This window comes from Quercus robur, chromosome 6 (assembly GCF_932294415.1).
Source record: "Quercus robur chromosome 6, dhQueRobu3.1, whole genome shotgun sequence".
NCBI classification, from domain to species: domain Eukaryota; kingdom Viridiplantae; phylum Streptophyta; class Magnoliopsida; order Fagales; family Fagaceae; genus Quercus; species Quercus robur.
Genome location: NC_065539.1, coordinates 44,026,595 through 44,145,735, shown reverse-complemented (window position 1 = coordinate 44,145,735; position 119,141 = coordinate 44,026,595). Strand labels below are relative to the sequence as shown.

Sequence of the window (119,141 nt, the reverse complement as noted above, 5' to 3'; positions counted from 1 at the left end):
AGGCCAGGGAAGTCCAATGAAGTTAGTAAAAGCTCATGAGAATGCAGAGCTAGTTAAAGGGCCAAGGAAACCCAAAGAAAGCAAATGGACCAAGGATGCCCAAGGGAAAAACAAAAGGGACACAGGAGCTCATAAGTAGGAAAACCAATAGCCATGCCAAGCCACTGGGGGAAAGAGTAAGCGGCTGGCCTAAAGAGGCCCAGTAGGATTGAGTTATTACAGCAGGAATGATAGAGTAATATGGCAGAAAATGAGGGTAATCAAGAAATGGGCTGAAAGAAATGTAAGGCCCAGTATCAAATAAAGTCCAGCTCCTAAGGGGAGCGGGAAATCGAAAAGCAGCTCACATAAAAGGTCAAAGAAAACAGACGACAAACTATGCAGGCAAGCCTCCAGACCATGGCAGACAAATGAGCAGCAGACAGATTTTGGACACACACGGAAGGGAGGCACGGGAAAGGCCCAAGCACTACCAACCTGTACCCAACCAATACAGGGCATGGTGAGGTTGTGGGTCAGAGGTAAGAGGGCATGGTTTGGTGGTGGGAAGAGGGGAAAAATCTATTCTTTGAGGTTCCTGCTTAGGCTCTTTTAGGGGAAGTGTCCTGCTGGGATGATATACTACCCAAAAGAAGCAAGCTGAGTTGGAACCACTAGGTGCATGCCATGAGAGATAGGGAGAGAGAAAGAACCCAGACCGTAGTAGGAAAAGGTGCCACAGCAGACAAAAAACAAAATACCCTTCTTTTTCTGGTGACGGGAGGTGGCACACAGACGGACCAGTGGTGGTCGGTAAGTACACCCAGACCAGACAAAGGAGGTTAAGGGCTAAAATAGTAAAATTCGGTCACGGCAGGCACTATAAAAAGAGACCCTAGCCATGAACAAAAAACAACAACGGGAACCATAACTAAGGAATAGGAATTCAAAAAGATATACCAGGAAACAGAAAGAAACAAGTGTGAGGGAAAGAAAGAAAAGAGAACAACCAAAAAGAAAATAGATAGAGAGTTAGAACGGCAGGCATGCACCAATAGATTGATTCCCTCTCTCCCTCACAAAATCCGGCTCTCTGTCAAAATCAAGAGGAGTCCTTTGTGCATCAACCATTCAGGTTTGTTCCCCTCAAGGTAGTTAATTTCCACGACAGGACTTTCCTGGGAGATTAACTGCGTTGAAAAGAAACGTTATTTCCTCTCTGGTTTTGCTCCTGCGGACCAGATTCAATCTGACTTCTTTATCTTTTGATTAACCCATATATATTACCATTTGTTCCCTTTATTCTTTTCTAAAAGTAATTATTATTACTGTAATTATGTTTTTTGAATAGGGATCATTTGGTCATTTTCTATTAAGTAGCCAGGATATTTTATTTTGTTATTATTATGTCTGTCTGTCACAACTTATCTGAAATAACTCTGCCTACCGCAAGCATGTTCCTGGCAAACAAGGCATAGTTTGTGCGCAAGCCGGACCAAATTGAGTTACAATTGGATCGGTCTCAATTCCCGCATCTAGAAAACTTGGGCCTAGTGCAGCAAGAAGCAACCCAACACTACAAACAAGGCCCACCACATTACAATGGTGATGGAAATTAAGGGTCGTCAATGGGCCAGGCCAGGTCGAGCTGGGACAAAAGAGAAAACCCCAGCCCACGACCCTACCAATAGGCAATGCCCATTTTGTCTAAAACGAGCTAGGCTACTAGGTTTGGCCTAATGGACTACCAATGGAATTGTGTTAGCATATTATTTTATTATTTTTATAAATAAAGAATCATTTTTTATAAGGGAATAATCAATCTATTTTTTTAAAGGAAAAAATCAAAGAATTTAATACTTAATTAAATTTTTTTTTTTTTTTTACAGTCAAATCAATTTAATTTTTTTGTTTTGTTGATGGAAACTTATTTAATTTTTTTTTTTAATTAAGGCTTCAAATAGTTTTTTATTTTTATCTTTAATAAAAAAAATATTATATGGTTAATTCAAATTTGCTAGACTACTAGAAAAATATATATTTAATAAACAAAGTTTAGCACAATTGCTTTAAGTATCTTAGTGGTTGGGAGAGTTCTCTTAAGAAATTTTTCTACAATATCTCAAGATCAATTCTTCAGACACCTCTTATATATTTTTGTTATAAATTCTAAGTTATTGGATTGGGCAACGGCTTGGGCCAACGGGCTGGGCTACTGGGCTAGCCCACCGGGTGTCCATGGGCATAAAAACTAGCCCATTGCCTAACTCACTGGGTTAGTGGGCTACCCATAGGTTTCAATAACAATGGGCCGGACCGCCCATTAGCCTGATGGGCTGTCGGTTTTCTAGGTCGGGCTGTGGGCCATGGGCTATTTGATGACCCTTAATGGAAATCTATTGACCCGCACCCAACCCAATCCATTGTAAAAAAATTTTGGCAACAATTGGACTGGATTAGTTTTGGTAGATTAGTGGGTTGACTACACACATCTAGTGGTGGTAGATATGGGTACCATGGTAGTAGGTTGTTGGGTTAGGAATTAGGAAAAAGGAAAAAAATGAATTTTTTAATAAAATATGATACAAAATAATAAAAAATAGGATGTGAGATGTGTTTGAAAAGTAGTTAGGTAAAATAGATAAAACTAGTTTTTGGTGATGTAAGATAAATTTTCATTGCATTCCCGGATGAAAATGCTTATCCAATTGCGTAAAAAAATTTGGTAAGATTTATATCATCAATATAAATGATGATGCTCTGATAATAACTTAGCTACCTAAACAAATGAAATAAATAATTCCAAAATATTTTACCGTTGATACAAAAATTTAAAAATAAAATATAAAAAAGAAGACCACGCTCAATTAAGAGTTAGGTGTCAGGACACATCAAAGCTGATCTCCCTTATTATAAACGTGGTTCAATGCGTTGCGATCCCCATTAAGTTTCACTCTCAACTTGTTCTCAAAAAAAAAATAATAATAATAATAAATAAAAATAAAAAGAAGAAGAAATGCTCCCCAAGTCTCACCTACCATGCATTGGAAGCTCCTCCTTGTTGTCATAGTTTAAAGAGAAAAATGGAACAACATTGTCACGGCCATTGTTTGAAAAGAAAAATGGAACAACATTCCTTGACTAAAACACCCTTGATTTATTGACTATCATCAGAGAAGTAGGTTATATGACAATGGCAAGAGACATTAGAAGAAAACATTCTTTTTTTCAACCAATAAATGTACCATGATACTTCAAAATTTATTATGAATTCAAAACAAAAACAATGCTCAAATCAGAGGCAGAAAAACTAGCAGAGAACAGTAGCCCAATGTCAAAGCTTGTTTGGAAAAGACAAATTTGAAATTGCACGTTATATGGATAAAAAAATTATGCAGTTGAAAAGCCTTCAATTCCAATGAAATAAATAGTAAAAGATTTCTCTTCCAATCTCATTGCAGTCAAGCGCTTCAAAATTGCGGAAGGTTACCACAAGAATACAGTGCCGATCATTATCCCCCTACTCTACCTCTACTTGATATATTGGGAGAGCCACTTGAAGCCTTCACCATAGCCCATCTTGCGAACAATACTGCACATGAAAACTTCCAAGGGCCGGACATTGGACTCTGTAAGGATCACCTTCCCCTTGCCAGTTGTGAAATTGGTCAGTCCTAGATGATAGCGTAGCTCGTCTTCTGAAGCTGCATAAGGAATGTCAATCTTGTTCCCTAGCACAAGAAACGGAACATTAGCCAGGGATTCATCTGAAAGGAGGGCATCTAGCTCCTTCTTTGATTCTGCAATTCTTTCCTTGTCATAGGCATCAACAAGGTAAACCACTGCATCCACCTGTTCATGGATGGAAATATAAAAATAGATGGTCAGCATTCAATTCTTTGGCATGTATATATATGTTCCAAAAGGGTCATTGTCAAAATAGATTTGCATTTTTAAACTTGAGGGCTAAATGAGTTTTTCTCCTTCATTTGGTCGCAAAGAGCCGGTATGTTAATGCCAGTTCAAATGAATTAAACACCATAACCAGGATCGAGACCAACTTGTTCTTTACATGGTATTGTACTCAGAATTTCAAAAAATATTAGGTGCTGGAAATCACTTTAAGTCTGAGAGTCTATCATAAAACATTGAGCAGAGAAGAACCAATGAAGTATTCATTCTGAAATTTATTGAAAGGTGATACAACTAAATGGGGGAAATATTTACCACTGAGCAAACTTTGAACTCATTTTTCAATGGGCAGGTCTTCCCACTCGATCTAAACAAAAACTACGGTGGAATACCACCTCAATGAAGAGAAGCAGCCCCAATTTGGATCTTTAAATCTCCAAGATCAACAAATAACCTTGATCTAATAAATCTACAGCTTCTCTTTCAAACCTGAAATTGACCTCTTTGAGAACAGGTTCCACAAGACATGGTGGATTTTCGAAGGAAGGTATGGAAAGCTACTATTAAAACACCTCCGGAAAGACAAAAAAGGTGCTATCAGCAAAACTTCCATTGTTCAATATTTGCCTCCCATGAATCAGATAAACATAAGAGAAGATATATCTGGGATTATGGAGGCATAGCACACTAAATCATTGCGGCTAAGGGAGCAGGCAATACTTTTCTTTCTTCTGAAGTTCCACTTGACTACTAGTTGGATTAAAAATCATATTTTGACAAGGCAGCAAAGGATTTCTCATGTGTACACAAGGAACTAAAGCTAGAACCATGAATAATAATTCAACAAACTTGCACTTATTAGACCAAACCTACGAAGAATATGATTCCAATAATTCAGCTAGAAAGCTGACCCTTCTCACAACTCAAGGATGTTCAAGATTAAAAAGAATGAAGAAATGCTTTATTCAAAAGGGTAAACCTTATGTGCATTTCTTTAGGGAAAGTACCTTATATTTCCAAATTCAATTCAACCATGTGGCTGACCAGCGGAGCACAAAAGATGTTATCTGCCCCAGAGGACAATTGAATTCAATTATGCGGTTCATTGGCCAATACAACCGCATGGTTTTTAATTGGGGAACCAAAAGTACAATTCTGAAGGAACTACCTAAGTTTTGTCCTGTTCAAAGTTGTAGGTAATATAACAGCCTATAAGATTATCAAAGAAATTCTGTCATTGGTTTAATTTATAGTAAAAGTATATAGTAAAATCTAATACAATGAGATCTGCTTATAGTTTCCAGTAGTTCATACAAATAATCTCAATCAAAATCAAAAGATTCAAAGAATCAAATGAGCATGAATGACTTTCAAATGTAACCAATCAATTTATCCATTATAAGATGTTCTAAAAGAATCGATTGACAAATCCACGTGTAGAATTATAGTGTGGATCAGAAGCGAGTCCCAATCCAATAACATTGATAAAAAACAAAATAAGAGCAATCAAACATTGGATTACAACAAGAAATACATAGATCATGTTTAGTTGATACATTTTAAGACAACACAAACATAAAATAGAGAGGACACCAAAAAGAAAGGAATCAAATTCAAATGTACCTTAGCATAGTAATCTTTCCAGACTCTGCGAGCGATCTGGTGGCCACCTAAATCAAAAGCTTTGAACTTGATTTTCCCAATACTCAACTCCTCCGAAGTTGGGTGCTGAGTTGGCTGGTGTTGCACTAGTCTCTACCAAAAACCAAAAAAACAAAACCCCATTTTCCAAAATCTCAGAAAAACAATCTCAAACAGCAAAATACAGAGAAAAAGGTAAAGACAAAAACACACCCACCTCGTCTTTCAACATGTGAAGAAGAGTGGTTTTGCCAGCATTGTCAAGACCCAAGAATAGAATCTTGGCCTCTTTTTGCCATAGGCCAAGAGATGCAAGGACACCATAGAACCAATCAACAAGGAACATGTCTGTGTCTGTGTCTCTTTCTCTTTCTCAAAGCCTCAAAAGAATGTGAGGAATTTGCTGTGATCTCAGTTCTAAAAAGACACAGATCGAATTGGTAAGGAACAAGAAGGACCCAGATCGAGCCAAGATCCAATCTTGCTGCTAAAAAGGTATGTGGGAAAAGAGGAAGGTGGAAAACTCAGAATGACAAGAAATATGGACTCATTGGTATTGAGTGTTGTTTGTTTGTGTTTTGGGTTTGGTCAGATACAGTTGAGCGTTTTTACAACTGGTGGTAAATAGCATTGGTGTTATTAATTTCACCAGGAGAGAGTTATGCTTAGCTAGCTTAGGCTGGCGAGTTTCTCAAAAAAAAAAAAAAGCTTAGGCTGGCTTTTATTTATTAAAAAAAGAGCTATTTAAAAAAAAAAATTATATAAAACAGTTTACATATATAAAATTGTATTTGGTGGGTGGGTAAGCAATAAACATAGACCCTTTTTGTGTTGACGTGTCATTTGAATTTTGACCATACGGGATTTGTTGCACCGTCCTAGACCTTCCACTCCAAATAAAATTATTTGAGTGAAATGTTAATATCCGTTTGAAATTCGTTTATTTCATTGAAATTGAATATATTTTTGTTAAAATAGCTAAAATAAAGGTAAAAATTAGTTAAATAGTAAAATAAATTGGTTTTTTAATTTTTGCTAAACATTTTTTTTAATCTATTTGTTTTTAGTAAAGTTTTTTTTGGGGACATTTTATGGATATTAAAGTATTTTATTTGTTTCCATTAAAAAAAAAAAGTACTTTTTTTTGTATAAACCTAATTGAATGTTGTAATGTGTACATATACATAGGTGCCATTCAAAAAAGTCCTTGTAGATAGACATGGTAATTTAATTTTAACCAATCCATAAAGCAAATAGGGTATAAGGTGAGAGTGGAGATTTAAATCTTAATATGTAGTGGGTTCAGGGTGTAGGTGAAGATTACTTTCCTCCCAACCTGTCACATAAAAATAACAATAATAAATTATAAATATTTTTTTATTTTTAGGGCTATATATATTCACTTATAAGATTTTATATGGGTATATACATTTTTGGACAGGGAAGGTACCTGTGGATGCCCATTGGGCTATATACATGTTTATTAATGGTAGACTCATATTATAACTAATAACAATTTGCCAACTAAGATTTATTGTAAAAATATTATGGATGCATCATTATTCTTAAAAAATAATAATAATAATTGAACAATGAGCTGGCTGAGTATTACATTTTAAAGCTGAAGGGCTAACTATTACTATATAATTTCCTTCTTCTTCTTCTTCTTCTTCTTCTTCTTCTTTTTTTTTTTTTCTTGTCACAATGAAAGAACTAAAAAAGCCCATATATTATCTGGGCCACAAGAATGATAGAAAACAAAAGGGCCATCTACTGCAGTGAATCTTTTTTCTGGGCCGAACCCCATAAAAACCCAAGAGGGGCAAATCCGTCATTTAACATAATACAGAACTAGGGTTTCTTTCTTCCCACAGAATCATATAAAAGCTGCCAATCCTCTCATTTCGGCTAGCTCTGCTTCGTCAAAAGCACAAAACCCTAGCTGTGCCACATCTCTTTCTTTGCTTCCAGGTGCGTCCAATCTCTCTCTTTCTCTCTCTCTCTAAAACAGAAATTCAGATTTGGGTTTTTGTGAGATTGATTAATCAAGTAACAGTGTGTGTGTGTGTGCTATTTTGGGTTTTCAGAGATGGCAAAGTCGAAGAATCACACAGCTCACAACCAGTCCTACAAGGCCCACAAGAATGGCATCAAGAAACCCCGCAAGCACCGCCACATCTCCACCAAAGGGGTACTTTATCTTTTTCTCTTTGTTGGGTTTTTGATGATTTTCAATGTTTTTATGCAAAAAAAAGCTAATGTTTTTGATGTTATAAAATTGTGGGTGTAGATGGATCCCAAGTTTCTGAGGAACCAGAGGTATGCCAGGAAGCACAACAACAAGAGTGCTGAGGGTGCTTCCGAGGAAGAGTAGATGAATGGACAGACAAAAAAGACAGTCAGAAATGGAAATCGTTTTTTTGTTTTAAGATCTATGGTTTTACCTTTATGTTTTAGATAGGGATTTGATGGTACTCTAATGGGGTTTTGTTTTAATTCCTAGTAGGGGCTGTACTCTTCATGCCTTGTTACTTATGTTTGTTTAAGGATACTTTTTAAGTTTTAATTGAGAATTTGTTTGGAGCCTATGCGTTATTGTCTTATTTGTTTTTGAAATTTGTGAAGTTGCTGAATGATGATGATTGTAGCTTTAGATGATGGTTTGTTTTATATGTTGGTTAAGATTGTTTGTTGAGGAGTTGAATTGTGAAATCCTGCAAGAGGGTTCATGTTAAATTGTTGGCTTTTTGGACCATGGATGTTTTTAGTGATGAGTGATGTGTATTTATAAATTACTGGTTCAAATTAGGATGTTTATTAATTTCTGTTTGAGATAATGTAGTATGATTCTAAATTGATGGCGAATTTGATTTCAAGATTACTTGGACTAGGAAACCTTGGTTGATGATCACTTAGATAACAGCCTACTTACTACTTCCTTTGCCAAGTCTCATTACCTCATTAGTTTGTGTAGAGTGAACAAGTTATCAGGTCATTTAGAGTTAATTTCTTAGAAGGAGCTCACTCTGATCATATATGTATGGTCTTACAACCATCTGGTCTGAGGTCTTATGCAGGACTCAAAAGAATGTCCTTATTGTCAACATGTCACCTTAGGTAGCATTAGTGGACTGTACTTTTATATGACATTTTCTCCTATTTGGAAGGGATTTTGGATAAGTTTGTATTTGAGGCATGGTTAGGGGATTGGTCAATGGTCTAATGAAGAATAATACGTAGGGTTGAATCTGTAGGTATTGTTCATTTTCTAGCCAGATTCTCCTGTAGAAAAGACAATGCAAGGTTGAGTTTCTCCAGTAGGTGGATTTCCTTTCCTTTATTGATGGGGGTAACCTCCCAGCAAAATGTAGTGTAGTACACTAACTTAAGATCAATAGTTTTGTGCACCATAGTTGTTTGAGATGGGGCAGATGGAACTGGCTTGTATTGGTGGTGGCTATGTTTGGCTATGAGGAATTGAATCAGCAATGAATTCAAGATAAACAACAGATTTTTAATTATTGTGTACCTTGGAGTAAGGATGTAAGCTAATTATGCTGTACTCTTGGGGTACGACAATGTTGTGCTGATAAGCAATTAAACTATCTTTTAAGCACACTTTTGAGGTGGGTTTGGGAGTATTGCTTACAAGTCACTAGACAAAGAAGAAAGATTCTTATTGCTTTCATTATTTGCTTGCTTTCTTTTGTAATTCTTATCAGATCTTGGGTGGATTGTTATATCAGTAGTGCTCAGATTTTGATGTGGATACCTATATGAACCTTACTCGTGAGCTTTTGTTTGGCAACTGATTTAACCTACAGTTATGTGAATTCTTGTTTCATTGGGACTAGTTTTACTTAGTTTGAGTAAGTCTTGAAAGTGCCCCTTGAAAGCTTGATGCAAATAAACAAATTTTGACTCTATTCTACTATAGCAAAAATATGAATGTGTTAAGGTTTCAAAATATTTAAATTGAGATCTGGGAAAATATCGCAACTTCTTCCAAAAGTGGTTGGTGTTAAAAGAAAATGATCCCTCTGATTGCTTCCATCATGAGCTTGTCTTCTTCTGTGATATAATTTCCTACCAGATTTTGCTTTTGATTTTTGTATGAACTTGTCGCTCATGCTTATTTGGATTCATTGTGCTAACAATTCTACGTAATTATGTGATATTCTTTCAGGGGAACTTTAAAAAAAAAAAAAAAAAAAAAAAAAAAAAAAGCTAGATTTCAAACCCGCCTTAACTTTTGTTTACAGTGATGACTGTACACGTTGATGTTCATACTTTCCTATTGGGAGTAGTAGCCAGACTTGAAGAATTGGAAGCATCGATCATGTATTTTTAATTCATGCTTAGTATACTTTGTTTCTATCGCCTAACAAGAACCATTGAAGCTTATTGATTATGATTAGGGGTGTCATAAAAAATAGTGGAGATTAATGAATTCTGTTCTGGTATTTTAGAAATGGTTGGGATTGGCTAATACCCACGTATCTCGAATGATTTGCCCTGTGCCTTGGCTTCACTTTGCGCTTCTGTTTCATGACATTGTGATCTTCAACCAATTATGTGCCGCAATACAATTCCTGTTTCATGACATTTTGATCTTCAACCAATTCTGTGCCGCAATATAATTCCTGGGAGTAGCGATCTAGCTTGTTTCCAATACTCAGCGGCTTGATCGAATCTAGCTTGTTTCTAATATTCAGCGGCTTGATCAAACCAAGCTCTGCAATTTCAGAATTTTCCTGTTGAATGGCCTACCAAGCCTCCGCAAGTTCAGAATTTTCCTGTTAAATGGCCTGTTCTCCCGGTCAGAATAGGCAGGGAAATTCCTTTCCTTAGAACCGTACTTGAGAGTTTCCTGCCTTCTACGGCTCAGTGGTCAATTCTTTTGATGTCCCTTTCTTCAAGTCCATATCTAATTGAAGGAGATTTCTCATAGATATGTTTGAGTACCTGGACTAAAAAAAAGTATTTTGACAATGCCCATTAACATTTTAAAAACAAAAAATAGTTCTCAACTTTGATTAGTCCAATGATGTTCTTAGCAGATCCAAAGTTTGAGACTTTGGGGGGTGTTTGGTAGAGTAGTTGAGAATTGTTGTTTAAAGTTTTTTGAAATACGTGTGGGTAAAAATATGTGAAAATGTGTCTAATATTGTTTAAAATGTGAAAATGTGAGTTTGAACTCACTCACCAAACAGCCCCTTTGGGATTGGTTGGTACTTATTAGAGCGGCAGCCTGCAGGTAACTAGAATGCCTTCGCCATGTGCCTTGTCTTCTCGTTGCCCTGTCGTTTAATGACATGCATGTCTGAGTATCTGGAATAGAAAAAGGTCTTTGTGCATTGTCCATCAACATTTTTTTCAAAAATAAATTTGTGGTCAGTGTTAAATAGTTCTCAATCTTTGATTAGTTTGATAAGGATCATAGCTGACCCCAGAGGTTTGTTAAATAATCCTCTATCATAATGGGTGGTTTTCAAGGGAGGAGTAGGTTCGCTCTAAACAAGCCTGTTTTAGAGCCCTTTAAGCTGTTCCAGACGTTTTGGTGAAAACTTTGGGAAGAAATGCAAAATGGCTTTGATGCAGAAATGTTTCTGAATCAACGCTACGCATTATGGATAAAAATATCTCTGAGACATTGACAAAACTAGAAAACAAAGACAACAGGATGCAAACATTGCCTCGCTATTATTAAAATCTCTAATGTTAACCAAAAATTTTAGAAGCGGAAAAGTTTCCAAATCAAAGCATTATGAATACAAGTATCTCTGCAAGACATGGACAAAACTAAGAAACCAAGATACCAAGTTGCAAAATATTTTGGCCCCAACTGTTATTGAGAAATTGGCCTGTTCTTGTAGTCTGTTCTTTCTTTCTGTAGAGTCGCTAATGTGTTGATCTCTTCTGATGCTTGTACGTGTATATTTCCTTGAAACTCCCTATGACAAGCAAATTTCTTCAAAAAATATATATTGATTTGTTGAGAATCTTAGACTGCAACTGGCTCATTTACTGGGCTAGAAACTTGAGCTTTAACCTGCCCATATTAAGTTATGGGTTTACACATCAGAAAGACAATAAAATAGCCATTCGATGCGCAAGTAATATAAAGATAATGCAATATTAGAATTTTTTTTTATGCCTACTGTGGAGCTAACTGTATTCAACAGGGATGTGCATATGTTTAAAGCCCTTTTTTTTAACAAGTACCTAAGAATTGTATTGAATGAGACTACTTCATGTACATAGAAATGTACATGAAGGAGTAAAGAATTACAAAATGTAACAAGACATGCTTCATACGCTACTAATATCTTGCCAGCCATTCATATATCAACTGCCAAGCTATCCTAGTTATCATTGTCTTACAATTTAGCATGGAAAAGGAAAACATTCTAGTGGTGTTCAGTACAACTCACCTTTGCTGATTTAAACAATTCATCAAGCACCTCGGACAAGGTTGGATGCGCATGAACTGCAAGTTTGATATCCTGCATGGTGCAAAAGATACAATACCAATGAATTGCTGAGCAGCATAAAGCAGTTTTGATAAGTTACACAAGCACCCAGTTTTTCTTGCATCCACAACCTCACCCTTCACCTTGCTTTTACAAGGAAAGGAGGGACATTTTGAGCTGGAGCTCATTGTCATAAAACAGTTTCACTCTTAGCCTTAAGATGGGTGACAAATGTTCAGAGTTGATTACCAAAGAAACTAAAGCCTCATTACCAAGGCCACATTAAACTAAAAGTAGCAATTTAAGTGCATAAACATGGTAGTCTTGGCACACAAAATCTACCTGAATACGTGTCCCCAAAGCAATTGCATTGGATGCTTCGTGGATGAGGTCTGCAGCATGCAACCCAAAGATATGGACTCCAAGTATCTCACCATTGTCGGGTCTGTATATCAACTGCATGAAAACAATATAGAAACGGTGTTACCACTTATTTAAGCTAGGGGGTAGATAAATCAACGCACAAAAGTAAAAGAAATGTAACCTTGGCAAGTCCCTCCCCTTCATTTTCTGCTAGGGCCTTTGTGTTAGCCTTAAAACTTGTCTTGGCAATTCTTACTTCAAATCCCTCTTTTTCAGCTTTCTCCCTTGCTTGAGGCTGCAAATTTTAGATATTTAGTCAAAATTGCTGCCTATTAAACAGGAATGCTGATAGGAGCTCTTGTTTTCATTAAAGAAAGAAAAAATACATGGGAAAGGGATATTTTATACGCACAATGGGAATATAATTAGCAAAGCGAACAACATCATTATATCAAACAATGGAATGCAGTTAGAAGATTCAAAATTTACCTCTGTTAATCCAACCATACTGATTTCAGGATGAGTGAAGCAAGCAGCAGGGATACTCAGATGATTGAGCACATGATCTCTTCCAGTGACTTGTTCAACCACTTAAAAAAGGATGAAATGGATGTCAAAGAAAGTATTATGCTATTATATTTGAAACAGCAGACAATCAGTTGATTATCACTTACCTGAAATTCCTTGTGCACTGGCTGCATGAGCAAGCATCATCTTGCCGTTAGCATCACCAATGCAAAACAAGTGAGGGACCTAATGTTCATAATTTAGTGTCAGTAACAAGTGGCTGGAACTACACAAGGATTATGCTCATACAAATATTCAAAACGAACCAGATTGCCATTTGCATCAATTACTCGCATGCGCTCATCAACAGGAACAAAACCACGTTGTGTTGCTACATTAACCTGCAGAAAGACCAAAATCAACATGAAACCACTTCCCTTTGGTCAACGAATCTATAATCTCAACCACATAAGCATCTGAGAAAGCCTACATTCTCCAAACCAAGACCCTGTGTGAATGGGGCCCTTCCCGTTGCAATTAATGCTGCATCTACCTGTAGCAAAATAATTGAGAAGTTTGTTACAGATGCCATCATGCGACGACATATAAAGCAAAAACGTCTGATCTTAAACAGGGATTCCCCATAAGTGTCTCTACTACTGATGATTAAGATTCACAAAGGATCAAGCATTTGAATTTAAATAGCCAGGTTCAACAGTAAATTGAAAGCAAGCTCTCAAAGGAAGTCGGGTATCATTGAGCACTCTTGATGGGTCAAAGTTGAAACATATGCCTTTTTTTTGCTAGAAAGTGGAAGAAATACACAATTGGTTTCAGAATTTCACACAGCATTATTTAGTCTCAAATTTGCCGCAGGTTGATTTGTTCAACACTCAATTTAATGGGACCAATAACTTTATTGGCAAGCTCTCATCAACTAGTTCATAATTTAGTCATTCATGGCTGCATATGAAAAGAAATTAATATTGACAGCAGAATTTGACCATTTTGGATAAAGCTCTTTGCAGCTCTGGTATCGTGGAAATTGAAAAGGTTTGGGCAATCTACTTGTGCTCTCTTGGACATTGTCAATGGGAAAGCCAAAGAACAGAGATAACTTTGAAAGGACAATGAGTGGCAGTATTTCCAACTAATTCTCAGAACTCAAGTTACCTCTAAAGTGTCTTTTGGTTCCTTGGTCTTTGCATCAATAAGCTCAATAATGACTGGCTTCCCATCCTTTGCTGGTGTTATCTATAAAGAGAATATACCCAAAGAATATAAATGCCAGAAACAACTACCCAGGAAACACTCAAATAGCTGAACATAAACCACAGGTTACCTTGGTTGCAAACACTCCAGTATGATAGTCGATTTTCCTTGGATTTATTAACACCCTTTGGGCTAACTTCCCAATCTCAGGATCAAATCCAGGCATGAGCTGATCTAGAGCTTCGATAAAAGTAACCTTCACAGATAAAACAACAACATAAATATGCATAAATATGACGCTAAGCTGTTGTGCTTATTGCTAAATAGAAAAGGTTTTGGTTTGCCGAGTCAAGATTTCTATCTTTCATGAAATAAAACCCTATAGATATACAAGGCATATTCTGGATAATAAAATTCATATTCTGAATCAATTACATGGCTAATATTTCTTACACCAAATAAGAAAGCAAAGCTCAGTAAATGTGAGTCTAAAATCCATTCTTAATATTCTTTTTTATTGAATAGGAAGTCTTCAATGGATGTTTAAGCAAGTTCATTTAACCATGTGGAATTTGCAGAACAGATTTTGAGGTATTCTTCATCTAAATATACATTGTAATCTTTAGGATACTCCATCTGAGCTTTCCTTTATCAATAAATTTCTACATTTCTTATAAGAAAAATATTTGAGGTATTCTCAGCAATGTTTTTTTTTTTTTTTTGATAAGTAAGAAAGATGTAAATTCAAAAAACTGCTTTATGCAAAGAAGCACAAAGCATATCAAAGGTTACAAAAAAGAGAGAAGCAAAAACAGATAAAAGAAACTAATTACAAAGAAAAAGAGAGCTAAGGAACGAAGGGAGAGATTCACTAGATGTGATTCCCCAAGCCCTAGACCAATCAAAAAGTGAACCAGTAAAAAAAGCAAGCAACTGGTCATCAAATTTTGACATTCCTTTCTCTATCCTTTCCCTTCGCTCCTCCCAGGGGCAACCAAACATAGTGTTAGTTTTGTAACAATCGCTAAAAGAAGGAAAGAAATGTGCTACCTCACTCCCAAGTGCAGTATATACATCACTGAATTCAAGACCAATATAACCACTGCCTACGATAGCAATCCAATCAGGAACAGATTCCAATTTGAGTGCATGGTCACTGGTAATTACAGTCTTCCCTGCAGGTCATTATTCAGTAATTAAAATCTTCTGAGCACGACATAGCAGAAGATTGTAGAATACTGGCACACAATGTCCACCATCCAGAAGAACGCTGGACCCATTAAAAGAAAATAGTGAAACCATAAAAAGGATGAGAAGAAAATGATACACACCATCAACTTCAATGCCCTTTGGGACAAATGGAACAGAACCAGTAGCTATGATTATATTTTGTGCAGTTACCACTTTGTCAGATCCAACTTTCACCTTTTGAGGGCCCTGAATGGTTTGAAAAATGCACAATAAACATAAGTATGAACAAAATTTATGAACCATTTAATCACAAACTTAATTTAAAGAAAAAAAAAATGAGAAAACCATGTTCTGGACAGCTCAAAATTGTCATTTTTTTTTTTCTAATTGACCACAAGAGCTTTTGTTTGTGTTACCACTGAATCCAAAATGGTAGCATATATGACTTACCAGAATGGTGCCAACACCTGTCAATATGTCAACCCCAATTGCCTTCATAGAATTGGTCAGGTTATTGCGGATTTTTGAAGCAAGATTGTTTGCATGATCAGCCACACCCTGTCTATCATATCCAGCAGCCGAAACCTATCATGATTTGCAAGAAGGCAAACAGTTGAATTACAGCAACCCACCAACATACTTACAAATTACAATAGTATTTGTGCTCTAAACATATGATTTATAGTTAGCTAAGCTTTAAAATAAAGGTGATGATCCAATCTTATTACCTGCAAACCCAAAGCCTTTAAGTGATGTTCACTCTGAAGCTCACGCATCCGACCACTTACAGCCAAAAGAGCTTTAGAAGGAACACAACCTCTGTTTACACACGTTCCTCCCACCACGTCTCCCTCAATAATGCCCGTTTTCAGACCCTGCATCAATCACATTTAGAACTATTCACCTCTAATGAAAAAGCAAGAAGAAGCAAATACGATACTTAAAATTATTTTTTTACACCACCTCAAAAGACCCACATCCTAGAATACTCATCACCACATTTTAGCTGGGATATAATTCCAATTCTTTTTGTGTGATAATGACTAAATTTGATATAAATTAGGAATACATATAATCTGAAATCCACTCTGAAGCAATACAATAATTCCTCCGCAAGTTTACTATAACCAAATTACATGGAAAAAAAAATGATGCATTTAACTCTCTCATTTCAACACTTCCTAAACAATATGCAGCAAAGACTATTCTTAATGATAACTCCAAAACCAACAGAAACAGTTTGAAATCGTACAAAATTATATTAAAATAATTAATTTTGGATAGCATGCATGCAAAAAAGAGTTTTTTTGTTTTTTCCTTTCTTTTTTTTAAAGATGATTTAAACTAATATAGTCAATTCAAGCTCAACTAGTCAATCATTAAGCATTAGCATTATATATATCATGAAAATGTGCATTTTTTAAATCTGTTCGAACTGGACTTGAATAATTTTAATTTTAATTTTGAGCTAAGTCAGTTTACACTTAGAGAAGTATGTGAAAATGACGATCTAAGCTCATATAAATAATTTAACGTCAATTAGCATTGTAATTGAGCTTATAGAGTCTGAATTCATTTCGTTGCAAGTTCAACTAAATCGAATTGAAGCGACATGGGCGAGCGTACCTTCTCGACGGCGTGAAGGGCAGCACCGTGGCCGCCGACGCCGGCGCCAATGATGAGCAAGTCGTAATCGAATGACTTGGGAGGGCTTCCGTTGCCGCCGGAGAGCGAGGCGGAGACGACGAGGTCAGCGGCAGAGCGACGACGTGCGGTAATGGAGTTGAGTTGGATTCGGCGCGTTAGGAGCGGAGAGAAATCGCCGAGCGCCTCACGCCGGAGACCGCAGAATCGGAGATTGATCGGCTTCGCCGAAGTGGCGAATGAAGATTGGTTTGGCCTTGGAATGGTGAGGGAAGTGTGGGGAGAGAGGGAGAGAGATAGCGAGGATTGCATTTTTGTGTGATTTCTCAGAGAGAGGGAGAGAGAGAGAGAGAGAGAGTGTGTGTGTGTGTGTGTGTGTGAGAGAGAGAGAGAGAGAGATCTGAGGAAATGAAATGTGAGTTTGGGTTTGGGTTTAAGAGAGTTTGGAAAAGGGGCTTTGGTAAGTCCGTTAATAGAGTGAAGGGCGGAGATATCAAAGTGCGGCGGATAAACTACTTTCTGTCTCTGTTCCCTTTCTCTCTCTCTCTCTCTCTCTCTCTCTCTTTCTCTCTTTCTTTAAGTTTAACTTGTCAACCTGTCCCTGGTCCCATTTTGCTCAACTAACTTAATTCTCACCCTCTCTCTTCGGAATTCGGAGCTATTTCATGTGTGATTAGTTCTATGGGATTAAACCACGATGATTATTACTCTTCGAGTAGTGCTTATGGGACTTGGGTTGCGAGGGGGTAAGAGACAGGATTTAAATCTCTAAAAGAGAATTTTATATACATATACACTTAGATTAAATTAGAGTAGAATTTCTATCATATATAAATAAATAAAAAAGTTATATGCCATTAATTTTTCAAAAAGTATTTTTTGGTAGAAACCTCAAAATAAAAATAGAATTATTTTCAATAATTTCTATATTGCTTCTTAAGTTCTTAATTGTGTTTATTTAACTTAACATGAGATAGAATTGTTTCCGAAAATAAGTTATATTTTTAATAAGGTTTTTCATAGACCAAAGTAGTTTTTTTTTTTTTTCTTCCTTCTGATGGTACCAAAGACAGAATAACAAAGAAAACTATATTCACAAAAGGTTTTTCATCGAAACAAACAGATCATTAGTTTTTTACCAGACTATTCTACTATGTGTGTATGAAAAATCTTTAAAATTCCAATCCATGAACAAAAATAGTGTGTTAAATGAAACTTAAAACCTTGTCTATGATATGTTCTTCAACATCATTGAGTCCACCACCCTTTCCTTAAAAGGACAATAACATAATAATATATTTTTTGTAACGACTTGGAGTCCGTTTAGGATTTACTTATTTTGTTGAAACTGAAATTTTTTTACTGAAAGTACTGTAGATAAAGATAAAACATAGCTGAAATAGTACAGTGGATCTATGAATAGTACTAAAAAGTACTGTGAGACCTATGAATACAGGGGTGGAGCTAGAAATTTATCTTTAGGGGGGCCGGTCAAGACTAAATAATCATATTGATTCACAAAAAATATATATGTGTCTATTTATGTATGTATGACCCACTTATCAATACTTTAATGAACTTTTGTAAAGAGATTGAAGAGAGTTGGTGTAAGATTATGAGAACATTTGCATTTAGTGATGAGTTCTTTTGGAAGGGACAGGAAAATAGAACATTGGAAAATACATATTAAAAAGAGAAGCTAATAGTAAAAGTGAGTAAAACCGTAAAACTTATAAAAGTTGTGGGCTTGTTGATGTGTTGGGGAGAGGAGAGATGGAGAGAAAAAAAAGTCAAAGTAATTAAGTAAATATGAATGAAACAAGTAGTTAAGGACACATGGGGGGCAATTAGTTTCATTTGGAGGGGTCAGCTCTTATAACAATTCTGTATATCCTATTTTTTAGTAGTTATAATAAATTTTTGAGCATTTGGGGGGGGGGGGGAGGATGCCCCCCATTATAAAACGTAGCTCCGTCGTGTATGAATAGTAATAAAAATAAGTTGAATAGTAAAATAAGTTGACAAAAATAAGTTGCAAAAGGAAAGGATTTGTTCAAGCTTATTGAGAGAGAGAGAGAGAGAGAGAGAGAGAACAATATTTTTCAATGGAATTATATCACATTAGGTACAATGAATATGTAAATAATTCATTGACACGAGGTAAAAAAATTGAATTGAATCTTGTTAACCACAGTTTTGAATAAGAAATATTTTGCAATGAAATGCATGCATATTTTTCATGCTTTCATTAGGACACTTATTAGCAAATACAAAATGATTAAATGGTGATCATAGATTAATTAAATAAATAAAACTTGAAACGATGATCACACATTAAATACAAATATACAATGATCAATGATGATAAGAAACTTTTGCAAATTTGTTATTGAGAGAGAGAAGAAGAAGAAGAATAATAAAAAAAATTACCTTTTTCTAATTAACAAACAATGATGAAGTGTGTGACATTTTTGAGTTGTCTAATATGAATTGTTTTCATCTTTTTTTTTTTTTTTTTTGGATAAAGAAGTTATTTTATTGAACAAATGGGTTAAATGCATTGCTGAAGTTACTCATAATTAAAAGATAAATAGTAAACTTGGAAGTTGGTGGAGTGCAGACAACGTTCAAACTCATGAGTCATGGTCACCTATTTTTATATCATGATAAATTATTTATTGTTTTAAAAGTTTATCAAATTAAGCAATAATGAAATGAATCATACTTTTAAATTATAACAGTGGTGTAGATATATAAATCCTCTTGGATGATTTGTGTGAGACCAAATCAGTCTTGTGGTTAATGGAGTAGTTAGGACTTAGGCATCTAAAAGTTCACCTAACTTGGTTGGCTAATAAATACTGGGTTGTGGAAGCTGATGTTATGTAAGCAATTTCATTTTTTTTTTTCTCATTCTTTAAACAAGTGTTGGGAGAGCCAATGTAGGATTTCAATTTTCAACCTAAATTTTATTCTTTAGAACAATAAAATAATATCACTGAATTACAAAATCTCATGTAATCCAAAAGATACATAAATGCACCATATATAATAAATCCACTGGGACCAAACTATCTGCCCACATATGTAAATGGGTCTGGTTTTGACAGGTTTGTATGCCACCTAGTTATACACTTATACATGCTACCAGACATCGAAGTTGCTTGTCATGGAATAAATCATCTTTTATAGCAGCAGCTGATATTCAAGTCTATTCCTCAGAAAAAAAGAAAGTAATCGGTGTAATTGAAGAATATTCTCCATCAAATCAACAACTCGATGTCTGTCTGTCTGAATACAGAAGCTACAACCTCAATTTCATCTCCACTGTTATCCTAGAGCTACTAAAAAAAAAACAATCAGCAGAAAACCTAAGCCGTGTGCAAAATCACACGTGTGGTTTTCTTCACAATAACCTTGGGATGTAACTAGCTTTGGGTTGATATGAACGTAATTGGCCAATAAATCAAAGTCACATCCATAATTAAGCATTTAGGAACTCTATACAAACTATATATTTCATCCCTCTACTTTTCCATCATCTCAATTCTCAACTAAATACCATAAGAGGAAACTAAAATATTTTATATTCTCTCATTTTTTTTTTTTTTTTATCTCTTTCCAATTTTCTATCTTTTCATGGTTGGATTCTAAGGTAAAAAGTCACTCTAATAAACTAATATATTTTAGTTTAGTATTTGTTTAGAATTGAATATTAGGGCATTCACATCCGCTATATTCAGACTATTTTATTTTACCATCTCAAAACTTACATTATCAATTATACAATATCATTCTTTACAGGGGCGGAGCCATGTTGAAAGGTGGGGGGGGGGCCATGACCCTCCCAAAATTTTGAAATTTTTATAAATATATATATATATATATATAATTATTTTAATGTTTTCAAAATTTAGTCTTCAAAAATAAGAGTTGGTCCCTCCAAGTATTTGAATTAGTCCAATAATGCTCTTAAAAAAAAGAATTGGTCTAATAGGTATAGAGACATAACTTTATTTTTTGCAATTCTATTTTTTTTAATTGTAAAATGTATTTTTATATCTGTTAAATATTTGAAAATTTTTGGCACTAAATATGTTTGAATTTATCTTTTTCAACCTGTTATGTGGCGATTAACAAGTCATTGACTCATTAAAAAAATTTTGTCATTAAAACTACACATGAAATGTTTCTTTAGTTGCCACATAATGGGTCAAAACAAGATAGCTTCAAATATGTTTGAAGTCTAATTTGTTCCTCCAAGTTTTGGATCATTCACGTTTTTGAAAATTTTATTAGTTCAATTGAATATTTTTACTTACATTAGTATAAATTTTGATAATTTTTATAGAAAATGAAACTTTTTAAGAATTTCACTATGAAAATTGAGAAAATGAATTTTATTAATTTTATGAAAGATATCCATCAAACATAATTTTGATTGAAAATATTGAACCACAGCACAGGCAAACAATTCCGGGTATAATTCTTTCAAAGGAATAGGGCCACTCCAAGGGTTATGCCAAAACCTAATACGATTGCCCTCTCCCACTGCGTACACCACATGACCAAAAAAGTTGTCTGCACCTTTCCTAATATTCTTTCATAACCCACAACCATGAGTCCCTCTCACAACTCTAGTACACCAACCTCCACTACCCTCTCCATATTTGGTGGCTATTACTTGACGCCATAAATGGGTAGTTTCCTTCCCAAACCGCCAAAGCCACTTCCCAAGGTTAAAAAGCCTAATCTTCCGAATCCCCAAACCCCCTATCTCCACTGGCCAAGCAACAAGCGGATATCTAAAAACTTCATTAGAACTCCCCCAAAGGAAATTCCTCTGAATCCTCTCTAGTCCGTCTGCTATGTGTTGTGGAATAGTAAACAACGATAGATAATAAGTTGGGATACTCGACAAATTTCTCTTCAGTAAAGTAAGCCTACCTCCTTTTGACAAATACAACCGCTTCCAGCCAGAGAGCTTTTTCTCCACCCTTTCTAAAATAGGATTCCAAATCGAAGCATCCTTAAAATGAGCCCCAAGAGGCATTCCCAGATAAGACATAGGTAAACGACCAACCTTACAACATAGAATACGAGCCAAAGCATCCACATTCCCAACCTCACCAATTGGCACAATTTCAATCTTGCCAAAATTTACTTTTAAGCCTGTAATAGCTTCAAAAAAGATCAACGCCATCTGTTTACTTATGATATTCACTCCATGATAATGACTTTTATAATTTAGCTCTCTTATTTTAAGTGTGCATAACTTTGCACTTTATCATTTGTTTGGGTCAAATTGCTTTTTAATTTACACATCTTTATGAGACTTACGTGATGAAAGAAAATACTAAAAACAACTTACATTGTATGAAAAAAAAAACAAAACACATGATAAAAGCATGCTAAATCTGCCAAATTACCACATTGAATGTGTGGATAAAGAAATAAATTCTATGTTGGGGATAGCCTCCCTCCGCCAATATTGGTGTACAATGCCTCATTTGAACGCTTGGCAATCCTTTATTGCATTATACTAGCATATTTGCAAGTGGGGCTCAGAATTTGAATTCTTCACAATTCATTGATTCATATCATATGTGCACGAGTTTGATTTTGGTGAGAAAGTGTAATTAAGTGTGTCTGTTTAGCTTTCTAAAAAAAAAAAAAAATGTGTGTCTATTTAGCAATTTGTTTATTAAAATATATATATATATATATATATATCATATGTACTTTCGCGGAAAAAAGAAGAAGGAAAAAACTTATTTATATGTATATTTTTTTAAAAGGAAAGAAAGATACATGTAAATAATGAATGTGATGGACTAAGCAAGTGGCATTAGCAAAAATGGAATATTCACAAGGGAGCTTCGTTACAACTTACAAGTCAATGGAAACCTTTCCTTGAAAGTACATCTATATTTCTTTTCCCTCCAACCAGAACATATACTCCATTCAAAGTATTATTCACACATATCAAAAAATATGCATAAATTACTCACCTAATTTAGCATAAAGAGAGAATTATAACTTTCCTAACTTTTCCATTGATTCGTAACTGTTAATAATGCCTTAAACACTATCAAATGAGTTAACCCCATTATTAGCACACACCTTATTACTTATTGACTAACTTTAGTACCTAAATACTTTAGAATAATTCTATAGGAAAGATTACATTATGATTTGTCCTTGAAAATGTCCTCGATCAGGCCCTCATTTCCTATATGTTGGGTAGATTAAGTTCTACTACCTAACAATGTTTATAAGGTAAAGTTTAGGTAAAATTTTTTAGATGGTTTATTTCAAAATTTTAATTAAATTTAGTTATATAATTGCATTAGTTAATAAGTCACATAATTGAATTTAATTATATTGGAGACAAACCTAATATACCTCACACATATTTAAATTATGCTTCATATTATGTATTCCCACCTTTTTCATACAATCATTTAATACAAAAATTTCTTAATATGTTTTCATGTAGTAAGTTATGATTAGTGTAACAACACTTTCTGATGTAGGCTTGGAAAGATAATTCTGATTATATATTACCAAATAAACAACCGAGTTATTAGTTGCAAAAGATTAAAAAAAAAAATTTAATTAGTTGCAATCAATTTTTTTTTTAATTTTTAAAAAGCTGTGAAAAAATTGTATCACTAATAAATTTATGATGGACTAAATGAGATCATTTATGCCACGTGTCCCTTTTCGCTACTTGATAGTAGTGTTTCTTAAAGTGACAAAAAATCCACATGGTAAAATCTTAAAAATGGAATTTAAAGAACAACACCTAAGTATTGTATTTAAGTCTTACTCATTTTTTAAAAACAAATAAAAATACATATAAATAATGATAAATAATGAATGTGATGGACTAAGCAAGGGGCATTAGCAAAAATGGAATATTCATAAGGGAGCTTCGTCAAGTCAAGGGAAACCTTTCCTTCAAAGTACATATATATTTCTTTTCCCTCCAACCAGAACAAATACTCCATTCAAAGTATTATTCACACATATCAGAAAATATATATAAATTACTCACCCAATTTAGCATAAAGAGAGAATTTTAACTTTCCTAACTTTTCCATTGATTCGTAACTGTTAATAATGCCTTAAACACTATCAAATGAGTTAACCCCATTATTAGCACACACACCTTAATACTTATTGACTAACTTTAGTACCTAAATACTTTAGAATAATTCTATGGGAAATCGAATCCAAAAAAAATCTATAGGAAAGAGTAAAGACTATATTATGATTTATCCTTGAAAATGTCCTTGATCAGGCCCTCATTTCCTATATGTTGAGTAGATTAAATTATGTAGGTCACATATATTTAAATTTTGCTTCATATTATATATTCCCACCTTTTTCATACAATCATTTAGTACAAAAATTTCTTAATATATTTTTCATGTAGTAAGTTATGATTAGCATAACAATATTTTTTGATGTAAGCTTGGAAATATAATGCTGATTTATATTACTAAATAACCAACTAAGTTATTAGTTGCAATCACAAATTAAAAAAAAAAAAAAAAAACTGTGAAAAGAATTGTATCACTAATAAATTTACAGTTGAATAAATGGGATCATTTATGCCACGTGTCTCTTCCCGCCACCTGACAGTGGTGTTTCTTAAAGTGACAACGCGGTCCCGGAATTTCACTGCCATGCCACGACAGTGGAGCATTCAGTATTGCAATGTTTGAATGATTTTTTTATTTTTATTTTTTTGGGCTAGGAAAAAAAAAGGAAGAAGATATTATCGTTGAAAGGACATAAAGATTCTCTCCTGTTCTGAATTGTAACAGTGCGACCAAAGACCAATCCCCCATTGCCACGATGCATCTCATCATCAGAGATGACAATCCAACCTTTTTTTTTAAGAGGTAAGTAAGTTAAGTTAGAACATGGAAAATCCAACTTGGTTGTACTGCTTTTGCTGCTATATCCTAAATTTTAGTATCACAATTTTAGCTAAAAATAATAATAAATTTATGTGAAAGTAATATATAGTTAATCACAATTTATTTCCTTAACCAAAAAAAAAAAATCACAATTTATTATGTAAGATAATTGTAATGATAGTTGTGGTTTAGTTTGTGGTACAAGAATCACTCCAATGATATCTTATATGGCAAATTGTTATTAGATAAAAAAAAAATATTAATAGTAAATACAAATGAGAACTAGGAACATATTGCCATCTAAGATTTGGTGCACTTCGGGAAGTTTTGAAATTTTTTTTTAGCTTTTAGTTTTATTGAAATAAATTAGCATTTTATATATTTTTTAATGCATTTAACATAAAAGTTACAAAAAAAATCTACGTGTATTTGTTGACATCAACTTATTTAGCTATTTGACTATTTTTCTTTTTAGAAAATGTATTAACTGTAAAAGCATACTTGTAATTTGAAAATTGAAATGAAGTCAAACAAGTGATATTTTAAAAAAATTGTACATTAAAACTAACTAATTAAGTTGGACCAAAAAAAAAAAAAAAACCCTATATATTTGATAAAGTTTACACAAATAATCTATTAGAAATAAGCAATCAGCAATTCTCGTTCAGATACTTGCAAAAAAATTAATACTATATCCACAACATTTTCACAATAAATTATAAATGACAAACTGTTACTGGCTATTACTAATAATAAACAAAAATAATAATTTTAATGGTTGACCCAAAATAGAACTAGTAATAGTTTACCAAATAACAATTGCATTTTTGTGATAAAATGTTCCAAACCCGATACCATACACAGAAAAAAAGTTCTACGTCCACAATATTTTTACAATACTTTCATATGTTGTAAGTTATTATTGATTCTAATTTCAACATATCACACCAATAATAAACCGTATTATTTGTCATTTTTTAGCTCAGAAACACGTGTTATATAATCCAGGAACCAATCAGTGAAACCCGTGTGCGTCTTTGAGTCACAGGCTGGTAAGGGACCCACAATTTCTCCCACAAAGCTCTCCGCACTCACTCCCTTGTGATTGGATCGCGAAAAGAAAGAAAGCGCGAGAGAGAGAGAGAGAGAGAGCCAGTATATGCGCCACCACAAGTCCACAACACAACACTTTTAAAATGGCACACCCCAAGTAATTTCACTTAAACACCCAAGGTCATTTCCGGAAATCCAAAAAAAAAAAAAAGAAAAAACCAATTTCCCCAACATGCGTAATGGTTTTTTTTTTCCCCTCTACTTCTCTTTCCTCTCTTAATCGAAAGAAGGTCGGGCACAGAGAGAGAGAGAGAGAGAGAGTAAAACACTTAGCACAGAAAAAAAATAAAGAGAGAGAGAGAGAGAGAGAGAGAGAGAGAGAGAGGGAGAGAGTTTTTCACAGTTCTATCTATTTTAATGGCGGTTAGGGTTTTTCATTGATCCCCCAAATCCCTTTCTAGAAAAACCTTAATTCTTTTGTTTCTTCTCTCCTTCTCTTCTCTCTTTTTTTAAAATTAACAAACACACACAAAAAAAAAAAAAAAAACCCTAATTTGAACTTTCTAGAAGCGCGTCTCTCCATTTCGATTCGGATTAAATTTCTCGAAAATTTCGGGGATTCGAATTCGAAAATCGAGGATACAGGAGCTGCTTCCTCCATGGGCGCTCCAGAGAAGTCACAGGCCAACGCCAACAATTCGATGCAGGTGAGTTCCAGTTTAGTTGAAATCGAAGCCAAGCCTCATTACTTTTTTTGCCCTAAAATTGAGCTTGATTTAGATACTCTATGTTTTGTCGCTGGCCCTTTTGAAGCTTTGTGTTTGGTGTTACTGTTAGTCTATGAATTATATAAATTTTTTTTGTTGGGTGTAATTATGTACTTTCGGTTAATTTAATTGTTGTGGATTTAGATTAATTTTTATTGAGTCAGTGTAAAATATTTCTAATTTGATTCGATTAGGGTTTTCTTTGTAATTGGCTTTGGTTGTATTGTGTTGCCGTGTATTGGTTTTTTTTTTTCGTTAATCAATTTATTAGTTCGTTAGTTGCTAAAACAGTTAAGTTGCCTGAAAATGTCAAAACGAGTAATATTGTTGTGGCCCGGGTGCTGATATGTTTTGAAGTAATTGTTTGTTGAAGTTTTTAGCAAAATTACTACAGTAAATTGAAGGGTTGGGTTAGATATGAACTACTTTTCCAGTGGGACAGGATTAATAATTGTAGTCTGAGCTGCTAATGAGCTCTAGCTCAAATGGCACATTGTCCCCTTTTAAGGGCAAGCTGGAGGGTGAGGTTGTGGGTTCAATACCCACTGGGTGGTCTGAGCTTAACTGTACGGGTATTTTCATATGTTGATTGAATTTGATCCTCAGAGTGGAGAATGAGTTAAAGCAGTAGTATGGTGGCCTTGTGTTGGACGGTCTAGGCTTGAAGTTTGGAAATTTTTAGTTGTTTTATTTATTTATTATTTATGATTGAGCGGAAGCTCTATATGCAACATTTTGCACAAGTGTTTTTAAGCTCAATTTTTGAATTTCCATACCATTTTGAGTTTGATTTGGTGAGGGCTCATAATTTTGAAACAAATTTGATTTTGTTTGATAATATTGTTCGTTTTCCGGATATTGGTGTTTGTTGCTATCTTGGTGAGTCATGGATTTGTTTCTCGGTGCATAAGTCTCTAGTCCCCACTGTTCAAATTTCCTTTAAAATGACAACTTTCTTTGGTGGAATAGACTCAGTTAATCTGATATTTTTATGGGATGACTAACTTTTTCTTGGACTTCAATACTCTTGAATAACAAACTTTTTAACACTGCATTGAGACAATGCCATGTGCTGCTGATTTGGCCTTAATTTCATCTGTATTACATCTACCATATTAGGAGTTAGGACTCACTTTAGTTTTAAATTCTATTTATACTCTCTTTAAAATGAACGTATGGTAACTATTACTATTCATCCTCTTACTCTATTTCTTTTTGATCCACTATCTTGTGGGGGGTTCGAGGGATATCCTAGCGGATTTAACACCTCTTTTGGTGTTTGGGCACTAGAATTCTAACCCACTAGCTCCCCTCCCCTATTCACCTAGGAAAAACAAAAAGTCCACACTTTTATGCATATATGTGTGAGTTTTTATAATGCCAGCTTCACCCTAGTAAGATGTGCTCGATATTTATTGTTATTCCTCTTTAGGATATTCTCTCATTACTATACATACAAAGATTACAAATATTACTTATCAAAAAGGAAAAACAGGTTTGCAAATGTGCTTGAGCATGAACATGAGAGAGAGAGAGAGAGAGAGAGAGAACTCTTATTGTTCTAACATTCCAACATTCGATAACTACAATTGGAATCAGAGGAAATTAGCTTCAGATATATAACAACTTAACTCTTGCACAATCAAAAAATCTTTACTAGAGCAGATTACTTTCATCACCAGGACATCTTTACCAGAGCTGAGAACTTGGTTAGCAAAGGAATCTTTGCACATATTTGTTATTGGAAATACCCTTATGTAATTGACTTACGTGGATGTGGGAGCTCTTTATAGACTTATGATTCAAATTTGAGTACTTATGTCAAGATTCTATTTATAATTTCATGTAGTTGACATAGAGCTCTTCATAATCTTAGGATTTAAATTTGGTACTGATGTCTAGATTCTGTTTTAAATTCATGTAGTTATATTTGTTCAATTGGCCAAAGCAGGCGGGCTATCATGTATTAAAAATATGGCTGATGTGACACTGCCAAATAAGGTGCCATGTTAGTTTGTAATACAGATTTTTGCTGAAGTGTTTGTACCTAAGTATTACTCTGATGTTAGCATATTAGTGAGTACCATTTCTTTATTTTTATTTTTTGATAAATGACCATAGTCCTTATGTTTGCAGGATTTTAATAGCTCCAGATTCTTTTATAGCTTACTTGCACGGTTTTGCTTTTCAAATTCTTGCATTCAATTACACAGGGTAGCCCTAAATTTGTTATATGCTTATTAGTTATCAAAAATCATAATAGTTACCCTTTGTTCAATCAGCATGATTTTTTGGGTTTTTGCTGAGTAGTTATAAGGACGACTTTGTTGTGGTTGATGTGCAATTGCCTTATTACTTATTGTCCTTTGCGCTATCCAGCATTATTTTTAATTTATGTTTGTTATCTTTTGATGTGCTATCTTCTTATCCAATTTGAAATTTTGGGGGTGCTTAGCTGCTTCGCAAGTTTTCCTGGAGTCGAAGTTCTGCTCTTTTGAAATTTATGCTTATTGCTTATGTTGACTGGATGGATGACTGATAGAAGTAGCCTGTATAATTCTTTTCATTATTATTTTTTAATTTCAGCGTGTAAAGGTCTACCGTTTGAATGATGATGGGAAATGGGATGACCAAGGCACTGGGCACGTCAGTGTTGACTATATGGAGGTTCATTCATATCTTAATCTTCTTTGATGTTTTCTGACATTGGCAAGCAGATTTTAGATTCCAAAGAGTTCTCATTCTAAAAATCTATCTAAAATATTCCATGCATTTTGAATTATTGCAAAATTTATATCACAGCGATCAGAAGAGTTGGGTTTGTTTGTTGTTGATGAAGAAGACAATGAGACGTTACTTTTGCATCGTATCAGCTCAGATGACATTTACAGAAAGCAAGAAGGTATTTTTGTGTTCCACAGATGAATTGTTGGATTTTTCTTTTCCTGTTGTAGCTAATATTTTATGCCAAGTGGTTTAAATGTCAGGCTGATAAGTACTTCTATTTATATTTAGATACCATTATTTCATGGAGAGATCCAGAATATTCGACGGAATTGGCACTCAGCTTTCAAGAGACCACTGGATGCACTTACATATGGTAATAACTAAATATTTATTATTCACAAATCTTTTTTTCTTCCCTTGAAAAATTTCTGCTTCAGCCATCATTAATGCCTACTAAATATCATGCCTGTTTTATTTAGGGACAATATCTGCAATGTGCAAAGAAATCTGCATTTTAATACTCTTAACAGTAAGTATTTGCAAGATTTAAAAATTTTCATTTTGTAATCTATTGATTTGCATCTTGATTCTTAACCTTTGTCTATCTTGAAGCTTATTATCTCCAGGTGAAATACCTTAGATGCATCTTGAACCTTTGTATATCAAGAATCTTTCAACTTACTCCCCCCCACTTTACCTTGTGTTTTGGGTTCAGAATTAAGTGACTTATATAGAAATGGGAGTGTTATATAAGCATGTAAGCTCAACTTCTAGATTCATCCCAAAAATAAAGCTCAACTTCTAGAAGAATAAAGCTGAAAGGCAGCTGAAAGAGAAATTCCTGTCATCCATGAAATAATTTGACATAGTCAACGATATATAGTAGCTTCCCCATCAAAAACTATATATAGTAGTTTCTTATTTGTAGTAGTGAAGCCCTTAAACAAATCTTCTAACAGTAGGGAAACACCAACAACAGCCAATTTGACCGTATTGACAATCACAACCTTGGACTCCATCTTGAAGCTGTAAAAATGCTTTCTACTTTCTTTCTTCTAGATGGGCCATACCTGCGGGCTCATCAGCCAGTATAATTCAAATCCAAGCAAGTATGAGTTTCAGAGGATCTACTAGACACATTTCCTATGGAGGAATATTTAGACTGTAAAGGTACATAGCAAGATTGCTTTCTTTGCGTGGACAGCAGCGAGGGTTAATAATTTAACTGTGGATATTATTCGGTAACAATCCCTTAAGATTATTGATTGGTGTTGCGTGTGTGAGAGTAACTGAGAGTTGGTAGATCATTTTCTTTTGCATAATTGTGGAAATTTGTGTTTACTCTTTTTTGGGGGGGGGGGGGGTGTTTCATGGGTCATACTGAAAATAGTTATTCAGCTGTTGGAGTGTTGGCAAGGAAAATGTCGATGCTATAGAAACTTGGAAATTACTGCATCATGTGTTGTGGACCATTTGGTAAGTGAGGGATAGAACTTTTGATGGTGTTGAACAGCCTATTCATGTAGTTAAGCCAATAATGTTAGGGTCTTTGAATGAGGGGAGGGAACAAAATACCCGCACTTTTGAGGATGTTGAGAAATTTGTTGATTTTTTGAAGTCTTTGCTAGTTGGGACATTGTTTGGGTGGTCTCGTACTTGGGGTTTTACACAATGTATTTCCATTTTTGATTTCGTGTATTCTATTTCTGTTTGATTTGTTTGTATTTGTATTACATTCTGTTCATCATCGTGAACATGACACACTTTTTTTAATGAAGATATCTATTACCTATCCAAAAAAAAAAAAAGAGTGGATGATTGCCTGGCAGCATCCCTTAGTATATATATATATATATATATATATATTTTTTATAAATATTTTGTAGATCTTCTGAGTCAAAAAAGAGAATGTAATTCTTCCAGAGTAGGTCAAGCCGCATATTGTGATGTGATCTATTTCCTCTTTTGAATAAAATTCTATTTTACTTATATATTAAAAAAAAAAAAATCCAAGAGTTTGGTCCATGTGTAAGAAGTAAATAGGAACTGTATACATTAATGGTTCAAATTAATTTGCAAAGATATCTGACTTGTAATAATCTAATTTATTGTATCCATGGTAAGAAATTTTTTCCATAGTGGTGGTGCAAATAAAGAATCAAATTTCTGGAGGGAATTGAAGATTTATGACAAGTTTCACAAGGAATCAAATAACTTTCACAATTGAGAGTTCCTTCTCATTGAGAATAAGTCCAAATTATTAGAAGGAATATCGTCTGATCCATTTGTGCGTTAAAAGTTTCTTTATTACATTTTTTTATTTTATTTTATTTCTCTTATTCTAGATTGCATTTGGAGTTTTTAAAATTTTTTGGCATGAACCATTATTTATGTTCTCTTTATGATACATGCAGATGATACATTTCACAGTGTGAACAGTGAGTTGAGGGAGTTGCCTGCCGTTGAGCTATCCACACTTCCTCTAATACTTAAGGTTTCAAAAGGATGCTTTATTTTTATCTTATTTTATAGTTGTTTAAATTTTATATTTAATCCTTATTCATTTTTGGCCAAGTAGCTTTACTATGCCTTCGTGTTTTAATGTTTGTAGCATTTAATTTGTGATGTTGTTATCTCTGAGTTATTAATTTATCTAGTTTATTTATTATTTATTATTTATTATCCTGATATCCTTTAGCTGGATGGGTGTGTGTAAAATCTAACAATCGAGTATGTGAGGCAAGTGGGTTGACAAGGAAAATTTATTCATCGCAGTAGCATGCTTTCCATCTTTTTGGTAGCCTGTCTTGTTTAAGTAAAAACAGATTTCTAGAGTCAGTCAGAGCTTTATACCTCCTTCATGTCCTCATATGAAACTACAGTATGAACAGAAGCTTCGCCAATTGTGATTACTGACATATGGGATAAAACCTTTGAAGGATTGTGATTACTGATATCTTTTTGTGGAAAGTTCGGATTGTGTTGCTTCCATGCTTGGCTTAATGTGCTCCAATACGCCACAGAGGGAGGGTCCAGACATAATGCAACAGAATTTGAGAGGCACTAAGGTTTTTGATGTTTGGTTTTATTATGGTGCACTGTAAGCCCCAAGGGAGATTTCTTTTTCATGAGAGGAATTTGGTGTGCCAAAGCCTTGAAAAGGGTATTTTTCTTTGTGCGGACTGCAGCGTGGGGGAGGATTACTCTCTAGGGATCTTATCATATGCTCTCTTTAAATCAATGAAAACCATATGAAGGTCTTTACAGGCCTCTATATTTTTCTATTAGATGTCTAAGTAAGAAAATAGCTTCCACAGTAGATTGTCATGGCATAGCACAACTCATAAGTTTAATTCCACGGTAATTATACAGTTTTGAATATGTTTCTTGTTCTTATAAATAGGAATTAAAGTACTTCTCCACTCATTAGGCATCTTCAATGGGGATTTCATCTAGTCCCATGGCTTTTCCCATTTTCATCCTCCTTAATGCATCCTTTACCTCGGCCATCCTGATTCTTCGAACAAATCTATGGTTTCCATTCTCCATTGGGTTATCTAAATCACTCCAATGTTTCATATTGCTTCCATTAAAAAGTTTATCAAAATAACTTTTCCATTTCTTTTTATTATGTTCTTTTACTAACACTCTTTGATCTTCATCTTTAATGCACCAAAGACCATTTAAGCCTCTTGTTTTCATTTCCTTTTTCTTAGCAAGTTTATAAATATATGTATGCTTCTCTCCCTCATTCTTTGACACTTTGTAATTTTCATAAAAGTGGTAGTGTCTCTAAATTTAGGCCGGCTTCTATTGCTCTCTCTTTAATTTAATTGCTGCTTGAACTACTGTATTCCACCAAGTCTCCTTAGTAGGTTGCCCACATCCTTTAGTACAAGTAGCCATTTCATTCCACATTTTATCAACGTCTTCGTCTAAATTCCACTTACCTTTTTTGATCATTTTATCTTTAAACACATCTTGTTTCTCTCCCTTCAAAATCCACCACCTATCCTTGGGTTTCTTTGTCTATTATGAGTATCTCTTCTTTTCCATCTTTTAATTTGAATACCATACCTATGTTGAGTGGTTGCGCTCTCTCCTAGTATCACCTTACAATCTTTGCAAAATTCACTATCCACTTCTTGAGTGAGTGAAAAATCTATTTAACCAACGTTTGTCCCACTTTTAAAGGTAATTAAGTGTGATGCTTTCCTTTTTGAACCAAGTGTTCTTTAATATAGAATCATATGTTGTTCCATATCCCTGGCCTCCATGAGCTCTTTCAAAGCGCCCCCACTATCTTTTCCAACATGGCCATTCAGGTATTCTCCAATAATACATTTCCTGCGTACTTGGGTCTGTTATTGATTGCAATAAATTTTATATTTTTTTATCCAAAAAAATAAAATAAACAAAGCTCTCCTTTAATAATCTTTTCTCTGTGTGGTAACCCTTGGATCAAGTCATCCATGTCCTCCCAAAATTTTTGCTATTGGTTCTTCCAATCCTGTTTGAGGAGCATACGCACTAATTATGTTAATTGTTTCTTCTCCTAGGACAAGTTTTATTAACGAAATTCTATCTTCTATCCTCTTTACCTCAATGACTTCGTTTTTAAGACTTTTTTCTATGATTATCCCTACCCCATTTATATTTTTATCTTTTCTTGTATGCCACAATTTATATCCAGTATGTTCAATTTTTCTAGATTTCTTGTCTAGCTACGTAGTTTCTTGATGACATTATGTTTTTTCTTCTCCTAGTCATTGTATCTACTAGTTTCATTAGTTTTCTCAGTTAAAGACCCTATATTCCAAGTACCTATTCAAATTTTATTCTCTTGGACAAACTTTTTTACCTGCACCCATCCATCAAAATGCGGGAGCTCTTGCCCATTTTTCACTACACGTGAGTGTTGAATCTGTTGATGTAGTGTGTCACTATGGGGATCACCCTAGCTAACCCTTGCCCACTTTTCACTGCACCCGAGGTCTGATGCAACACATTTCTAGTAGGGGACACCCCACCTAGTATTTGTATAGGATCCATTCATAAAAGAGTGACTAAAATTTTACGTTAGCTGTTAACCTACTGCAGCCAGCCTTTTCCTGAGCTTGGGACTGTCTGTGAACAAATATGTGACACTAAGCTCAGACAGGTGGAGTTACATGCTATATAGAATTATCTTTTAATTTTTTGGTAGATCCTTTACCTTTTGTTGGAACATCGATTTTCGTGCATCCATTTTCTTTTTAAAGATATACGCATGCACCCCGTCACTGGATCATCGAATCAAATTGACAAATGTTTTGCAGACTGTGGCTGAGAGTGGCATTGCTGATCAGATGCGGCTGACAGAACTCATTGGGAATGATGTAAGTGTTGTATATCTTCTTGATGTATAGTGGGACCTTGCCCATTTAAGATAGTCCAAGTGTGTCCGTTTTAAATAAGATTTTCTTTCTCCTACATAGTTGTCTTAAGACAATATTTTTTTTTGTTTGATGCATTTCATACCTCATGCCTGACCATGTTTTCCTATAATTTTGAAAATTTCCTGACTTAATTATATTTTGGGTGATCAACTTTTCAGATCTTACATTTTTATTTTATTTTCTAAATTTTCTTGACACAGCAAGAATTTTTTCGAAAGCTGATGGACCTGTTTAGAATCTGTGAGGAGTTGGAGAATGTTGATGGCCTTCACATGATATACAAAATAGTCAAAGGGATTAGTAAGTAATCCTTTTTGTTCCACCATTGTGTCCTTGTTATATGCTACTTCTATGCATATTCCTCATTAGAGTGACTTGTGTGCGGTTACCTACAGTTTTGCTCAATAGTCCTCAGATCTTCGAGAAGATATTTGGTGATGAATTGATCATGGATATTATTGGTGCACTGGAGTGTAAGTTTCAATTTTCATTTGTTTATGATAACCTCTTATATTAGAATGAAGTTTAAATATTTGAGTTATTTTTTGTCAATTTTGGTGATTATGAGGCGAATTTTATGTCTGAAACATTCTTTATATAAAATGCTGGGTCAGTCTTGGGGTTTAAATATATTGTTAGCTTCCATTATATTAGCATGAATGGTTGCATTTTTTTTTTTGGATAAGTAAAAATAAATAAATAAATAAATATATATTTGTAGCTGTTAACATGTAAATGACTTTGTTTCTTTTTGTTGAGGGGCAAGAGAGAGAAAGGGGGGATGTTCCTTTTTGTGTCTACTTATTTTTTACATTTCTGCTTCTAACTTTACTGAGTTACCACATTGGGCAGAATCGTTATATTTAATGATTTTATCCTTTAAAACCCCTCCTCATTTATGTCATAGTTGTATATTCTGGGTAAGTACACAATTTGTGGTAGCTTGGCTGATTGTTTGGTTCTTAGTTCTTTGTTATTTACTAATTCTTTTATCATATTGAACCACTCTAAATGTAACTTGCAGATGATCCAGAGGTCCCTCGTGTCCAACATCATCGTAATTTTTTAAAAGAGCATGTTGTTTACAAGGAGGTAACATCTTTGTAGCTGGTTATTCTTCTCTTTCATGAAAGGGGAGGTTGAGATGGGTGGATGGAAGAATATTGCCATGTGCTAATTTCTGGACATTTTTTCATTTGTTATAGGCCATACCAATTAAAGATCCTTTAGTTCTGTCAAAAATACACCAGACATACAGAGTTGGTTATTTGAAGGTGTGAATCATTCATGACACAACCTTGGATTACTAGCTTTCTTGTTTGTAATTTGAGCAATCCTTTTATATTACCTTGTTTAGGATGTCGTTTTGGCTCGAGTATTGGATGAGGGCACAATTGCAAATCTCAATTCCATAATTCATGGAAACAATGCACTTGTAAGATTTTAAAAGCTCATTCTTTTTAAACATATTGAGTACTATGTTATTTTGCCTCTAATTGTGTTGTTCTCTTGTAGGTTGTTTCTATGTTAAAGGATGACAGTACCTTTATCCAGGAATTATTTGCTAGGTTGAGATCGCCCTCCACTTCTGCAGAGTCTAAGAAGAATTTGGTAATTTTTGAATCTTGAAGTAAATACATCCATTTGTCTTTTTTGTGCATGTTAATAGTATTATGCAATTCCAACATGGATTTGTGATTAGTCTGCTTAATGCTGTAGGAAATTGCAGTTTGGATTCCTTTTTGTGAATATGTAATCAGTACCCCTTTGGTACTGCCATAGACTGTCTGAACAATGTTTTGTTTTTATTTTTGGTCATCTTAATTTTTACTCATATTTCGGATGGTCAAGGGGTTGGATTGTCCGTGTCTAGATCCTAGACTATGTGGTGTGTTTGGTTGGAGGTGAAATAGGTAGGATGGATAAAAGAAAAAGAGAAAATAGGAGAGAAAATTGTTGGGAGAAGTGTTTGGTTGGGAGGGGGAGGGGGAGGGAATTTTGGTGGGGCCCAGGAGTTTTCTCCCCAGGCCACCAAAACACAATCTCCCCAAATTGGGGAGAAAAAGGGAGAGAATTGTGCAAAATTTTTTTGACAAAATTACCAATGTCAAAGCCCACTGTTTACGTGTTACTGCCTTTGGTTCCTATTTATTTATTTTAAATTTCTAACTGGATGTGGCTAATAATTTTTTTTTTTTGCATGATCTTTGTTTTAATAAACTTGGTGTGATTTTTTTTTAAATTTTTTTATTTTTTTTTAACTAGATAATTTTTTTAATAAGGGCATATGAGTCAATTTATATAAATTACATTTTCTATCCTCTTACTTTTCTTCTCAACCAAACAAAAAAGTTTTCAGTCTTTCCACTTTTCCACCCTCTCAACCAAACACAGATGAGGGAAAATAAAATCTTTTCGATCCTCTCACTTTTCCATCCTACCAATCCAAACGGACCCTAGTACCTATTTCTCAGTCACTATCTTAATTGATGAACATTTTAAGAGCACTGGTTGTAGAGATAAATTAAGCCGTGAAACTCTTTTCTCCTATGATGTCATCTTGTTATTTCCTTTAAAAACATGCAATTATTGGCTTTTTAAATGATTTTATTTATTCTTAACTTGTGTCGGGATAAAGCAGTAAGATTGTGAGTGTAGTTTGTTAGAGATAGTGGGTATTTGTGGAGTTTCTCCTGGTAATGATAGCGGATCATGTTCTATAACTGTCAATACCAACCCTGTATTTTTTTTCCATGAAATAGGTGTACTTCTTGCACGAGTTTTGTAGTTTAAGCAAGAGCCTGCAGATGGTCCAACAGCTCCGGCTATTTAGGTATGCTATTTCTGCAATTATTTATGTTGATGTGGGTGTTGAATTCTCTCTAGCCAACCCTTTGTATGAAAGTGGTTGCTGCTTAAGTGTTATCTTTGTGATTATCAAATCAGCGCATAGTTTTGCTTTGCATTATTTTACTTGTTTTAAGAGTGAGGGTTTAAAATTCTTGCAGGGATCTCATGAATGAAGGTATCTTTGACATCATCACTGATGCTTTGCAGAGTCAAGACAAAAGGCTTGTATTAACTGGGTAATAGTGAACTCCTATTATAAGTCTATTGCTTTTTGTGTTTATTAATAAGAACATGTATGTTTACATAATTAATTCAAAAAATAGTCATTGTCCTAATAATAAGTCATTCTAATGGATGCAGGACAGATATCCTTATTCTTTTCTTGAATCAGGATCCAAACCTTCTTCGTTCTTACGTTGTTCGGCAGGAAGGAATTCTACTTTTTGGACTCTTGGTATGCATTGCAATATGGGTCATACACCAAACAGCTCATTTCACTCACCTTAGAAAAATATTCATCAAGTGGGGCTGCATCAATGGCCTAACAACTGAAGCATGATTTATAATAATAAAACGTGGGGAATTAGGTGGGGGGAAGAGAGAGGGGGGGGGGGGGTGGAGATGAAAAATATGAAACAGATTTAATTAGATAGATATAAAGCTGAGTTTCAACACCATACAGGTTGGTTTAGATTTGCTTATTTGGGGAGATCTTTAATGATAGATGATTTGTGTAGAATATATTTGTGGTATATATGGCAGTCAAAGGTGACCCGGATGCTTGCTGAGGTGCCTCAGCAAGTTGTGGCACCACTAAGGCTCCTCTTAAGGCTCTAAAGCGAGTCACTTGCCTTTAGAGCCTAGGCTATTAAGGTGACCACCTTGTTACAAAACCCATTGTTAGATTAATTAATTTACAGAAACATGTAAAACTTATTGTTAAATTAATTACTTTTCATGATTGATTGTCGGTGTACCTTTTGTATGCTTCCAGGTGTATTGGGGTTGCATCCAGTTTTGTGTTCTTTAATAAAACATTTAGTTAAGAACTGGTAAATATGGTAGTGAAGAATGATGTCTCTCTTATCCTGAATTGGAAAGAGGGCTTGTTATTTGAGCCCTGCATGTAGGTTGCCATCGCTAGTGCTAAGTCAGTATCATAGATGAGTGTAAATGTGTAGACATGTAATATTTAAAAAGATGGAGATGCGGAAACGCTCTAATTAACGAATGCAAAGTCAGTATTGTAGGTGAGTGTAGACTTTTCTTTAACGGTAACGAGTGTCTTGAAAAGTCGTCTGCTTACATTGCCATAATATTTTTTTGACAAGTTTATATTGCCATAATAATAACATTAATTCAAACTTTACTTTGTTCAACTTCATGGGCATACATGGTAGTAAACAGCTGCTGTAGCTAATCAGATCAGATCCTCATTTCTTTGACTCTGCCACCATCTCATCGGAAGGACACATGTTTACCACCCAATATTTACATAGGGTTGTTTGTTAATGTTTAGGTTAAAGGAATGATTACAGATTTTGAGGAGGACATGCACTGCCAGTTTCTTGAAATTCTTCGCAGTTTACTGGATTCATACACATTGTCTGGAGCACAGGTGCCTGCCTTGACCATTCACGCCTAATATTTCTTTCAATTGCCTTTTACTGAATTTCTGTTTTTTTGAAGTTTCAGTTTTTTTTTTTTTTTTTTTTTTTTTTTTTTTTTTTTTTTTTACTCTACTTTATACCCTTTCATTTTGTGCATGTCAGCTTGGCTTGTTTGCGTTGCATATTTCTTTCCATGTAACTAAGCATGAGGTCCATTCTGTAGCTTTTAGCTGAGCCTGAATTTGAACTTGTTCAAAAATAACAAGCCTGAATAAAGCATTTCAAACTTTACTTTGTTGGCAATAAAACCTTCTCCCCTTCCCCCACTCCAAGAAAAGGCTCATATCAGTCTCCTAGCAGTGGAGTTGGAAAGATTTGGACCTCTTTTGGGGTATCAATATGTCATCACTGTCACTCTCTCTCTCTCTCATATGCAAGCATAAAATTTCTGTACTTATTTTGTAAAAACCTTGCATTTGGAGTCTGCGATGTGTTTGAGTTTATTTATGCAGGTGTGACATTTTGAATATTGATTTGTATTTTATTATATTTCTGCTGAATTGTTGGAAAAAGTTGTCCGTAAAACTTTCATGTAAGATGGATTTCTTTTCCATGCTTCAGATTAAATATGTTTCTATGTGTTTATTATGTCATTGAGTGTTTGGTCTTGCTGTTTTGTGCAGAGAGATACTATTATAGAGATTTTCTATGAGAAGCATTTGGGTCAACTAATTGATGTTATAACAGCATCTTGTCCTTCGGAAAGTGGAGCTCAATCAAGTGATAAATCTGAAGGATCTGGTGGAAGTATTGGAAATGAAAATGGCACAAAGCCTGAAATACTGTCAAACATATGTGAATTGCTGTGCTTCTGTGTTCTGCACCATCCATACAGGATAAAGTAATATTTTGGATGCTTTCTGTTTAATCATTGATGACTGAATCCTTCTCCAGACATTTTAACATGTAAATGTGTGGATTTCTCTTCTGTTTGCAGGTGTAACTTTCTCCTTAATAATGTGATAGACAAAGTTTTGCTGTTGACGCGAAGAAGGGAAAGATACCTAGTTGTTGCTGCTGTTCGATTTGTTCGCACTATTCTTTCCCGCAGTGTAAGTAAATTCATCTTGATACTGAATAATATCATTTCTCCATTTTTATTTTAGAAGCTGCGCTCGGTAGAATATTAACTGCAAAAGATTCAATTGAGAGGCAGTTTTTTGTGAGCTGGTGCTACACTTGTAAGAGTGATAGAAGACAGTGGTCATTTGCTTCTGTATTTCTGCTTACTATATGGGAACACTTAGCCCCATTTGGGTGTCTCTCTCCTCTCCTCACTAAACCCCCCCCCCCCCCTAAAAAAAAAAAAAAAAAAAACTCCCTTCATCCAAACATAGGGTTAGTGATGACTATCATACATATGCAGTATTAGCAGCCAACTTTATCCATGGAAATTGTGCAAGTTTCTGGTGGGATGGGTGTCTCTCATATACATGCCATCATCTCAACTGGACATCTTGTGCCTCAATCTGATGTTTGTGCATATTTTTTAAGCCCTTAATAATTTCTGTATATTCTGGGAGTCTACTAATTTTATATTGCTAGTTATTGTTGTTGTGCATTTCATTAGCTTTTACTCTGTTTATTTTGTCTGCAAATTTCCAGTGGACTGGCACATCTTGTGGGCAGTGTATAACAACTCAAATTGTGTGCTTATATGCAGGATGAGCATTTGATTAGTCATATTGTTAAGAACAACCTTCTCAAACCAATTGTGGATGCCTTTGTTAGTAATGGCAATCGTTACAATCTGCTCAACTCTGCAGTATTAGAACTTTTTGAGTACATTCGAAAGGTTCTCATTTTTAATACCTCTTTGCTATTGGATTTTAGATATATCTGGAAGTAATTCTCTACTAATGATCTTGTTCTATGCAGGAAAACCTGAAATTATTGCTTAAATATATAGTTGATTCATTTTGGGACCAGTTGGCCAAATTTGAGAATTTGGTTTCTATTCAGTCACTAAAAGTTAAATATGAGCAGGTATTCTCCAATCATTCTTGATATTTACCATCTTGATTCAGATTTTTTTGGTCCTCACAACTGTGTTTGCAGTCCCTGGAGAATTGTGGAACAAAAGGCACTGGTAATGTGTCAGAGAACAGAAAACGAATTGATGAGCGTGCTCTAGAGAAAGAAGAGGAGGATTATTTCAATGAGGACAGGTACGTATAGGGAAAATATGTTAAGGAATTCTTTGTTTAGGTTTCCTAGCCATAGCCTCTCAATTTGGACATTTAAATCAGTGATGAAGAAGATACAGCATCTGCATCAATGTCACATACCCAAAAAGTACAGTCTCAACCTGTTTTATCCAATGGAGTAACTGCAAGCGGCCCACCATCAAGGTAAAGGAATCTTCTGACCCTGGAAAAATGATGATGATATTTCAGTTTGTGTGTGTATTAATTGTATCAAACCTATGCTTTTGTCTTGATTTATTTCCCCTTTTTTTTTGTAGTCCAAGATCTGGTGGACTGGTTGACTATGAGGATGACGAGGATGATGAAGACTACAGACCACCACCCAGGAAGCAGCCAGAAACTTCTGAAGAAGTTGAAGGAACTATGGAGGCTCTTAGGTTGAAGCGGAAACTGGCATCCAAGGATAACAAGCCTGAGGTGACAAAGAAGCAGCGGTTTGGAAAGAACTCCAGGTCAAAAGATAACGTATTTGCTGCTTTGTGTACAACACTAAGCCAGGCGGTGCTACCCAGTAAGAAAATTGCTAGCACCATGCACGGGACTCCTTGTACAACTGATGGTAATCAAAGCTCAGGTGAAGAAAATCATCAGGAGAAACCTGCTACTGACAAAAGTGGTTCTGATATCCCCACCACTACTGATGAGAACCATAAAGAGAAGGAACCGGTTGCTTCTAGAATATGTTCTGATCGCTTGCATAGCAATTCAGACAGTAGGCAGTTGGGTGGAGAGGAGTCTCCATTAATACCATCAAACTCCTCACCTGAAATGGCTGTAAATGGATCCTAATATATTCAGAGCCATATTCAGCAAGATTGACATTTTCTGTTCTGCTTTCTTCAATTTGTGGCTGTGCTTGGTGGAGGAGTTGTGGGCTACCAAAGGAAACAATGCAGTTCAAAAGAGAAGAAATGAACAAGGGGGGATGAATTTGGTTGATGGCTTTACATTGATAATAGGAGGGGATACTGTATAGAACTACTGAGAGGCAAAAAAGAAATCGGTCGGCACTACAATGTGGGCCCAGTCTCCCCCTTCACTTGGTCTCTCTGATGCTTTGAGCTTCCCAATTGTCTCTTTTGTACAACATTTATCAGCGTTAATTTTCTTCTTCCAATTTTCTCACATGTTTTCTTTGTACTTTTTTCTCCCTTCTAATTACCCTTTATTTTGTCCATTTTTAGCTATGTGAACCATATCATAGAGAGGGCACCAATGTTTGCCTTGCATAGTTTCTTTGTTCAGTTTTGTGGTGGGTGTGGTTCTTGTAATAGAGAAGGTCTAGTGAATTGGTTAGAGGGCAAAATTTTCTCAAATGTAGTACTAGTGAAATTAATTATAGACCAGTGTAAATTAGATTTTAAACACTTATTATATTGAAGGTTCTTGTTCCAGCATAAAAGCAAGTCAAAACTTGGTGCCACAGATGCCCTCTCACTTTTTTTCTCCTTTTCTGTTGGGAATAAAAAATTCGGATTTACATCACTTGATGTTCAATGAATTGTTTTCCTTCCGGTATCAAGCGAAGCCTAGTTTAGTTGGCTTTGAAGTTATTAGTTATGTTACCATACTAAAAGATTGGACTGTGACAACCCTATGAATACTTTTTTGTGCACCTTGTTATGCTTAATTGCCTATATGGTAATCCCGAAATTAGGAGATATTGGAGACCCAATCTCTATTTTTTGCGTTAATGAGAAACATGATTGTGCTTGGCCGTGTTTTCAGGTTTATATATAAATAGGTATTGCCGCCTAAATTTAAAATAATATAATAAACAAGATCGGCAATAACTAATTACTATCTCATGAATTTGTATGTGAGTATTACATTGAATTTATATGTAAGTATTTTCTAGCTCTCACGGTGAGTTTTCTATGCACCATAAGAGGGATGATGCATGTATGATGTATCCTATGTATGAGATACCTTTTCCCAACTAAGAGCATTAATCTATCTTGAAATGGTATAAATTTATCATGAAATGGTATGACTCATTCGTTGTTATCTAAAAGTGTTTGATCTTTTATTTGCACTAAGGGTATGTTTGTTTGGAGGGATTTTAGGGAGGATGGAAAATTGAGGAGAGAAAATTGGAGAGAGTATTTTTAGTAGGTGTTTGGTTAGGAGTGGGGATGGAAAAAAAAAAAAGTGGTGGGTACTAAGTATTTTCTCTCCAGGATCACCAAAATGTTTTCTCCCCAAAATGGGGAGAAAACTGAGAGGAAAACTCTCACGGTATGCAATAGACCAAAATACCATGTGCACTATTTGTCATTTCTTTGCCAGTTTGGTTTTTTTTTGGCTGTTATCAAAAAAAAAAAAATGTCCTTTTGTTTTGTGTTTTTTTTCCTTTATTCTTTTTTTTTCCCTTATTCTTTTTTTTCCCTTCTTTTTCTTTGTTTTGTTTGTCATTTCCGTACTTCTCATTATTATTATTATTATTTTTTGGTGCTCATCTTCCTTTGGCTTGTGCTTCTTTTAAAAAAAATTGAAGTATTCATACACAATTTTTTTAATAACAAAATGTGTTATTTTTTGTTTTATTTAATGGGGACATAATTGTAAATTTATACCAACTTCATTTTTCATCTTCTTATTTTTCCTCTCAACTAAACAAAAGAGTTTCGATTCCTCCACTTTTCCATCTCTACAACCAAATATATACGAGGAAAAATTAAATTTTTTCTATCTTCCCACTTTTCTATCATTCCAACCAAACGGACCCTAAGAGTCCATTTGGTTGGAATGAAAACATGAAGGATAAAAAATGAGGGAGAAAAAGTAGTAAGTGTATGTGTTTAGTTGGAGAGATAGAAAATGGAAAAGAGAATAATTTCTCCCTGGGCCTACTTTTTGGTGAAGATAGAGTTTTCTTCCCAAATTGGGAAGAAAATGGGCGTAAGATGGAAAATTACTCATCTGCCACTCTCCTCGCTAACACGCTGGTTTTCTTTTCTTTTTTTTTTCTTTTATAAGGTTTAAATGTTATTTTTTCTTATAAACTATTAATATTTTTTATTTAATATGAGCATAAAAGTGAATTATATAAACACCATTTTCTTTAATCTTATTTTTTTTCTCAACCAAATAAAAAAAATTTCTAATCCTCTTCTTTTCCACCTCAAACCAAATACATACTAAGGAAAATTAAATTTTATTTTTTATTTTTTTATTCTTCACATTTTCATCCTCATCATTTTTTACCTCCCACTTTTCCATCCCAACCAAACAGTACCCAAGAGTGCGACTATTTAAGAGGCATGTCAATTATCAAGAAAAGTCAAGAGGTACAGACTTTTTCATCGTTTTTTTTACACCATACCTTTTATGTTGCTTTGTGCCGTCGTGGTGCTCAAGTGAGGTGTGTGAGAGAGTTATTTTTTCTGAAAAAAAAAATTGGTATGTGTCAGGACTCAGGACTGGACTCTATCAAGAATTAGTGTTAGTTTGATGTGGGTCTGAAAACGACGGTCGGTCTCCTGTGTGATGATTCAAAGAAATGATTAGTGAAATATACAGTATAATATAGAGAGAGTTATGGGATATGATAATTATATAATTCACTTGAAAATGATACTTTAATCACAAATTCACACTTTATTTTTCTCCAAAAAAAAAAAAAAATCACTTTATTATTCAACTATTTGATATGGTTATATCTCTTGAGAAAAGAAATAAATAAAGAAAGAAAAAAAAAAGTTCACCCGATGCTCAACAGTCAACACCAAATATCTTGCTGATCCATCCTGTTGTTTGGGGAACACAAACCACAACAGCCAAACGCATCCAACTCTTAAGTAATTTCAAACACAAATTCAAACCCTACTTAGTTATAAGCTTGAATTACTAAGATTGCTCGAGATACAATTTTCCTGAAAGGAATTTCACACACATTTAGATCATATTAAAATAGTATTTTTATATTGTATTTTAAAAAAAACACCAAATATATTTTCTATCCAAAAAAAAAATAAATACCAAACATCTTTATATTTTTTTAATTTTAATAGATAATCCATGGCAGAGGCCACCTGGTATTTGGTCGTCGGCATTGAATTCCAAATACCAAGAACAAGACACGTGGGCAAAAAACACCAAATATATTTTCTATCCAAAAAAAAAAGTACCAAACATCTTTATATTTTTTTAATTTTAATAGATAATCCATGGCAGAGGCCACCTGGTATTTGGCCGTCGGCATTGAATTCCAAATTCCAAGAACAAGACACGAGGGCAAGTTCGATCCCAAAAGGTCGCCACGAAGGTCTGCATTCTCGTTAGAGAAGCAGACACGTAAGGGAGCGCCAACACGTGTCCTTTCTCAAACTGATTTTGTCCTATATATAATATAATCGCTTCCTTTTCTTCTTTCTTCTCTCTAATTATTCTGTTTCACTTACAGTTCAAGAGAAAGATCAGTAGTGTGCATATATGATCTTATAATTCAGATAGGATAGCCGAAGAGGGTTATAAATATATAAAGTATAATTCCTTTTGATCTGGTATTGTTTTTACTTTTTAGGCTTTTCTATCAGGAAATAAAAATGAGCAGCAGCAGCAGCAGTAACTTGGAGAAAAGGTCATTGCTGGATGAGCTGAGTAGCTTCGAGAAGGGTGGCTTCTTTGACCTCGGCCACCCTCTCCTCAACCGCATCGCTGAGAGCTTCGTCAAAGCCGCCGGGGTACTCTCTCATGCGTAGCTTAGATTAAATTTTTGGAAGATTCAATTATTTAACTGTATGAAATTCTAGATTCTTCGTCCTACCTTATTATAAATTCTACGTAATGGGTCTCACTCCACTTGTGAGGAGTGTTAGATTAGAGGATTAAATTCACAATTTTCTAATAATTTAAACTTTTGAGAAAATCAGTAATTTAATATTTATGTATTTGGGTAGTATTTATGTTTGTATGTGTGTATATTATTAATTAATAGATCATGTACCTTATAGTAGTTTTAATGGCTTAGTTGTATACGCCCACCTAGAGGGTTTTCAAGAACCTATGATTTTACTTGCGATCTCATTATCTTCTTGTGCGTGTGGGCATGTATCAAATAAATCCAAGGAAACAATTCTTTTTTTCATAATTTTTTTTTTCACAACCATTAATTGATACGGCTAGTTTGTTGTGATTCGCGTAAATAAAAATGTAAAATAAAAATGATGTCAGTGGATCAAGTGAAAATAATATTGATCCAATCATAATATTATAGGTCATTTAAACCTTTGTGAAAAATAGTGTGTGCATATATTGTAATTTTTATAGTGTACACCTATCTAAATCAGTAAATTCTAAAATGGGTGTCTTCTGCTTTACAGATCGGAGCTATTCAGGCTGTGTCACGCGAGGCTTATTTTACAGCCATCGAAGGTACAATGATTTCCAGTGCAAATCTTTGATTCTTATAGTGCAAGTGCAAATTGTTTAGCCCATACTTAAACACAATTCTTTTAAGACTTCCTTTTCTAAAAAATTATTTAGGACTTGATTAGTACATATGTGGATTTTTATTAGGTGCAGGACTTGATTCGGGTGGTGGTGATGTGTCATCGGAGCTCTCAGGTGCCAAGAAACGTCGGTTCCCAGACCTTAGAGGTAAACAACATGACAACACCCCTAATACTTTGACGGCTAAATTTTTGTTTTTATTTTTATTTTTTTTTATGTGTAGTAAATTAGATTAATTAAATTAAAACATCCAGTTACGTAGTTACATTAACGAGTGAAACATATATATTTTTCAAGGACAATTAAATTTAAGGCTAAATTACAAATTGTAAGCTCTAACTTTGCCTAATAATTAAAATTAGTTCTCTAACTTCATTTTCGTTAAATTTTGTCCCTTAACTTTCAATTGGACATCTAATTACCTAGTTACATTAACAAGTGAGATATATATTTTTCTTCAAGGACAATTAAATTTAACTTTGCCTGAAATTGAGATTAGTCCTCTAACTTTATTTTTGTTAAATTCAGTCTCTCAACTTTCAATTTTCTTCAATTCAAACCTCCTTTATTTCTCTGTTAGAATTGTGCCGTTAACTTTTAACTTTTTTCAATACAACTACACTGTTTTGGGAGTCCTTAAAAGCTAGATTGAATAAAGTTGGATATTAAAATATTGAATTGAATGAAAGTGAAGTTAGAGAATTAAATTGAATTTTAGGCAAAGTTAAAAGGTACAATTTGTAATTTAGCTTAAATATTTGACATTTAATTGAAAAACATAATATATTAAGGCTTTGTACCTAAATTTTACCCTACCTTTATACTATTAAAGAGGACAAACACCCCAAAATGCAATTTCCTTTGTGTTTAATACTTGGAAATTCAGTTTCCTGTGTGTTTAATGCTCAGAATACATGTTGGACGCCTCTAGAAATATCTTGCACATTTGTTATTAGTTAGTTGGGAGGGAAACAATATTTTAAAATATTCTTTTGATTTTAGACATCTTTTTAAAGATTTTACTAGTAGTTATTGTTTTTTAGAGCATAATATAAACAAAAAATATGTCCAACAATAAATAAAACATATGTGGGAGGGAGGGAGGGAGGGAGGGATTATCCCTGTTTCAAGCATATTATAATTTGTACAGAAAATTATTGGAATAGATACTAAACATGTCTATACTCTTTTAAGTGTTGCACAGATGTTTTACACTGACAATGACAACATCATTTCATGATATCTTAAAAGTATATTGCAATGGCCTTGTCTTATTGTTGCTCGTGCTTGCAGGAGAAACCAACAGAAAATCCCTTGAAGCCATGGTGAGTTTTGAACTCTCTACCTTTTTGTTCTTAGACACACTAAGAACCATCACAAAGCCTTGTGGGAATTAATTGTAATAGCATTTGGATCCACATGCAGCAACATCTTTGTTTTTTTAGATCTCACTTTAACAGTAGTGGCTAAAGTTAATCTGTCTAGTTTGTTAGGACATCTCAAACGTGTCATATTCCTGGGACGAATATCATTGTTGGTGTTTGTGCAGTTCATTGATTGGCATTTACTCTTGCTCATTGTTTATGTGATCAATGCTTGATTTAATGGTTTGGTCTTGTAACCATGATTTTCAGGTGAAGAATACAGGAAAAGAATCTTTGCAGTGGGGTAAGCCTACATGGCCATACTCAAAATGATTTTGTTTGTTTGTTTGTTTTGTTTTGAATATTTCAGCATCAAAAGGATTGAATGTATACTGGAGTCACTAGAGTTGCCTGAGTTTAAGCTTAAATTGTATGTTTACTTGCTTGTTTTGACTCTTGGCAAGAATTCATATGTTATTGAAGGTCTTCTTTTCTACAGTTGAGACTGAAGTTGCCCAAGTTTAGATTAAATTGAATGCTCACTTGCTTGTTAGGCAAGAATTCATATGTTATTGAAGGTCTTCTTTTCTAAAGTTGAGACCAAAGTTGTCCAAGTTTAAGATTAAATTGAATGCTTGCTTGTTTCGATTCTTGACAAGAATCCATATGCTATTGAATGTTTTTTTTTTTTTTTCTAATATTGAAATAAGAACAATGTTAAAAGGCATTAGCAAGCATTAGCAATTTTACTACAGAATGCTTACAAATTGATATAACAAAGAATGTGATTGGTCTCGCATTAGCAACATGATAAATAAATTTATTATTATTTTTTTTTTTTGGTGTATAAAAGGTAACACATCAGTTTGTAGTTTGTAAGATTTACGTAATAATATTTATGCTATCCCTAGCACCATTATTGAAATAAAAGTTTTGATTTAAGTCACAAACTAAAGCAGCCTGGTTTTTTTAATTGGTTGTTGTTGCAATGTGCATGATTCAACATACGTTTGCTAACATATAATGGGAGGGTGGAGCTAACACTAACAGTTTGTTTTCTACTGTAGGACTGGCTGCTGGAGTGTATTCAGGTCTCACTTATGGGCTAAAGGAGGCTCGTGGATCTCATGATTGGGTAATGTTCACATTCATGATGATTATATCTGCCATCTCACAATACTATGGATAATATCTGATTAAAATTCTTGGTGAACTGGCTTATCTGTGTACTCTCTCTCTCTCTCTCTCCCATGTTTATTTTCATAGTTTCTTAATTTTTGTGAAGACATTAAATTAGCAAATGTAGATCTGTATATGATATGATTGTTGATAAATAAACACACGTCTCAAATGATAAAACTACGAGGAAATGGTTAATTTAATCATTTAACCATTATTTTAACACTTCTCTCGTGTAGATTCAAACTTCCGCTTAATAATTGGGGTTCCAAGTCCAACATGTAAAAATTTAAACTTTTCACATGTCGGCGTAGGCTTCCTTGCTTTGATACTATGATAAACAATCCCTTGTCCCAAAGGCCTAATTAATTGGGAAATGATGAATTGTAATATGTAACCATTGTTCTAACAATTGCGGTTTGAGACTAGGCAACAGGCAGAGCTTCTCATCTGAAAATTAATTCAGTAACTTTGTTGATTTCGTTAAGCTTTATTTTGCTGCAGAAAAACAGTGCAGTTGCAGGAGCAATAACAGGGATGGCATTGGCACTTACATCTGAGGACTCCTCACATGAGCAGATTGTGCAATGTGCAATCACTGGAGCTGCAATTTCCACTGCTGCAAATCTTCTTACTGGGATATTTTAAGGCCACCAAAGAAATGTAGCTGCCTTCCTGTTTTACTTTGATATGTTATTGTCGGTACTTGTCTAAGAATGTTGTTGTTGCTAGGATTTTCCTTGAGAAGGTCTTTTCCCTTAATTATTATAAAGGTTTTGGCACTTTCTTGGACTGGTATGTTCTTTCTTTTGTGAGCACTTTTTTTCCCCCTTTTTGAAGTAAGTTGGAATAATAATTAAATAATTGAATTCACCCTTTCCAAGTAGCTAGCTATTTAGGACTAGTGGTAATTTTATCATGGTTTTGATAGCTTGAAAGTCTTCATGATGTCATCTTACTATCTTGGGCATTGAATCGTCCAAAATGCTTTATTTGGTTTCAATTTGGAGGAGCTGTATTCATTTGGCTTTTTTTTTTTTTTTTTTTTTTTTTTTTTTTCCTTCTTCTTTGGCGAATTTAACAGTACCAAGGCTAACCTCTGAGCATTTCAAATCATGTGAAGACAGTGGCTGTTTGATGATATACTCATATCTGTGGCTAATGTTCAATATTATTGGGATATCGGTGGTTAGCTCTTTGAATCTCTTTTAGACTCGTTCCAGATTACATTTTTGACTGCGTACAAGTCAAAATTTGTTCATACATGGATATTTCATCAAATTTGTGTTGTCTCTCATTTATTTCTCAATATTAAATACTTACTAGGTTTTTTTTTTGGTAATTGCTAGCATTAGAATGCATTGTTTGGCACTTTGTTAACACTAAAATATATTCCAATCTCAAACATCAATTTGTACAAGGCCATCACATCAACAAAAATTTTATTTTAACACTAAAATCTATATCAATCAGAAACATAAATTAGTCTAAGAACCCTTATAAGGGCCAATCAAATCCACAAAAATTATGTTTTAACACTATATTCTATACCAATCACAAAAATCTAGAACGGGTCGAGTTTATGATTAAGGAATTGTCCGAGTTTATGATTAAGGAATTGTCTGCTTGCTGAAAAACTGCTTACATTTCCTCCTGTCATGATTCTGTACCTATTGTTTTTGCTGTTTAGGGAGATTAAAACCCGCAGGAAATAGAGCACCTGCTTGTGCGAGACTGAACCAGTTATAGTTGCTGTACCTATTGTTTTCACTTGAATTTTTGGCATGGACCTATTGTTTTCACTTGAATTTTTGGCATGGACCCGACCCGAGCATTCATATAACCCACCCAAGACCCTTTGTGTCAGGTTGGATCGGACGGGTTTTTGCTCACCCCTAATTGCAATCTAAAATGAGATTTTTAATAAACATTATTAGTTTCTTCCAATATCTCAATAGTGGTACTTGATCAACACTTCTTTGCAAAGCCATCAATTTGATATATGTATTTTTTCTTTAAACAACTTTAGCCTTGATTGAGTTGGTTTTTTTTCTTAAATACCACTATGATCATGTCAAAATCATGAAACATTAACTATGATATTGACATGTTAAAAGCATTTTATTCAAAATATGGCCATATTGCTATGAAGATTTTTCATATGCCTAGAATATTTTAAATATAAAATAAAAAGTCTAAAAATAGTGTAAATTCTAAATGGTGCTATTTCTATTAAATACCACAATTCAGCTTTGACTAGATTATTTTCAAACTTTGTTCAAATTCATGGTCTGCAAAAAATAGGACATAGTCTAGGACCGACTAAAAACATTTTGGGGTCAAGCACAAATGTAAAATGTATTATTATTAAAGCTGTACAAAAACACGCTCTAACCACACCTAAACCTATCACAAAATATGGTTGCCGCACTGCTAACTGCAGTAGAGGTGCAAAAACCAATGCTGTGCGATTTGTGCTTCTGTTTTCAGAAAACCACAAAATCTGCACCACACCTGTTAATATATAAGTTATATTTTATATTTAATATATAATTTATATTTAGTATATTAAGCATATATCTAACATATATTTTATATATGTTTTTAATATATATGAAATCAACCAAATTGCATCGCACTGCATGGTGATTGATCTATTAAGGTGAGGTGCAGTAAGGGTTTTTGGCAAACCACATTGCATGGTGTGATGCTAAATATGACCCAAAACCGCACTAAACAACATTGTGAACACAACCAATTATTACTTAATATTTTATGAGAGATACATTAATTAGAAAAGAGAATCTAAAATTTTATATATACAATTTAATACATTAATTGGACTATTTTCATATATTTATAAAAATATTTTTTAAAATTTTTAATTCTAAAAATATTGAAACAATCAATATCAGAATAAATAATATATTTTAGATGGTCATTGTCTCTCTTAGCAATACTGGACTTCAGTTTTTGAACAATAGATTTAAGTAGTGAATTTATCTCAAAAACTATTATTTCTAATTTTAATTTTGATCAGAGAAAATGGAAGAATAAAATTGTTGGGAGATCGAAAATTTTTACACTCTTAAACTACCACAAGCATACTAAAATGAGTTTAAATTTGGTAAGAATGAGGTGTAAAACCCATGTCTTACACAATCTAATAAGAAATTGTAACATCAACTTTCTACTTAAAATTCAATATATTGTACCATATCTAATAACATCTCAATAAACTCCTAGTTGGGTTAGACTTTCATATGGGTATTAGAATTGATTGGATGTGGTTATGCTTATTCTTTAATATGTTATATGATGATGTGATATGATGAGATTTGAGGGTGTAAAATTTGGGGTTTTACACAATTTCCTTATAGAATTTAATTTTTACTAAAATATATTAATAGAATGTTGAACATTCAAAAAGAGTATATATTTTAAAAATAATTTTTATTTATTAAATTTTTGGCATTTTATTAAAAAATTTATATTGTAAGATCAATAGACAATGTATTTTATAAGGACAAGTTGAAACTTAGATGATTAATTTTAGATTTTAGCTTATTTTTTAATTTTTAACTTTTAAGTGAGAGCCATAGGGCCTGATTGGATTGAGAGGGGAGTTGCGCCGGGCGGGGACGGGGCGGGGTGGGCAATTGGTTTTATTTTATTTTATTGAGTTTTTATTTATTTAAGATAGAATTTTTACTCTAGTCTAATCTAAGTGTATATATATATGTAAAACTCTCTTATGGAAACTTAAATATCTCATGAGTATTTATATTTATGGAGTGACCACATCAAGGATGGTGCATTATTGAGTTTTAATTCTAAGTAAAACGCTGGTTTTACGCCGTCCAACGAAAACACTCCATATCATTATTTCAGTAAAACCTGACTACACTTTACCACACACAATAGTAACACTTAAATCCCAAATCCACAAACACGTATCAGAATTCAGACCTAATCAAGAAATCTCCTCGCTCTGTTTCCTCTTGCCTAGACCTCCACCCCCACCACGAACATCCACACACAAGTCACCGGATTCGTCGCTGGAGCTTGGAAACCCCGTGAGCGTGGTGTCGCCGCCATCCCAAGGTTTGTTTTTTTTCGTGATTTGCATTTTTTTTTTTCCAATTTGGATTTCAAATTATTGATGGGTTTAGATTGCTTTTTTGGACTTTAATAACTTGATTTGGTATGGGTTTTTGTTTTTCTGTATTTTGGTATCGTGATGGGGTTTTGATTAGATTTTTAAGTGTTAAGGTTTAACCCCTAAACGAATCTGATTGTGGTTCTTCAGAGGATGGGTTGGTATTTTTTGGTTAAAAATATGTATTCTACTGTTGAGTAATATGGGAAAAGAGAAATCAATATGAAATCTAAAGAAATATTATATTTCAAAAAAATTTCTTAATTTTGGTTACAATTAAAAAGCAAAATGGTTGATTTATAAAGGAAAACCTTGTTTCTTTGTCTTGCAGCTATTTAGGACCCTGTAATTACTCTCATATCAAAAGGAAAACCTTGAATTTTGAAGAAAGTAATTTTGCACTCTAATAGGACTTAATAACTTAGTCATTTGAATTAAAAAGGGAAAAAAAAAAAAAAACTATTTTTGCCTTGAAAATTTATTTTTGGTAGTTAGAAATTAAGCAAGACCAAGAACCCAAATGGTCCTTGCTCTATATGGTTGGGGGTTTCCGTTGACTGTATTTTGTCCAAGTTTCAAGGTTACTAGCTCGTGACTTGTGGATTTGATATGCTTTATCATTTTTCATCTCTCATTTTGGTTCATCTAGGTAAACTGAAACAATTACTAGCTTTGCGTCTGTCCTTGTGTTTATAAACAAGCTTGAAGTCAAGAATTTTTTTTTAAAACTAACTCACCAACCCATGAAAAACTAACGCAAGGTGTCGAGTTGGGTTGGGTTGATCTACTTATCCATAGTTCAACAAACAGCTTATATTCAAAATTGTCAAATAAAACCTTACATTAGTATTTTTTTTTTTCATTAAAAAACAAAGTTTTAATCACATGAATTACACAATTTCTACAACATCATCAATAATTTTAAAATATCATTATTATCATTACTTCTACTAAAATATCATTAGTAGAAGTAATAAAAAGTAGTTTTCTATTAAGGAGATAACAGAGAGGATGACTTTGGATAGAAAATAGAAAATTTTACATGTGGCCAACCTTAACTAGTCTATTCAAAACCTTTAGCTGACCCTAAAATTTTGAGATTAAGGCTTCGTTTTTGTTATTGTTAGAGGTAATTTAATTGAATTAGGTATACTGAAGTATATATAATTTTCTGTTTCTCTTTGGTTTTGGAAAGCTTGTGATGTTTTTCTGGTTGTTGATTGGGTGTCTCTAATATTTTGTAAAGATATGGTGTTTTGGTTCAAAACCTATAGGGTGTGTGTATAATTATAAAGGGGAAGAAAAAGATATGGGTGTTTTAGTTATAAATTCTGGAGGTCTTTGATGGAACTTTTTGGCTCCGTTTGGAAGTTCATAAGGGAAGGGAATGGAATGAAATGCAATAATAATAAGGGAATAGAAAGAAATGGAATGTATTTAAATAAGGGAAAGGAATGGAAAAGAATGGAATGGAATGCAATTAAGTAATCTTGATTGGATGTTTTAAAATAAAGAAATGAAAATGAATGGAATGTAAGTAATCTTGTTTGGGAGCAACATGGAGGGAATGGAATGGAATAATTTTATGACAATATTACTATTAGACCCCTATTTTAAAATAAAGAGTTGAATATACAGGGGTATTTTGGGAGTTTTAGTAAAAAAATCATTAAATTTAATTTCGTTCCCTACCATTCCTCCTAATTTCGAGGGAATGAAAATTTGAAGTTTTAAGGGAATAAAGAGGAATGAGTGTTTCTTCTTACCCATTCCATTCCCTCCTACTTAAACTCCCAAACAAGGGAAGAGAAGAATATTCTAAAATGATTCTTTTCATTCATTTCCATTCCATTCCATTTCCTCCTCCCAAACGAAGCCTTAAAGACTTGTCTCTGATTTTTCTTTGCACTAAATTTGTTGAATCAAAGGACTTTTAGTTTTACTGAATTTTGGGTTACATACGAAGAAATCGTGAAGAATCAACCAATGAAAATGACTCAAATAATTTCTGAATGCAGGGTGAAGGAGGGTTGGAGTATTTCTTTGAGAGATTAAAAATTCTACGTATTCTGATTTAGAAAATGTCGAGTAAGAAAGAAGATAAAGCTCAGGTTGCAGCTGAAAGAATCAAGGCTGCAACCTTGAGTGCTGCGAAAGGTCTTAGTCGTGCTCAGGCTGAACGGGCTGCAGCAGCTGCAGCACGAAATGTCAATGCTTATGGGCAGAAGGAAGAAGGGCCTAGCAGATGGCAGGAGAAAAGGGAGGCAAAGAGGCAGATGTATTTGAACAGTACTGAAAAGGCTGTGAGATTGGGTGAAAGGAAAGACCTTAAGGCTACTACGACTACAACGAGTGGTGTGGCTTCACAATGCCAGAAGTGTTTCCAGAGTGGTCATTGGACATACGAATGCAAAAATGAACGTGTTTACATCTCACGACCCTCTCGGACCCAGCAACTTAAGAACCCCAAGTTGAGGATGAAGGTGTCAATCTCTTATGATTTAGATAATCCTGATGTTAAGGAGGAGGAGAAGCCTGAAAAGAGTTCTAAGAAAAGCAAAAGGAAGCAACGGGCAGATTCTGATTCTGGTAGTGACAGCGAGGCTTCAGTTTTTGAGACTGATAGTGGAGCATCGTCAGTTACCGGATCTGGTTATTCTTCAGAGAGTAGTTCGGATTATAGTTCATCATCTGATTCAGAGGAGGAGAGGAGGCGGCGAAGGAAGAAAAAGAAGCAGAAGAGGGGGAGGCGTAGTAAGAGGTACAGTACTTCGTCTGAGTCTTCTGATTCGGACTCGGCTTCAGAGTCTGATTCTGATGATAGGAGCAGCCGCAGGAAGAGCAGGAGGCACAGCCGAAGGCGCTAAAGGAGGTAGTTGAACAGTAAGGATCAGTGGCATGGAGTAGTATTTGCTTTACTATTTTTCTTGTGTGTTGTTAACCTCTACGAGCTCCAAATAAATTCTCATCAGCACCTATGGAACTTTGTGAAGGTTTTATGCATGTTGCAAGCTGTGCCTTGTAAAATAAGCTTAGTAGATGTTTTCTTTTTTCTGTTATTGTATGATAAAATACTTAAGATTTTGCCTTGTTTGCCTTTTCATATTGCAGTTTGTTCTTGACCTTTTCAGTTCTCCTTTAAGTTTGTCAAACAAGATTAGTCTATTGGTGCAAGTAAAGCATCAGATTTTTCTATAGTTTGAGTTTACTGTTGCTAGTTTTGAGGACCATGACTGGCTATCATGGCTTTGAAGTAATAAATTTGGTAGTTACTGGAAATGAAAACTGCATTTAGTCTTAGCTGGATAAATTTCGCTACTTTTGCATCTGAACCATATCACCCTCTGCAGAGAGCATTAGAACCTTCTTCAGTGCTTGCATATATCTGGCCTTGTCAGCTTCTTATGTTCTATGATTCTGGATCTTCATCTAAAATGGTGTGCAGTCTAAGCTTTAAATCATTTTTTTTATTGAATCCAAGTCAGGCTGAGCAGTGAAAAGAAAAGGTTGCCAAAGACCCTTGGCATCCTCACTGAAAATTTTCAGTACAAAAGAAAAGATATTAGGAATATGGAATTAGGGATGTAATTAATTCCAATCCAAGGGTCTTTTGTTTTATTTATTTATTATTATTATTAGTATTTTTTTTTATACAAGATAGAATTTTTACTTTAGTTTAATTTAATTGTATATGTGTGTGAGTCTCCCTCCTGGAGACTTGAACGCCGGTCCTTGCTCCCTCCCCACAAGTATTTATACTTGTGGAATGACTACTGCACTTGGTGCGCGGTGGTTTTATTATTATTGTAGATAGTAGGAGAGGGGGCTGATTTGAACCACGAAGGATGTTATTAGTTATTACCACTGAAACTTGTACATTGTGAACTGTGAGCTTTTTGCTTTCTTGGATTAGTGAACTGCATATTCAAGCCCCATTTTGGTGAATCCTATTGGGTTAGATCTGGAATGGAGGTGGAGGTGGAGTTGGGGTACTGGGGTTGCAGTTTGGACGAAAAATAAAGATTTCAGGGAAACACTCTAAAAGCAGAGATAGAAAGCAAGAAAAGAATGTCTCTTCATAGTTTTATTGAGAATTCATAGACACCATCACCATAACTACAGTAATATTCAAAGGCCAGATTATTAGCTGACCAAGATCAAGCAATCCGTGGTTTTGCTGCAATAGGCCACGACCATGCCACCTCCAAGGGTTATTTATGGCTTCGTGACGACCTTTTCCGCTGAGAGAAGCCTCTGACAAGGTCACCATTCATGCTGTCATTCTCATTGATCATAACAATTTATCCTTACCTTTTATAGTAAAGGTTTAAGTAATGGTATTAAGATTACTTTTTGACTCTAGGGTCTAATTTCTTACCTTTTAAAACTCCCATGTTTAATTTGTTACTATTGAAACTATAGGGTTTAATTTAGACTACCCTTAAATTATGTGGTTTAAAGTGAAAATTTTTCAATTTAATTATTTCGATTTCCGACTTAAGCCCCCCTTTTCTTTTTGAAGTAAGAATTCTTGAATTTCACTTTCGCTCTTGGCAATCTACTTATCCCATGTCAAAGTGATTATGGATTAACCCAAAAAAGTAAAAAGATAATAGAAAGTTAGGATTTTGATTGATCACATTGAGTAAGTTCAAATTGTAATTATCCAAATGAGCCTACGATAAAAGCTTTAGAGTGATAAGAATTCATCTCAAAAGGTAAAAAGATAAAAGAAGGTTGTAGTTGGACACTTTTTTTTTTTTTTTTTTTTTGAGAGTTTCAACTTATGGCGTTCGTTTCTGATGATATTCATCAATTGGAGTAAAACAAAATTGTAATTATGTTAACGAGTCGAAGGTAAAAGTTTCAAAGTGATTACTAATTATGAATTAAACAAAAAAGGATAAAGGATAAAAGAAAGCCAAGATTCTAGTTGGACATGTTTGACTCATTGTAAGGGGGTGGGCTGTGCTAGTGGTGTTGGGCTGCCTCCTGCTGTACTAAGTTCAAGTTTTCTGGACAAGAGAGTCGAGATCGGCCCAACTTTAGCTTAAGTTGGTCCGGCTTGTGCGCAGACTAGGCCAAATCTGCCAGGGACGTGTTCATGGCGCGCGAAACTGTTTCAAACAAATTGTGACAGGCAGACATAATAATAGTAAAATAAACAGGAAATATTTAGCCACTTTAATGGGGAATTGACCAAATAGCCCTTAACATCAATTACAATAACAATACTATTTGCTTTCTTTTTACGAAAGAGAAAGAAAAGGAATAACAGAGAATATCAAATGTTTATAAACATGGGTTAATCGGAATACTGGAGGAAATCGACCAGAAATTCAATCTACGGGAGCAGAACCACAAAGGGGAGAACGTCCCTCCTCAAAGCAGTCAATCTCTCAGGAAAGAGTCCTGCCGTAGAGGTTAACATCCCTGAGGGAAACGGGCCTGAGTGGTTTTCTGCGTAGGTGCTTTCGAGTTTTTTTTACAGAGGACCGGATTTCATGAGGGAGAGAAGGGACTAATCTACCGATGCATGCCTACCTTTCTAATTCTCACTATTTCTTTCTTTCTTCTCACTTCGTTTTCTTTGCTATTTCTTTTAAGTTTTCTACTTCCTTTTCAAAGTTTCGTCGTTCCTCCTTCCTCTGTTCACGGCAAAACCCTCCTTTTATAGTGCCTGTTGTGACCCCATTTTACTGTTTTGTCCCTTAACTTCCTTTGTCTGGTCTGGGTGTACTGGCTGACCATCACTGTTCCGTCTGTGTGTCGCCCTCCCATCGCCAGACAAGGAAGAGTATTTTGTTTGCTAGTCTGCCGTGGCACCCTTTCCTACTACGGTTTGAGTTATTTCTCTCTCCCTATCTCCCGTGGCATGCACCTAATGGTTCCAACTCAGCTTACCTCTTTTGGGTAGTAAGCCATCCCAGCAGGACACCTCCCAGAAAGAGCTTAAGCCGGAACCATAAAAATAGATTTTTCCCCTCTCCCCACCACCAAACCATGCCCTCTGACCCCCCGACCTCACCATGCTCTGTATTGGCTGGGTACAGGCTGGTGGTGCTTGGGCCTTGCGCGTGCCTTCATTCCATATGTGTCCAAAACTTGTCTACTGCCCATTCGTCTGACATGGCCTGGAGGCTTGCCGTCCATTTTTTTTGACCTCTTATGTGGGCTGTTCTTTGTTTTCCCGCTCCATTCAAGAGCTGGGCTTTATCTGATGATGAGTCTTACATTTCTTTGGACCACTCCTTGGTTTCCTTTATTTCTTGCAATGTCGTACTGTTATTCCTGTTGTAATAACTTAATCCTGCTGAGCCTCTTTTAGGCCAGCGGTTTATTCCTTCTCTTAATGGCTTGGCATGGCCACTGTTTTGCTTTTATTTATGGGCTCCTATGTCCCTTTTGGCTTTCCTTTGGGCATCCTCGGCCCGTTTTGCTTTCTTTGGGTTTCCTTGGCCCTTTTGCTAATTCTACGTTTCCATGGACTTTTTACTAACTTCATTGGGCTTCCCTGGCCCAATAACCTTATTCTCATCCTTGGGGTTTATGCGCCTGCCATAAACCCCTTACTTTCTTAGTTTATATTACCTTGGGCCTGCGACGACCCTTTCTCGCTTTTCTACCTCATACACTGCCCATGAGATGCTATTTCTTTCTTTTCGGGCTTCTTTGAGCTCAATTGCCTCTTCAAGACCCATTCGTTTATTTCTTGAGCCTGTGATTCATTATTCCTGCCGCTTGGGCCTAATGGTTTTGCTGTCTGCTTTCAATTCTTTGTTGTCCTTGTTATTGGGCTTTTTTTCTTTCCACCTAGATTCTCACAAATGGCCCTCAACACTCATCAATTCAAGTAATGTGAAATTGTAATTATGTAAATGAACCCATGGTAAAAGCTTCAATTTAAATGTGTAGTGTAAGGATAAGAAATTATATTCCTATGTTTGAGTCTTTATCTAATAGTAAGGCTAGGATTACTCTACTTCGAAGATAGTTTAGACACTTAAAAAACTAACATCCAACTCCGGCCTTAGTATTGTGTGGGGTAAAGCTTAGAGGAAAAAATGATTCTCAATTTCAGAATTTCTTTTCTTAAGCAAGGGAAAATTTAATGAATGCCTTAAGTGTATTGGTTTAAGAAGTATTATTATAATTTTTAATGAAAAAAGGAAAAAAAATAAAATTGACTACTTTTTATCTTCTAAATAAAAAACATGAGAGCAGTATTTTTTTTTTTTTTGGCTGAAAAGGTAGAATGAAAGCAGTATTAAAAGTTTCTTAAGATTGTCCATTAACAAATGCTCTAAGGGCAACCGTTAAAAACTTAAAATGAAGATAATTGAGCTTAATAATGCGAGTTTGTAACTAAGTAGGGCATTAAAGTGATTGAAAATATGGTGAAATTGTCTTAGTTGGAATTACGTGATCTGTTGGTCGTGAGTTGACCTTAGCATGTCGTTTTGTCCTTGGATTAGTGGACGCCAAATTAGTTGAATATGTTTTCTTGAAAAAAAAAAAATAATAATTGAGAAGAAGAGGTGTAGGGTCACGAATCTCAAACGGCCCAACAATGACGTTGGGCTCGCGCGTGATGGATCCCTCACAATAAAATTTGTAGAGAGTGGGCTTGAAAGGCTAGCGTTGGGTCATGGGGCGTCCATATAGGCCGGACCTTAGAGAATCCTCGACTAGAAAAGGTTTTAATCTGGATATTCAGGCCCAATAACTATATAAACCGAGGAATTGGACTCCTCGGATCATGTCCGAGGAGCACTAATGTTCCTCGGTTTATATAGTTATTGGGCCTGAATATCCAGATTAAAACCTTTTCTAGTCGAGGATTCTCTAAGGTCCGGCCTATATGGACGCCCCATGACCCAACGCTAGCCTTTCAAGCCCACTCTCTACAAATTTTATTGTGAGGGATCCATCATGCGCGAGCCCAACGTCATTGTTGGGCCGTTTGAGATTCGTGACCCTACAATTGGCGCCGTCTGTGGGGAAGCTTGCGCGTTGGCACGGGTGGTGCATGAGTCAGCTCTCCAGCAAGCGGAGATTCACGAGTTTTTCCCATCTCCGGCGACGTACAGTTGTTGCTCCGCCATAAGCCTCTGCTAGGGGCTACGCCTTGCACTGCTAACGGAGCGGGCAGCTCTAGGGGCTTCCGGCCTCGAGCCAACTCCTCTCTCCCAGGCCTAGGGGCCGACCTTCGAAAAATAAATCAGTATAGAGAAAAGGCTACTTAACGAAAAAGAAATCTTACAAGTAATGGACAGAACCAAGGCCTTGCATGGTCCTCGGACCCAAGCCTCTGGGGAAACCAAGTACAAAAAAGAAATCTTACAAGTAATGGACAGAACCAAGGCCTTGCATGGTCCTCGGACCTAAGCCTATGGGGAAACCAAGTACAAAAAAGAAATCTTACAAGTAATGGACAGAACCAAGGCCTTGCATGGTCCTCGGACCCAAGCCTCTGGGGAAACCAAGTACAAAAAAGAAATCTTACAAGTAATGGACAGAACCAAGGCCTTGCATGGTCCTCGGACCTAAGCCTATGGGGAAACCAAGTACAAAAAAGAAATCTTACAAGTAATGGACAGAACCAAGGCCTTGCATGGTCCTCGGACCCAAGCCTCTGGGGAAACCAAGTACAAAAAAAGAAATCTTACAAGTAATGGACAGAACCAAGGCCTTGCATGGTCCTCGGACCCAAGCCTCTGGGGAAACCAAGTACAAAAAAGAAATCTTACAAGTAATGGACAGAACCAAGGCCTTGCATGGTCCTCGGACCCAAGCCTATGGGGAAACCAAGTACAAAAAAGAAATCTTACAAGTAATGGACAGAACCAAGGCCTTGCATGGTCCTCGGACCCAAGCCTCTGGGGAAACCAAGTACAAAAAAGAAATCTTACAAGTAATGGACAGAACCAAGGCCTTGCATGGTCCTCGGACCCAAGCCTATGGGGAAACCAAGTACAAGAAAGAAATCTTACAAGTAATGGACAGAACCAAGGCCTTGCATGGTCCTTGGACCCAAGCCTATGGGGAAACCAAGTACAAGAAAGAAATCTTACAAGTAATGGACAGAACCAAGGCCTTGCATGGTCCTCGGACCCTAGCCTATGGGGAAACCAAGTACACAAAAGCACCATCGGAGTTCCCTACTTCTCAGTCGATTGCTCGGATGGATTATTTAGAGATTATCAGCCTTAGACGGTGTTTGCGCGCTTATCACAGAATATTCAACTGTTATCCTGGTTAGTTTCCTAAGTTTGATTTATTATGAATTATCGATATAATGCCTGGTAGTATTGATAAACTGGAGTTAGTTAGATTATGTTTCAAGCTATTGTGCTCTAACTATTCTGAAAGAAACGCACGCATGGGGCACACTCACTCACAAAGTAGTGTAGTCAAAGGAACAGTATCCGAAACAATTAAAGAAATTTCCATTATCACTAAAACAAAGAAATAGTACAGTATACAATGAAAAGCTGGGATCAGTTTGTGTCAAAGCCCATTACATAGCCGAAAAGAAAGGAAAATACAAGAGAGAAAAAATGAAGCTGAGGAGGTGGGTCAGAGGAGAAGTTGGCTACAGCTCCAAGACCTTGTTCTTCCTCAATACTTTCTCATGCCCACAACTCAAACAGCAAAAGAGACCCAACTTGAACCTGACACCGTTGAAGGAAAGGTGCAGGGAGTTGGAGATCGTGGGGCTTTCTCTAAATATACACCTGCCGCAAAGCAGAGGCGCTGATGGCGGAAAATCTTTCTTCTGACATACCAAAATTCTGGCATGAACAGAACCTGCTTCGGATTTTGACTGAAAGAGGGAGAGACCCCTTACCCCCCAAGACGAAATGGAGTACTCTCCTGAACCTATGCTTCCTGTGCCCATACCGTACTATACTGAGTCTCATGAAGGCACGACGTATCAGAGGCGGAGGGAGTTCTTTCTTCCCAACCCTCGCCTTAAACATGTTATGCTAAGGGAGGAGAGCTCCGAATATGGAAGCTGTGATGTGGGGGAAAACTGAAGGATTTATGCGCATATATAAAGCAACTTTTCCTCCTTCCCATTTATTTGAAAAGACAAGGTGATGGCAGTCAACTCACGCGGCGTCCCAAGGAACGCTACAGACAAAAGGGTTCAGGCTCAGCTTCCAACGTCAACTGCAACCCCAAGATTAAAGAAGCCTCGTAAAGGCGCACCTCGATCAGGATGACGTCAGAGAGCATCGCGTGGCCAGAGGTTGCAGAAATATCTCTTAATTCCTGGGCTAAATGAGTTCGTGGCCCAGGCCCGTTCCGCATAAGGGCCCAGGGACTATGGCCCACGCCGAGGAGTGGCCGCTGCCAAGGGCAACCTCCTGCTCGGCGCCTCATGATATATCTGAAGAAAGGGAGAATTTGAACTCAAAAGAGTCTGGGACAGAACCTAGGACTTGTATCGTCCTCGGACCCAAGCCTATGGGGAAACCAAGTACAAAAAAGATATCTTATAGGTCTTGGACAGAACCTAGGCCTTGCATGGTCCTCGGACCCAAGCCTATGGGGAAACCAAGTACAAAAAAGATATCTTATAGGTCTTGGACAGAACCTAGGACTTGCATGGTCCTCGGACCCAAGCCTGTGGGGAAACCCAGCACCTAAAAGAAAAAATATAAGCCCTAAACAAAACCCAGGTTGTGCGAAGTCCTCGGACTCAGGATCCTTGGGAAATCAACTACCCGGGTGGAGAAATTTCTCGGCTTAAATACTGGAAAAGGTCAAGGCCATTGTGTTAAGAAGATGGCGAAACGAACTGATGATCGTTAGCCTAAAGAAATTAATCATTGAAAGGGTGACATGTCCTCGGATAATTACTTCTTGCCCCTTATCAAGCACTTAATCCCCATCGCGATTAATTTTAAGGTAAGTCTCGTTCCTCACTGGTCGGATTGTTATGACGAATAATAATTTTGTTAAAGTTATTATGGCGTCTTTTTATTGGCAAGTATTTTGGCCTAAGTTGTCATTGGTTCGAATGCTATACTACTGTGCCGAGCAGAACTTGCAAATTTATTAAAACATATAAACAGAACACACGAGATAGAATAACAGTAACTTTTATTAATATAAAAAATTATTACAACGTACAAGGAAGGGCTTAAACAAGCCTATACAAAAAATGAACTGTCGAAGCAGTAATAACATCCGCAACACAAATAAGTAAACAGTCGGGTGTCTTCTGAAATCGCCTTCAAAGTCTCTCTGAAATCTTTGCCTCAGAACTGCTCATATCAGGATAAGAACCTTTTACAGAGAAGAAGGAGAAGGAAGAAGAATTGGAACACATGGAAGCACTTCAGCAAACTCTTGTCGCTGAAGAAAGCAAGGGAAAAAGAAGATGGAGGACATGAGTAGGAAGGAGGAGAAGAAGAGGGAAGCAATGAAAAGAAAGTAAAAGGAGCAAAAGAGGGAGAAGGGGAGCCATATTAGGTATGCTCATGAGAGAGCGGATGGAGATGACAAGGGAGGTTTTCGACTCAGTCACACCGGAAGTGGGGTGTGACGAGTCCCTGCTTCGGATTTTGGCTAAAAGAATGGGGAGGCAAACCTTGAGTCTCCGCCATCCTTGCCCTGACCGAGCCATATCAAGTTTTGTTAGGACATGGCGTTTCTGAGAAAGGAAGGATTTATTCATGGCTGACTATTATGGAGGATGTATTATTGGATAAGGAATAACCAGACAGGAGAAGTGAACTGGGAGAAGGGCCTGAGGGATTCAGATATGAGAGAATCGCCTTTTGTCTTCTCTCTTTATATAGGGGAGTAAGACGAGGGTGCGTAACCTGTTCTGATCCCCAAGGAAATCTGCGAATAAATGTGCATCCGTTTCATTCCCCCACACTATCAGTAACCGTTAGATTGGGGAGGTCTCGTAAAAGGAAGATATTAAAGGCGTGCTACGGATAACCAAACGGAATAAGCGCATCACGCGTAAATCGAGGGAAATATCTTGTAGACCGGCGCATTCCTCGTGGAGGTGAAGAGTCGCCAACGTTGATCAAGGGCCGAATTAAATGAGCCGCAATTAAGGCTCGGTATTACCAAAACCCACCTTTCCAACCAAGACGTTGGACAGCAGGGTTTTGAGGGGCTATTGTGGGGCCCAATAGTTTATGGGCCCGGCTCGCTCATTTATAGGGAGTCCACAGGCCCCAAACTAAAGGAGGCCAGGGCCCAAGCCCAAGAATAGTGAGCTCAAAGTGGCCCGAAGATACGTCCGAGGACCGCTCAGTCCTCGGAAGGCCCAAAAATCCCATTGACGAAAGTGGAATAAAGGCAAACTAAAAAGATCAGAAAATATCTTGGGGGAAATTGTCCTTAATACCCCTCATTGACATGACACTACACCTAACAGATCCGGATTCTTAGGCTTTATTAACCATGCCCAACAATGCTGGGATGGGATTGACGGGACAGATATCAGTCTTGGAAAAACTGACCCTACACGTGGACGAGGGACAACGAACGTAGGCTAGTATAAAAGAGAACGTAAGGTGACAAAGTAAAAGGATCCCATCTTGCTTCCTGGGAAAAATCTCCAAGAATGAGGATGCCCGGATAAAATACGCGCTCCACCACGGAAAACCCATCGACGGGTAACCGGAAAGGAACATTAGTGCTCTCCGGACATGATCCGAGGAGTCCAATTCCTCGGTTTATATAGTTATTGGGCCTGAATATCCAGATTAAAACCTTTTCTAGTCGAGGATTCTCTAAGGTCCGGCCTATATGGACGCCTCATGACCCAACGCTAGCCTTTCAAGCCCACTCTCTACAAATTTTATTGTGAGGGATCCATCACGCGCGAGCCCAACATCATTGTTGGGCCGTTTGAGATTCGTGACCCTACAAGAGGAGATAGATGAATGAGGAAAAATTGCAAAATAATATTATTTAAATTTTCAATATTTTAAAACTATTTAATAATTTAGTCTCTATTTTTTTAATCATATTTTTAAAATCATGAAACATGATTTTACTTACAATTTAATCAATTAAGATGAACTCATGTTTTCAAAAGTCGATTTTTTTTAAGAAGGAAAACCTGATTTATGAATTGAAAAAATTAAAAAAAAAAAAAAGGGGTTGATCACCCGTTTTTGCCCTTTTAAAATGACTATAATTTCAGTGTGCCCCAAAGAGCCACTAGCAGAAACTAGAAAGGTCGAGTGAAAAGAAAGCAGCAGCAGAGAGAGAGAGAGAGAGAGCCCGCCAAAGAAAACTCTGAAAACACACTGCCCTGCTCCGTCACCTCATCTATCTCTCCTTTTAGCTTCCAAGATGAGTACCATGAAATTTTGCCGCGAATGGTCAGTATCACACTCACCCTCATCATCATCATACATTACATACATGCATCCACATTTATTAACACCATCTATTCCTCATGCTTTTATTTTACCCAAAATTAATTTAAAAAAAAAAAAAAACTGTATATTAGTTTCATTGTGAAAAATTTAATTTTTCTTTGTGTTTTTAAAAAAAAAAAAAATTTCAGTAACAACATTCTGTACCCGAAGGAAGATAAGGATCAGAAAATCCTTCTCTACGCTTGCCGCAATTGCGATCACCAGGTCCTTTCTCTCTCTCTCTCTCTCATTATTATTTTTATTTTTATTTTTAAATTATGGTTAGGGTTTCTATTTCATTTATTTGTTCTTATACACTGTTTTTTTTTTTTTTTTTGTTTTAATTTTTTAATTTTTTTTAATATATAAATTTCTTGATTCAGTGCTAAACCCATTAAAAAGAAAAACCCTAATTTTACTTCTCTGCATTTTTTTTTTTGAGGGAAAATTAGAATAGCTAGCCCCCAAAGGTTTTATTTTATTTATTTATTTTTACCTATAAAAAAAATGTTTTTACAAAAATGACAGTCCTATACCCAAAACATACATGACAAATGCAAGTATCTATTTTACCTTTGAGTTATTCAGTTAAGCTTTCATAAATTTTTTTACGGACATGTGGTTAAGATTCTGTCACGTGGATTCTTCCTTATGGGATGCTTATGGGATGGAAGTATATTTTTTTATATAAGTAGTCACATGGTTGAATCTTAAGAGGGAAATCTAAGGAATAGTATTACCTAAGGTACTGTATCTAAATTTTGTTTGTTTTTTTTTATATACTTCAATTCTCAAGAGCAAAAAATTTTGGGGGTTACTGACATTTCCTTTTATAGCTTAAAGGAGGTTGGTATATATATATATATATATATATATATTTTTTTTTTTTTTCCCTTTTATTTTTGGTGATTAGGTCTAAAAACCCTAATGTGATTCTTGCTATATTTTATAAAATTAGAATCTTAATCCAGCTAGTAACTTTGATTGCTACATTATAAGAATTTATGTTACATATTTATATATGGGTACATATAAGCTAAAGCCCAAAGAGAATTCATTCTGTTTTGAAACCCTAGTCCGCATATTGTCTTAAAATAAATTCTAAAAATGCTTTATAATTTCCTAGTTTATGAATTAATTGAACCTGAATTTTCAAGTTTTACTCTTATTGATTGATATGTTTGAGCATTGTAATTTGAGATTGATTGATTGTACTGCTCCCACAGTACACCCCTGGTGTATTTGGATATTTTTTGCTTCAATAAAGTTTTTATTACAAAAAAAAACCCCAAATTTGTATCTATTATTTTGTTATATATAGACACTTTTGGCCATGCTCTGGACTCTTAAGTTCTTAGTCTCACTGTCATTTTGTACTCAACCACTTGACTATTTTTTTTTTTAGTTGGTAAGTTACACACCAGTTGGTCTTGAACCTACAACCTCACTCTCCATCCCATTATTATGGGAGAAGGAAGTGCTAGCTGAGCTATAACTCATTGGTGACTAATTTTAGATATTTACTGTGGTGTAAACACAATAGTTGAATAAAGAAATTATCACATGGTTGCGTTTCCTTTTTAAAAATTATATGCTTTGGTTAATTGGCAATGAAGTCTTTTTGCAAGAGCGGGGTTCAGCTTTGCATAGACTGATACTTTCTTTTTCTTTTTTAGAATTTTTTTTCTCTGTCCTTTATGTGCTTATTATTTTCCATCACTGTGCAGGAGGTTGCTGATAACAACTGTGTCTATAGAAATGAGATACATCACTCTGTTGGAGAGCGCACTCAGGTTTTACAAGATGTCACTGCAGATCCAACTCTTCCTCGCACTAAATCTGTTCGTTGTACTCAATGCAACCATGGAGAAGCTGTCTTCTTCCAGGTTGAGTTCCTGTTTGATTTAAATTTTTTTGGATATTGCTGGTAGTAAAAAAAAAAAAAAAAAAGAATTGCTTACTGCTGCTTTTTTTTTTTTTTTTTGGATAAGTGGTCTGTGATAATTAATGAATTAGTTAATTTAAATGTGATTTTTTTTAATAAATTTTTTTTATTGGAGAGGAGGGTTTGAAGAGGTAGGAACTAAAGAGTTAATAAAAAGAACTGTGATGTCATATGGGGCCTCATTCTCAAGATAAAATGTAATTGTTGACTCCTTAGAGTGTAGTTGTAATCTTTGAACTTCCCATATAAAATTTAACTTTCAAAACCAAATAAAGCAATAAAATAAAATAATAGGAGGGAAACATGGTTACTTGAAGCATAGGTATTTGATGGAGCATCTGTGTCAAGATTACAATAATGTCGTGGGGAATCATGGCCCAAGTTCCTGGAACCTTATAATTTTGTATTAATTTTCTCTCATTGATATTGAAAGTTCTAAATGGAGGAGAGTATTCTTAAACATAATACATATACTGGTTCTGAGTTTAAAAGTTGTAGTAGTTGAGGGATGCGCCTAAATTATCAAGGAATCACAATGTAAATGCTGATTTATATTTTATCTCTAGATCATAATAGACCATGAGGGCTCAGTTTTTCACACTTTTTTTTTGGTGCAACACTAAAGCCTATTAAAGCAAAGGGGTTGACTATTTAAGTGGTTTTGGAAAAACATTTGGAGTGCCTACTTTGAACAAACAATGTTTTTTTTTTTTTTTTGATAAGTACTTTGAACAAACAATCTTTACTTAATGATACCTGTTAGATATAGATGATCAGCTTGTTCTGCCATTGTGTAATACTGGAGGCTAACAAAACTGAAAGAGCTATGCTTTTAGCATGGGATGTCATCATCACCTCTATTTAGTTTCACATTCCTTTCTATTCTTGTTATGGTGCTTCTTTTAACTAGATACTTCACATGATGTGGGCTTTTATGTTCTGTCTTTATTTTTGGTTGTTTCAGCATTCCAATCCAACTTTTGTAACGTTGGATTGTGCTAGATGTTAGAATTAACATGGGATTTCTACATGTGTCATAATCAATAGTTATAAATCAATTGATTATTCCTTTAGATGAGCCAATCTTATAATCATTAGTTATAAATCTGACACGGGGTTTCACTAATTGGACTTCAATTTTTTTATTTCAAAGTTTCTCTTACATTTTCTGTTTGAGTTGCTTGTATGTATCCAAGGTGCTTTATGTTCATCATTGTGAACATAGAGTAATTTTTTTTTTCTTTCCATTTTCAATAAAATTTTATTACTTATTCAATAAATAAATAAAATTGGGCAGCCTTTCCCAAATCTTTCCCAAATTTTATTACAAAAAAAAAATATTATGGTTACATTCACCTGAAGGATTTGTTGACTTACTTTTCTTCTTTATTTTTTTCGTTAATTTACTTTTATATCTCCTATTTGGAATTGTTTTAGTGTTTTAACAAAATTAATAATTTTGATTGATTAAGCCATGAAAGAGAAATTTATTTAAATTAATTATTTTAGTCTTTTATGTGTCATTTGAAAAGGCTACCCTTTTAGGATATTTGACTTAATTCATGGTTTGTATTATTTTTCTTATTATTTATTTGTAGGAAGCCACATGGGTAATACATTTGATATTGTGTTTATTGTTAGGAATATTTAGAAGAGAATTATTCAAGAAGAAAGATTCAAAAGAGGACTTGAAAATTTTGTGTCAGCCCTCACCCTTTACAATTCCATATATATAAGGATAAGGAAGTTTGTTACAAGAGAGTCGGGAATGTTTTTGAGAATGACACCTGGTGAGGACACCTCATCAATACCCTATTGTAGAGTATTCTAGATTCTTCTAGAAGAGTACCCATAATGGTAGCATTCATACAACAGTATTAGCTCACTAACTTTTATAAGCCTTAGGATATTTTGAGAAGAATAAATAATTCTTAGGACTCTTACAGATTATAATCAAACCAATTATAAGCGTAGTTACATTCAGGAGCATGTTTCCCAGGCATTATATTCCGTGAAATCCAGATGCTAGAGGCATATCAAATTCTTTGAACCAAACGCTTCATAATTGTTAAATCAGTCAAGCCTGAGCTCAAGCCCTAGCTCAAGCTTGAGCTGATCTAAACATCCTGAGCCTTATTTAATTACTCTGGACATAAATTTCTTGTTGATAGGCTGACTTTCACTTGAGCTCTAGACAAGCTTGAATACTTTTATTTTTATCACCTACAGTTCTGCTTGGCTGAAACTGTCTCAACTCAGCATTTTCAAGCATTAGTTTCATGCATTATAAGGGATTTTCTTGTATGATTGGTGGCAAGGAAAACTTCGCTGCCTGAACTCTTGAACTTTATTATGCTCACATTTCGTCTATCAAAAGTCAAGTTGGGTTCTTTGAAGGTATTATTATGCAAACCTGCTTCAATTTCAAGCTGTAGGCAAAGGGCCAAGTTTCGTTTTCAATGTTTATTTTTTGCTGGGAAATCATATGCTCCTGTATTCTAAAAATGGCAATCCCTTTAAGTTCATGATGAGTGATTTTTCACCTATTCCATTTGTTTTTATAATATGTGCAGGCAACTGCTAGAGGGGAGGAGGGCATGACGCTCTTTTTTGTCTGCTGCAATCCAAATTGTGGCCATCGGTGGAGAGATTGAGAATCTAAGTTTTGATGCAATGTTACATGCTGATCTTCACTACCATGGAAATAGTAGTAGTTTTATGTGATGATAGCATGTCATATGAAATTTGGAAGGCTTTTATTACTGATCCATGGACCTTCATGTTAAGGGATTTTGTAAAATTTATTTTAGGAGTTGGCATTTGCTTGACAAACAACTGAGTACCTTTTGGATTGTGGTCGAAAAGCCAGAGCATTAGCAGTCTAATTGCACAATTTTTCACTGTTTAGAGTTTGGTAACACAAATTTGTCAGAGCAGGGAGTGAGTCTTGAAAAACTGTAACCTTAACTTAGTTTGCGTAACACAATTTCTGCTCTGATGGTTTTGATTTAAGTGTAATTAATTTTCAGTATAGACTGGGTGCCTTGATTATTATAGCTGCACTTATTTTCTTGCTTGAGCACATGTCTGATCATTAGAATCTTGATTCTAGTTGCAAAGACTGGGAGGTAGAGCGGAAAACTTACCAGACTTGCGAATTCTGGTTCAGGAGTCTCGTGCAAAAATAAAGCTGTTAATGATAATATTATGTTGGTTAAGATTGTTCTTAGGGTCAAGAATTGCAAGTATTATTATAAATTTTACTCGGAGGAAAGAAAAGTCATAAGAACGAATTGCTCTAACAATGGTTATGGCGAAGAGCCTCTTGGCTCAATGTAATGTCTTGGGAATCTCAGAGGTCAGGGCCCTTTAACTTACGGCAGGGACCAAAACGGTCATAATAGAAAGAAAATTGAAAAATGAGATTTTGAATGATAATATCGTATGTGGCATTGAAGATGAATATTGTTTGAATCCAAGAAACAAAATAAACCAACAAAGGCTGAAGACCAAAGTACTAATTCGAATCAAGCGAGGTAAATGACAGTTAAAGATTTGGGAAGAACATGGCCACTTGTATGAGGTATGCACCACCAAGACTCTAAAATGGACGAGAGAGAGAGAGAGAGAGAGAGAGAGAGAGAGAGAGGAAAAAAGGCACCAGACTAGAATGTTTAACATTTCTTCTTTGCCTTCGTTGTTATTAATGATGGTCTCAAGTGTCTGTCTATACATGAATGAATGATCTGGTGGAAAAATTCCACGGCAACTGGCTAATTGCCCTGACATTTATCTCCCGCTAAAAAGAATTCCCAAAAGACTAACCAATTCCCAAAATTGGACCTAAAAGATAAAATGAAAAAGCCTTTCAATACTTACAAATCAATGTAATATCTACAAAAAAAAAAAAAAAGAAAAAAAAAGAAGGGGTAGAAATCCCATTCGCACTTTCAACCGCATTACAGGCTTTACTTCTCTATAGAACTCTCTACGAGGAGCTACAAAGAGGCTAATGTCCGTGTGAACCATTCTGAAAGGCGTTTTATCTTGTCTAACATTTCCACATTCTTTGCAAAGTATGATTCGGCATTTGACAGCATGACCTTGGCGTCATGCTTCAATGCCTCCATACTTCTATAGTAGCTGTTCTCTAATCTTGCCTGGATCACTTCGAGAGACAACGCAACAGGAAACCTGCAAAAATTTCATGAGTCAACATTACATTTCAAAATTCATTAACAAGAGAGAAATGAAGGTTTTCATTAGATACCAGTATAGCACAACAAGTGTATGTAACAGCATGCACTGAGACCTATATTAAATAGGACAAATTTTCACCCCATACAATTAGGAACATATAGAACGAGTTCCACAAAGATGGACAATATATACCTGTTTGTAAAATGTGACTTGTCTGAAACAATTTTCAATTTTTGAACTCCATAACGATCCTGAAATGTTCACAACAAATTAAGACAAGGAAATCCATAGCAAATCAGTATGAAAGGAAGTTTTCTGCCTATATACCTGGGCTTTGTTGCCTGACTGCTCTAACTTGGCAAAAGCAGACAGCAGCTTATTTCTGATCTCATTATCGATGTGAGGTTCCTCCCATTGAGTATCAGTATCAAAGAGTTCCCAAGGACTATGATTATGCTTTTCTCTGGGGTCAGTCTTGTACTGAATAGTATACCTCTCCCATGGACTATCAGGAAAATCTACTGATTTGGCCTGCGAGGACGTTATCCGACCATCCCACCAACTACCATCTTCTTCACCTTCAACTTCATTTCTCCACCATACTTTGCACTTATCCCTGAAGGTCCATTTTTTGGCCATAGCAGCATCAAACCGAGTCCTTTCAACAAGAAAGTCCGGGAAGCCCATCACTTCAGGCAGAGTCAATTTAAAAGATTGTTGGTACACATTGGAATCCGGATCTACAAATTTAAGTATCATTTTACAGCAGCTCTCCCCAGACCCTGCAAGTGAGGAATACTTGAGGTCTTCAACTTTACAAAATTCCACAGCTCTTATGATGCCCTTTATGTATGTCCAAGGGCCTGGTTCTCTTGAATTAAAATAATCAATATACTCTTGATGCCCCTGAAAAGTAGAGGTTTATAGGTAAATAATTGAGACTACTGATCCTAAAGCACCAAGTCACCAACCCCCAAGAAAAAAAAGGAAAAGGGGGAGGGGGATTTTTTTGGGGGGGGGGGGGGGTGGTGGTGTGTTGACAAGAAGAAGAATGATAAATATCAGCAACAATAAATCATGTGATATATTGCTTAACAACTAACCTGTCTCAAATATACAACTTCATCCCCTTGCTGGGGAATATATCGGGAACCCTCCTCATGTGTTGACAACATTAACCATGATCTTTTTTTAGCTGATTGATGTGACTTCCTTCTATCTACTGGAATTATGTCACGAACATGATTACTGGCCCTCCTGTTTCTAGTTGACCTCAGTCCAACAGTAATTCTTGCAGTTGATCCCCAATTGTCGGTAGGGGTTTGACAGCTGTGAGTGGAATTATTATGGGTACTTCTAAATGTATTCCCTGATTCATCTCCTGGCCCTGACTTGAGACCATCACTGACATTGTCTGAATCATGTGTATATTCCTTCAGTCTCGTGGACCTTGTCCTACGAGCCCCATTAATAAAGCCTTCTTGAGAGTCCAGTCCTGCAATTATACTATTGTTGCTAGCATTTGAAGTGCTTTCCCCCACGCCACCACTATCAACTTCTAAATTAGCCCTACTCCTGTGTGATTTTGACCTCTTGTAAACAGCCGCATACCTTTTGTTTGAATTCAAATGCAACTCCTGTGAATCATGTGCCAGGGACAACGAAATTTTATCAATCTGAGAGTCCGATTCATCTTCATCATCTGCATTAACTCCACTGGTTCCTTCACCATCAGGTGCAACAGGATCCTGTTCCTTGTTTGAAGGGCTTTCATGCCAACCATTGTTCTGATTTTCTACCAAAAATCTCATTTCCTGCTTGGAAGGACTTTCAGGATCCTCTAAAATCCTTTTCGACGTTATCCTTAACTTTGTTGGGCTAGGTGTGCCTCTCTCAATTTGCTCAGGGTGGTGATCAGTCCCATTTTTGTACGGCAAAGAGGAGATGGTAGTATCGTGAGCAACCACATGAACAGATTTTGGTGACTCACCTTTAAATTCCTCAGAGGTACTATCACCAATAACTTTACCATTCATTACTGCCATCCTGTCGATATTATCCCCAAAATTTTGGATTTCTATAGTAGGGGGGGATATCATAACACTATCCTGTTGAGTTTTCATATTCCCATCGACGTTATTCTCTTTTTCACCTTGACCAACCTGACATACATGAGATCTGTCATATGCATCTGATGGCACTGCTTCACCAAATCTCAGACGCTTGGATGTACGAGCCTTGACCCCTCCCCATCTAATTTGGCCATTACTGTAAAATTCAGACAGGTCTAAATGATCTTCAACCTTGTCTAATCTCCCTCTCCCTTTTCTTTCTATAGTACTGCAGTTTGCATCACCAGAAAAGTGCCCTTGATCCTGAGAGCTTGTATGGCTCCCATTTTCTTCAAAGGCCTCCTGAGAAGCTTTAGATGATGATCCCACCAGATCAGCCTGGTAATTGCTTTTATGTGATATGCTCCTTGGAAGCACAAGCTTATTTGAATCCCGAATAGGCAATTTGAAAATCAATCTCTTCCTGTTTCCATCATTGAAATGAGATTCAGGTAATTCACAAGGTTCAACAAGATCCTCACAGTCATCCAGGGACACTTCTTTTCCTTTTAAATATTTGCTTTGCTCGTTTTGCAAAGAACTATCAGATTTATCACTCTCAATGATTGAATCGTGTAGCGAAGATTCACTTTCTGACAAATTATCTTCAGAGCCATCTTCGTCTTCACCATCTGTAGATGTTCCTGTGATTTTTGAGAACAAATTAAGTGCATTGCGTGCAGCAGCCCTTTGAGGTCTCAAAGATTTTGATGTGGATTTCCTCTTTGAAGCTTTTCGGCCATTTCTTGATTTCCTAGTTCTATTAAATCTGTGTGGATTGCCATCACACTCATCCAGATTCCTCCTTTTAACACGCCTCCCAGAAGAAGTCATGATCTCAACCTGAAAAGGGGGGAAGAAATTAATTCAAGCAAATGCTAACAAAAGTCTTAAGTTAGAACTTCAGTCTTCCAAAAAAGGAAACTTACTTCTGCCTTCTGTTTTTTCCTCTTCGATCGACGAAGGCCATCCACTGAGTCCTCATCCTCACTGTCTTCTGCACTGCACTCTGGATCACCAGAGGAAATTGAACTTAAACTTCCTTGCTCCCCTCCGGGGAAACAATCTTCGGTAACATTGTATTCTGAATCATTATCTTCACTTTGCACTTCATTTTCTGGTTCCCAATCCATGGCATCTACAATCTCTGGCAGTGGTTCAATTGATAAATCCAAGTCTGCCAAAGGAAGCATTTGGTAGTCTGGATCTACACTGAAATCAGGTCCAACAGCAAGTCTCAATGAAGAAGGATGCCATTCTTTACCCAGAGCTCCTAAACGTCTTTGTTGGTATGCAGTCTGATAGGGTTCTGGGTATGGCACCATGTCTAGCAACCACATAACAAGTACTTGAGATACTGATATTGTCACAGAATTCCATAGAGAAAATAAAAGTTAAATTCAGCGCTTAGAGTTGAGTGAACCTGAGCCACAAAGAAGATCTTCCATATTCCGTCGGTATGGTGGAAGCTGAGTTTCCTGAATCAAATGTTGTCATGCTTTAGAATTAAGAAGGGATAGTAAGAACACGATGTATCAAACTCTTTAAGTGTTTAAAACTCTATATCTGTAAGTTATAAAAGGTTTCCTAATCCACTCATCTAGAAAAAAGATGTTGCGAACACTAAAGTGTCAATCCTGAGTCCTAAGTCCCGTTTATACATCCATATTCCTATTCAAAATTTATAATGAAGTATGAAAGTTACCTATCATGAAGTATCCTACAAGCATCAGCATTAGAAACAGATAATACCTTAGAACTAACTGTGGGAGTAGGGGGATCCATGGCTGATTACCAAAGAAAAAGGAATGCCACATAATCAAAGGTTGTTCTGGTTCCAAACACAAACCATGAAAAGGCCTTCTCTCTCTCACTCAGACACAATATGCCTAGTATCTATCCAATTCTTTCTGTTAGTCACATAAACCTAGCTCTCTCTCTCTCTCTCTCTCTCTCTCCCCCACACATGCACAAACACACACATACCGACATACGCATAATATTTCTTTCAAGTGCGCATGTAGAACCAAAATTTGCATTTGATTTAAGAAGTTCATTGTGGTAGGAATACTGTACAAAATCAACATACACTAACTGACCAACCATAAACCAATGATAAGTCATTTCCTAAAGAAGTGTATCACAATTTTAGCACTTCATTTTTTCCTAAGCAATAGAACTTTGAAAGTACAGATAAAATTGCATATATGGAAAATCACCAACAGCCAAAGTTGCCAATAAACAACTAACCTGGTCAAGTGCATTTCCAAGCGTATCATAAATAAGGGGTCGATAATCACCAAGGAAGAACTGTTATACAAGAGCACACAAAACAAGCATCAAAAAGAGATGCAAAAACCTTATATTCTTCTTCTTCTTCTTCTTCTTTTTTTTTTTTTTTTTTTTTTTGCAGAAGGGTTCCACCTTTTTTTGGAGTGGGAGGAGAGGGGGGGGGGGGGGTTGTTTAACAAAATGCATTACTACCTGATCATATTTGGCATCCATTTGGGACTCGCCTTGGCCAGTGTTTAATATATACAGTTGACCAACATCATCTGAAAGTATAATTGATGTCCCATCCCTGGCAAAATAGAGAAAAGTTTCATTAAAACAAAAAATCAACAATGAATTTACAAGAATAAAGAAAATTGCAAATCTAGCAATATTAAGATTGGTACACATTTCTAGAAAAGAAATATTTCAACAGTTAGCATCTCAGAAGGATTGTAGAATATAATATAAAAATGTCTATTACATAAGAAGAATGTAACAGCAGGATGCATTTCAATCAAGGACCCTACTATATGAAATAATAATCGAATAACTTCTTTCTGGGTCAAATTCTTTTGAGTTGCAAGCACAGATCAACTCAATTAGGAAATCCCTTAACCAAATTACTAAGGGCTGGCAAGAAAAATTATTGTCATTCTGCCCTATCTATGGCCATGCATAATATTGGATCACACACAATTATAAAATACATATTTCCAAGATTGCAATCAGTTTGATAATAATCAAGTGATATTGCTTCTTTGGCCTGAATCAAGGAATTCCATAGATATGATGCAAAACAGATCTTGTCAAAGCTTATGTTAAAAAAATACATTAGTTTGGTTTTCCTGACTACACTTTAGTTGGGATTAGGGCTTTAGTTTAATTTAAGTTATTTTAAAAGATTTACATGGTTACATACTATCACAGAAAAGATTAAGACCAGCCATAGCTATCAATACTAACCACTTTCCAAAATATATTTCTTATTTTCTTTGCTGAATCTTTTTTTTTAGTGATTTAGAAGATGTCGTCTTTCTACCACAAAAGATTATGAGTGATTTGACACGAAAACAATCAGGGAAAGGAATTAGTCATCTATTGCAACAATTTATCCTGATATCTATAAAGGTAGGGGATATAATTCATGAGAATATTGCAAGTCTCCACTAGGCTGCTTTAATGGTAGTCTTTACATTTTCTTTCGCTTGTAGTATCAAGTATGTGGTAGAAGTGCAACAAGAAGCTCATGAAATGAAATATTGTAAAAAAATACACACACACATACATATACATATACTCTGTTTCACCAGTTGAATTCTTACACTTACATTACGCTTCCAACTCCACTAGATTCCTCTGTCAATCACATCTCCTAGAGCAACACCTCATTTATTGTGGTCTTGCCTTCCTTTAGACCAAATAATACTATATATATACATATGTATATACTCTTGCAACATTTTTTTTTAATACAACAAGCCTTGATCCCAAATTTTTGGGGTCAGCTATGGTCCTAAGTAGATAAGTTAGGTTGGCCACATGTATTCTTTTCCTCTATTCTATTCTATCTAAAGTCATATTCTCTGTTCATCCTTAATTGAAAAGTCCTTTTTAATAACTTTTACTAATGTTATTTGGGTCTCCTCTACCTTTTTTTAGTTCCTCAACTTGGATCAACTTATTTCTTACCAGTGCATTAATTGCTATCCTCTAAACATGACCAAACCACCTCAAACAGCTCTCCCTCATCTTTTCATCAATAGGAACTATCCCTATCTTTAAGCAGATTTCCTCATTTTGAACCCTATCTTTCCATGTATTTCCACTTATTCATCTTAACATTCTCATTTCAACTACACTCATTTTATAAATATGTTACTTCTTAACAGCCCAACATTTGGTACCATATAGCATAACTGGTCTTATAGCAATCTTATAAAATTTTCCCTTTACTTAATAGGTATCTATGATCACACAATACTCCTAATATGCTTCTCCACTTCATCCACCTTGCTTTTATCCCATGAGTCACATTCTCTTCAAATTTGTATATCTTTATGAATTATTGATCCAAGATATCGAAAGCTCTCTCTCTTTATATCTCGACCATCAAAAAGGAAACACAAAAAGGGAACCAATGGACTATACTAGATCAATACCCTAAGAATCCATTAGATCATACTACAAAGTAATCATAAATCATCTTAGGTCTACTATCATCCAAAGATTAGCCAATAAAAATAAGGACTGAACAAACTGAGTTTTGAGTCCCTATTCCCGAAGGGACAGCATTCATAAGCTCACATTTAACAAGAAGGGACTGCATTCCAAAAACTATTTCCAAATATCTTGGGAGTACCAATGATGCCTCATAAAATAAGGAGGCAACACCTCTCAATGCCTCATAAAATGAAAGCACACTAAAACACCCACTATTAGTAAGTCCCCAAACCAATTCACCTTATCCTCCATAGCCACACAAATCCCACACACTTTCAGTACCATTAACTCCAGCCTAGCATTCCCACATAGGTATTTTACTGAAAAACCATTTCACAACACAATGGGACCTTTTACATTATTTGATCTGCAACCCCAAAATTCATATATCCACAACTTTAGTCCATAACATAACAAATTCTAGGCAGCAATATTCTACACAAAATGTAATGTCCTAGATTAGTTAGATATCAGACCTTTCCTATGTCATGATCTCTGACAAGCAAGCCATAAGCTGAATGCTCTAAGCTCCCACAGAAGTAAATCCTGAAGAAAACTAACTATAATGCCAATAGCTGTTTTACCAATTAAAGTAATCATCTGTCATGCCTCTTTCCATGTGCAACCATTCTCTTTAAATATAAACAGTTTGAGAGCTCACAAAACAAACTTAAAAGGCAAGAATGCTTTTAATTGGTAGTTAAGAATTTCTTTAGGGCACATTTCCAAACACGTGCACCATAGTTCAATAATTATCAAAATTCTGAGGACAGGATCTCATAGGCATTTACCAATAGCTAGGCCCATGTCTGTACACTTGCTACCTCAGTTAGAACAGAGGTTTCAGAAATTAGCCATGACATCAGCCAAGTCTTAGTTAAAAGTTCATCTAAGTGAACATGAAGATTTGAAGCTAAAATTGCTTAAACTAGCATAATACTATAGTAAAAAATTTCTAGATTGAATATCATTTACAACTGCCATTATACAGAGACAAAGTATGGACAGTATTGTTCTAAACAAATAAAAGTACTGAAAGTTAGCCTAAATAACAGGTTTAAAATTTGAAACCGCTATAGGAAATCTTACGAATACCCTTGCTTAGCAGAAACCTTCACTAAAAGGGGTGTGTGGAAGTAGGGTGTTAAAGCATTAGAAAGAATTGCCAACTGATAAAAAGTCCCAAAAGCAGAAGAGAATCAACATTTGTATGCCAAAATCATAAATGGCAACGGGGATCTCTACATCCAGAGTAAAGACTTCGACCACATTAATTAAGAAACGTCTAGTCAGATAACAGTACAAAAGTTAGGAGCAATTTTAATGACATTCAAGAAAGTAAAACATAAAGGGAAGCACAAACAGAAAATAAAATACTTCCTTTCAAATTTGAAAAAATATGTAAGAAAATATAAGGGAAAAAAAGCACAGGCAGTGTGCTAGAAGCGACAAAGAAAAACAAAGTACAATGAAAGTACAAAAATCAAGCATATCGGGTAAAGAAATGAAAGAAAAAACAGCCGAAGCATTTGCCCAATCACACAAGGTCTGAAATAATAGAAGCTTCAACTCATGAATCGATCTCTCTATCCCTTCACCTTCAATCATACGTGTATTCCTTTCCCTCCAAATGACCCAAATAAGGCAATGAGAGATCATTCTCCAAAGTACCTTAGTTCTAAGTCTATTCCGAAGTACCTTAGAGGCTGTTTGGATGTAAAATTTCATCACTCAATTTCCATCACTCATCACTCATCACTTAATTTTTCACACCCGCTTGGCACCATCACTCAATATTTTTCACACTATTTGTGGGCCTCATACTTGTCACTCAGTGCAGTTTTTTTTTTTCCCCAATACCCAAAAACCAGAACCCAGTGAAAGAAGAAAGGGAAAAAAAAAAAAAAAAAAAAACCCAGGAGAAGACCAAACCCAGTGAAAGAAGAAAGAAAAAAAAAAAAGAAAAAAGAAAAAGAAACCCAGGAGAAGACCGAACCCAGTGAAAGAAGAAAGGAAAAAAAAAAAAAAAAACCAGGAGAAGACTGAACCCAGTGAAATAAGGAAAAAAAAAAAAAAAAAAACCTGGGAGGAGAAGACTGAACCGAGTGAAAGAAGAAAGGAAAAAAAAAAAAAAAAAAAAAACCACCCAGGAGGAGAAGCTGTTTTCAGTTTCCATAACTCAACTCAAAAATCAGAGAATTGAGTGATGGAAACAGAGTTATGGAAACAGAGTTATCGTGCAGCCAAACGGATATTAAGCTATGGGTCCTACCATTTTTGAATTATGAGTTATGGAAACAAAGAATTGAGTTATGGAAACAAGCCATCCAAATAGCCTTTTCCGAGTCTATTCCAAAGTACCTTTCAAATTTGATTTTAACAAGTGCAAAACTAAACTGAAATTTCAATTACATGAATAATTTATACTTCTAGTACACATTTATTATTCACTTACGGTGAAAACTTCCCATCTACCAGCTTGAAACGTGAAGTATCATATATCCGGATAGGTGTACCTTCCCATATCTAAAATCACAAAATATGAGTGCTCAGAAACATAGAAAATCATAAGAAACTTCAAGGTGATTAAAGAAACTAGAAACTCACATCCCACACTATGGTTTTTCCATCGTAACCAGCGCTCATAGCTATCCGTGGGTTGAAAGGATGAACATCCAGAACATATGTCTATAAAAAGACAAGTTGGTAGTCAGAATATCTCTGCATCATATGGTATGTTTCATAAATAACAGAGAAACCATCTTAATACGCGTACTTAAAAAGAAAAAGCAGCAGCATAAGCCATCAAGAGATGATGGTAAGTGGTAACCAAAAACTGCAGGTAACTGGAAGCTTGTTGGTTTTGAAAGATTATTGGATTACAAAAGGCCCTCCAAAGCCTATGCTAATGGATGCTCAGAAATATAATCATTAATTAATTTTAACTATACCACTCAAATTGGCCTCTCATACGTTGACCATCCATGTGAGCACGTGGCTCCTCATTGGGCTAGGCATTCATGTCATTGTAATTTGGCTTTGATACCAATTAGCTAGTACCTCTAAACTTTAGAGAGAACAGGTGTCTTTATTTTTTTTTCTTTTTTGATAGGTGAGAACAAGTGTATCTTTCTAAACATTTCCCCTCACATGTGACCCCTCATACGTGGGCCATCTGCATGCTGAGCCCTTCAATGATGGGACCTAACATGTGGACTAGGAACTTCATTGGGGGAGATGAAATACAATTTGAACACATAAACCTACACCCTGGTACCATAATAAATTACCATTTTCCCCCAAAAACCTAAGTTTATGGGTGTTGAAGAATTTAATCAATTAATTATGTTCTATTAAAGTTATAAAATGTTTTAAAAATCCTTTCACAAATAGCAAGGCTTGCATGGTGCAAGCCAAGTGTGAATTTAATGTAACCTCACAAACAGGCTACAAGGCTTGGACAGACAAATGCTTCCAAAGTCGTGACACAGAACTGATTCAACAATAGGACATTCCATAAGAGAGAAAAAAGACAATAACAGGATGTTGGGCAGACAAATCATGTTGCTAAAAGCGAGAGGCACATAAGCTCTGAGCTACAGGCACTTTGCTTAAGCGCACTTTTCCCAACAGTGCAGACAACATTTGCATAAGTTTAAGGACCAGCATAAGAGACTGGTTACCAGAAACAATATGCAAATTACAAAGTTGAGTCACTCACTGGCAATAAAGGTTAAGAGAAGTCCTACTTCCTCTTTATACCCTGTTATTATTAGCATTTGTCTAATAACATTTTTTTTTTATGACAAGGAAACCCCTCAAGGTATGGACCAGTGGGACCACCCCTGAATACCCATACACCCCCACTGAGCAGGCATCGGATAAATCGCAAAATTCCTCAGCTAGGAGTCAAACTAGAGACTTCTGGATTTATAGTTACTCCAGGCACTCTCCCTTACTGCTGAGGCACCCCGGGTGGGGGCAATATAGTGATCTAATAACATGGGAGGGAAAGCTGGTTTTAAGGATTTGAAAGGATTTACCAGGAGAAAAAGCTAAAAGCATTGTTATTGCCAAGTAAATACCAATGTTGACAAGAAGCTATAACATTAACAAGCACTGGGCAAAAGGGGAACTTAATAACATCTGTGACCGTTAAAAACTAGGGCAAAAAAAAGTAGCACATGGGGCACTTTTTTCCATCTATCAAAAAAAGTGAGATCACGAAAATGATTAGAGTACTCAACACATAAGTCATCCTGACTTGCGGATAGGTTAAAAAAAAAATAATAAACAGCAGAATCAGTTCCTTTCCTTCTGAAAGCAAGATAAAACAATAAGAATCAGGGAAAAAATTCCATTACCAAAAGATTAAACCACTTACAGATTCAGTATGACCTGTCAAAGAATGTACTAAGCTACCATCAGCAGCATTCCAAACACATATTCTGCAATCTGCATAACAACCAAAAAAAAAAAAAAAAAAAATCCTATGGTTAAAAATCACAGCTTATATCTCCACCAAACAAGTAAAAACAAGAGACCATACTGCTGCTTACTCCTAGTTATTAGAGGTATTCAAACATAAATTCTTGAGATTTTCATATTACACGTGCAGAAGTGCACATGAACAGACTAAAAATTAAATATATAAACGTATGAAGTAATGCTTTATTCAAGCTGCATGCAAGATGGGGGAAAAAAACAGAACAACAATTACAATTGAATATAGCAAAGAACCTTAAATGAAAATGGTGGCTTCTATTTACTTCAGACTGTCCCATCAGTCCCCACGTTTATTATTAGAAAATCAAACAAAGAATGGTACCACACCATCGGGTATCTATCACCCACCATTTGACTCCTTCAATACCACGAGGATCAGATAATTGAGATGACTAATCACCCAAGATCCTAATCCTCAAAGTTTGAACTCACAGGGCACAGCCATGAACTGGACTCACCCTTCTGAAACTACATAGAAGGTCCATTACTGTGGCATGCTAAATGCCACCCATTATGCTGAACTCATAATTTACTAGTCTTCAAACTGTCATATCCATCCCTTTACAGATCAAGCAAATAAACCTGCTAACCCATTGAATGATATTGTTCATAAAATTAGAGAAATTTTATAAAAGAGTGCCACATTGTAAACTAAATCCTAGAACACTTAAAGTGAGACTAGTCCCCAACGACTATAATAAATTTGAGGGCAAGGAATGCTCTGTTGTTCAAGAGGAGTCCACAATTAAACCAATAATGACCAATCCAAACAAAAGGAACATTCTCGTGTTTGAAAAATAAAATGGGGAATGCTCTAGAATTTGAGGAATGGGACCAATGAGCTCTAGCTCAACTCACATGTTCTCCCCTTAAAAGTTCTAGATGGAGGGTGAGATCATGGGTTCAAGATCCATTGGGTGCATGTACAACTTACCAATAAAAAAGTGAGAAATAGGGTAGTAGAAGAAGAAGAGACCCAATGGTGACCATCAAATCCCCATTTTCTCAGAGAGCAAGTGCTAATTGGAACCTAGGATGCATGGACATGGGTACGGGTAAAATACAATGACACGAGCAATTTTTGAAAAACTATAACATGATATGGCAAATAGGACATTGTTACGACACGGGTACGGCACCCCAAATGAAGTGTTAGTGCTTCTAACTCCAAAGCACAAGCAGCCTAGAAAGCGAAGACATCACAATTAACATGATAATGCACTTTTCTCTAGAACTATCTCACACAAACCACTTGGGGAATCTATACTCAATGGATTCATTTTCAGTTGATTAATTATAATCAACCATTCAAGGAAGTGTCAGCAACACATACCAAAACATTAAGAGAATTAAATTAAATAACAGCAACAAGCAAGTTACCCATGATAGCAGCAAGGACAAAGCGATTGTCTAAGCTCCAAACAATCATATTAACACCACGAGGAGTTGGAAGCATTCTCTGACGAGGACCCCCTCGTGGAGGTTGAGGAGGCATTGGTGGAGGTGGAACTTTGAGATGATAAGCTCTTGTCCAACGGCCAGATTTCCCCTGAAACAAGATAATAGAAGCACAAATTTTTATCTAAAAATCACATATCAAACAGTCAAATCATCAAATTTAACTTCACAGTTTGGTAGGGACTTGTTAGAATAATGGTTAAATCATTAAATTCCCAATTTCCTAATACTTTAAGCTATTAGGATAAGTAATTGATTATCAGCAATTATGTCACTCATTGTCTCACAACAATAGATTTTAGAAGGGAGGGGGTCGGGGAGGGCCGCAAGAACAAGAAAGTCTAAGTCTTCATTGATGAGAGCTTACATGTGATCTACGTGATCTGGGAATCCAAATAATTGCACTGCCATCACGAGAACAGGTAACTATGTTGTCGTGAGTGAACCTGCAAACATACAAACAATGCAAATATTTCTTATATAGCTTATATCAAACCAAAGCAATAATATTTAACCTATAATGCAATATTAAAATAGGAAGCTGAAGGGAGAACCCGCATTAAAAAGAAGGATAGACCATATAACATTCAATTTTAACTCCCCACTCCCAACCCCTAAAGATAGAGTACTGGCAGAGAAACAAAGAAACATACCAGGAATTCCTAAATTTTGGAATATTCTCTTCCTTTGAGGTGTCAGACATAGTAAATTTAGATGCTACAGCACATCCACTGCAAAATATGGAGTAACATATATATCAGCATGCAAAAGTTTATTAAAGATAATTGGCAATGTACCATGCCAATCTAACCTAAATTGCACATAATTGACATCATTCTCATGGCCAGATAACACATCTATCTCATGATTTGGTTGGTCCGAGTCTTCTGCATTTGGTTTACAAGCATTCCACACCTGCAAGCATGTAGTTCTTAATATAAAAAACCTTACATCTATAGCTACACTTCACTCTGAATACTAATGCAGTAAAGAACTAAAGATTGTGCAAAACATTTACATTTGCTTTTGTAGAAAGTTGAAGCAATATAAAGTATACGCAGAAGACATTTACAAGATAAACAAGAGCGAATATGTTTAACATACCCTGGCAAGAGTGTCAGAGCTACCGGTAACAAAGACAGTTCCATTAGCATTAAATGCACAACAAAAAATTTGATGGCTCTGTGGAACACTACTTGAGGATGGACCATTGTTCTTTCCTGCGGCCAATTAGTTATTTCAAACTTTTTACACCAATGAAGCAGACATCAATCATAAGGACACTTAGAAAAGGCAAACTAACCAGCTAGAGAATCTGAAGGCCTTGGAACATATATCCTTGGACTGAACTGGGAATACCTAGCATCCCATATCCTACATGTTCCATCATCAGATGACCTGCAGAGGACAAGGATACACAAAGTAAATTACGTTTAAAATAAATCAATTGACAGAAGAATGTGTAAAGGAATTTTCTCCTCCACAGCAAACAAATCCCATAGCCAAAGGAATTCATTGTTTTAAAAAAAATAAAAATAAAGGGGAGAGAGATTGCTTGATGGTAGCAGATACTATAAAAACATAATAAAACAAGACTTCAAAACTTCACTAAGTACAAAAAAGAATAGGACTATATCCCCTAGAAATGAAGAAAAATGAAATTTCATTACGGCAGATGAAGGGTCATTAATCACTTCAACTAATGTAGAAACTGAATGCATCAGTTTAAAATACTAAAATTTAACAAACAGATATAATGAGTTTGAACCAAACAGTGATTTCAGATGCTATCCTATAAAAACTTAAAAAGGAGTCATTACCCAATGTCAGACCCACAGTCCTGGGAGAGAAGAATTGGATACAGTCCTAACCTTCAGCATCTTAATATGTTTTTTATATTGAAAAAACACAGCCCCGTACATAGGAAATGTACTAAAAAGGCAAAGACATCAAGAAATCAAAGTACAATGCTCAAGCAACCCAGAAAGGGAAATACAAGAAAAAGAAGGTAAAACCAAACACCATTCGAGAAGGGTAGAAAAGAAAAAAGACTTAAACTCAAGAATGGACCGTTCACGATCCTCAAATCTTCTCGAATTCCGTTCCTACTAGATACACCACATCAAACAGTGCGGCACAATCCTCCAAACAACTATATTACGATGCTGCCTGAAATTGCAAGACCAGCAATCCAACAAATCTGCTACCCTTTGCGGCATCACCCAACAAATACCAAACAAACAAAAGATCATACTCCATATCTCAGATGCAATAGGACAGTGAAGGAGGAGATGATCTACAGATTCCCCACACCCTTTGCACATATAACACCACTCAAGAACAACAAAGTGCCTCTTCCGAAGATTATCAATAGTTAGAATCTTGCCTAAAGCCGTAGTCCAAGAGAAAAAAGCAACCCAAGGAGGAACCTTCGATTGCCACACCATTTTCCAAGGGAAGGGAATGACAATAGATGGGGATAGAGAATGGTAATACCCACTCACCTTAAAACCTTGACTGTAGGCTGGCTTCCAACAAAGTTTGTCAGCACCAACACCCCGGACCTTTGTGGAATAAATTAGGACCAAAAACGAATCCAAAGAAAGCGACTCTTGGTCATTCACTAAGCGACGAAACTGAATGTCCCAAGTAACTTTCTCATTAGCGTAGCTCATAACCTAAAAGACCGAAGCCTCTCTTGTCCTACGCATTTTAATATGTAAAATGGCCACTCTCAAGAATTAAACCCAAGCACTAGCGCTTAGCAGCCCAAGACATTCCCATTTCCCTGGACAATAGCCTTTTTTTGGGTGAAATTTTTTTTAAAAAAAAGATAGGCTGCCAAAGATCCACTTGAGAATAGAGAGAATTGCTTGCGATGGTTTGGTCATGTTTTAAGGAGTGATTAATACATCAATGAGAGAGTGGGTTGTTCAAGTCTAGGGAACAAAATAGATAAAGAAAGACCTAAAATAACATTAGTAGAAGTGGTAAAAAAAATGTCAAAGTGACAGAGAACACAATTTTGGATAAGATCGGATAGCCGAAAAGAATAAATGTGACCAACCTTGATTAGATAGGATATTCACATTCATCATGTACTTTAAAAGAGCTTGAGAACCACTTTTGGGAATTCTATATTAGCCATTAAGTCCCAATATGGGAAAGTTTTATAACACTGTTTCAGAAACAACTACGTCCAATGGTACTAAATGTTGGGCTGTTAAAAAAGAAACATATTCATAGAATGTGTAGCTAAAATGAGAATGTTAAGATGGATAAATAGTAATACACGGAAAGAATGAGGAAAACAGTTTAAAGATAGATGAAAGATAAGGGAGTCACTTAAGATGGTTTGATCATGTTCAGATGAAAGCAATTAATATTTAATGCACCAGTAAGAAAGAGTGACCAAAAATAACATTAATAGTAGTAGCAACAAAGATTTGTTAATTAAGGAAGTAATAAAGAGTATGGCTTCACATAGAATAGAATGGAGAAAAAGCATATATGTGACTGATCCTAATTGATCTGTTGAGCATCCATAGCTAACCCCAAAAAAATTGGAACTAAGTCTTTGTCGTTTTATATACTGTTACAACAAGAGGGGAATGGGGGATTTGAAGCATGGTTGTTCTTGTAAAGAAGATCAATCAATGCTGCTGAGCTATAAAGCTCTCGGCAATCAGCTTCTAGCAATCAATAGCAACAACTGTAATATTATGCAGTGTAACTACCATGCTACGGGGTGAGTGATGCAGGAACAACATCCAAGAAATCATCCAAAACCATGCTAGCAGATTAGGTCAAGTAATTTTTGCTCCTTCAGTGGGCATGCCCCTTACTGGGTATGGATCTTAAGAACAGTAAATAATCAAATTTGTAAAAACCAAAAAGAATAATTCAAAGCAATTAATAATTAAACTTTAAATCAAAAAGAATATACCACAAATCTACAAGGTCAAACAGAACATCAATTTTTTTACAGCAAATCAACAACGCCACACATACATACATAAGTATTTAAAAACAGAAAGGACCAGCCTTACGATAGAAGGTTGTAAATAGAGTTAGGTTTGGGGCTAAATGCAATAGCAGTAACAGCTCCAGTATGCCCCTTCAGGACTGAGATTGGGAACCCATCAGGCAAACGCCACTATCAAAAGCAGGAAATAAAAGAGTCAAATAATCATCAAGTATCCAAACACAGGGTGGGAAACAATAGGGAAAAGTGCATATATTAACAAACATATCTTACCACTCGAATGCTACAGTCATTTGAAGACGATGCCACCAAAGCATTGTTGGAACTCACAGCCAAATCAGTGATATCACCCTTATGAGCAAAAAATAAGATATTAAATATAACAAGATATAACAAAAAGAAAAATCTCTCCTTTGTTCTTTCTCTTTTGGTTCTAAGTGTAACAAATGATCAAATGATGCAAAGGAGTGTCCTATAGACCATCCAGACTTACTTCATGTCCACGGCAACTGGCCAAACAATATGCAGTTTCCATTGACCAGATTTTAACAAGACGATCATCTGAACCAGTAACAACATATCTCCCAGAGCGATCAAACATTGCTACAGGATATACATGAAGGTAAAACCATCACTAAAACTTTAACATTTAAAGGAATTTATTCTTCCATTATTACTTTTTAATAGAGAGAGAGAGAGAGAGAGAGAGAGAGAGTGGCCAAACTATATATAGACAGTGACAATTGAACAGAAAGTAAAAATAAGCCAATGCCCAAGTAACTTGATTTACATATACTCCTTTAATAGTATGAGGGCATTTAGATTAATATTCCTTCACAAGATGGAAGGTATGACACCACGTTTAACATTATGGAGTTAATATTTTTGGGAAATCAAGAATCCAGTTTCCAGTTTCAAGTTTCAAGTTTCACCACACTGGAGTAGGAGAAAAATATAAAATTAGTTAAGCATGAACTTTAAAGTCATAAGAAACAAGCCACATGGTTTTAATTAGGAGCAAACCTGTTTTTATGAACTAAAAAAAGAAAAAAGACAATAACTACAGTAAAGTTTAAGGATTTATACTTAGTGTGGATATCCTCCATTGAAGTGTTATTTCTCTCATATAATAAAGCTTTGACAAAGAACACAAGGAAGCATGAGTTCCACAAACAGATATAATTTGGCTGGTTGAAAGCATAACAAATGAGAGAGCACATACTTGTGAAGAAGATTGTGTCGGTAAAAAAATTAGGATGAAAGTTTTAATTCAGATATCCACATACCAAAACAGTCAAAATCAAGTCTGCTTATGCATTCCCAATGTGCTCCAATTATAAAGTCTCAAATAAACTCCATAAAAGTTTCTAGAAGCTTATGTCTAACTTGAGCAGAAATGGCATGCAAAATTTAATTGTTGTGGCAGTTTAGGGTCAAGGAGTCAAGGTTGTAGCCTAATAGCCAAGCTCCAGAATGGCAAGGAGCACAAACTATAGCCCATTTCACCAGGTGAGCCTTTTTTTCTTTATCATCCCCCATACCACTCCAAAGAAAGTTTCATTGAAGTTGTTCAATACAGTTTTCAACCTCCACCGGGATAGGAAAAAGAGAGAAAATAAGTTGGAAGATTGGTCAAAGTACTCTTAATCAAAAGAGGAGATATGAGCTACTTTCCTCCATCAATTGTTTGCATCTCGGATATAGTATGGTCAAGGGTCTTTACATGTATATGGTGGAGAGAGAGAGAGAGAGAGAATGAGAGAGAGCAAGAGGAGAAGAAGACGGAGAAGGATGATGAGGAAAATTTTTAAAGAATTTTAAAAATTAGTATTTTTTGTTAAATTTTAGATTATAAGGACTTTTTTTTAAATAAAATATATTATAAAATGAATTTTTATTGAATAAAAACATTTTTTCAAAGTTTTGGGTGTAACGATCCAAGGAAAAGCGCTAGTCACAACTACGCTATACCTCAAAAGGACTAGTTACAATTTAGGCTCCTTGTAATTGTAAATAAAACCCGATTCAACTCAGTATATGCCCCATGTGGGACTCATCACACACCCACACAACAAACAAACAATCAAATTAGGACATCACACAGGGGCTTCTAATTTCAAAATTAAAAGATCAAAGGATCAGTTTAATATTTTCCCAAAGTTCAAGAGGTTTTTTTGCATTTTTTTTCTTTTAAAAGACATAGCACCAGCAGCAGCAACAATAGTAAACTTAGAAAAAATAAGTCTAATGCTAACCTTTGGACTAAAAGGCAAAAGCAACTCAATACCAAATTTGACTTCACTATATGCTGTTTGTTAATTATCAGTCCATAACATGCAAGGGATCATCTTCCACATGGATCTAGAATTTAAAATACAGGTCTAAGAGTAAAAGGCATACCACAATATACAGCATTCCTGTGTCCCCTTAGTCTCTTGGTATTTTGCATCTTCTGTACCATGGTAGACGGTTTTGCAATGGCATAACTTGCTGCACGAATCGAAGGGGCACGGCAATGTCTTGCAAAACCACCCCCAATTTCCCTCAAACTTAGCCCACGAACTTGATCGGCTCTCATATGAGGCCATCGCATGTAAGCAGGGGGCCTCTTGACTTCATTGTTTCCTTTGTCCCTATCATCTGAAAAGGATAGGAAGCTCATAATTATAAATAAGTGGAAAAACTACCTTTACCAGCAAAGTGGGTGCAAATATAGCAGTGCTTTTTTGATAAGTAACAAATTTTATTAAACCAAATGAGGCAGAAGTACTTCTTGTAAAGGAGGAGGAATAGAACAGCCAAAACTTCCATACACCAGTGAATGAATAATTTAGATTAAAACAGTATGGAAACTTAAGATTTAAGCATGATATACATAAATATTTCTCGTCAATCAATTAAGAAAATCCCAACTTCAAGCTTTGCATGTATGACACACTAATTTATAAACTGCAGTAAAAAGTGAAAACACCTACAGCTTAATAGTGAAAATGAATTCCTCCCAAGAAGAGTAGGCACATCAGCTGCATTTGGAGCATTTTTACCACATATGCCACGTGATGGAGAAGGTGCACTTAGCAACAGCTGCTTCAAAAGCTTTACCAAGTGATCCTTTTCAATGTGAGGATACCTAATTAAGTATCAATTATAACAGGGAATTAATCAAGGAAACTATAAGGAAAAAAAAAGTAAACAAAGAAGTAATCTGATATTTAATTGGCCCCTAATTATAACATAACCCACATCATAAACAAGAACAGGATATACAAGGAAGTCTGAATATTGCAAATAGTCTTATCAACTAACTATTACGCTTAAAGATGAAATATAAAAACAATTAGCCTTTAACATATTACATACCTCTCCACCAACATGGCGTAATTTAATGGAAAGGACATGCCATCATCATTTTCATCCCCACTATGTGTCCCATTCCTTGAATACCAAGCATGATATCTTCTAGGTAAAAGTTGATGTTCGAGAAGTTCATTCCACAACTGGCCGTAAGTTCTATGACATGGCCCAGCTGAAAGAAAATGCATAATAAGAAAATAAATTTCTCTGTGGTCAATATCCACATCACGCTCCATAGTATGACTTGTATTTGGATCCACAAGTTGAGTCTTCTCATGCCCCTTAATGGAAAATCTCAACGGTTTCAAATCCTTCTGCGCATCACCAGAAGGGACATATTTCCTAAAGGCCATATTTCCTGCAAGACCTAGAAAAAATTAATTAAGAAATCATTTAACAACCATCAAATGCAAACATAATATATCCAAAAACATATACAATACAAAAGCTAAAACACATAACTTCTCTCTCTCTCTCTCTCTCTAACCTCCTTTAGAACTATATTATATTATTTTTAATAACACACAGACATTTTTTTATTAATTTTAAATTGGCTAAATCGCTTCAGGGTAAAAGAAAAGTCTGGCTTCATGGACAAATGTCTGAAAAAGACAAAAGTAGTGAACGTCTATCATATTTTTTACACTTAGCCAGACAAAGGAAATTCAATTTTGATAATGTATAATTCTCAACTTGAACATACGGGAGCATGCTGAATGATTCGTTAAAGACACCTCCCAATAACACAACTTGCTAAAGTCGCTAAACTAACCACTTACAAGATCACTAGATCAATTGCAATTAATAATGAAAAATCTAAACTGAATCTCTCATTTTCCAAACTCAAACATGGTTTGCCTCCTGAAATTATTTGACGCACCTAGTGTACTACACCTTCATTCCATATTAGGTTGGCCCCACTTGTGAGTCCCAGGTCCATCCTTATGTGAAAGAAAGGCCTAGTACACTTGGTGCACACAATAATTTCTCCTGGACCTCACACTGCTCATGGTTTGTGATTTTTGTTTTTACTGCTTTTGGGGTGCATTGGGTGACAAGAAGGTCTATGTTTTATCTTGATAGAAAGGGCTTCTTCCTTTTTAATAAGTGATTGAAACGGCTATATGGGAGGCATAGGAATAGTTTTGTTTGGGCTGTGACTCATTGTGTCACATTGATAATTTGGAGGGGACGAAATATTCGTACTTTTGAAGGAGCAAAGAGATCCGTGGTTAAACTCGAGTCTTCTTTCTTGCGCTTTCTATTTAAACGTTGTACAATGATTGGAAGGGTAGCTTGTAATTATTTACCTGTAATCCTAACTGTTAATCAAACTCCTATGAGCAAATGACCCTGCCTGCCAGAATCAATTACTGAGTAATCCATATGCTTTTCACCCCTATGAGCTAAGCAGTTTATCCTCAGTCTTTATTACTTGTTCCCCCAACTCCCCAAAGAAAAACCCTAAAACCCTAATACCTAACAAACTAAAAAAATTATCTCGAGCTTCATTGTTAGAGGCCCTAAAATAAACAAATATGTAAATGCAAAGCAATCTCAACAGCAATAAAAATAAATAAATTTGACGAAAAATGTATCAACAAGCCTAAGCATAAATCAAAAAAAATAAACATAAATTTTATAACAAGAAAATTCAAATTAAAACCATACAATTGAACCAAATTAGTGCTATTTATAAAATTTCAAAAATAAATAAACAGAAATATACAAATTTATATACCTTTTGTAAGTGCCATACAATTGAACTAAATAAGCAATCCAAAGAAACAGGAAGAAGCTTTGTCCTACTCTTTCGAAACCCTGAGCTCGCAGAATTCATAATGCATTCTCTGTGACAAACCAAAACGAAACCCTAACTTTTCAAGCACTCAAATTATGGAAAATAAATAATTAAAATTTGAGATAAAATCCAATACATGCATTCATTATACGATAATATCTCAAGAATAATTCATTAAAAAAAACGCATTAATCAAGAAAATTGAGAAACGTTTCGTTGCAACAAGTACCTTTCAATGGAGATGGACGAAACGACAGCGTTTTGTGTTTGTGTATTCGAGTACTGTGGATTGAGTGATAATGAATAGGGATCTCTGTAGAGTTTCAGAGATTAAAAAAAAATCAAAATTTGGAAAAGGAATAGCGAGTGAGAACACGCGCTGAGACTAAGAATTTTTTGTTTTAGATTCTTGGAGGGAGCTCTGCGAGTCAGGCTTTGTTCTTGGATTTTCTACTTCACTCACAGAGAGAGAGAGAGAGAGAGAGAGAGAGGGGCAGAGAGAACGAAGAGAAATAGAGAGAGGTTGAGCGAAACGCAGCGTTTTAAACCTTTTACGCTTACTCTTCCTGTGAAGATATGCTTACGAAGGAAAAAATATACAAAAATATGTAAAATATAAATATATATATCTAAGAACCAAAAAAATAGCGATGTTGCACGCGAGTTGAGCGCGTATACGGCACGATAAGAACGACGACGTTTTCGTGATCCAGTTTTTGCTTTTGCAGCTTGTTAGTCAGTGCCAATGACAAATTGACAATGTACGTTTTTTTGTTGTGTGTGTGTGTGTTTGACTGTTTGTGTACTTTCATGGGATCATAGGATACACATTCAGGGATTTGTCCCCTGCTTTGTTTTGTCCCCCATCTCTGATTATTTTTCTGTTTAGTCTTTTTAGAAATTTTTTTAATTTTAATATATCAACATGGAAAAGCAACAATTTTTTTTTCAAATAATAAATTAATGATAGTTTTTTTTTTTGCTAATAATTAATACTATGATAGATTTTGATTTGCGTAAATCATTTTTATATAGAACTTTCATTTACATCACTAATCATAATTTTTTATTATGAAAAAAAAAAATTGTCGATTTTGTTTTATTGTTAAACTTATTATTTAGAAGTGTAGGGAAACCGAAATCAACTACTAACATAGATTGGATGGAAAATTAATGTGTGGCAACCCAATACAGTTAATTTATAGAGATGGATTATCAATGTCAACTTTTTCAAGCTTTGTTGGTTTCATTTTAACCTAGTTGGATTACGAAAGGTTTCTAGAAAGAAAGAAAGAAATTTTTGAATTTGTTCTTCCTCAGGTTAGTCTGAGGATATCATTGGTTCATATAATATCCAAGTCTTGGTTACAAAGTTTGTGGTTACACCAAGTATATTTTTCTCTAAATTTCTCCGTCCCCCCAGTCTAGAGTAGTTACATTTTCTTATATAGATACTTGAAGTGCATCACAGCCCTCCACTTGTACAATCATTAATCTTCATTTGGATGCTTGTCCCATCAGGACTTTGCTGGAGGTGGTAAGACGTGCTGCAAGCTGTGAGAGTACTGTTCAGGGGTCATTTTGTCTTTAATGCGACCAGCTGAGTTGGTGCAGTGCATTGAATGTGGAGGTGATAGGTACCTTACCTGGAAACTCCCCATCTTCTTTACTTGTATGTCTCTACTTCTTTCCTCAATTTTCAGTCATCTGGCCTAGGTGGTTTATACATAGTCTTCTGAGGAGTGCTTGCTTCTCGGGCTCCTCGGACGGAACTTTTCTTCGATTTCAATATCTAGGCTTTTGTCGATGTGATGGGCCGAAGCTGATGAGAAGTCGGGCCCATCTTCTCCTCGGGTTGGCTTGCTTGGTGATGTTTTTTCCTCAAATCTAATCCTCTCACAATGAGTATTTTACTTTGTGGTTTGTTAATATTTAAATGGTTTTAATTTTATTTTTTTCCTAATTCAATCTTTGTTTTCCACTATAGCAGTTTGACTTCTTTCGGCACTTTGACTTCTTTTGGTTTAAATCACTTCCCCCACTTGCTTTCGACGAATTTAACTTTTACACACCCAATAGAATAATCAGGTACTTGAAAAGCTCTAGAGATGCTCATTTTTATCATAAATTCATGAAAAAACAATCTTTCAATGAGCCAAAGTTCATGCTTCTAATAATGTGCAAAAGAATGAGTGTTAATTTGATTGGCACTCAAGATTTGACAATTTTCATTGTTGATATCAATTGGCTCCATGTGTTTTATTACCATGCGCTGAGCTTTGATTTGTGTGTTCTTGGATCTAGGTTTGGTTTTGGGGTCAAGTCTACTACTCATACCAATAAGGGAATCAATGATGATTATGGTGCATTCGTTGTCATGCCAAATCAATATGATAGCACACATGTGCGCGCCCTCACACATAAAGTAATAATTTGCATTAAATTATTATAAATATGAGAAGGCAAAAGTTTGGTAAAGAGAAAGAAAAAGGGAATTTGGGTTGTGCTACTCTTCCTGGCCTTGCCTTTTATAAATGCATTGGGTAGTGCAATTCATGGAATATTGGACCAATTTCTTTCAAAAATGGAAGTCTGTCTAATCTATTTTGGGTTGGTTTGTTTCTATATGACAAATGACTTCTTTTGGAGTTGCTAAATTTATGGGTTCATGCCAATCAACATTTGGAATTAAGGTTATAAATATAGGTTTTCATTTTAGCATGTATATAAGCCTTCCATATGTGTTAAACTTTCTACACAATAAACCCATCATGAATTCACAACTCGTAAACATTCCAAGCACATTTGCAAGGTCACATATAGAGCTCAAAATAAGTACGGAAAAATATATGATTTTATGCCTTGAGGCCATGACTCCAACACTTTTCCCTATGGGGTTTTATGTGAGCTTGAATAAGATGATGAAAATAATTTTGGACTTAAGCCAAATAATAGCTTCATGAAGAACAAGCTTGGATTTTGGGATTTTGTATTCGTGTTGCCTCGTTTTTCATCTAGCATGTGGTATTGTTTTGTTAGAATTATGGTTAAGTGATTAAATTCACTATTTTCAACAGCTTAAGTTTTGGGGAGAATCGGTAATTTGATATAGTATCAAAACAAGAGATCGGAGTTCGATCTCTATTTATATTCTATCTCTCATTTAAAATGTTTAAAATCTTATGTGTTGGGCCTCATCTATTAAGGGGAAGTTTAGGCCCACGCGTGAGGGGGAGTGTTAGAATTATGGTTAAGTGATTAAATTCATCATTTTGGGAAAATCGATAATTTAACATACTTTGGTATTGGTTATCTACGTATTCATAAATTTTCGTGCTTGATCAATTATTTTCCCAATATTCCATTTGTACATGGTATTAGGAGACAAAACTCATTTGGTATAGTCTTAATTGTTTGGCCTTTGGTAATTTTCAAGCATGAATATGTGAAGTGTATTTTTGTTGTGCTTGAAGAATTGGACGATAAAAATCTAATAGCAGCGATAGTTATAGTTGGGTTTGAACATGATTTCAATTAAAATTGTAAATTGTGTTTTCCTATTTCATGATTATAATTGAAATCATGTTTTGAAAACACGATTTCACAAGAAGTGTGTACGAGAATGTGCAATAAGGAGCGTGTGAAGGAAATATGTACGAAATTCCCAGACCTGTGAGATGCAAAAATAGAGAAAAAATATATGCCAAAGAGAAATAATCACACACAAGATAGTATTTACGTGGTTCGACAATTTTCCTTCGTTTACGAAGTTGAAGGGATTTCACTATTCTTAGGGAAAAAATACAGAGTGCGGCAGTACAATTTTTTCTCTCTAAAAAATGACATCAAAACCCTAATCTGCAAAAAAACAGTTTTTATATCCTGCGCACAGGATTCACAATGGGCTACAAAAACGGGCCATAATCTGAATCAAACATAACTAAACTCCATAAAGCCCAACAACGTGTAACAAGATTTAGTCAAAAACTAAATTTGAAGAATATATTATCACATTTTTGTTATATAAATAGAATTGATAGTTTTTATCGAGTGATTAGAAATTACTTCCAAAACAATGAACTATTCAATCTACCAGGGGATTTCCTCTCTCTTTCTCTCATATAACCTATTGCTAATGCATCACCAATTTAATAATAATCATTCTTAATAAACAAAAAACAAGTTCTATCCGTTCATGTTTAACATCATCTAATATTTGACTAACCTCAACTTGACTAAGTAATGAATTCTACATAGTTGATATCAGCAAATAAGAGTATCCTTTAACCAAAACACTTTGTAATCCTAATTCTTGTGCAAGCACTAGAACTTTTTGTGCAACCAAGGTTTTTACACCATCCCAATCTCCATCCTTTCAATTTTGTTCAATCAAAGTTGCTCCAACACAGCCTAAAGAATCATGCACAAGGGCTCCAATTATGACTTCACAAATCCCCCAAAGATTACACCATCAAAATTTAACTTTGTAACAATTTTTTGGAAATCATCTTCCACTTGATTGTCTCACTAAACAAAGTAGATTCAACATGGTCTTGAATTTCAATGAACCCCATAGCTTAAATTTTTGCTTTATACATTAAACTTGATGTCTCCAACCTTGCTTTGCCGAAATGTGTCATTTCAACAAAGGACGGACTCGGGATTTCAAGTTAGAGGTGGCCAGAGTATAGGAAAAAAAAAAAAAAACTCCAAATAGGCATCTATATAGAATTAACAAACTATAAATACACAAAATCATTGTTTCTTAATATATTAAGATGCAATCATCTACCAAAAAAGACGAAAACAACAACAACAACAATAATAATAATGTTTTTTTTTTAATACTAGGCTAGCTATAATTTTTTTTTTTTTTTTTTTTTTTTTTTGTTGAAGTTAGAGCATTCACAATAATTGCGATAAAAAATTTAGCTTTTAGCACCTCAAAAAACTAATTTATCTATTTTTATCACCTCATTTTATAATAAACCAAATATCAAATGTTCTATTTTTTTACCACTTCATTTAAAATAATATAAACAACTCATTAAAATAATAAATGAAGAAAGAGAATTTGAGTTTTTTAATTGAAGATAGAGAGATAATATTAATAAAATATTGTATTTTATTTTTAACAACTTACTACAGTCAACTGGTATTTATACCAGCTAACTGTAGTTGTAAAAAAACTAGCTTTAACTTCTCCAATAACACATGATTTTTTGGTGGTAAAATAGTTTTTTTGCTAAAATACAATCACAGTTGTGAATTTTTTTTATTGTTTTTGTTAAGTTTTGAGTTAGATAATTGTTAGTTGGAGGGGGGCCTAAAGTTTTGAGAGGGGGCAACTACAAAAGTTATATATATATATATATAATAAGTAAAAAAAAAATTTTGGACGGGGGCCTGGGTCCGTCCCTGTGATTAATTGAGATGATTTGGCCAACATTATTCCCTCTCAATAGGTTAAAAAAGCAAAAAAAGAAAAAAAGAAAAGAAAAGGAAATATTGTATGGGCATTATATGGATGCTTGGAAAGTTGAGACATTGACAAATTTAATTATTTTTAAGAAAATATTTGTATTTTCTAAATATATATTTTTTGATTATTTTCTAGAATTTTTTTTTTTTTTTTTTAAAATCGCTGACATGATCAATTGATATAGAATACAAGTTACATCAATATTAATTCATAATAATATTTGCTCTAATCTATATAGAAAAATGTTATGAAAAAAGTTGTACCCCCAACATTGTTGCCGTCTAAATAACTGAACAGGAGCAAGATAATGCATTAGTTAATGCCTTAATGGACAACTATTCTCTTCCTTTTCTTTTATTTATGTTTTCTTTTTCTCTTTTGTCCCTTTTTTTTTTAAGACAATGGACAATTATTCTAGTCATAGAGAAGAGACTACAGGCCAATTGACATTTTAATTCTACCACTTAATGTGACACATGTTAAGAGGATCAAATCAAAATAAAGTTTGGCAACGTGTGGAATACTGGAATGGCCTATTGGACTTGAATACAATTGATTTGAGAAATATTCTTATTTTCTTTTAATGCCAACTAGGTACAAATTTTATGAATTATGGGCTCTCAACAAATGACCCCATGCACCATGAGTCAGTTGATTTTGTTGGATATGCACCTGAGTGAATCTTATTTAAAGAAAAAAATTACTTACAAAATGAAGGATTTTTTTTGGGGGGGGGGGGGGGGGGGTTATAGAAAGTGAAGGATAGGAATTAGAACCCATGTTTTTCTTCATTGGAATAATCACTAACAGTAATAGTACTACTATTGAATTACAAACCTTTTTACTTTTTAAAGATAATATAATTAGGCCCAAATTTATATATTCAAAAAGTGGTATCCTTATATTAAAATATCAATCGAAGTCTACCAAGGTATTTGAAGTCTACGAAGTTCTACATCAGAACTTCGTAGACTTCACAAGTAATAAATTGCATTTTGAGTTGGTGTGTTTGGAATTTTGGAGAATGTGGACTGGTTAATAACATAGAAGTTGGTGAAGTAGGATTTCATTTGTTAAATAGTATTTGGTGTTTACCACATCAATAATTCTTGTTGAAAGAAAATAATAAGGATCAGTGCTTATAACTTAATATCATTCTCTTTGCACTCAAGCAGCTTATAGTTTATGCTCTCATTATCTGGTTCTGGTTGTCCTTGTTCTTTTATCTATAAGGATTAATTGGTCATTCGCAAGCAGTTGAAAGATCTTTCTGTGTGTGTGTGTGTTGGTTTTGCCCTGTTTAGTTTGAATGCTAGAAGCCATTTTCTAGATGGTTTTAAAGATTTATAACTACATGTATCTGACGAGGTAATCTAAAGTTCAAAACCATTTAGCAAACTGTTGTGCACAGCTTATGTATATCACAAGACCTTGATTTAGGTGGAAAATAGTGTAAGCTGTAAGGTGGGTGGGCTTGTGGTAGTGTGTTTAATTTTCAGGTTCAAATCTTGCTTAGCGAAGAAAATTACTTTTGGATTGTTACTTCAATTTGTCTAGTAATGAATGATGCACTGTTCTGTAGGTCAAGACAAAGCTTGGAGAGACAACTACTAGGCTTGAGCAACAGTTGGCAGAAGAGCAAGCTACACGTCTGAGGGCTGAAGAGCTAGCATATTTAACTCAAATGAAATCAAATGATGAAATTCGTATGCTCAGAGAACACCTAGAGAAAGTGGAGGGGGAACTCCATAAGAGAAGTGAGAATCGGCCGGTGTGTCATTCTATGAGGTAAAGATTATAAAGACAATGTGTTGTAGAGTTCAGATCAACAGGAATATATTTTTTCCTCCCTTTTCTGTTTTTTGTGGAGTTTTCTTAAGCTATTACTTGCAAATTTATCTAATCATCAAAAGATTTGAATCTGTATGTATCTGTTTACAATTCCTGCTTAGAATCAAAACAAGAATATATAATATAGATATGTTTTTATTGACCTTTTTTAACTTAGCCAGTTGAATCTAATTGTAGTCTGTCATAATACTATCCTACTTAGTTCTGGGGAAAAAGGAAATATACTACAGCCCTTTGCATATCCCAACTGATGGACCTTGTTGGAGGCAGATGCCATGAGATATTCCTGATTACCTATTAAAATTTTGTACCTATATATAGCATTTAACTGTACCGCTACCCTTGAATTATAATGCAACTATGGAGGGCCTTTTGGCTTTGGGTGCCATAAGTCATGCTAGTACTAGGTGTGCTTCCCCTTCCTACCATCATGTACATGATCCATGCACCCACAATGATAACAAAATGGTTCTATTCTGACTGCCTGCCAAGGCATGATTTCAGATGCCGTAACTCTTTCCATAACCATTTTTTAGCTAAAGGTTTTGAGGAGATGTAGATTGAGTTCTAGATTGACCTCTCTCTCTCTCTCTCTCTCTCTCTCTCTCCTATGAAGTGTTCAAAAGATTAACATTGGATAAAAGGGTAGTGTTTACCGTTTATTATACACACCCTATTACACACTTGAAATGTTCATGTATATATAAGAGTGTGTACTAGGGTGTTTACTAGTATTTTCTCTTGGATAAAAATATTTATATGAAATTAGGTTTTGTAATTGCACTTATTATCGACCAAGCACAATAAAAAAAAAAAAAAAGCTAAAATGTATTTTATACCCACTAAATCTAGTATTGATTCTAAATTGAACCATGAGGTATATGATGACGTTAAGGCATCCATTTTGTTTCTCTCCTATTATATTTTTATTGGGCACAAAAGTTGACATTGTTTTTACAATATATATATATATATATATATATATCATGGTAAACAAAAAAAAGAAAAAGAAAAAAAGATTAATATAACATGTGACTAGGCCAAAGCAACTTTTTTTTTTTTTTTTTTGGAGAGAGTTTCAACTTATGGCGTCAATTGAGGTACATGGTTTATACTTTATTATAGGAGGCCAAATGTGATCTATTTGTTTTTCCTTAAACGGCAAGACTGCGTCACAGTCTAACTTTTATTTATTTTATTTATTTTTTTATTTTTTTTTTGCAGTCTAACATTAGTTGCACATTCGTAATCTGATAGTCACAAACAACAATATTAGTAGCTCTCTTTGGCCTCTCATGTTTTGGTGGGCTCATATATAATTTAATGCCACCATACATATGTGGGTGTCTCAAAACTATCTTAACGATTAAAATGTCCCGGTTGGTCTATTATAATTACTGCTATGGAAATGTTGCATTCAGGTGCATTTCAAGAATTGCCTTTTCCATATATAATTTCACTCAATACAGGATAGGCAATTGTAATGAATACATTGTGACTCTATAAGGTCCATTTCATTGAAAATGAGTTAATAATGTTAAGAGGCTTGTAGTTAGGTTATTGACATTTTTTTTTTCTCTTTTTTAAAAATAAAATTTTGGGATAACTATGGTTCAAATCTCACCTCTTCAAGTCAAAGGTCTTGGAGCTGAATTGGCACCTCCCCATGTACAAAGTGCTTGGGGGTTTAGGGGGAAAAGGGTTCAGGGAGGAAAGGGTTCGAGTTGCGGGGTTAGCAGCATGTTGTAATTATTTCTCAAAAATCTCACCTCTTCAAAAATAATTGTTTAATTATTGGTTTGGCTAAATAATTAAGGACAAAAATGGACTCCAAGTCCTATTTGGCAACCACTTGATGTTGCACTCTCGTGGTGCAACAACAAGGATTCATATTGGGAACTCCATGGCCATGGTTGCAAATCTTTATGTAATTTTAGCCAAAATTGATCATGGGATAGTACTAGTTATGGAGGAGGTTTGGTTAAAAATAAAAAGAAGAGCAGTTCGGATCCTATTTAAAGGAATCTATTGCCAACTAAACACAATTCTAAGAAGAAGAAAAAAAAAAGAAGAAAAATGTTAAGAATCATTTCTTATTACAAAAACCAAATTACCAAAGGCAGTATACCACTCAAAAAATACATTTGAGCTAGGAAAGTGGTAAGTATCTCATGGTTGAAGTAAACCACAATGTAGTCACCCATTGCCACTTATCAATATCACTCCCTCCTCTACTTAAGTCCCCCCTAATAAGCTTTGTGGTCTTCTAATAAGTGATTCATTATGGGATTAAAGAAAAATGTTGTTTGCACAAGAATTTTACATAATAAGAAACTTAAAATTTAAACTAAATTTAAGTCGACTTTACTATCTAGATTATGCCACTACAAAAAAACGCGTTTTTAAGCCACGTTTTTGTAAAACGTGGCTACAGGTGAGACTTTGATCTACGTTTATGAAAAACGTAGCTCCACCCTTGGACATATAGCCGCGTTTACTAAACGCGGCTATAGACCAACTTTGAAGCCGCGTTTTCCGATAGTGAGGCTGCGTTTAGCTGGGTAGGACTTAAGTCGTGTTTTTAAAAACGCGGCTACAGACCCAATAGCCTTTTTTTTTTCCCCGAATATGTTTGGAGCTGCGTTTAATAAACGTAGCTTAGGGTATGCTTAGTGCTGCGTTTGATTAAACGTAGCTTAAACATGTCTGGAGCTGCATTTAATAAACACAACTTAGACATTTATAGAGTTACGTTTGGTTAAACGCGGCTTAAACATTTAGTATAAAAAAAAAAAAAAATCCCTCAACTCCACACAATTGAAAAGAACCCGTAAGCTCTAGCTCGATCTCAAAAAACTCTCAGACCACTCTCAACTCTCAAGCTACCTCTCGATCCAACTCTCAACTCTTAAACTCCTTCCCTCACTTCCACCCTCTTCGAATCCCTATCCTCCCTCCGCTCTTCCCTCCTCTCCATTCCCTTCTCATCGATCGGTAACACACACACACACTCTCTCTCTCTCACACACATACTTTGCACTGTCTTTGTATGCAATAATAAACAATGGGTTTGATTCACTGATTTTGAGTTAGGTTTACAGGCATTTGTCCATAGAGAAGAATCGGCTGAAACATGGACCTGGGCTCCCTGCAACAATGACAATAGATTCTCAAAGAAAGTTGGCAGCCTTTGACGGCACAAGTTTTTCCATAAAATTTCTATATGCTAGCTATCATACAAATGTTGACAAACTGAAGCTGGCCCAATTTGTTTGGCTTCTGAGAGTGTAATAGTTTGGCTTGGTTGCAATTTCTCTGCAACCTGATTGATTGGATTTGTGTACAGGTTCATATTTATGTAATTAACTATTAACCAACCTTAAGACAAACCTGCACCACACCTAGTTGTTTGCTCACATGATAGTTTCTTAATTGACTAATTACTGACTATTTTAAATATATTTTTTTTCATGTAACAAAGATAATGCGCATTGTTATACAATGAAACTGCATATACCTTGTAATTTTCTTAAATCAAACTTGTCACCTGGGTGCAAAAACTTATACATAACCCAATGACTTTAAAAAAACATTTCAGTTCAAAAGACTATGCAGCTTGGGTTGATGTATGTAATATTTAAAGGAGACTCAAAACACAGTTAAGGGGTAGTTTGGTACACCTTTTGTGTATTCAAGGTGCTATCTGTATTATTATTTATTTATTTTGAATATAATTTTATTACTTAAAAAAAAGATCAGTGATGATTAATTCTTTCTATGAAGTAAAAGAATTTTGTATCCATTAATTAACATGTTCCTTACATATCTCTCACAGGTGATGTTGTTCTTAAAGATTTGAAATTGTAGGCAGAGGCACGAAGTTCACTAAAACTTTCGGTCACAGTGCAAGAAAATCCAGACACCTCTCAAAAGCTATTCACCTTCATTTTTTATCATTTTGTCTTGGTACCCCAATTCCCACGCCTCTCCTTTGTAGTGTTTACTATATTTCTTAATTTGATGCATACTTACATCTCTGTAAGTCTTTTTTTATTGTTTTTTTTTTCTTTTAATTATATACATTCAGATTTGTATCATAGGGCCGTATCTAAGACATATGTAGGCCGTATCAAACAAATTTTTTTTAAAAATTTGTAAAACAAACATAGTTGGGACATACCCAACGTGTAGTACTGTATTGGAAAGGGAAGTGGTATTATATTTGAATGGGTGAATTTCTCGCTCTTGAAATTGCATGAAGAGACGCCTGAGTGTGTGTGTGTGTGTATATATATGCAACCTGAACTTCCTCTTAACTAAATTATAGAGTATAGAACCTAAATTTTTTATCACTTCATACATCTTCTCTTTTGACTAACTTATTTCATAAATGAAATAAATTTTCATAAATTAAATTAATTTTAACCCTTCATACAACTTCCTTCTTGACTACTGTTTTTCATTAGGAATGGCAATGGGTCGAGTTCGGGGCGGGTTTATTGATACCCGGACCCGACCCGCGGGCCTTCCCCTGTTACCCAGACCCAGCCCGTTTATTAAACGGGTCTTTTTTTTAGCCCCATACCCGCCCCATCGGGCCTTCGCGGGCCCCGTCCAGCCACTTCTGGGCCTAATTCGTGGCCAAATCCGACCAATCTTATTAATTAAAAAAAAGAAAAAAAAGAAAAGAAAAGCACAAGCACAAACACAAACAGCAACAGCAACAGAAATACAAATCAATCAACATTGAAGCATCAGTCTTGCTGAAATGAGATTTTTAGACAATAAATAATAAATAAACATAAAAAATTGAGGAAACAAAACTCCATTTATGGACCGATTCTTACATGAATCCTCAAACATCAAATACCCAAAAACAAAAACTATCGAGGAAATGAACCAAAAAAAAAAATGAAGAACTCAGACAGTAGCTTTGTCGGCGGTGGTTTCAACAATCTTCGCCTAACCTCACAAGATCCGTGCTCCTCCATGACAAACGACGACCACCATAAGATTCATGCTCCTCCACGAGGGTGAGGGTGGGTCGGTGGGTGAATGAGAGTGAGGGTGAGGATGAGATGTGAGTTAGAGTGAGAGTCAGTGAGGTGGTGAGGTGGTGAGGGGCGAATGAGATGTGAGTGAGGGTGAGAGTGAAAGTTAGTAAGGGTGAGGTGAGACTTGAGAGAGGCGGTTGAGTTGAGAGTTGAGAGAGAAATGAGTTTTAGGGTTAAGTTTATGATATATATATAGGTAGGGTTTTTTTGTAATTTTATATTTAGTTAACCGGGTCGGGTCGGGTCCGAGTTCGGGGCGGGTTTTTTTTCAAAACCCGGACCCGCTTCGGGTTTTTTTCTTTTTTTTTTTTTTAAAACCCAAACCTGACCCTATTCTTTATCGGGCCGGGTAAAACCCGCCCCATTAGGGTCGGGCCGGACCGGGTACCCACGGGTCGGGCCCAAATTGCCATCCCTATTTTTCATAAATTAAATCAACTTTAATCTCCATAAGAAAATGTGACAATTGACTCTCAACAAGTAACTCCTAATTACATGGATGCATTCCCGCTTATAGAATCAACAAATCTTATCGATTTTTCGAGGCGACTTAGACCAACTTTTGGAACCTCAAAGAAGTGGTCAATGCCCCAATTATATTTCTTGAAATAACTAACTTGTTATTTTTCTTGTAAATAGAATTTAAAAGCCAAAACAGAGGCTTTCATTCCATTTGGTGTGGGCAGTAGATTTTGTCCTGCAAGTGATCTGGCTAAGCTTGTGATAACTATTTTCCTACATCATTTTCTCCTTAACTACAAGTGAGTTCCCTCAAACCTTTTACTATGTGGGCAACAGTTTTACTTATTTTGGAAAATAAATATCACCATACATAGTATTAATATACGTGCTTTATTACAATTATATAGAAAATCAATTGAGTAAGCAAGATAACCCTTTTTCTATTCTATTTTGTCATTAACCAAAAATGAGTTCCCTAAAAATGAGTTCCAATGAAATAACAACTAATGATTCTTGTTGAGGTCAGCGGTGACATAAGTATGTAGTTGCAGATGTTTATTACAAACTAAAATAAAAATACTCATAGTTGGTGTGTAATATAATATTTAGCTTTTTTATACATCTTACATGTGTACATGATTGTACTACATTGTGTACATGCGGTCCAGTTTCCTATATCTTACCATACTTCTTGTTTATTTTTGCTTCGTAACGGGGGTTTTAGGTAGAAAGACACTGAAAAACTTGTAATTCTTCATCTTCCACTGCTTGTTGAAGATAAGGTAGTTTTCTTCTCATTACTTGCCTTGTGGGAAATGCACCTGGGTGTAATATATGATTACAAAAAATAGAAAGAGTATTCCCTAATCTAACTATAGTTGCTCTATAGCCGCGTTTCTTATAAATGCAGCTAAAATCCACCACCTATACCAGTGTTTTTAAAAACATAGCTATAGGTCCCCTTTGTAATAAGTAATAAGTTTCACATGATCATAGCTGCATTTATTTTGACTGTCTTATTCGTTTAAAAATACGACTATAATTACAATAAGTGAGGTTTTAACAAACTTTACATCTTTTGTCGGTGAAATTGAATTTACATTATAATCTTAAACAAATTTGTTGAAATAACTACCTTAGCATATAAGGTTCATGGTTAGGCATCTACTATTTTGTAGCTAGAAAATTAACTCACAAATGAAACATCCTCGATCTTTCTCAACCACGTGAAAATCATCTTTATAATACTATGTTTAATGCAAACCCATAATCCAAAATCACATTCTATATTTCTATATAACAATTTGACAATAACCTAAATGCACCAGCATGTTTTTGTTGAAAGATAGGATTGTCTCACAAAAATTTGATAACACTTCATAGTTAAGTTTGAACTAGTATCACTCAATAAACAAGACCCCTACTATTGTAGCCTTAATCTCTTTATTTGTAGTAATAAACAAGACCCCTACACATTTACAATTGGGATGGTTTTTAGTTGAAAAGCTAGGTGACCTTACTAAACTTGTTTAATCATTGGATTAGATTTTGATTGACCTTTTTGTGTCAAACTTGAAAGTCTATATTAATTATTTCTTCCAAATATAGCTGCATTTTTCTTGATTTGCAAGAAGTAATCTAAATTGAAATGTAACCACCCTCTTTATGATACATTACTCTTAATGAAAATAGTTATTACATTTGCATTATTGCTACATGTTGTTGACTTGTGAGGAATGCACAACCTTCTTAACAACCTGCTTGTAATTTATGAAATTGAAAACACTTCATAGTTCCTATATATGTCAGTAAGTGTTTTCTTCCTCTTTCCATAATAACAGTAATTAATATATAGCTAATCTATCAAAATATGAAGCCAAGTGAAAGTAGTATTATAATAGTTCGTATATCTGTCTAAATGTCATATTTACAGATACAAGTGAAAGTAGTATTATAATAATTAACAATTTTAGGTTGAATCACCACTATTGAATCCACAGGGGTTATTCGGCACATATTGAGGAACATACAAACAGCATTGTATGATTTTAGCTTATATTATCACATGTAGGAGACAACTTCTTTTTTGGAAGTACTTATCTTAGTATTCTGGAGATTTTAATTATTACAATTACATTCAAAAGTGATTTGTTAATATCTTTTTCCAACAATTATGCTTAAAGTATTCCAAAACATATCACATTAAGTTATGCTTCATTTAGTGTTATTATTTAGAAAATTGAAAGCATAGGTTACTCTTGACGTAGTGTTATATATATGTTCTATGAAAATGTAATCATAGTTGGGTATGTTTGTTCGTAACAAATCACCTATAGGTCTCATATCACCTATGAATATAATTTGAAGGTTTACTGGCTATACATTACCAAATGTAGTTATAGGTCAGATATTGGAAATCTTGTATAGCAATGGATAAAAGTTGGATTAAGAAGCGGGGGGCTTCAATGGAATATATTGAAGGTGTACTTAAATTTGTGGAATTTTCATCTTTACATACAAGTGATGGGAAAATCTTTTGTCCTTGTACCAAATGTGTGAATTTGAGTTTGGTACTGCTAGGGGTGGCATGTGAACATTTGTGGAGTAAGGGGATGCTTCAAAGTTACACACATTGGAAATGGCATGGGGAATTAGCAGCTGCGCCAATAGCCACTGAATGTGGGAGTAGTCATGTGCAAGACTCCCTAGAACAATACGGTGACTTTCATGGGATGTTGCATGATTTGTGCCCTACGCATGAAATGCCACTCGAACCAATGGATGAAGGTGAAACTGTGCAACAACCAGCTCAAGGTCCGAATGATGGTGTACAAAAGTTTTACAAAATGATAGATGATGTGGATAAGCCTTTATATGCTAGGTGTACAAAATTTAGCATATTCTCAGCCATTGTTGTGTTGTTCCAGTTGAAGACTCTTTGTGGTTGGACGAACAAGTCATTTACTATGTTGCTTCAAGTCTCGATGGATATGCTTCCTTCAGACGCTAAGTTGCCAAAGGACCATTATGAGGCTAAGAAGATAGTTTGAGATTTGGGTTTGGGTTATGAGAAGATCCATGCTTGTCCCAATGATTGTATGCTATTTTGGAAGGAGAATGTTAGCCTTGAGGCGTGTCCTTGTTGCAAAGTTTCAAAGTGGAAGACGAATGAGGCATCCGTTACAGGTAATAATGCCTCATCTAGTAAGGGAAAGAAGAAAGCTGCAAAGATCCTACAGTGATTCCCCTTAAAGCCAAGATTACAGCAACTGTTTTTGTTACCCGACCTAGCTAGTTCTATGAAATGGCATGTTAATGGTCGTACAGATGACAAGGTAATGCGGCATCCTGCTGACTCGGATGCATGGAAAATGTTTGACACTATGCATTTACAGTTCTCGTCTGAGCCTCGTAATGTTAGACTTGGATTAGCTGCAGATAGGTTTAACCCCTTCGCTATGCTGAGTACTACTCATAGCACTTTGCCTGTCATGCTAGTCCCTTACAATCTCCTGCCTTAGTTATGCATGAAACAATCATCTTTGATTCTATCACTAGTTATTCTTGGTCCTAAATCGCCAAGGATTGCGATAGATGTGTACTTGCAACCCTTAGTAGAAGAATTGAGGGAATTATGGGATGTTGGAGTAGAAGCGTACGATGCATCTTCAAAAAATGTATTTTAATTGCATGCAGCATTGATGTGGACCGTACATGATTTTCTTGCATACGCAGATGTGTCGAGTTAGAGTACGAAGGGTAAGTTTGTGTGTCTTTGTTGTGCCTCGGAGACCGACTCTCGATATTTAAAAAATGGCCACAAATTCTGTAACATGGGACATAGGCGATGGTTGGGTAGTGACCATGAATTTCGAGGAGAAGATACATTATTTGATGGATCTACTGATATGCGAATGACTTCTATGCCACCAGTTGCGTTAGACATAATTGTGGACATTGAAAGTTTAGTTGGACGTTGTCTGGGAAAGAAATGTCAAGAAAAATACAACAAAAGAAAGAGAGGTGAGGTAAACCAGTGTGTTTGGAAGAACAGAAGTATTTTTTTCAGCTTGCCTTATTAGGAGGATCACAAGTTGTGACATAATCTTGATGTGATGCATATAGAGAAGAATGTGATGGACAATATACTTGGCACGATGTTGAACTTGAAGGACTGGACAAAGGACAATTACAAGGCACGCCTTGACTTGGCGGACATGGGAATAAGGAATGAACTCCACCTACGGCGAAAAGGTGATGATAAGTATATGATACTGCCCGCGTGTTTTCATATGACTACACTGGAGAAAGATGGTTTCTTGCAAGTTTTACAGGACGTAAGAGTGCCTGATGGATATGCTTCCAACATCTCACGTCATGTCAATCTGAAAGAACACAAGATTTCTGGTTTAAAGAGTCACGATAATCACATCTTGATGCAACAACTCCTTCCAATTGCTTTACGAGGATTTTTGCCATCGCACGTTACTAGGCCTTTGATAAAGTTAGCTTGTTTCTTTAAGAAAATTTGTTTGAAAACCCTTACGGTTTTAGATATTGTGAGTGTTGAGGCAGACATTGCAGTCATGTTGTGTGAATTGGAAAAGATATTTCCTCTATCTTTCTTCACTGTGATGGTACATTTGGTCATGCACTTGACTACTGAAGCTAAGACTGGTGGTCCAGTTCAGTATCGTTGGATGTACCCCATTGAGAGGTAAGTCGTATGTAATAAATGCACAGTATGAGTCTTCATGTGCACTTTGTAATAGCTAGTGTCAATTACTAACTTTCTTATGCGCATTATAGGTACTTTTCACGCCTTAAGTCTTACGTAAGAAATAGGGTTGCTCCAGAAGGGTGTATTGCCGAAGGATACATAGTGGATGAATGCTTAACGTTTTGTTCACGGTATATGGAAGGAGTTGAAACTATATTCAATCGACCCACGAGGATGATAGAGGAGTCAACAAGGGCGGTTTCAAGTGTGGCACTAGACAATAGGGAGTTGACCTAAGCTCATCGCTACGTACTATTTAATTCTGAGAACTTTTACCAATTTCATGAGTAAGTACTACGGACACCAATATAATTGCACGACAATCCAATGTTCACTACGTGTATTAACACTAATACAATTGCTATGGCATGCAGGATGCACAAAAGTTTGATAGAGGACAAACTTCGAAGGGGCCACTGTCATATATCCAATGCTATTATTCATAAGCACCGCATGGAGAAATTTTGTAGCTAGTTTAGATCTCACGTACGTGTCACATCTTCAACTTCTTAACCTTGCAACTTTCCCATAAGTAGAATGACTGTACTAATATTAATAAGTTTGTTTGGTTATATTAGGTGATGTCAATGACTGATGATGATAGGGAAAGTACTGGACTTACTAATACACTTATCACACTTTCCAAAGGGCCATATACTTTAGGAGTTCAAATGTCGAGGTAAATAGAAAAAAGCAAATTAGTGGAGTTAGTGTCGCCACTGAAAATGGCATTACGTATTATGGTGTGTTGACAGATATTATTGAGTTGAATTATTCTGGCAATATCAGACATGTGTTATTCAAGTGTACATGGGTTGATGATGAAAATAGGAGGTAATATAAGATTGATGAGTTTGGGTTTCCTATGGTGAAATTTACTCACTCGATACATGGTGGGGAGGAAATGGTGCATGAACCATATGTCTTGGCGTCTCAAGCTACACAAGTTTTTTATGTTGAAGATAAAAGGCACAAAGATTGGTATGTCGTCGTTAAAACGAAAGCCAGAGATGTATTTGATGTGGGTATTGGCCCCCATTGTGACGAGGATGACACGGATGAGTTTTTTGAGAACATTCCGTACTCTCTCACTAATAATGATGTTGGTAGGGATGACCTTCTTTGGGATTGAGATGATGTAGAGGGAATGACAATTGATGCCTATATCATTGGCCCAAGAGATCTTTATGAAATGGACAACTTGGATGATTGTGAGTTCATTGATGATGAGTCCAACGATGAAGATGACAACAAAGTCGAGTAAAGCAATGATGAGTAGTGTAATAGGATACTGCTATTGTATGCATAATTATGTTATAGTTGTTATTGAAATTATAAGTAGAATTTGTAAAGGCATATTGCGTGCAAAGTTTGACAATATTGCATATATATGTGGAAATTGTTATTTCTTCATATTGTTAACAAATAAAAGTTTTAACATAGGAAAATTATTAGGTGAAACTGTTACTTCTTTATGTTGTTGCATATATATATATATATATATATATATATATTACAACTGTTATTTCTTCGTGTTGTTAAGAAATAATAGTTTGAACATATATAATTATCTTTAAAATTGTTAATCTATCATGTCATTGCTTGTTGACCATTTTTCCTTTTTATGTTTGTGTTGTAAAAGGTGTTGGACGCAAGAATGTGGAGGAAACGTCAATTGCCACTTGTTTACATTGGGCAAGGATCGTCGCATTCCCGACAAAGGGTGGAGGCAGCTGATGAGGAAGCCCACATTTCTGAGGAGGCAAGACCGGTGGCAAGTGATGATGAGACACGGGCCCCAGGTATTGGTCATGTCTTCGAATGTAAGGTTTGATGTTTATTACTGGATGGTTGGATCAGTTTTAATAGCTATAGGAATTCATTGGGTTCACATTTTTTAAAATTGTAGGATTTATGTTTTGCAATTTGAATTATGAGTTGCTGGTTTACAAAACCTAATAATATATTTAAAATATCTAAGTAATTCAGTATATTCTGTTGACTTCGGTCTGTTTGGTCCATTCATTTCCCTTGGGTCCAATTTGGTCGACTTCGGTCTATTCGGTCCAATTTGGTCTGCTCAGTCCATTCATTTCTGCTCAATCCATTTCGGTCCAATTTGGTCTACTTCGGTCCTTTAGGTCTACTATGGTCCATTCGATTACTTCGGTCCAATTTGATCCACTTTAGTCCATTCCGTCCACTTTGGTCCATTCAATGCACTTAAGAATGATCAAAGATAAGTTTGGGTTGAAATTATATATTCTAAATCCAAATTTATTAAGAAAAAATGAAAGACAACCCAAACGAAGTGAGGTTGCTCATCTTTTCAAAAGCTAGGTAAGTGCATGTTTGTTTAAAGATGCAAAATTAACCTAAATCAAAATAAACTCACAAAATCTTGTCATAGAAGAGATCATAATTTGATTTTCCTTTTACTTTTACAAGTGCCAAGACATAGTTTTGGTTAAGTGCTCTTCCTTTGTAGGCCAAGTTACAACCTTTCTATGGGACATATAAGTTACTATTAAGGAGAACTGGTTGCAGGTTGTCTTAGAGGGTAATGCGTTACGAAATGTGTTGATTGCCAATATAATGGGGGAACAAGTTGACTGGTCGATTACTCACAGTGCCAATAGGCATCTAGGTTCATTAGTCACAATGCCAAGAAGTCCCATACATTTATGAAGTCACAGAATTAAGAATTAACAGTCATTTTAATTATAATGCAAGTCAGCAAATGTTCTCAACAATTAACTTGGTCTAGTAGGGGAGGTATTGGTCGTTTGCGACCTCATTAAATCCAAAGTGAACAGAATATGTTGCTGTTGGACATGATTGAAAGTTTCACTTGCACAACTAGTGGGTTACATGAATGCGTGGGAGAAAGGCCTAAATTTACTCATGTTTTGTTTAAATGAAATCATAAACCTTTTATTATTTAAGTTGCTAGATGCATAATTTTTGCGTGGTGTGATATTCTTCACTAGTTGTGAGCTTTGTTGAATCAGTCCTAATATTGGTGGTTTTGTATATACAGATGATTATGTTCAAACCCCAGCACCGGTACAAAATCTAGCACCAGAAAATAGGCGTGCAAGACGTGGGAAAACAAGGTTAGCTGACATATGGGCAATGACTGGTGAGTACAAAATCCAGTTGTCGTTAAATGATGAAGGCCAACCGATTGGGCAAGACGGGTCTTTGTTCATTCGGTGGTTGGGCTCGTTTTGCGAGAATGACCTATTATGCCCGCTTACGCTTGCTGGGTGGCCAAGCATCCCTGACAATTTTAAACAGGATTGTTGGGTGGAGATTGAGGTAGTATAAAAATAAAATATAAGTTATTTTTCTTTACAGCTGCTGTCCTAATTAAATGTCACATTCAGCCGCTATTGTAATTAAGTTACTACATTTTGCTAACTTTGCTTTTGCATTTCAGAAACTGTATATAATTGATCCCATTATTGTCGCACCACCTAATCAAATGGAATGGGCGATGCATTAACTAGGGGGACTGAGGAGAAATCGTAGGACCAAGTTGAAGAAGGATCACAAAAAACGTGGGAAGACCTATGAATAGGTATTGGCTAGCCAACCGCCAATGGTTATCATAGCGCAATGGACGGAGATGGTTGAGTATTGGTTCAATGACAAAACAGAGGTACTGCTACGTTCTTCGTCAATCTCATCTTCGAGTTAATTTAGTCAAGAGATGTTTTGTTTTTTTATTTTTTATTTTTGACGGTAATGTGGTTGCAGACTAAAGGTAACAAAAACAAGGAGAGTTGAGATAAGCAGGAAGAAATAGCAAGGTCTGGGGCCAAAAGTTTTGCACAAATTTCTGATGAAATGGTAAGAAATAAACTTAGAATTCATGAATGCCTACATGATGTTTTTGATATTTTGTTTTCCTATTTATGGTTTTAACCTCATTTCATATGTTTTAGGAATAAGGATAAGTTAGTTAAATTGTAGGTATTTTTGTAAGTAAAAAATGCAATAAATAACTTTATGCAACCTCTTAATAAATAGAGATGACTTTGTTAATCCTCTTAATATATAGATATTAAGCAGCCACTTAAGGAGAGTAATTATCCTAACATGATCCCAACCTAATTATGCATGTCTATAAATATTCAAAATCACCCAAACATGATTAAATGGCAATCACACAAGCTTGCTATTCATTATAGCGACTAGAAGCATAAAAACAATGAAATAAAAAGGGATTTATGGAATAGGATTTAAAACTAAGGGGAAGCTTTGGAATTGATGAAGGATTATTTATTTGGAAATTTTCTGAATTGATTTGGGAGAGAATTGGGTGTTAATTTTATGGAATAGGAATAACAAATTTTTTCTTACATACCATGATCATCAGCGCCAAAGCACAAGGAATCTATGAGCATGTGCATTGGGTCTAAATTTTGTGAATTTTTTTTTTATATAGTTTTGAGGTACAAATTATGCACACTTGGTTAGTATGTAGTTCACGAACACCATTTTGCTTGTTCTTGATACAAGTGGGAATTTTGTGTAACGTACTTTCTAAATGTACCAACTTTGGGTCATTTTGTGCTATGATAAAAAGAAAAAAATGTTCCTTAGCAATTGAGAAGTGGGGTGATTCAAATGGGAAGTTTTCAATGTTTATTTTTTGTCATCCTTGGTGCACATATTTTCTAGTAATCTGGTGAGTATCGAACATAACTTTTGTTGCAAATCATAGAGAAACATGCCTAGTTTACAAAGTCCTAACATTTTAGATCACCCATGGGTAATTTGTGACAAATTTGTGTGCAAAGTGGGCATCTCAATCTTATCTTGAGCCATTTTCTATGGGTTTTGCATGATCCTTTCCATTTATATAAACTTACATTTAGGCCTTTTGGATCTCTGTTTAACTCAAATAAAGTGTCATTATAGAAAGTCTATGATGCCTATTTTCTAACTCCCCATGTCATTATTTGCCATGTGGTTCATGTCATGAACCCCACCATCTATATATAGTATAAATCAACTTGTAGATTACTCATATTAATATACATGCAATGATAATGCAGCTTGCAATATAAGACTGAGATCTAATTAAGAAAATTTTGTTGTTCCCTTTGTCTGAATTGAAGTTTTGCATATTTTTATTTTTAATTTCTTCATTTAACAAGCCCACGTGTATTTGGAAGCTAGCTAAATCCTCTCATTTATTTACTACTCTTTCAGTTTTATCTTTATTTGACTAACTTTGCTATGTTATGACTATTTCATTGTGGGTTTGTGGCATAACAACATGAACGCTTTAGTGTTTATTGTATGAATTTTGTTCATCATGTAGGCAAAAGCTAAAGGGGCGGCAGTCGAGCACGCAAATGTATATCAACAAGTATATTGCACCAAAGATGGGGTTGCTGGTAGTACTCGTGCGCAAGATAACATGGTAAGCACAATTTGATTGAATTGAATTTTAGTGTATTTTGTGTTTGTATTGATTATGGTGTGTAATATGTTGTTTGGTTCTTGTGGGAAAACATGATAGGATGGCAGCACTTTTGAATGAATAGGGCATACGACTACAAGGAGAGATTGGTAATGGAATCCTTTGGTCCAAAGACGATGCGTATGCTCGGGTGATGGGTTATCCAGAGCGCCCAGGACATGTACGTGGGGTAGGTTTTGGAATCACCCCATTAGGAAGAAGTGTCACAAACTATTCACAGTTTACCTTGACTTCGTCGTCAAGTAGAATGACCCAAAGGATGTCAAAGTTGGAGACGAGTCATGAAGAGCTTAGGGAGCAACTAGCTCAATCTAGGGAGGAACTAGTGAAGCATAGGGAGGAACTAGCTCAATCTGAGGTGAGGCGTAGGGAGGAACTAGCCAAAATGATGACGTCAATGAGAGACATGTTTGACCAACTTAGCCATGGGATGTGTGATATAGGTGCTTCTCAGGTAGCATACAAATGTTATTTAGCGAAACACTACTTTTTGCAATGCATTGTTATGTGATATTAATATGATGCCTTTAATATATTTTAGGGTGGCAATGCTTGATGGGAATGAAACTGTGAATCCTGAGGTAAAACAAAATTTCTCTAAAAACAGTAGCCTACATATATACATACCATGCTATGATGGATAAACTATGAACCTTAGTAGTCAGTACAGGAGGAAAGAAAACTTTCTACTGGTGAATATGTTATAAAATCTCATAATGCAATTGTATTATTGTAATATAAGTTGATTCAAGACGCATTTCAAAGGTGTATGATATAATGGCTACTCTAGAGTATTGCATTCTTATTTGCCACTTGAAACATGAAGAACACAGTTTCTTGGCATATTCACATTTCCATGACTAGACACATGCAAAATACCTAATGTAAAGGAACAAAACAATAGCTCTCATTATCAATGTCAATAATGTATTGCTAAACTTGATTGAATTGGAAGTTTTGACTAGATTTTTTTCTTCTTTCTAAGTTTTAACTCTGATAAATTGACTAAGTATGTTACTATACTACTCTTGTTAAAT

At 35.3% G+C, this 119,141-nt stretch overlaps 8 protein-coding genes and 1 pseudogene across 11 annotated transcripts; 5 read left to right on the top strand and 4 right to left on the bottom strand.

Moving 5' to 3' along the window:
• Positions 1-3,185: 3,185 nt before the first annotated feature.
• LOC126688934 (GTP-binding protein SAR1A) lies at positions 3,186-6,183 on the bottom strand. Its single transcript, XM_050383874.1, has 3 exons — positions 5,750-6,183; positions 5,515-5,646; positions 3,186-3,831 (listed from the first exon to the last, which is right to left on the bottom strand). The coding sequence occupies exons 1-3, from the start codon at positions 5,876-5,878 to the stop codon at positions 3,511-3,513; spliced, it is 582 nt and encodes a 193-aa protein (XP_050239831.1). The 5' UTR covers positions 5,879-6,183; the 3' UTR covers positions 3,186-3,510.
• On the bottom strand, positions 4,435-4,561 carry LOC126690638 (small nucleolar RNA snoR83; annotated as a pseudogene).
• A 1,166-nt stretch (positions 6,184-7,349) lies between the features above and the next one.
• LOC126688932 (60S ribosomal protein L29-1-like) lies at positions 7,350-8,120 on the top strand. 2 transcript variants are annotated; one of them, XM_050383871.1, is made up of 3 exons: positions 7,350-7,503; positions 7,620-7,723; positions 7,823-8,120. In XM_050383871.1, the coding sequence occupies exons 2-3, from the start codon at positions 7,622-7,624 to the stop codon at positions 7,904-7,906; spliced, it is 186 nt and encodes a 61-aa protein (XP_050239828.1). In that variant the 5' UTR covers positions 7,350-7,503; positions 7,620-7,621; the 3' UTR covers positions 7,907-8,120. The 2 variants fall into 2 exon arrangements, with proteins under 2 accessions (XP_050239828.1, XP_050239829.1); XM_050383872.1 differs by lacking the exon at positions 7,350-7,503 and having other exon boundaries at positions 7,596-7,723.
• Positions 8,121-11,112: 2,992 nt separating this feature from the next.
• Positions 11,113-17,488, bottom strand: LOC126688931 (dihydrolipoyl dehydrogenase 2, chloroplastic-like). The gene is made up of 15 exons (XM_050383870.1): positions 16,905-17,488; positions 16,007-16,153; positions 15,729-15,863; positions 15,419-15,524; positions 15,138-15,262; positions 14,218-14,343; positions 14,049-14,129; positions 13,366-13,428; positions 13,202-13,276; positions 13,043-13,121; positions 12,858-12,958; positions 12,550-12,663; positions 12,348-12,461; positions 11,967-12,038; positions 11,113-11,584 (listed from the first exon to the last, which is right to left on the bottom strand). Exons 1-15 carry the CDS (start codon positions 17,232-17,234, stop codon positions 11,537-11,539), a joined length of 1,716 nt encoding a protein of 571 aa, XP_050239827.1. The 5' UTR covers positions 17,235-17,488; the 3' UTR covers positions 11,113-11,536.
• Positions 17,489-26,185: 8,697 nt separating this feature from the next.
• LOC126688930 (uncharacterized) lies at positions 26,186-42,978 on the top strand. 2 transcript variants are annotated; one of them, XM_050383869.1, is made up of 24 exons: positions 26,190-26,613; positions 29,260-29,340; positions 29,476-29,575; positions 29,689-29,773; positions 29,880-29,929; positions 31,815-31,894; positions 34,719-34,778; positions 35,039-35,138; positions 35,234-35,311; positions 35,863-35,930; positions 36,044-36,112; positions 36,196-36,273; positions 36,354-36,449; positions 37,601-37,671; positions 37,847-37,924; positions 38,049-38,142; positions 39,208-39,306; positions 39,982-40,199; positions 40,296-40,410; positions 41,022-41,153; positions 41,237-41,344; positions 41,417-41,526; positions 41,608-41,709; positions 41,823-42,978. In XM_050383869.1, exons 1-24 carry the CDS (start codon positions 26,566-26,568, stop codon positions 42,352-42,354), a joined length of 2,652 nt encoding a protein of 883 aa, XP_050239826.1. In that variant the 5' UTR covers positions 26,190-26,565; the 3' UTR covers positions 42,355-42,978. The 2 variants fall into 2 exon arrangements, 1 of the variants encoding a protein (XP_050239826.1); XR_007644376.1 differs by lacking the exons at positions 40,296-40,410; positions 41,022-41,153; positions 41,237-41,344; ... (1 more) ...; positions 41,608-41,709; positions 41,823-42,978 and having other exon boundaries at positions 26,186-26,613; positions 38,054-38,142; positions 39,982-40,060.
• Positions 42,979-45,934: 2,956 nt separating this feature from the next.
• LOC126688929 (outer envelope pore protein 16-2, chloroplastic) lies at positions 45,935-50,360 on the top strand. Its single transcript, XM_050383867.1, has 7 exons — positions 45,935-46,250; positions 46,890-46,941; positions 47,086-47,166; positions 48,313-48,344; positions 48,654-48,687; positions 49,451-49,518; positions 50,067-50,360. Exons 1-7 carry the CDS (start codon positions 46,113-46,115, stop codon positions 50,208-50,210), a joined length of 549 nt encoding a protein of 182 aa, XP_050239824.1. The 5' UTR covers positions 45,935-46,112; the 3' UTR covers positions 50,211-50,360.
• Positions 50,361-53,444: 3,084 nt separating this feature from the next.
• Positions 53,445-56,845, top strand: LOC126688928 (uncharacterized). The gene is made up of 2 exons (XM_050383866.1): positions 53,445-53,666; positions 55,740-56,845. The coding sequence occupies exon 2, from the start codon at positions 55,803-55,805 to the stop codon at positions 56,586-56,588; it is 786 nt and encodes a 261-aa protein (XP_050239823.1). The 5' UTR covers positions 53,445-53,666; positions 55,740-55,802; the 3' UTR covers positions 56,589-56,845.
• Positions 56,846-66,915: 10,070 nt separating this feature from the next.
• Positions 66,916-72,102, top strand: LOC126688927 (DNA-directed RNA polymerases II, IV and V subunit 9A). The gene is made up of 4 exons (XM_050383865.1): positions 66,916-67,085; positions 67,274-67,349; positions 68,852-69,010; positions 71,643-72,102. Exons 1-4 carry the CDS (start codon positions 67,057-67,059, stop codon positions 71,721-71,723), a joined length of 345 nt encoding a protein of 114 aa, XP_050239822.1. The 5' UTR covers positions 66,916-67,056; the 3' UTR covers positions 71,724-72,102.
• Positions 72,103-72,735: 633 nt separating this feature from the next.
• LOC126688926 (uncharacterized) lies at positions 72,736-95,559 on the bottom strand. 2 transcript variants are annotated; one of them, XM_050383863.1, is made up of 25 exons: positions 95,208-95,559; positions 94,919-95,027; positions 93,184-93,544; positions 92,799-92,953; positions 92,224-92,463; positions 90,317-90,426; positions 90,097-90,174; positions 89,888-89,994; positions 87,142-87,236; positions 86,943-87,058; positions 86,650-86,753; positions 86,492-86,569; positions 86,206-86,284; positions 85,761-85,929; positions 84,259-84,329; positions 82,482-82,562; positions 82,330-82,400; positions 77,865-77,961; positions 77,631-77,690; positions 76,804-76,858; positions 76,310-76,707; positions 74,373-76,223; positions 73,597-74,175; positions 73,462-73,520; positions 72,736-73,263 (listed from the first exon to the last, which is right to left on the bottom strand). In XM_050383863.1, exons 2-25 carry the CDS (start codon positions 94,932-94,934, stop codon positions 73,068-73,070), a joined length of 5,226 nt encoding a protein of 1,741 aa, XP_050239820.1. In that variant the 5' UTR covers positions 94,935-95,027; positions 95,208-95,559; the 3' UTR covers positions 72,736-73,067. The 2 variants fall into 2 exon arrangements, with proteins under 2 accessions (XP_050239820.1, XP_050239821.1); XM_050383864.1 differs by having other exon boundaries at positions 93,184-93,535.
• Between the last annotated feature and the right edge of the window lie 23,582 nt (positions 95,560-119,141).

Excerpts from the sequence above, each read along its gene's own strand:
- LOC126688926 (XM_050383863.1), bottom strand. Across the intron at positions 85,930-86,205 it reads CCAGATCACGTAGATCACAT|GGGAAATCTGGCCGTTGGAC; the intron begins GTAAGCTCTCAT and ends ATCTTGTTTCAG. Across the intron at positions 74,176-74,372 it reads AAGTTGTATATTTGAGACAG|GGGCATCAAGAGTATATTGA; the intron begins GTTAGTTGTTAA and ends TCTACTTTTCAG.
- LOC126688927 (XM_050383865.1), top strand. The coding sequence starts at position 67,057 with ATGAGTACCATGAAATTTTGCCGCGAATG. Across the intron at positions 67,086-67,273 it reads ATGAAATTTTGCCGCGAATG|TAACAACATTCTGTACCCGA; the intron begins GTCAGTATCACA and ends AAAAAATTTCAG. Across the intron at positions 69,011-71,642 it reads GAGAAGCTGTCTTCTTCCAG|GCAACTGCTAGAGGGGAGGA; the intron begins GTTGAGTTCCTG and ends TAATATGTGCAG.
- LOC126688932 (XM_050383871.1), top strand. The coding sequence starts at position 7,622 with ATGGCAAAGTCGAAGAATCACACAGCTCACAACCAGTCCTACAAGGCC. Across the intron at positions 7,724-7,822 it reads GCCACATCTCCACCAAAGGG|ATGGATCCCAAGTTTCTGAG; the intron begins GTACTTTATCTT and ends TTGTGGGTGTAG.
- LOC126688928 (XM_050383866.1), top strand. The coding sequence starts at position 55,803 with ATGTCGAGTAAGAAAGAAGATAAAGCTCAGGTTGCAGCTGAAAGAATC.
- LOC126688929 (XM_050383867.1), top strand. The coding sequence starts at position 46,113 with ATGAGCAGCAGCAGCAGCAGTAACTTGGAGAAAAGGTCATTGCTGGAT. Across the intron at positions 46,251-46,889 it reads GCTTCGTCAAAGCCGCCGGG|ATCGGAGCTATTCAGGCTGT; the intron begins GTACTCTCTCAT and ends TCTGCTTTACAG. Across the intron at positions 47,167-48,312 it reads TCGGTTCCCAGACCTTAGAG|GAGAAACCAACAGAAAATCC; the intron begins GTAAACAACATG and ends TCGTGCTTGCAG.
- LOC126688930 (XM_050383869.1), top strand. The coding sequence starts at position 26,566 with ATGGGCGCTCCAGAGAAGTCACAGGCCAACGCCAACAATTCGATGCAG. Across the intron at positions 36,450-37,600 it reads CAGAGTCTAAGAAGAATTTG|GTGTACTTCTTGCACGAGTT; the intron begins GTAATTTTTGAA and ends TCCATGAAATAG. Across the intron at positions 41,154-41,236 it reads TTTTTGAGTACATTCGAAAG|GAAAACCTGAAATTATTGCT; the intron begins GTTCTCATTTTT and ends TGTTCTATGCAG.
- LOC126688934 (XM_050383874.1), bottom strand. The coding sequence starts at position 5,878 with ATGTTCCTTGTTGATTGGTTCTATGGTGTCCTTGCATCTCTTGGCCTA. Across the intron at positions 5,647-5,749 it reads TTCACATGTTGAAAGACGAG|AGACTAGTGCAACACCAGCC; the intron begins GTGGGTGTGTTT and ends GGTTTTTGGTAG. Across the intron at positions 3,832-5,514 it reads GGAAAGATTACTATGCTAAG|GTGGATGCAGTGGTTTACCT; the intron begins GTACATTTGAAT and ends ATCCATGAACAG.
- LOC126688931 (XM_050383870.1), bottom strand. The coding sequence starts at position 17,234 with ATGCAATCCTCGCTATCTCTCTCCCTCTCTCCCCACACTTCCCTCACC. Across the intron at positions 13,429-14,048 it reads AACCAAAAGACACTTTAGAG|GTAGATGCAGCATTAATTGC; the intron begins GTAACTTGAGTT and ends ATTTTGCTACAG. Across the intron at positions 12,664-12,857 it reads GTATGGTTGGATTAACAGAG|CCTCAAGCAAGGGAGAAAGC; the intron begins GTAAATTTTGAA and ends TAAAATTTGCAG.